Consider the following 119,069-nt stretch of genomic DNA (forward strand, 5'->3'; position numbering starts at 1 on the left):
TCAGCACTCTTTCTCTTTGCCACTTTCATTTCCTGAAGTTAGACTTGTATTTGTTTATACAATAATAACACAGTAACATGTCGTACTCACTTACTTGATTACATAACATAATATGGTATGTGGAAGTGAGACGTTACAACAGTTACAAGAAAACTCATAATGGCTGTTTCTACAAGGGTCTGCGGTTGGAAGATGGCTAGTGCCTGTTCTGATGGTAGAGTGGATGCAACAGCAGAAGATGCTGTCGGATTAAACAAGGGGCCTGTGGGGCATTGCTAGGATGGAGACCTCCTGATTTAGCAGAAATCTACAGACAAGTAAAAGACAGCAGCGGTGTCAGCAGCAAAAGTCCAGATGTGGGAAGAGTTTCAATAAGTTATGGAAAGAGACTTCCAGATGTTCTCACAAAGGTTCTGGAATACTATCTAGCAATAGAGGAAGATGGGGTGAGTCTTGTTGACTTCGACTTAAGAAATTGCTGGAAGGTGGAACACTGAGTAATTTCTGAAGCTAGTGAGCCTTCTTTGTAAGAGATGATATTTCAAATCTCTGAAGGATTAGGGTTCATCTCTCAGGAAGAGGGTAATGCAGTAGTGGGAGATCTCCACGGCAGCAAGGCGGCAGGGGATTCATGGCTAACACACTTCTTCAAATGTGAGCGAAAGGTTGAAACAGTACCTCTTTACCTGCAGACAGGGGCACAGGATCTCGTAGGACCAGATGATGTGTTCTAACCTTCAAGAAACCATGCTTCACAGCCTTCACAGGACAAGGTAGATCTGGATTTATGCAGAGGGCATCTGGAGGATTGGGTTATCACTGGAGCTATCACTTCAGTGTCAATGGCAGAAGCAGAGACTTGAGTTGATTGTTATTCACAGGATCCTTCCCAATAAAGCAGAAGAAATGTGCAATCCGACTTGATGGAGAGTTCCCAAAAATTGAATGGTCCTGCTGGGAGACAGAAGACCACAGTCACGGAAATGACAATTTCCATATGGTCTTCAGTCATCCAAGCAGAGATGTCTGAGAAAGATTAAGTGTAAGAGGATAGATCTATGGTAGCTGGCATAATGGAGCAAAAGAGCTGAGAGTCATCACCAGAGCAGTGATTTGAGAATCCATGAGTTGCAATGACAGAGCCAAGAGAAGTGGTATGGAGGTGGTGTAAGGGGCCCAGCCCCAAGCCCTGTGGATCACCAGTTGAGAGAGACTTAGGGCAAGACAGGATGCCTCACCAAAGGACCTGGTAAGACCTACCAGAGAGGTAAACCATTTCAGTGCAGATTCTTTGATTCCAAGCTGATCTAATGAGGCAAGTAGGATCTGGAGGCTGATGGTGTCGGTCAAAGAGTGCTCCAGGAGAATGAGGACAGAGGGATGGGGGCAGCTCTGGCTTTTGGCACAACAAAGAGGGCAGTCTTAGAGGAATAGCCCATCTTGAATTCAGACTGATATTCCTGAAGGAGATATTCATGGGCAAGGAATGCAGATAACAGGTTGTAAGCTGCATGTCAAGGGATTTTGAAAGAAAAAGAAGATACTGGCCTGTCATTTTGGACTGAGTTTAGGTCCAGAAAGGGTTTCTGTAGCAGCACTGAGATGTGGACAGTTCTAAAGACAGACAGAAAGTAACTGAAGGACAGTGGCAAGTTAAAATTGGAAGAAATAAAAGAAATTAGTTTTCAGTGCAATATTCCCATCCTTTCTCTTTTAGAGAGAATTCGCTTTCAAAAGAGAAAGGATGGGAATATTGCACTGAATACAAACAATAGATGTAAAAACATAGTTCTTGGCCCTGTGTACACTTCATGTCTCTGGTTAATTTCCATAATGTTAGCTATTTCATTTAACGTCAGTTACATCACAAAAGTTATGGATCCCAATGTAAAATTATAATAATAAATAACAAACATGAATTATAAGCTACAACAAATGTAATGTTGCTGGTTCAAGTAAGCTGCTTTGGGGGAAAAAAAGTGATTGAACAATCTGACTTAATTTTAATTCTGTCATACAGCCAACACACTGTCAAAAAGCACTTATTATGTCACGCATTTACACAGCGTCTTATTTTAGTGAAGTAGTTCAGTTAAATACAACTCATCATATTTTCTTCAGTTCTCTTCCAAAAAGGTTGTCTCCCTGCACTTAATCATATAATAGTGTAAAGAGTGTAAAGAATAGTACAGCGAGATATACAACGGATCACATGGCACATGGTTTTAAAATTGGAGGTAAAAAAAGGGAGGTAATGAAGAGACCTCCTTGGGACTAAGACCAGTCTCATGAGTACATCATCAGGGCTCATCTCGGAGTTTAAACTTACTACTACGCTGCCTGCTTCTAATTACATTCAAACGTTGCAATAGTTAGTACTGAGCACTTAGACTTGAAAAGATCTCAGTTTAGCTTAGTGATGATGTGTCCCTTTCTTCAGTACACTATGAATAAGATAAGTGACATATCTATGCTTATGGTAAGTGTTTCAAATGTATGTATTATGGTATAGTGCAGAAGTGCACACATTTACCGACACCTTCTGATCATCTTATCTTGAGAAATATTTTCCCAAATCATTATGGATATAACCCACATTACAGAATTTCTGAGAGATAGGGCATGGCTGGACCAGTTCTCATTTGTCTTTTCACAAAATGCATTAATCTTTCAGAAATGCACAGTAAAAAAAAAAAAAAAAAAAAAAAGAAAAAATTTAAAAAAAAAACCTTCAAAAGAGCTACTGTAGAAATATTCCCCGGTGTGTGGGATGTGACAGAAAACGTAGCGTTGCATGTCATTTCCTCCATCGTACCCAGTTTCTTTTAACTCTTTGTGTGCGAGAGAGAGCAGCACTTTATCGGAATCCCTGATACAAGCAGGACGCGGATTAATCAACAAAATGAACGCTGAACAAGAGAATTCCTCCGCCTGCTTCTTTCTCCTTGTGATGTTTCCTTGTGAAATTGTAAGTTGCTTTATTTACAATGTGGAAATGATAAAGCATATCTCTCCGCATCTGTGCTTGTGTGTGTGAGACTGCGTGTATTTTTGTTTGTACCAGTGTACACTGGTACAGGAGTTGCACCTTTATGCTTGTGCCTGAGGTGTGTGTGTGTGTGTGTGTGTGTGTGTGTGTGTGTGTGTGTCTGTCAGTGCACTTAGTTTACAGCAACCTGGACCTCCCCCAGCAAACTCCAATCTACATATGACGGAGGGGAATTTGCAGGCAGTGGAAAATACCAAGCGGGTAGTAGAGATTCGGAGACTCTAATCAGTTTTTCCTGAATATCTCCTGCTGACTTTATTCTCATTCAGTTGTGAATGCAAATGAGCTGTGTGACACTTGAGTTTCAGTCTACTTTCAGGTTGTTGGACTGTCTTTTGTCTTGACTGACTCTTTTTTTTTAATTTCTACATCCTTTTTGCCTTCATTTCTACAGCTCGAGTGCCCGAGGACCCAAACGTAACAGACCAACCAGTTCGTTCCTTAACGAGGACTTTTCACCACGTTTGCTGGATTGTCGCAGACGCCGTCGCAGCTGCGTATATCATCGTGTTATGAAGTAATCATTATACCTGCGTGTAGTCAGATCTGAAGTTTCATTCTTGGGCGAGAGCTTCTCGTACGTCTATATTTAACAGGGATTTCAGAGAAATAGTGTGGGCTGAGATCGACGTACAGTAAAGCACTGGGGGACGGGCACAGACGGAGAGGAGGGGGAGGGAGACGAGGGGTGGATTGAGAGCGCAAAAGACAACCGTTTCCTCTTGCAGCTATTTGGAACGGTGTTTCGTGCAGACAGATGTCTGACACAGATTGCGAGGAAACCGGTGTGGTCTTCAGCAGGGCGGGATCTTCGAGGGACGAGCGGGATTTCAGGAGGAGGCATCAAACCAACCTGTGCGGGATGAAAGTCACCAAAAGAATGTATCCGGCACTTTGTGACTTTATCACGTCCACCGTGCTGCTGTAGGGCGCAAAGTTAAGCTCTTTTTCGTACAAACGGTGGAAACGGTCATTGGCGCTCTAACTTAGCCCTGCTTTCACTCGTTTGTCCTGCCAATTTCCGAACGCAGCTGCGGTGGTAGCGGTTGCGGGAGCACATTTTCTCCTCCTGCCGTGTCTCATTTTCTCTTCATCCAACGTATCTCGCACCAGATAAGGCGCAAAGGGGGGATCGGCAACATGATCCATTCACGTTTTCGTAAATGTCAGCAGAACAAAGTCACCTGATTCTCATTTTTGTAAAAACGGTGGCTTGGCATTGATGATAATTACTAATGAAGTTACACTAAACTGAAAACTCTTTTCCCTTTGACTAGGCCACATTGACATTTGAGATCGGTGCAACGGTGGCCAACAGTTCACTGAATAATGCCGCAGAAAAATTCCCTAGTGTCATATCGAAGACAGGCAGATGGTTTAGAGCACCATCTGATGACGACACGCGCGCGCGCACGCACGCGCGCACGCACGCACGCACAGAGTCTGCACACGAGCGAGCCGTCAGAAACTGGCAAACTGTGGAGAGGAGGGGAGGATACAGTGAGGTTGCAGTGGTTACCAAGAGCAGCCAGAATGAATGAGGCCACAGAAAGGAAGCTGTCCAGCAGCATGTCCAGACCATTCCTCACATGGCACTTAGGCTACTGTTAAAGCTTTGGCTCGCATGACCGAAAATAATACGCCCTGCACACAGTTGTACCGTTAAGAAAGGTGTGACACAAGACGCCGGAGACCGCTGGTGCGTGCTCGTGTGTCCTTTATTTGCGCTCGACATAGACGGGGGGGTCGGGTCACGGGGAAGGGAGCGGAGGAGAGGGGAGAACCGGGAAGCGGTACAAGGAGAGAGGGGGTCTTGAGGTGCGGTCGGGGTTGGGCGAGGTCGTCTGCGTTTCGTGCTCCGAGTGCGTGCGACCGACTTCCGTTTCTCGCACCTTCTCCGCCTTTTTCCCCTCACTGTCGGGCACAGGGTTTGAAATAGCGTTTCTTATTAGCCCCAGGTGTGGCAAATCCTCCCCCCCTCTCCCCCATCGCCGGGGCGTGCCACAGAATTACAGTGCTGCTTCAAAGTATGTGAACCACTTGTGTGCCTTAGTTTTACCACAAAATCGTTATTTCATGAGGAGTAGTCTTCCTCATCTCGCACGGGTTTAGAGGAAATCGTGTGTGTAGTACAAACATGGAAGTGGCGAAGGTGGAAAAATAAGCGAACCCCTAGTCGCATTGGTTAAACAAAGTAGATAAGTAGAATCAGGTGTGTAGATCGGAATCATTTATTCATTTTATAATTTTATGTTAAGATTTAAGATGTAGGGGGGGTGCGGTGGTGCAGCGGGTTTGGCCTGTGCCTGCTCTCAGGTGGGTCCGGGGTTCGAGTCCTACTTGGGGTGCCTTGCGGCGGACTGCCGTTCCGTCCTGGGCATGCCCCCCCCCCCCCACCACGAGCCTTGCGCCTTGCGTTGTCAGGTTGGGCTCTGGCTCCTTGCAACCCCGCTTGGGACTAGCAGTTTTAGTCAGTGTGATTTAAGATGTAGCTTTTATAAGTTTGTTTTAGTATTTTATACAAGAATAATCACCATCCCTACAGGGTTCACATATTTTCAGCCAACGCTGTACATGTACCCCTTGCACCGAATGATGCCTTTTATGGGCATCAGTCTAGACTCAACATCAGTCATTCCAACAAAACTGCCTTGCTTGCAGTGTCAGAAGCTCTCCAGTCAGCTAGAACTAGCTGCCTCCTTACGTTTTGCAGGATTTGTCACTGTCAACCACAAATTCTATGTCCTAAACTGGTTTTGAATAGAAGGATCACCGCTGAAACTATGTTAAGCCTTACCTCTCAAGTAGATCTTTAAAGGTGGTTTGGCATGGCTCCCTGTCGTTCTCTTTCAGTCACTCTCAGCTGGTGTTCCACAGGGCTCAGTGCTGAGCCCCTTACTCTTCTCCATCTACACAATTTCCCTTACCTTTGTCATTGATCTCGCACAGGTTCCCTCATCACTGCTGTGCCAAAGATACACAGCTCTCGCTCTCTTTTTTCCCCAAATCAACACATTTAGCCTTTCCTCTCAACCATATCGGCATGAATGACTGACCACCAACGTCATTTCAAGATTGAGATGCTCCTTCTGGCAGGACCATCCATCTCTCTCAAACTCTTTGTCACTCTGTTAAACTTGCTCATCTCATCAGTTTTATCACTCAAGCGCTAGGAAGTAACAGTTAAATCAAGGCTGCTTCTGACAGCACACCGAAGCCTGTCACACGCATGCCATGTTTGGGGGGGTCATCAGTGATGAGGCAGTACAGAGTGGACTTATGGATTTTGCTAAAAATATGAAACAAATAGTAGATCTACAAGCTTAGACATGAAAAGGAGCTTATACCTGAAGCCCTGTCCACACTCAGTCCAGTCATAGTTCCACAACGCAATGACTTTTCCTCTGAATCCATTTAAATACCCCTCCTCTACTGCTGCAATGTAACATAAATGTTTATATATACAGTATATGGAGAAAAGCATCTGCTAAATGAATAAATGTAAAAGTAAATACAGTGGCCACACACAACCTTTGTCTCTTAACCAAGTGTGGTAGGACATGGCCAAGCTCCTGTGCGCCAGAGAGCCAGAACCTGACCCTGCAGATACCAGAAGAGAAATTGCACTTTTCATAGTATGAAACTGTACTTGATACTGTAGCTTTTGCTTTTACTGAAGAACATTTGTAAAGAAATAAAGGTATTTTATTCCACCCTATTCTAAACAGATTATTCTTGTCATTTGTGAATTTTTCTCATTTAATGTTTCACGTAGCTCTACTTAGAGTCCTTGAGGTCACTTTTACTGTAAATTCTTAGCCCCTCCTCACTATCAGCTGACATCTCTTGAGGATTTCAGTGACCATTGTCAGTTGTTAGTCACTTTTACTGTGAGCCCTGAGCAAGGGCACATCATTAGACATCAGATATCATTAAAAGGACATAATCTGAGGAGAAATCTATTCTTATTAAATACTTTTACAGTCACTTTTTTTATGTGAGTTGAATTTTATAAAAGTTAAGCAGCTCTTAGCTGTTTCCAAACTGACTTATTTGGTGAGTCATTCCACTTCTATCAAATTTTGGCATTTAGATCAATCCAGCATGTTTCTAACATGCTGATGGTAAGACAAAGGTTCGTAAAAATGTGAAAAAGAACTGCAAAATGTGTACATGTTTTAAAAAAAAAAAAAGTTGTTCATTTTATGTCAATAGTGAAAGTATTACTGGTCTGGGGTATTTTAGTTCAGATATTTATGGTAATTGATGTCAACACTGAGTATGTTGATAAATATGCTACATGAACCAGACTTGTTAACAAGACATTGAAAAATTAGTGAAGACAATAATGAAGATTGAACAATAGCTTCTGGAGGTTAATAGCATCGATGGAACAGCTCCCGGCTATCTACAAGACTTGATCATCCGCTACACCCCAGCCAGACTGTTACACTCTTCCACATCTGCCCACTTGGTGGTCCCACGCACGAAAGGTAAAACACTGAGGTTCTTGGTTCTGGGTCCGTTATGGTGGAACGACCTCCCCCTCTCACTCAGAACTGCCGACTCTCTGTCCTCATTTAAAAAGGGTCTTAAAACTCACCTCCTCCAGACTCACTTCACCCATGATCTAAGTGCGTGTAAGGTGTAAATGTTCCTGCACCTATAACTTTGAGATCATGCCTGTAAAACAATGGATAAACCTTCACGCAACTACTCCTATAATGTAACGTAAATGTGTATATATATATATATATATATATATATATATATATATATATATATTTTTAAAATTACTAGAAAGGTGAATAGGAATTGTCAATATTAGAATAAAGTTTTGTGCAGCTACTTGTGTGATGAACATTGGTCCATACAGTGGAAAGTAACTAACTGTACTTTAGAATCATGCATCTGTATTTAAATCTCTCTTTCTGCTAATGTGATGCACTCATTGTATTTTCCGAGATGTATGTCGCTTTGGAGAAAAGCGTCTGCTAAATGCATACATGTAAATGTAAATTTTCCAAATGATCTATTTCCATTTATTATAAAATGTTGCACTTAGGGCAGCGTTATGGCAAGTGTTCAACTATGACATTCTGTGGGTGTAGGTTTTTTGGAGTACTACACTCTCTCACACACACACACACACACACACACAGTCTGAAGCTACTTGTCCCAAGCAGGGGTTGTGGCGAACCGGAGCCTAACCCGGCAACACAGGGCGTAAGGCAGGAGGGGGAGGGGACACACCCAGGACAGGACGCCAGTCCGTCACAAGGCACCCCAAACAGGACTCGAACCCCAGGCCCACCAGAGAACAGGACTTGGTGAAACCTGCTGCGCTACCACACCCCCAAGTCTTATACCAATTCTCTGAATATATTTGCCATCTGCTGTACATTAACTTAGTGTTGTTTGTGACTTTGGAATACTATGAACACGCTTTTCCAAATTTCTAGTGCAGCTCACCAGATTCTCCCTCATTTGTCCTGTTTCTCCTTATGGCCCACAGCTACATCCCGTTAGAAACAGCAGTCTGGTAAAGTGTGGGTTATCCAGCCTAAGAGGGACATTTTCTACACATCCACCCTAACCCTAAATGATGTACTGGCTAACACATCCACCTACAGTTCACACATGCACTGTCATCTTTGTCTGCCTAATGATTTAAATCACAGCGTATGTGACTTTCACACCCAGCGTAAAAAACATCGTGCAGTAAGTTGTTCTTATGTTGCTAGTTTGCTCACTATTCACTAATAAACTAACATTCAGTGGACAGTTCACAGCGGAGTGGTTAGAGCTGCTACTTTCGGACCCAAAGTTCACAGGTTGGCATCTCGCCTATAGCTGTCGTACTCCAGAGCAAGGTATTTACCCTAAATTGCTCCAATAAAAATGACCCAGCTCTAGAAATGGGTAAATAATTGTAGGAAGCTTAACCTTGTAAGTCGCTTTGGAGAAAAGTGTCAGCTAAATGAATAAATGTAATAAGAACGACATTGTCAAACGTCACTTAAATTGGTAAACTAAAGATCATCTTGCTAGCAGCAATTAACTATATGCTTCTATTGTAAGGCGGTGCCCTAAACGAACGGCTGTCTAACTAGGTGAATACCAAATTAGGTAGACTCACCGAGAAAAGTAAGTTCACAGAATGTGACTAAACCTACAGGGTTTTACTTTTCTTTGGATTCGGATTATCTGAGCTCACTTTCGTTTCTCAGTCAGTCCCGGGGAGGGCAGAGTCGGCAGGAGGGCCTCGTCTCACAGGGAGGGCCTCACCTCCGCCTCGGGTGCATTACGGCATTGCGTAAAAACTAGCCTCCCATTCGTTTTGTACTTATTTCATTAGTCTAACTGACAACGTCTGATGTTACCGGCAAAGCAGACTTGCTGAGGAAAAACACGAGTTAACCTGTATATTGAAGCTGTTAACATTGCTGGCAAAACATTAAAAGGCAAACAAATTTTTGGATGAGTACTTGAGTATTTATTTTTGTAAGACTGCTTGTGTATGAATACTTGAGTGCTGATTTTTATTAGTCAACCCTTCTCTTGACCAGGACACTGTGATGTTTTATTAAAAGAGAAAAAGAATCGTGCAAGTGATGACAGACAAAACAGTTACATCAGTGTCTGAATCAGCAGCTTCGTCAAATACAGATATTAGTCCCGTAGTTAAAAATAAATGCTAATCCTCCAAAGAACTCATAAATACAAACACAACAGAGTCCTGAAGAATAAGTGCAGTGAACACTTAATGACTGCTATAAAGAGCAAGCAACGTGTTACCTCTTGTTTTAAAACCACTGGTATTCGCAGCTGACAGACGGTGCGCAAGTCACTCACTTACTATCAGTAAACACTTGTCAGGGTCGCAGTGGTCTGGAGCTTATCCCGGAGGACGGGGTGCAAGACTATTCAAGTGCACACCCTGGACAGGACACCGGTACAGCAGAGGGCTGCTTCTCATACACAGGCACACAAAGGAAATTTAGAGCCGCAAACTAACATATATTTGCATTGTGGGAGGAAACTGAAATGCCAAGAGAAAACCCACACAAGCGCAAAAACTCCAGACAGCCCGAGCTGGATTCAAACCTACGCCTAAACGGCCCGGACGCTGTGCGGCAGCAGCGCTACCCGCTGCACCACTGTGCCACCCACGCTTGCAAGGGAAGAAGCAATAGCTGTGGCTAGCGGTCTATAAAAGTGAAAAAGCGGCTTTGGCATATTAGATCATATTAGTCATTTGTAGCTTCCCAGTTTCTGGGAAATGATCGCTTACCACAGCTACATTTGCAAATTTGTGGCAACAGAAAGGAAAGAAAAGCAACAGGTTGCAGTTCTGTTTTTGTCCACAGGGAGGCAGTAGCAGCAGCTGCTGGTACCAGTCTTACGCTGCGCTTCCAGAAAGTGGCGGTGTTCCCTCACTGTCACAGGTGTTCATAATTCCAGATAACCCAACTGAAATACTGATTATTTTTTTATTGACATTATATATATTATTGACAGTGTATACAATTCAGGGTAAGAGTCGTGCTCAGGGGTACTACAGAAGGGGTGTGGATTTGAATCAGGGTCTCTTTGAGTTACTGAACCATCACACTCCCCAACGCCCCTGATGTGTAATACACCAACAGACCTGTAACCAATTTCGGAACAGCTGAATGATGTTGCCTGCAGCAGACAGGGAGGTAAGCAGATAAATAAAAAACATAGCAGGGAAATATATTTATACCCGTAGACATCCCTATGGACGGATGTTACCTGTATGACAGGAAGGTGTGTCCCCGTTGAAACAGGCTGCAGGGTCTACGCAGGGAAGTCTTTGTACAGAACCTGTAGTACGTTCAGTGACGTAAGCAGTCGGAGAAGGAAGTATATAAAAGTTTCTGAGGCTGTAGAGAAGGCATCTGTATGACTGTGGATCAGGAGAGGTGAGCCATGGGTTGAAGGCAGTGCTAGAGCATGAATGATGGGGATCTAGTTGGGCCATATGGACGAGGGTGTCTGATGTCGAAAGACCAAGTGACCCTTGGAAAGCAAATGACCCTATGTGATATCGCTGATGATGTGTCCAGGTGCATTGCAAGATATATGATATAAAAGATGGATGTTTTCACCTGGAGAGGGGTTCAGTGGTGCAGCGGGGTTTGGCCGCGTCCCACAATCTGGCAGGTCTGGGGTTCAAGTCCCGCTTGGGGTTCCTTGTGACAGACTGGTGTCCTGTCTGGGGTGTGTCCCCTCCCCCTCCAGCCTTGTGCCCTGTATTGCTGGGTTAGGCTCTGGTTTGCTGAGACAAGTGGTTCCAGCCAACGTGTGTGTGTCTTCTCCTGTGACAATATAATAATAGAAATATCAGGTCTGAAAAATGTTAGTAGAGTAAATTAAAATGACAACTAAATTAGCTGGAGGTCTAAATATGCAGTTCCACCCAAAGTATGGCATCAGGGGTTATGGTGCTCAATGACATATGCTGCTGCCTTAAGACTGCAGTGATTGTCCCTAACAGTTGTACCCATAACTTGAATTGCTCCAGGTAAAAAACTGAGCTAAATAAATTGTAAATTGCTTTGAACAGTAGATTAAGCAGAAAAGAAACAATGATGAATATAGTTTAATAATATTTTATAACAATGATTAATAATAATTTTACATATTTTCCCCACCGTCTGGGCAAGGGAAAGTAGGTCTTGCTATATATGAATATGTCAAAACACAGAGTATAAATACATTGACCAAAGTGTTAAAGGCTACACTTGAGCCAGGTGGGCCAGAGCCACAGTTGATATGGAGGTCAGGGAGGAGGTCAAGGACAATGAGTAGAATGTAGTCTCGTAATGTGAAAATTTTTTATTCTGATCTGGGGAGGAGCTCAGCTGCAGTAACAATTTAAATTCATTATCACCCCATTATCGTTAATCAGTTGTCTGTCAGGGTGGTGGTGGTTCGGATCTGAGACACACGGGGTGCAAGATTAATCATAGCACATCCTGAATGGGGTACCAGACGACTGCAGGGTACCCAAATACACATTCCGTCACACACTAAGGGAAGTTTAGTCACCAGTTCACTTGAAATTCAAGTCTTTGGTTTGTGGGAGGAAACCAGAGCACTCAGAGGAAACCCCCATGATTAGAAGATGCACATTTCACACAGACCAAGCCAGAACTAAATCTATACCAAAACAGCTGCGAGAATGTAGCGGTCCCCGTTGCACCACCATACCACCCCTAATCTAAATTGCTATAGTAAAACATCCAGTTGTCTAAATGGGTAGTTCTGTAAATGACAAAAAAGTCTTTGCTCAGCCACAAAATATTGAATATAACTATGTGCAACTTGGCATAAGTCTCCTCACTCATTGTTTATGCCACAGCTTGCCAGTATCAACCCACTTTTGTTACACAGCCTGGCTTGTCGAGTGAACCTGCCCTGTACTCCTGGACGTCTTCAGGATTTCTGCCGAGACAGCGGAGAAGATCAGCGGGTCACTCCGGAGCTGGTCCTCGCTTTCCTTCCGAAAGCCATAGCTAGTCGGACAAGCACGTTTCATACAAAAACGAACAGTCCGGTGGATTTTAAGCCCGTGCAATAAGAGGCCTGCAGCTGTGGCCAACAGTACGGTATAATCACATGTAGTCCCACTTGTTTGGTGTAAAAGGGACAGCGGAGGCCCCAGAGGTGTTGTCCCCCTTGGTGTTGTTATACTGGTGTAACCCATGGAATTGGGCTGGCACAATAATTGATAAAAATATACTATTTCAATAGAGCGGGGGTGTGGGGATGCAGCGGGTTTGGCCTGTGCCTGCTTTCTGGAGGGTCTGGGGTTCGAGTCCTGCTTGGGGTGCCTTGCAATGGACTGGCGTCCTGTCCTGGGTGTGCCCCCTCCAGCCCTGTGTTGCTGGGTTAGGCTCCGGCTTGCTGCGACCCCCCCCCCCCCTGCTCGGGACAAATGGCTTCTGACGATGTGTATGTATTTCAATAGATCTTGAAAAGAGTAACACAAAGTTAAGTCATTTGTTTTATTTTTGTTTGTTTTTTTTCTAAACCCTGTGACAGAATGAACTCCACAATAAAGTCTTCAATATTTTTCTTCAGGTTATGTCCGCTGACTCACCTCTGCCTCTTTGTGGGGGGAATGCTACAACGTCACAGTAAATAATATCATATTCACCTCCTTTGGTATTTATCAGCTTCAGCTGTGTTAAAGTGCACATTCGAATGTATTTAAAAATGTTTTTCCTTAGGGCCATAAGGCGCGTTACGTAAACGGCGTTTTTAAATGGCGTTGAGTCTTAACGCACGAACAGCAGGCACACATCGTTGCTCTCCTTCTGCACAACTTTCATACAAAACATTGTCTGTGGCCTTGCTTCCTCGCTTTCGTGATAAAAGAGGTTCCTCAAACTGAAGCAGCGTGCGCACAAATACATACGTGCAAGACGCAAATGCATAAAAGTGCACACACACACGTCTGTGATATATATGTATACAAAAAATGTGTTGTAGTGCTATGCTGACCTACAGAGCTTAGCTAAGAAGGCATTTGCTGTTATTTATTGTGCAAATATTCTATTACTATTTACACAAAAGGTGTTGTTTCTCTGAACTAAAGCGAAGGTGTGAATAACTTGGGTGACACAGAACGGGGATCGTTTTCTGTCCAAGACACCATATATGCGTATTGATATACAGTACATATAGCGATGGCATTTTAATTACATTTCATTTTAGATGACAAAAGTGATTGAAACTGAATAACTGAACTGACAGTGAGGCTGAGTCCACTTTTTCTGTGCACTGCACACAATTGCTAGTCATTGCATTTACTTTCGCTCATTTGGCAGACGCTTTTCTCCAAGGCAATACATTGCATGCATCGAATCTGCAGAAAGAGAGACTCAGATGCAGACGGGAGATTCTAAAGTAGAGTTAGTCTGTTACTTTCCACGATACGAACGTCGTCGTTGACATGAACATTGAGTTTCCTCTAAGAGTTTCTTACAAATACGTGCGCTATATTGCTTCGTCACCTTCCTATTACCGAGCTCGGTTGGTGGAGTAACTTACATGAACTGTAAATGTGTTTCCCAATCGCATCCAGATACTTTGGAAATTCTTTTGAAGTAATCCGAGACAACGCTGTCTCGCTGCCATTTCCGCAGACGTTATGTACTGGGTGTAGAAGGAGAGGCCTGATCACAGCAGTGTTCTGCTGCCGCTCAATTAGTTGCACTTCGTGATGCTGCTTCTGAGAGCAGCCCAACTCGCACAATTTCTCTGCAGTATTTGCCTTTCTATACCCTTAAGCTTGAGCTTTTTCCACTTTCTTGTCACTCTACATACAGTAGTTTATGGATCTGTTAAAGCACTGTGGCTGGACAAAGGTGGGGTCTTGTTTACACTTATTTATTTAGCAGATGCTTTTCTCCAAAGCGACTTCCAATAAACTCTGTGTAGTGTTATGAGCCCACACCCCTTATTCACCAAGGTGACTTACGCTGCTAGATACACTACTTACTCTGGGTCACTCATCCATACATCAGTGGAACACACTCTCTCTGTCAGTTACACACTATGGGTGAACCTCAACGGCATGTCTTTGGACTGTGGGAGGAAACCAGAGCACTCAGAGGAAACCCACACAGACAGAGGAAGAACACGCAAAACTCCACACAGACTGGGCAGGGATCGAACCCACGTTCTCTTACGCCACCCAGGCACTGTGAAACAGCAGCACTACTCGCTATGTCGCCGTGCCGCCCATTTATGCTAGAGATCTCCTCATTCTGAATGAACGTGGTTGTATAGGGCCTACGGTGTGCTGGGTGTCACAGGCAGTCAGAAGGGGAATGCAAACAGAGCTGTTCCTGAGGCTGGAGAGAGGATGTCTGAATCAGGAGAGGTGAGCCATGAGTTGAAGGCAGTGCTTCTGGAGGCAAAGTGAAGTCTGATCAAATCTACTTGGGTCACCTGGGTGAGGGTGTCGGATGCTGAAAGAGCAAAAACACTCAGGTTACATCACTAATGTTGTGTTCAGGTATATTATAACATGACTGATCTGAACAGTGGAAACTTAAGCGATACTTTCACTGGTTAAAGAAGCATCTAAATTATTAATCTGACAAGGAAAACAGTGTCGGTAATCATGACAGCAAATATTAAATAAGCGAAAACAGACAGAGTTAGTTGCAAAAAATAAAAAAGGAAAAATTAGCATGGTCGCCTCTGTGAGTCCGTCTCGAGAAAGCGTTATGCAATGTGTTCACAGACAAGCATTTTGGTTATACTTGCCATTGGGACATCATATGTACTCAAAGCAAATGTGTACAAATGCATAACCTTTAGCAATGAGCATAAAACCTGAACCGCTGAGCCAGTGAGAAACAAGAAATAAGGTTTTATGAGTTTGCCTTATTCGTTTAATCCATCGCCTGTTGCCAACAGTTCGACACGGTGCAGGATTTGTAAAGGTGTAACAAGTCGTCTGACTGGATCCATTGCATGGCCATAAACAGCCCAGGTCTATGATGCCAGTTGAGATGGGCAGCATGGTGGCACAGCAAGTAGTGCTACTGTTTCACAGCACCTAGGTGGTGCAAGGGAATGTGGGTTCTGTCTGTGTGGGTTTCCTCTGGGTGCTCTGGTTTCCTCCCACAGTCCAAAGACACGCTGTCCAGGTTCCCCATAGTGTGTGAGTGACAGAGAGAGTGTGTTCCACTGATGTACGGATGAGTGACTCAGTGTAAGTAGTGTATCTAGCAGTGTAAATTACCTTGGTGAATAAGGTCTGGGCTGATAAAACTACATAGAGTTCATTGGAAGCTGCTTTGGAGAAAAGCGTCTGCTAAATAAATGTAATGTAAATGTAGGGTGCATCCTATAGTGAAAACATTGTTTCTTCATGGTGTGTTCTCACATTCTAAGATGATACTGCCACTGTGGACAGTGAAATAGAGGTTCAAAAGCTATACATGAATGGTATAGTGCTATATGAGTAGATAAATACACCCAGAGCTAAGCCAACCCACCAACCACTTGTTCTGAGCAGGGTTGCAACACACCGGACCCCTTCCTGGAAACACAGGGTGCAAGGCCGAAGGTGGAGGGAAAACACCCTGAGCAGGATGTCAGTCCATCTCACTCGAACCCCAGACCCACCCCCACCATATACAGAGCTATATATGAATTGCGAGCTGAAGACATTTGTCTCGTACAGCCTCGCCAGCGACAAGACGTGAACATCACTGAGTTGCTGCAGAGTGTGGAACATCTCCGAAGATTTATTTACATTTATTCACTTAGCAGATGCTTTTCTCCAAAGCGATGTACATCCCGTAGAAGATACAATGTATACATCACATTAGCAGAAAGAGAGGCTTAGACGCAGATGCGTGATTCTTAAGTGCCATCACTTTGTTTCTTTCCACCCTACAACCAACGTTCGTCACACGAGTAGCTGCATAAAACTTCATCCGAACCAGAAAAACCAGAAGAAGCAGAAGTTCTTTTTCGCTTCTTTTTTTTTTTTTTTTAAGAATCAGAACTGAAGAACCAGACGCTTTTGTTCTTGGTTTAAAGTCCCATTACACTTGATTCGCATGGCAGAGCATTGCATGAAGGAAATAGCCGGGAAATCTGTATCTTTCATTTTACACATACAGTTCGTCCTCGGTTGTAACATTTCGCACAGAAAATGATCCGTTTGTCCCATTTCTGTCCTTCTGAGCGAAAACCTCAGTTAGAGCAGCTGCTTATTGGCCGTTTCCTCAGCGGAGGACGCAGGCTGGCAGGTGTGACTGAACCGTGGAGGTCCACGACAGAGCGGGCAGAATTAAGACTGGAGCCTGCAGGTCTGCGCACATCAGCTCGGCTATTTTACAGTCATCCTGCGGTCTTACCGGAGCGCCGTGCAGTTGGGGGGAGGGGGGGTATAATCTGAGCGCAAAACCTGCGTCACGGCCTCTCGGCACGAGGCGCCACGCGGAGACCCAGAATTTTCCCTCCGAGTAGCTGCGGGCCTTGCTTTCAGCGCGTAACGTTAGGCCGCAGGACGGGTTGCGCGACCAAAAAAATGATCGCCACTCCCCACTCGCAGCAGTCAGGGAGCGAGGAATGCGTTTTTGCAGAGTGGTGCAATCGTGCGGCGGAAATGCAAAGAGGAATGACGTGATGAGCTGTCCTCCCACTTCTCTTTTTTCAGGTGTATATCTGACCAAGCCATTGTCAGAACGCATTCCAAGAAAGCAGACTCACTCACTGCGAAACAAAACATGATGCCTCCCTTCTTCCTCGCACTCGGATTTTTTTCACTGCTGGGGTCAGACTAAAACGTTCTCTTCACTTAATCTCACTTTCTGGAATTAATCATGTGCGAACAGCGAAGCATCTCCTTTCGGTCCATTCAGCCAATTATTATCAGAAAGCATTTCCCGCCGATTCCTTCTAAAGTTGCTCGCGCTCGGCAGGAAGCTGTCCGGTTCCTTAACTACTACGTATAATAACGAAGACCGAGTTTGCATAATTGTTATGTTTTTCTAACGATAAGAGCAACGCCTTAAAGTGGCATAGCTGGTAATGTTCATCCCAACTGCCATCATAAGTATGAAAAAAAAAAATGGATAAAGAAAAGGAAAATATCTGAAGGAATCCTTTCGTCTCCGAATGTGTACCATGCACATTTGCAATCAAATAACACGCAGCAGTTTTTTTCTTTTTTTGCTCAGACACCCTTCATATCTCTCTCTCTCTCTCTCTCTCTCTCTCGCTCGCTGTGTGTCTCAGTTGTCAGATTCTGTCTTACCGCACGGCAGCCGAGCGCTTGCTCCGTTTGTGCAAGAGGAACGCGAATACGGACTATTTCTTCAGCAGGTAGGACCTTCCGTTCATCTTTCCTGTTTTTGAGACGTTTTGCTGCCGTGAGCTCTGGCGAAGGACTTCGCTTTCCCAGCCTGCTGCTGGTGCTCCTTAGCGGCTTAGGTGCGCTGCCCTTTTCCATTCCATTCACGGCACGGTTCTTGACTCAGGCAAGTCCAGCCTTGCGAGCAAGAAGAAGGGAATGCAAAGTTAACTTTTAAGCTGAATGACGACAAGGTGTCTGAATAGAGGCGCTTTTTTGTGAGACAAGTTCGCTCTCTTACTCGTTTTACGGTGCTAAAAGTATAATTTAAGTATTATAATTACAATTAGTCAGTGTCACCTCAACAGCCGGTGAAGTGCCCAGGATTGTCAGACAGGCCGAACAGTCAGTGTGTTGTAAAAAAAAAAAAAAAAAAAAAAAAAGATCTGTAGAAATTTAGGTTCTGTGAGATATAGATGAACAATAGGCCATTTTTGCATTGGAAGATTAAAAAAATTTTAGTTTTTCAGAGGAAAAAGCAGGTGTGGCTTTACAGGAGTGAGAACTTTGCAGAAAGAAATCTGCTTTTTATCTGCACCTTTAATTTCTTCTAGAAAGTGCCACTTAAGCTTTGAGACTGCTCTCGTGTGTAACCCCCCCCCTTACCTTAACTATGTTGCGTATCACATTGAAATTATCTCGAAATATCTTAGGGTATAAAACTGCTTAATATAAATGTAACGCTGAAAACTCCAGAGTACTGGAATGTATTATTTGACATGCCCAAATTTAAACCGTTTAATAGTTTTCAACTAAGTATCTCATTCCACAGTTATAGGTCTCTTCTTCGGTCATTTACATTCATTTACTTAGCAGACACTTTTCTCCGAAGCCACTTCCGATGAGCTCTATAGTTTTATCGGCCCACACACACATTACTCAGCAAGGTGACTTACACTGCTAGATACACTACTTACACTGGGTCACTCATCTGTACATCAGTGGGACACGCACACACTCTGTCACTCACACACCCGAGCAGCATGTCTTTGGACTGCAAGAGGAAACCAGAGCACCCAGAGGAAACCCACACAGACACAGGGAGAACATGCAAGCTCCACACAAACTGAGCAGGGATCGAACCCACATTCTCTCACACCACCCAGGCACTGTGAGACAGCAGTGCTGCTGGCTGTGCCACCCTGCCAATTTTCCCGTCTCCCCTGATTTAATCACTTTTAGTCTTGTTTTGCATCATCCGCAGTCCCTGTGCAGTTCAGGATCCTTTGCGCTGCTAAAGCAAATCGGGTGTTATCGTGAGCTCTCATTCTGAGGGTCATGGATTCATGCTGAGTGCCTGTGAAAGCCACAGTCATAGCATCTGATCACAAACCTCGTTGGCTCAAGCAATTTTCTCTCCTCAGTGTCTCTGTATGACCCTAGCGCCTACATGCCTACGTGGACGATTCCAGGAAGGACCCTTCTCAACACCTCTGAGGTTGTTGAGAATCCAGTAGCCAGGCCGGATGACGCAAGCCGCGTGCTCCAGATGGTGATCACGGCCATCATTTTCCTTGTCGGAATCCCGCTCAATGCCCTTGTTGTGTGGGTGCTGGGCCTGCGGAGGAGCCACTACAAGCGCAGCGTGGAAGGGCGTGGCGTGAGCAGCTTCCGGGTATACGTGGTAAACCTGGCACTGGCGGACCTGATGCTGCTGCTGCGGACGCCGTTGATGCTGGGCTACCTGGCACATCACAAAACGTGGCCATTCGGCCTGACAGTGTGCCGCCTCATTATGTTCCTGCGGGGACTGGGGCTTTATGCCAACGCCTTTCTTCTCTGTGCCATCTCCATGGAGCGCTGCCTGTGCCTGATGCGACCAGTGTGGTTCCGCATGCGCCGATCTTGGTGGACGGTCCCGCTCATATGTGCCATCCTCTGGCTCCTAGCTACGTCCCTCTCTGCCCCCTACATCTGGACAGCCTGCCTGATCAACGGCACCCAGTGCTGGGAAAGTACGGGTACAACGAGCCAGGGCCTCTTTATCACCGAGAGCATCCTGGGTTTCCTGCTGCCGCTCGTCATCTTCCTGTCTAGCAACCTGGCCGTGCTTTTTACCGCGCAGCAGGCAGGACAGGCCATGGCGTCTAGCTCATCCACCTCGCAGCGCTTCGTCAGGCTCTACCGTGTGCTCTTCTTCACCATGCTCTTCTTCCTCACCTGCTGGGTACCCTACTATACCTTCCGCTTCCTCATGAAACTGGCAGCAGAAAAGCCGGACTGGGAAGACCTGAAGAAGCACTTCGTTAACGGTACTTACATTTCACTGTTCCTGGTCTACATAAAGAGCGCATTGAACCCCCTGATCTACGTGTTTGCCACGCGTGGTCTCAGGCGCACCATCCAAGCCTCGCTCATCTCCACTGTGGATCGCATCTTCAATGACGACACCTCCGATTACACCCGTCGAAAGTCTCTGCGACGGCAAGATTCACAGTTTTAACGTCCTTCAGCCAGCTGGACTGGTCACACTTGCGCCAAAGTGGCATTACTCCTCAGTCATGGATTACGGGACTGACACAGTGAACAATCTGTGCGAGTGCTGTAACGAACCTGGATCCACACTACTGGGCCTCAGCCTTGGAAAGCCCATGGCATAGCCAAGCCTGTGAATTTAAGTGGACAGAAATATAAGGACTTGTCGAAATCATAGCACCTGTGACCAGAAGATTGCAGGTTTGAGTCTCTGGAGGGACAATGCTGGGGAACCTTTGAGAAAGACACCTCAGCTTTCAATCGCTGTAAATGGACAATATCTTAGTTGCTCTGCGTAAGGATGTCTTCTAATACATGGAAATACTTGCAAAGGTGCCCTAACCTCCTAAAGTTTCAAAAGCGTGCCTGTATGTCTTTTGAGACCTTGCTTATTCAATTTAGCAACAGCAATGTGCTTAGCCGTTTACTTCAGTTTGTGACTTTTGCTCTGTTTTTTTTTTTGTATGAAAAATTGTAACTTTTTTTAAAGATTTGCTTTTAGAAATCTATTGGAATTTAAGCATTTATTAGTTTTTTAAAAAAATCTTTATATGTTTAAATGCAAATAAAAATCTTCAGTTCTTCAGGTGGAATGTCTCGAGTGTAAAATTGTGAGCCAATATTTATAGCAGTTAAGAGTGCTGTGTCCTATAGGTCCATCACAGCCAATGCTGGGCTGACAGCAGGTTTGCCAACCATCGGTTCTCAAGCATCAAGTGGATACCGTAAAAGGACGGTAACAGTGAAAGAACTGTGCGTGTAATTGTAATCGTACTTATCCTGTCCTTCAAAGATCCATGAAGAATCACAGGTTATCTCATGTCTCATGATTTATCTACTACATCGTGTTTGCTCTACAACATCTACCAATGTGTAATGTAAATACCATTACATTGAAAGAACAATCACTGTGGGTCACTGCCCCACATGTACGCCCACACCGGTGGATCTGACTAACATCAACAATACAGATGTTAACGTTTGGCCACATGAAGCCAGATTTGCATCTTAAAGCTTGCCCTATGCCGTTAAACTTAAATCAAAAGCAGATTTTTATCTAAGTTTATCTAAGTCTTCTCAATTTCTAAGGACTCAAACTTCACATTTGCAGTTTCTGGAGAAGAAAAGTTGTTTTCAAAGATTACTTCAGATCTTGTGAGAGTAGATTTTTTTATCCAGATAAGCACCAAGAAAACTGATTTTTTTTTTCTCGAAATTAGAGCTCTTTTGAGCGAATGGGGAAATTGTCATGGGTAAGAAAGCAAACATCAGAAATGAGACTCTTAGTGATTTAAATGCAAAGTGCTGATTATTACTCCTGGTTTTCTATTATAAACAATCCTCGAATGGCACAGGACCTTCTGACAATGCACTGAAGCAATGAAAGGCATGTAAAGGTGGTCTGATGCAAAATCACTGATAAATTCTCATCAGTTCTAGTAACCTTTCCTATTCCATTACTGATATTGCTCTAGAAGAGTGGAAAAAATGTGATAAGTATCATTTTGAAATCTTCTCATGGTATCCTTGAAATGTTACAATGTGGAACATTTACATTTATGGTCTTCGCCGATTCCTTTCTCCAAAACTTTCAGTGATAAGCTACCTACAGTGATTTACCCATTTGTACAGGAGGATCATTTTTTGCTAGAGCAATCTGGGGTAAGTAGCTGCTTCAAGGGTACTTTACTGTTAAATAAGGTTCAAACCTACAAACCTTAGTCCAGCAGCAGCTCTACTTTCTACCCACAACCTGAACCTCAGTCAGAAGAATTTTTCCCCAGAAAAGAAACCTGGATCTTCAGCTGTGGAATAGCTTGAAACACAGTGCTGTCTAGGACTTAAAATATGTTTCATTTCCATGTTCATTTTCATTTTTTCAAAGTTACTCCTTGGCATGCTGAATAAGAGCGAAGGGAAACGGATGCTTGGCTCTTTCAGTTCCGAGCTCCTAGTGATGCTTTTTCATGCACCTGCACTCTCCTTGGGCAGCCAGTCAATTTTTTAGAATGTTCACGCAAGGTGCGTAACTTGTAAGAGAGCGTTCTGCACGTGAGTCGTAATTAAAAGCTGTTTTACTGTTCGAATATGCGCTACACCATCTGCCAAGAATGCTGTGATGCATTCTGAGCCCTTAGGGTACAAGAAGTATCAGCAGCACATCAGGGAGTGCAGTGGCTGATCGCAGCGCTACAAAGACCCCCATAATACTAGTTTCCTAAACTGCTGGCAAGAACTGCTATCTGCTGTGAACTTTCACTTCCTGCTTGCTCACGAGAGATTGCAATAAGATAATATGTCTCATTAACTACCACGTGTTGCGTTCCCCACAAGGGACAGATCGACAGCCCCAAGACTGGCATTTTTTAAACGTTAACAACGAACTCCACTCTGCGTCATGGAAGTGTTACTCATTCGAAATACGGTGAAATGTCCTTCTAAATGGGGGCATCTGCTTGCAAGAAGATGCAAAAATGAAAGGACGTTGAACATATCTACAGAGAATAGTATTGAAATTGTGGTGACCCAACTGAACCCAAATGACCATTTTAAGGATTAACGGAATTATAGTTATGGCATGCATACGGCACACAGATTACCCCACTACTGAGGTTTAACAAGGTTTTCTACCAGGGCTATGAGGCCTTTTGTAACCCACCAAAGCAGCGATTAATGTTGACATGATTTATTCGTTACTACAGCTATCAACTGCTGCACTGGACTGCTCTGGCACCTCATCCAGAGTGAACCCAGCCTCACTCCCTAGTCTGTTTCTTGGATGGACTCTAGACCACCGTTACCCTGCACTGGATAAGTGATTACTGACAATGTATTAATGCATAAGGGTTTCTTACTACATAAGGACAGGCAGTGATGTCAACACCCTGTTTTATTCCAGCAGTAGTATGTGTATGGTGCACATACCTGAACTCTTTCCCATAAGCTCTGCAGGCATTATACCTCTACTTAAGAATTGCTTTTTGGGAAAGAGTCACCTAGACCTAACTGTCAAAGCCAGTCTCTTTCCCAAACACAGTGCATGTGTATCTATTTTTTACGCATCACTGCAACGCTCAAGGTCACACAGCTCCTAGAAACTGAACACATCCAAAAGAAATATTGGACATCATTACCATCGCGCCATTCTAATCCACTTTTCATCTGTCAGTCATTTTGAGGCTCTAGATCAAATTTGCTAATATTCGCTAAAGTGAAACACACAGGATGTAAATGCTAGTTTGGGTTATAATGAAAAAGTTACTAATTTGCTGATAGTGAACACCAAAACACTGCTCACCTCATTGACATCCTGTTGAAGAGATTTTATCAATCTGCTCAATATGAAGTTGCTTCAACCTTGAGATTGTTATACTGAGCAGTGTGGGAATGTTTCATATAAGATGAAAAATTAATATAACAAAAGGTAATGAGAACAATAGGTGTCACATACACACAGACCACTCTCTTTCTCAGAAATGTTTAAGCAACCTTTCTGTTGGAATTGAGTATTTGACAAAAAAAAAAAAACAGAAATGTGTTTCAAATTTCAACGATGAACAACATGTCTGATGTGGCTTATTTGTTTTTTTAAAGGTTGCGACTATCTTAACTTTAGCTGCTAAAATTTTATAACAATTTCTCTGATCCAGTCCTCTAGCATAAGCCCATGATTATCAGTACTGACATCAGTGTACCACAAACATCCATTTACTGATCACAAAGGGAAGTTATTACGCAATGATTAATTCTTTAGGTCACAGTAACATTTGTTAAATAGTTTTGTTACAGAAAAAGACAACAGTAGTATCAGCACTATAGAAATAACCAGTTTGCTAGCACTTTCTGTATTCTTACTTTCACTCTCATACAAACACAGATCAAAGTCATTTAAAGACATCAGATCTTTTATTGACTTATACAAGAACCATAATATGTTGGCAGGAAACTGACTCCTGACACACAGGAGTTTATGAGATTAACTTCTTCTTGCCACTACGTTGCCGCCTCTGTAAGTACGGCTCACGTTAAAAGCTGATGTAGTAATGCTGTGGTCATGCTGCCAATGAGAGATGGTCCTGGACATGAAGATCTATATCAGCCATAGAAAGTCACGTGATTTGCAATTCCAAGCTTGAACACAGCTTGCATAACTGTTGCCATTGCAATCATCACATCTGCATGCAAAAGCTTGTTCTTTCTGCTGGTACCACAAAGCTGCTCCTGACTCCACACAGGAACAGTCACGCTCAAACCCGCCCTGGCACACGGAACTTGCCAGCAAAGCGGCCGTGGTGTCGCAGGTCCATTGGACTAAGCACTTTGCGAATACCCAGCATGTTGGACACAGCAATTTGTTCGAAGGTCCAGGGATTCTGGTTATTAAGCAGTTTCTCAGCCTCTTCCTGCTGCATAGCAGCCAGACTCTCCCTGCTTACCACCTATAACATCAGAAAGACGAAACAGAGCTCTCTTGAGTAATACACCCACAGAATTTGAAAACCCCGTGTATTACTTGAAAAATAAAAATTCAGGTTTCTGAAACATGTGTCGATAGAATGAGGAAAAGCAGAGGCTTTCCTCTTGACTTCATCCTGAATCACAGAAATGTATTGCAGCTGTTCAGGATCAGTACATCGTGACAGTAACAATGGCTGAGGAAAAGAAGACGGTAGGGACAAGAAACCACACACCTTGGCAGGAAAGGGAAGTTTCTTGGCTACCTCAGAGAGAACCCTCTCCACTTCACCAAGCTCGCAATGGCCACCAAGCTCCACCACAAGCCGCCCATAGCGGACAGGTGTCACATAGTGATCGATGGCCCCCTTGCCGCCTCCCATACGCTTACCAAGCCCCTTGCTTGTGATGGGCTTGTATGGGGCATCAATGCGCCAGACAGCAAACATGGTGCGAGAATCTATGCTTCGGTTGATTGTAAGTCTCATCATCTCCATGTGACCCCAGTGAAGGTAGCCTCCACCCAATGCCTGTGAAAATGCAAAAAAAAAATTAGCATCAGACAGAAAAGTACTAGCAAGGAAGACCATTTCATGTTCATTGACTGCTGAAGGGAAATATTGTTCTGCTTATGTTATGTGATTTGCAATGCAAATTTACACAAAGCAACGTGCATTCAACAATGGGCATTTATCAAAAGAATCTGAAACAACAAAAGACCACTGACACTGCTTCTTTTTTCAAGTAGAAGATACTCAAGTGTCAGTCCCTTACAGCAGGGACTAAGCATCCTGTTGACTGCAACTTGCAGCAGATATATAATCACACCGCTTCCTTCCACTCTTGAGTACTCACCACAATGCCATAATGCCCTGTTGTAAAGGTGTTGAGCTTTCTCTCTGGCCCAGAAATGTCTTTTAACCGCTTCATCTCCCTTCTGACTTTCTTTAAGGTAGGTACTTTATCCATAAACTTGAGCTTTGTACGCTCAGGCATCACCACACCTGAAAGGAAGCAAAGTTTTGAAAAGTAGTTGTTAATGCACCTTTATCCCCTGACAATACAACCACAGCCCATACAGCCTGTCATACAGTATTCCTCCAATCATTTTCAGAAACCAGATATCCAGTGAACGGTTGTTTCACTCAAACAGAACAGCCCATCAAATTATTAGAAATACAAATGGTAAATGTAAAAGCTATAAAAAAGCATTTATATATTTAGATAACATTTTCTCCAAAGCCACTTAATGAGTTAAGTGTTTTATAAATATTTACGCATTTACACAGCTGGACAATTTTTACAGCAGCAATTCAGGGTATCTCGCTCAAAACTGACTGCAAAATATGGGAGTCCAAAGGCAGTGGCTCTAACTACTACATAATCTGTTGCAACATTACCTGTCAGGACAGCAGGTGGCATAGTGGTTAGGGCTACTGCCTTTGGACCCAAAGGTCACAGGTTCAATTCCCACCTCCGGTTGTAGTACCCTTGAGCAAGGTACTTCCTAAATTGTTGCAGTGAAAAAAGAAATCACCCAGCTGTATAAAATAGGTAAATAATTGCAAGTTGCTTTGGAGAAAAGTGTCAGCTAAATGAATTAATGTAACTACAAGACTTGACATTACTGTAGTTTTAACTAGACAAAAAAGCTCAGTCCCCGGGCACAACACAACGCTGCTGAGAAGCACGAATCAATCACCCCAATGGGCCAATCAACCAGAAATTCCAGTTGAGCAGAAACCCGTTAAGTGGCCGTTTTACCGGAGTAGTCGGGAGGCTGTTGATAAGTCTTGAACCCAGACGACAACAACACGCGGCTGGCGCAGTTCTGAAGGAAATCGGCTGTACAAACACACAGAAGAGAAGGACACTAGTCTAGTCTACTAGTTTGTCTTGCAAAACGGCAGTAGGAATGTCTCATCATCTCAGCTACAGATTTCGCTCAACTTACCTCCACATGCCACACTCCGACAGCACAACGCCGCCGCCGGGCCACCACGGCACACGGACTTCAGCAAGAGATTCATGCTAGAGTCTAGACTCACTGACTAGTAGCTGCGCTTCGACAACACCACGCACGTTCACTTCAAGTTGAAGTTGAAAGAAAGATAAAGCGGCTCTATTTGGATTCCGCTAGTAAAACCTAACACACTCGAGCGACAATACAAGATGTGACCGGTAAACCTATGTCCATGTTTACATGCTTTTTAGCCAAGGTCGCGATACAACTTCAACAGTCTCGCTCAACTCAAGCACTTCCGGTAATGCAGTAAAATTGTCCCGGAGTACAAACCGAGTGTGAATGAAAGTTCCGCACCAACTATCCATTCTCCTGCTTTTAACAAGATAAAAGACACCATTTTACATTGTATTTGTATTAATCATTAACTTAATGGATCTGACAGATGCCTTTCTCCTGAAAGACTACAGCTCAGCATAAACAAGCATGTTTCCCAGCACACGAAGAGCTTTGGATACAAGTAGTACACGATTATCAAGCATTAAATTCTTCTTAAACATATGTCTAACGTTTCGAACATGAAACGTATATGAAATTCATATTATTTTAACCTTCCTTTCAGGAAATCTTCAAATCTTGACAGAGCTACGCTCAAATGTACACTTAAGGGGGATTAATGCACAATGTAACATGTTCTCGGCTCTGGAGTTCAGCAGTTGGTCAGCAGCGCTTGTAGACAAGGGGGAACTGCTTAGGCTAAGGGTGTCAAGTAGGACAAACTTCTATGCAGCTCAAAAACAGTCAGCCTGTTCCAGCCGTTGCCATGACTACCTACCTACCAATGTCAGTCGAAAATAATACATTTTCTCAGGAAATCACCAGTCTTTTAATCGGCAAAAAAAATATCACATGCGGTAAAGTTACAGCTCACCCACTCACTCCCATTAACCAATTGTCCAAGTCCGGGTCGCGGCGGTCCGGAGCCTATCCCGGAAGCAGAGGACAGTACACCGAGAACCGCATCATCGGTAAATACTAGTGCAGAACACTGTACTGTGTACGTTAAAATGACGTTGCGGAAAATTATGTAAAATCCTTGTATAACAGTTATGAGAACAAGGTTCTGTCGATCATAGAGGGATTTAAGACCTCTGTGCATCCCTTCAGAAACATTAAAGGCAGGCTCAAACCCCAGTGTGATAAGAAACCAGAGCCATCTCGTTCTGAACTTGCGTACTCTGTCATCCTTTGGATTCCTCCGTGGTGTAGCAACTTCCACTTTCCCACCATTATTTTTTAAATGTGTCACTACTTAATCTTACATAATCTTAGTCTTACTGTTTGCAAAACGTCTGCTATTATTAACTGCTGCAATATATTCGTGTACACAGAAAAGTAAATAAGCCAATGTATATTCCCTGTTATATTGGCGGTTTAGATTTTTTTATACTGTTAAAAAAATGTATACTTTTTATATTTAGCTGGTTACGCTCAGCCTGTGGCCTAAACTAAACTTAAGGACGCAGGTTTGATTCCCACCTGCAGCTGTACCCAACGTACTTACCCTAAATTGCTCCAGTTACACAGCTAAATAAATGAGTAAAAAATTGTAAGTCGCTTTGGAGAAAAGTGTCAGCGAGATGAATAAATGTAAATGTATACTTTAATCCTTCGTGAAGCCGTCGTAACTGCGCACCTTGATTGAGAACTACTGTAGCGGGGACGGACGGCCACCGCCATACTGATGTTCTCTTACAGTAGCACAATGAAACGTATGAAACCCTGTGTGCTCTCTCTAAACATTTACTGTTACTGCAATTGTGAGAAAACTAAGGGCCCCCTGTGAAACTGAATAAAAGTTGCGGATAAAGCTGGAAGCCGTGGCGTTCGCCGCCCGTCCCGCCAGCCGCTCACGTACGAATAAAATGGGCGCCGCGCTCAGCGGGACGGAGGTCAGTTCAGTTGTACCGACAAGGTTAAGTTACGCGACACCTAAAACTCCCCCTTCGAGTGAAAATAAATTGCAAGCAGCACTCCCAGTGTACGGAGACAGTGGGTCAACTGGGAATCGCGGTGAGACGAGGCTTTGCGTGCGGGAAAAGGTTTATAAAGTACTCGGCGGGGCCTGTAAGCGCTCCTGTGTGAGCCGCACGATCCCGCCATTACTTCGTGAAACGCCTCAGCGCCGGTCTTCACACGAAAGCTCGCCTACATTGAACGAAAGCGCGCTTTCTCGTATCCCTGCAGCACGTCATTTGCGAAGCAGTTTGTTAATCTTTTCCTCTGTGAAGTTTGAGCGGGTGCTTTCAAGTGCTAGTGTACAGAGTAAGAGCCCTAGTTTGCGGTGGGCGGGCAGCCAGCGCAGCGCAAACCACAGTAGCTACTAAGGTGTGCGGCCAAGGTTCAGGTTGCGACCACCACGCTCTTTTTCTTTACAGGATGGAGCGTACGGAGCCGCAGGGATCCGTCCCTTTGCTCCCCGACTTCCCGTATCGATTCGGTCGGGACGGTCGCCTGTGCCACGTGGACACGAGGGAGCCCTTTGTGTTCGGCTACAGGAGGGGAGATGCGTTGGGGACCCAGCAGCGGCACCGGGTCCTGGGGAGGTACATCACTCAGCACGTGTACGACGTCCTGCACGAGGAGTACGGCCTACGGCAGGTGTCTCTTCCCCCAGGCGGCTCAGACTTGCGGGGTCAGAACCTGCTCCTCGTGAGTCCAAAGGCACTGGAGAGCCAGGGAAACCTGATGGTTCTGATCCAAGACAGAGGGACAGTGCGCTGTGGCCAGTGGAGCTGGAAGGTGATTGCCAGAGAGGGTCTGGAGAGGGGCAGCCAGATCCCGTATGTGAGACGGGCGCTGGCGGAGGCCTGGGAGGTGCTGCTGATGAACCCCAACGCCGGCGGCTCTCCGGAGGACCACGTGAGCCTTGTCTGGAATCTCCTGCTCTCCAGGTGCGCCGCGAAGAACATCGCGGTCGTCGCGCACGGTTACGGGGGCGTTGCCTTCGTCGACTTGCTGTCGCGGCACCCGCAGGAGGTTCAGCGGCGGGTGTGCGCGGTTGCTTTTGTGGATTCGTGCCACAGCCCCTGGCACCAGCCCCTGGGCCAGGGAAGCCGAGACTGGTTAAAAGCCAACGCCAAGAAATGGGTCCTGAGCTGTAAGCCTCTGAACCGGCCCGTAGGCTCCCTGAAGGCCGATTGCCCCCAGCTGTCTGCCGGCACCCAGTGCCACGAGGCCGCGCCGGCCACCTGCATGGACCCTCTGTTCCGCTTCTTCGCCAAGGCGGTTAAAGCCAAGCCTGCGACCGTCCCCTTCGACATCATCACCAGGAGCAAGAGTCGGGGCCGGCTGAGCCAGGGGACCGCTGCCGCCGTGCCTGGAAAACCGTGACGATGTCCTCTGAGGCAGCCTGGGCTATTCGAGAGTGACCGCTATCTGCTTTATATGTGACATGTGCTGAGCTGGACGTCGTAGGATAAAATGGCCCCCAATACACACACTTTAGTAACAACATTAAAAGGGCCAGTTGCACCACAAAATTCTGTTGCTTGTCTCTTTATTCACATTCATGCCTTGGTTGGTTGCATGCATGATTTGGGTGTGTTTTACCTCTTTTGGGGATAACTACAAAAGAAGAATGAGTATGTAGCAGCCTCAATAATATGACTTGGTGAGTGGTATTGTCCTTCAATAAGAAGAGGTGTGTGTGTAGCACTTTGTGTGCTCTGTTTGCATAGCTGGGTAAAAAGTATATTTCTTAACTGTCATGAATATGTAAATGAGGGAACCAAAAAGTGGAGGTAGGGTTCTTCTAAGGGCGGTACTGGCTAGAGAGGGGTAGTATTTTCATGCAGTTTTACTGAAAACGGCCACACGTGCACTTGTGCGTGCGTGCGTGCGTGCGTGCGTGCGTGGTGGGGGTTGGGCTAAATATTCTTATACAGCACATCAACCACTCACCCAACTATTATTATTATTATGAGAATTACATTTCATTCACGAAAACTACATCACAACCTAAATACAATATATAGTATACTTTTAGAAACCAGTTATGTTTTTACTTAACTTTTAAAACACGAACGCTATGAGCCTAAATTTGTTACGTAACAACGGCCTTGGTAGGAAGGCAACTTCTCAATTGTAACAGAGAAGTGGACAGTTTACGAGAAGACATTAACATGGTTAATACATTCATATTTCTTCACTTAGCAGACGCTTTTCTCCAAAGTGACTTACAACGGATACTACGTCACTCCAGCTGCGACTTCTCGATCGTTACCGGTACTGGTGCTGCGCCGGACTGTGTTCCACTACGGTGGGAGAACATCGCTGCACACACATCCGGGTGACTTTCCGCGTCGGGTGCCCGCTCACGATGATGCTGCTGCATTAACCAGCTGAACTAGAAGACTTGTGGTTTAAGGTAGGTTTTTAATGTAAATAACAGAAAAGGAGGAATTAATGTAGATATCAACGCTGTGAAACTATTCCGAACGACGACGTCGTCTAGTACATGCGTTTCATAACTGTGTGGACACGACTACTCTGATAGCAGATCATCATGTGCAGGCGGCATAGATGAGGTTTGAAACTGAAGACATGAGGATGTATTATGTTTACGTCTAATTACAAAATGCGTTACCATATTTTCTTCCTGCAGCCCTTAAGAGAGCAGCTACACTACAGCAATGCGATTCTTTAAACCACAGTTCATGAATGTACTGCGGAGCCTCTGCTTCCCCCAGACAGCGGTACAAACAGGTAAACAGCCGACATGGCTCCAGTCGAACCTTTATCCCTGCCTGCCTTGCCACAAACAAATGTTCTGCACCACCTTGCAACTGAGAAAAGAGGCCACCCAGACCAGTGACCTGGCTTCCGAGAAGCTGGACCTGGACATATGGAAGTCTGTGATGAAGTCCCCGCAGCTGCAGGAGGAAGGAAAAGAGCAGGAGTTTGGTGATCCTGATGAAGAGATGGCAGAACCTACTCAGCTGGAGGCCATCCGAGACCTTGTGGAGATGTGGCGGCTGGCAGGGAAGCTGGTTCCGGAGCAGATGAGCGATGAGGAACTTGAAGCACTGGGGAAACTGGAGACTAAGTCCTCCAAGAAGAAGTACCTTAAATACCTGGCTCTCAAAGAACGCCACAAGAAAGCCGAAATGGAAAAGAAAGAAAGGAAGAGGAGCCAAAAGGCTGCAGAGGTGGACAAGAAACAAAATGCAGAGGTGGAAGATGAGGAAGATGACTGTAGTAACCGGTTTCAGAATAAGACTTTCCTGCTGAAATTCTGGACTCGCTCTATGGACACTGTTCACAACTGGAGGGCAGCACAGGCCATGTGCTTTGGCCAACCCCTTGTGTTTGACATGAGCTATGAGCAGATAATGTCACGGCAGGAGATGGGGAGTGCCATCTCTCAGTTACTGGAGAGTGAGGGTTGTAACCGCCGCTCCACTGACCCCTTCCACCTGCACTTCTGCAGTCTGCAACCTGAGGGAAGCTACCATCGAGAGCTGCGAAAACGTTATGGGCCCACCCAGTGGGACCGCCTCCTTGTCACGGCCACAAGCCAGCATTACATGGACCTGTTTCCACGTGATCAGCTTGTCTACCTGACGGCAGACTCCCGTAACGTGCTCAAAACGTTTGACCACAACAAAGTCTACATCGTGGGTTCCATAGTTGATAAATGTGTCCACACAGGCCTCTCTCTGGCCAGCGCTAAGCGCCTCCAGCTAGCCACAGCTCGCCTCCCCTTGGATAACTTCCTTCACTGGGATGTGGGCAGCAAAAACTTGACTCTGGACCAGATGATGCGTATTTTGCTCACGCTGAAAAACGGCGGCACATGGGAGGAGGCTCTAGAGTTTGTGCCCAAGCGGAAACATGAAGGACTCATCAAAATGCAGAGGTCAGGAAAACCAGCAGTGCCAGGTGTCAGTGACAGGCAAAGGACATTTGCCAGAAAAGAGAAAGCTCAGAATACCAGCGCTATGGGAGGCAAACATCCGGGTCAGCAGAAGGTAGTAACACTCCTGAACACAAGGAGAATTCAAGTAAATGATGTGAGACCGAGGAGGACTAAGAGCTGGTGGAAGGAAGAATAGCCTTTTTTCCCTAAGTTTTAACTTGGTACAAAGAGTTCCATAATGACTTTCGTAGACCCTGTACTGCTAATTGATGTGATGGTATTATGTACATTTGTCTATTACTTACATTGATTCATTAAATCAGTTGAAATAATTTTTGTGTTTGCTGTAGTGTTTTGGTTAACAGAAACTATTAAAGAGAATGTTGAATCAGTAACTTAGCCTAAACTAGTGTGAAGGCATCCTTTGGCTTTCTCCTAAAGTACTTAAAAACATATTGAAAAATAACAGGTGACTTATTGTACTATATTACCTCCCTTCCCTTGTTTAAGGTTTATGTGTTATGGTCATTATTCCAGATTATGTATCTTTGCTCTTTGGTCATGGACACAAGCTGTTTCTCAATGGTAACGTTTACATTTATTCATTTAACAGACCTAACCCAACCATAAATACTAGATTTTTGAAGCTTTCAGCTCACAGTTTTTTGAGACTGTCACAGAGAGGTTACTTCAGTTACACTGTAATATCTGAGGCATTTTCTTGCTTTCTAGTGTCTGTCATTCAGTTTTGAATTTTGAACCGTTTTCCACACACCTTCTTCAAACTCAGTTTCTTGTTGCTTTAGATAGTTGTTTAAAACTATGCAGCTTAAATTTTACATTTGCATTAATTCATTTAGCAGATGCTTTTCTCCAAAGCAATGTACATCTCAGAGGAAAATACAATGAGTGCTTTACATCAACAGAAGGAGAGATCTGGATGCAGACGTTGTTCTAGAGTACAGTCAGTTTGTCGCATTCCACCATATTAACCAGTATGTTTATGGTGTACTTACTAACTTAATATGACTCACCTCTGTAATTCCCATTGTATTTGTGGTTTAACTGCCTCAGAATTATAGTTATTTTTCTTGTGGTGTTTTCATTATGTTCTCCACCCTTTTATGTGGAAGGTTGCCAGAGAGTGACAGATTTATAACTGAATACTTTGTTCAGTGCAAGAATTTGTGTACATGCGTATGAATACAGTCCAGTAACACATTCAAAAACAGTTTTTCATTTTCAAGGAAAAAAGTATGAATTTGGAACATTCAAAAATAACTCCTGATACAGTATATCATGCTCAAAGATGTTAATTGTTAGTTGATTTTTGTGTGTTATAAAATATCACTTTACAATGGTAGAGAAGGGTCTTTCAGTACATGCCGAGTGTTTTTTTTCCACATTTTTGGACAGATGGATATTTGATTATTTCAACAATACTGGTAGAGAATGGTGGTCTAATTTAAAAAAACAATATCTAAAAGTAATATTTTGAACTCATTTGTATTATTTAAGTCAACAGAAATGCAATTTAGTTCACCCCTATCATTATCATGACATCAAATGTCTAAAATTAGAATCATGTGCACCAAAACAGGTGGAAATAATTAGAACATTAGAGAATAACTTGGAGGACATTGCCTTATATTAACATCAGAAAGGTGTGATCTGGTGTGGTCTTAGTTGAAATATGTGGTTACATCATGCCAAGGTCAAATGTACTTTCTGAGGCCCCTCAGAAGAGAGCTTGTTGACACTTATGTGTCCAATTCAGCCTGAGAACTGATGGAAAGGTGCTACAGGAAGTTCCTAAAAACTCCAGGATACCATCAAAGCATTTACAGGTAAGTGTTCCCTCAGTCAGTGTTAAAGTGCATGAGCCAACAATCTGAAAGACTGTGACTTTGCCCTACATTCAAGGTCTTGAAAATGAATATAGATGTATGACTGATTGCTAGAGAACACTTAAGTAAACATCAGAAGTTTTGGATCAGTGCTCTAGATAAATAAGAAGAACTAGAGGTGTTTGGCTACAATTCCAGACCTTGTGTTTAGCGTAAACCAAAAGCTGCCTTTGGCCAAAAGACCCTCAGATGGCCAGCTTGCCATCATAGTCAACCATGAATTCCACATTTCACTTTTGCCTAATAGATTAGAATGATGCTGTCTGAAAAAGCTGAGAAGGTACCATAAGCGGACCTTGCCACAAGACAATTACCCAAAACTACTCAATCAAATGCACAAAAGAATGGCTTGAAATGAAGGAATAGAGGGTAATACAGTGGCCAAGTCAAAGCCCAAGGAAGTCCTCAAAGATGGCAGTTGAAGATCCTCCATAAGGAGGAGCAGGCAAAAAGTTGTCCAAGTAGATAATGGGATAATAGGATGGACTATCACAAGAAATGCCTTAGTGATTCCCGCCAAAAGGGGCAACACCAGCTATTGAAGCTATGGGCCTTTATGGGGGAATTATTTCTTTCCCATACTGGATGACTGCTTCTGCGACTTTCTTATTGTTTTATAAATGATTGCAAAGCATAAATGTCATTCTAATTTGTTTACCTTTATCAGTAAAAGTTTGAGCAGGCAGGACCAGTTCAGGGTCTTCAGAAACTGTCCCTGGTCGCCCTTTTCAGTATGAACAAGGCTGGGGGAGTGTCTCCTACATCTCCTACATTCATCTGCTATTCTGGCACGACGAGCTGAACTGGAAGCGCACGTGAGACGCACTTCGAGGGATATAAACAGTCCTGCTCTCCTTTCAGTGTGCGGCGAAACTGAAGAAATGCCCCCAGTTCTAGGATGAGGATCAAGAGCATTTTGAAGTGAAGGATCAGAAGTGTCTGAGCCTCTTGCAGTTCCAACACCAGAAACGTGATGGCAATGTTGCTCTAACAGTTGTCATAGTCAATATTTGTACGTATTCAACACGGTATGTGATGATGAGTAAAAATCATTCCTATTCACTTAATTCCCATAGATGTTTCAAGGGAAATTAATGATTGAAGCCGCCTGAACATGGAAACCTCTTACTATCCATGGGCTTGTTAGTATAAAAAAATGATTGGTAGTGTAAAAGCTACACCTGCAATGCACTGGCATCCTGTCCTGGGTGTACCAGGGTGTACCAGGGTGTAGTCTGTCTCCAGTCTAAATGCTCTAACTGTAACCAGGCACTGAGATGTGTTTTCCAGCCCTTGAAGGTGAGCTCACACACCCTTGCTGTGCGACCTGGGATCTCCATGAAATATCAGTACTCTGATAATGCAGAGCCCCTGGACCATTGTGGTTCGTGACACATCTTAAAGCAAGAAGTTAGAGCAGCTGGACTGAGGTTCATGAAATGAGCTATGTTACAGTATTTGGATATTAAGGACCCCTAAAAAGAACAGTTTACTGTTCTTATTTATGCTGCTGTTGAATAAGGTGGAAAGCTAACAAAGCAGTTGACGTTTAACACTGGAAACGAAGAAAAAAAATTAACAGCTAAATGGATTTAAGCTTCTTAGGGTTTCTTAAAAGGGGGGTGTGGTGGCACAGTGGGTTGGACTGGGTCCTGCTCTCTGGTGGGTCTGGGGTTCGAGTCCCGCTTGGGGTGCCTTGTGATGGACTGGCGTCCCGTCCCGGGTGTGTCCCCCCTCCCCCTCCGGCCTTGCGCCCTGAGTTGCTGGGTTAGGCTCTGATTCCCCGCAACCCCATATGGGACAAGCGGTTCAGGAAGTGTGTGTTTGTGTGTGTTTCTCAATGCTGTAATTTACTGTGTGAATATGAAGGCAGATATATTTGTGTTATAACAGAAGTATGGTTTATGGTGATAATGTTTATTTTTAGAGGGCTTTTCTCACACAGAGAGACAGTGCAGAACAAGGGATCAGAAGCATAATGCAAATGAAAGGTGTGCTATACATTAAATTACTGCAATAACTTTGTAATTATTACAGCTGTAAGTGGGCCTATTGGGCACAGAGGAAAGGAACAAAAAAACTCCGATGGAAGCACATGATGGAATACAGTGCGATCTGTGGTGGGATTAATAGAGCCTCTTTTGAACAAACTTATGACTAATAAATTTTTTTTTTTTTACAACCTTTTGCTTCAATGTCAAACTAAACTTACTTGCTTTACTGTTATCTTTAATTTTGTATTCAAGAGAAAATTTGTGTAAATTAATGTTCTAACCACCGCTGATCCATGAAAACGTCTGCAAAGATTGACCTGGGCAAGGCAAGGCAAGGGGGTGGGGGGGATTTGGGGTCTGAGTGCCAGGGGTTGCCTACCTCTTCTGGGCATTCTAGAATTTAAAAAACAGCACTTAATTTAAAGCTATTTATAATGTTGTCACTAAGTGCTAATACACACACACACCTTCGGAACCGCTTGTCCCATACAGGGTCGCGGGGAACCGGAGCCTACCCGGTAACTTGATGTAAAAGCATTCATATGAATAAATATCTGTAGGTTTCTTACATGTGGTACAAAGACTAAATCCTTTTAAACTATGAAATGATACATTCAGTATTTTCATGTTATGCTTTTTTTTTCTTGTAATATGTCTGCAGCCATTGTTGTTCAGTGTGGGAAAGAAGTCAAACCTTCACACGGGGACTCTATAGTGACAGTATGGACGGCGCATGTGAGACAGCAGTGTCGTCTTAGTAGCACGTGAGACTACAGTGACGGGGCTGGATGGTACGTCATGCCATATGTTCTCACATCCAGCAACAATACCCTTTTGAAAAAGGCTGTCACTAAGGTCTTAGCTTGTTGCTCTGTGTGAACTGGGGATGAATATGCACGCATAATCCACACAATTATGGGGATTTTAAAAGCAAACTGTCTTTGTACGGTGAAAAGGGTTTATCTCACAAAGCCAAGAGATTAAGTGAACCCCAGATGCAAGCGCACGATGGAATGCGCTGCAATCTGCGGTGGGATTAATGGAGCCTTTTTTGAACAAACTTATGACTAATACTGTTTTTTTTTTTTTTTTTTTTTTTTTTTCCCCCCCCCGCAACCTTTTGTTCAGTGTCAAACTAAATGTACTTGTTTTACTGTTGATTTTTAATTTTGTATTTGAGAAAATTGTGTAAATTACACTTATTCATTTAGCAGATGCTTTTGTCCAAAGTGACGTACATCTCAGCAAAAGTACAATTTATGCATTACATTAAGAGAAAGAGACATAGCTGCAGACATGTGACTCAAGTAAACCTAGTTTGTTGCCAACCACTTGCTGCACTGAGGTTCATCGTTCAAGCAGGTGCATAAAACACAAGATAAACAAATCCTGATACCCTTCTACCATTTTTTTTTTTTTTTTAAATATTAAGATACACAAGCAATGTGTTCTAACCACTGGTGGTCCATGAAAAGGTCTGCAAAGATTTACCTTGGAATACATTAAAACTGTGTGATCATTGAAATTTAAACATTTTATTATTCAAAGATTAGAATTTTAAATTCAGCAGAATCTTGACTAAGACTGAATTACCATATAATGTAAATAAAGATCACAATGGAAGAGTTAACTAAACAAAATAGTCCAAGATGAAACATGCTGGATGAGGCATTTGGTAGTAGGGAGGTAAGTAAATTACATACGTAAACATCTGCAAATGTGCAACGGAAAAAATACTGTTGCACAGACATTTACACCTGATCAACACACGCTAACTTGATTTTTTTTGTAAGCACAATATTATTTTTACTTTGTCATCAGTAACAGGTTAGCAGATAGCCATCCACTTCCTTACTGGTTAGTTTCTGCAAGAAACCTCATATGGCTGTTATGCTCAAATTTTTCTTTAGAGTTTTCTAAAATGAACTTTAAACTATCATTCCTAAAAATAAGCTTCCACAAACTCTTATTTAATTGCAGTTGCTGGTTGATTCAACACAAACGTCCAATGTTTGTCAGCTTCTGACTGCTTTCAGCTTTACACATCACCCACAAGAGCACGATGATACAAAAGGCTCTTGATTTATTTTTGGGGTAGAGTCTGTAAAAATTTTACAACTATTTTTTGTCCATAATAGACTATTGCTAAGACTTAACATTTTCACTAGCTTTGACTTACATTAAAATGAAGAAGATGTGCACAAAATCCAACTTCAATGCTGACTACTGACCGATACATCCCATTAACATATGCAACATCAATCCTATTTAACCAAAACTCAGGAACATTGTTGAATCAAGGTAGGCCAAAGCTCCTAACTCTTGAGTTTTGCTACCATAAAAAAGAAAAAAAAATTAAATAAAGAATAAAATGTCTGAGAATTTGTAAATCAAATGTTTGTAACAAGGAGCTTTTATAGAAATAGTTATTAGTGCTAATAGCTATTTTGACAAACCATGAAAAATTTTAAATATAAATTAAACGAGTCAAACTCATAGTACTTAAAAAGCATGAAAATACAAACTGCATATTTTTCTTTTTATTTTGCATCAAACAAATGAACATTCTCTCTATATGGCAATGTAGAAAAAACAGGGCAAAGCACAAAGAGAAAAATGGTCTCAAAGTCATCATTATATTAATTTGACAAATATAATTTAAGTTGCACATTCTTTTTACGGATGGCTCGTAGTAATCAAGTGCTCCACATTAACCACACCGGCATGTGTCAGGTACACACCCCATAAAATACTGAAATAAATTTTAATTATTGCCCTATTTACATGTATTTACAGGGTAAAAGCAAAGAAAAGATGCTGTTTCTGCATACACCATGTACCCTTCCTGCAATGTCACATATATGGGCTACCAGTGGAAGTATCTAAAAACAACCTCCTGTGTGTCACTCCACTTCAGCAACATGGGCCACTTCTACCTCAACAGTCTGTATGACGTCAGGCGAATGCTCGTCCAGTTTGGGCCCGCCTGACATTCCAGCCCGCTGGGACAGAACATAGTTCACCACCTGCATGATGCTCTGGTCTGACAGAGTGGACATGGCCGACGCGCTGCAGTCCTCCACAGCACTGCTCACCGCCTGCACCGCCTCGACTGTCTCCTCCGTAATGAGTACGGTCTCGATCTCCTCGCCGGATGCCTGGGGGTGGGCCGGCTGGAGCTCCGGGGGCAGTTCAGGGGCCAGGATGCTGATGGCATGCTCCACCTGGGTGCCCTGGTTGTGGAACTGCAGCGTGTCTTTCTCCAGCATGATCTTCCCGGGCAGGTAGTCCCCGTGGTACTTGGTCATGTGCTTGCGAAGCGTGCGTGCGTCGATGTGAGCGTCCTGACACACTGGGCAAACATAAGGCCGCTCACCTGTGTGTGTGCGCACATGGCGCTTCAGGGAGCGGGCGTCTGCCCACGCTACCCCACATGTCAAACATTCAAATGGCTTCACTCCTGGGAGAGAAGAACAGGACTTGGATCTGAACAAAATCATGGTTAAGAACACCATTCTACACCGCACTAAGAGGTTGTGTGCGTTTGCGAGAACATGAGACAGACAGCACACTGACCTTGGTGGTTGTTCATGTGGCGCCGATACTCCCTCAGCTGTGTGAACTTTCTGCCGCAGTGCTCACACTCCCTCTCCAAGTTCTGCTTCACTCGCCCCTTTTTTCCATGCGTTGCCTTCTTCACGTGTCGCCGGAACAGGGCTTTCTCAAAGAACTCTTTCCCGCAGATGTTACACCTTTGGCACAGGCAGATGACACACCATGGGGTATAAACCAGTTATAGCAGAAGATGAGAAACTATTACGGCTTAGAGATGTGGCTGCACTCACTTGAAGGGCTCAGCAACGCTGTGAGACTTGACATGAGAGTACCAGTCCTTCTTCCAACTGTAGCACTTGCCACACACCTGGCACTGAAATGGCTTCAAGCCCAGGTGCTTGTTCATGTGCTGCTGCAGATCTTTGGCCTCGTAGAAGCTCTTATCACAGCTGACACAAAGTAATGGCAGAAGACAAGAGAAACACGGTATCAGAGGGTACCGTACAGCCAGGCAAAGTGCTGAGTGTGAACGTGTGGATCCGAGGAGGTACATACTGGGAGCACTGGAACCCACGGACCTCAGGCTTTGGCTGGTGTCTCTTCAAGTGCTTACTTAGCCCTGATGCTCTGTGGAAAGACTTTCCACACGTGGTACATAGGTACTTAGATTCACCTGTGGAGAAAACAAACGTACGATAAATACATCGCTAAGCCACAGTCAAGAACTACTAACTTGTGTTTTTATCTGTTGTCTGCACATAGCCCAAAAACAATCACACACATACAGGCACGCATCAGAAGGTTTGTTTCTCTGCTGTTTGTGTGACAAAAGACAAAAAGGAGAGTGCACACAGGGAATGGGCGACCTGGACAAAGGCACCGACCTGTGTGAACGCTCGTGTGCTCCTCCAGGCTCCGCTTACTGACGAAGGACTTGTCACACAGTGTGCACTGGAACTGCTTGAGCGCATCGTGCAGGGCTCTGTGCATCTTCAGGCTGTGTTTGTGGGCGAAGGTCTTGCCGCACACCTTGCAGGCGTGGGGGCGCACACCGGTGTGGTTCAGCATGTGGATGCGCAGGGAGTACAGCTTGGGCAGGGTCTTTCCGCAGATGTCGCACACAAACTCACGCTTAGTGCGGCCCCGCGTTCTGCCGTCGGCAGCCTCCTTCCCCTCCGCCAGGACTCGTGCCGCCACCGATGCTCGCTGGCTTTTCTGCCGCTTGTGTCGCGTGAGGTGGGCTCGCAGCGAGGCAGCATACTGAAATTCCTTACTGCACAGCTGCAGAGAGACCGCCGTGCATTACATATCACAGCATCACAAACATTACCGGAGGATAATGAACACAAACTCCCGCCAACATCAAAACTATGCTGTGGCATATCTTACATAAGAAAATAGACATTACACTAGCATTAAAGCAATTTTGGCTCCACATCTAAAAAACACATACCTACATATACTATTGTTACAATACAAAGTCATCTACCAGCAGATCCGTAAATACACTGGTCTCTTATGTTAACAACGGTCTAGTTACACATTTTCCAATTAGTTTTCATTGCAGTTTCTTCACGTATTGTATCTATTTTGTAGAAACTTTCTACGGTGTGCATTTACCCACCAAGCCAATACATGTTGGTATAACACACCCAAACACAATAGGAGCATGAGACCAATCAATGCACCTTGCTTCCACTGTCTTTACAGCTCCCACCTGGTGTTTGTTAGTACTGGTGATCAATAACAAGATGAGGAACTTTACACATTTACATTTATTCATTTAGCTGACACTTTTCTCCAAAGCAACTTATAATGTTAAGCTACTTACAGTTATTTACCTATGTATACAGCTGGGTAGGGTAAGTACCTTGCTCAAGGCCACTACAGCTGGAGGTGGGGATCAAAGCCATGACCTTTGAATTTAAAGGCGGCAGCTATAACCACTACGCTACCAGCTGTCCACATATTCATGAAATTAATCGGCAAACAACTGGCACTGGAGTTCAGCAGTAAAGAAAATTAATTTTTATTTTAAAGCATCTCAATTTCACAGACCCTAATCAGCAAATAAATCAAGGTATAGGTGTACTGCTCCCAATTGTGTTCATAAGTGTATAGAGAAAGAAACCCTTTCCACTGTATAACATTCAACAACCAAAAGCAGAGAATCAAATTCCATCTGGTGTTACTTACGCTGCACCTGTATCCACGTGTTTTCTCATGTTTCAGGGTGTGCATGATGAGGGCGTAACGGCGCTGGAAAACCTGCCCACAGTCAGAGCACTTGTACTCGCAGTCTGCCTTGCCTTCTGGCTCTGTTCCTGAAGCCTCTGCCTCAACCCCCGCGCCCTCTTCTGGCCCCGTACCAGCCTCAACGGACACCCCCTTTGCTTCCAGCTCCATCTTTGCTTCCATCCCTGCCCACACTGCTGTTCCCTCTCCGGAATCAGGAACAGCCTCAGGTTTTTCCTCCTCTCCTTGACTCTGCTTTGTTGAGGGGTGAATCATACGACCACGTCTCAGGAGCTTCTGGGCTACCTACAGACAGTCATTATTCCCAATGAATCCTGCACAATTTTCATATAACTATTGTACACTTTCACCAACTCCATAAAGCAAGCTGTATTAAGCAGATGCAATATCTACAGTAAGAAAGAAAGAAACTCAAAACTAAGCATACAGTTTAACTTGTGCGTAAGTGTGTTTTCCCTACCTTCTGGGTGTTGGACTCTTGATTCTGATCTTTCCTGCCCTGCAGCTGTCTCTCCAGGCCCATGTGCAGACGGACGTAACCTCCCTCCTCCAGCGAGCGTTGGCGCAGGCGCTTTCGGTAGGTACTGTCTGTTGGGCTCCCGTCTCCATCCTTTGCGGCCCCCGCTTCAGCTGTAGCACTACTTCCCGGAACCTCCACCACCACCTGCTGCTTAACCTTAGCGGGACGTCCACGTTTACGCTTGGGTGGCCCTGGGTCCGGCTCTGGTGCAGGAAGTGGTTCAGGGGCCACGGGCCCCTCCTGCTCTGGCACGGTGGGATGAGCCATAGCTGACAGGTGCATGACCTCCGTAGAGACAGCCTTCCCGGGATCCAGGCTAAGGACGAACGCTTCTTGGACCGGCTCCCCTTTCTCTGAACTTTCCATATTCACTTGAACATCCATCACTTGCGCCTGGGTCTCCACCGGCCAGCAGGCCGACATCACAGCCAGAGCCTCTTCTGCAGAGGCTTCTCCACCACGAGTGACCACTGCTAGGGTCTCACCAGCAGAGGTTTCCTCAGCGTGAGTGACGACTGCAAGGGTCTCACCAGGAGCCGTCTCTTCAGATTGAGTGACTACAGCCAGGGTCTCACCAGGAGCCGTTTCCTCAGATTGAGTGACTACAGCCAGGGTCTCACCTTCTGCAGTCTCTCCAACATGAGTAACCACAGCCAAAGCAGTACCCCCATCCTGAGAGAGCACAGTCATGGCTTCGACAGCTGCCATCTCCCCACCTTGGGCGACTACAGCCTCACCGCTGTCCTGCATAGTCACCATATATGTCGCCGCCTCTTCTTTCTGGAGTTGAGGCTCGCTGGACACTACGGTGTGGGTGTCTCCCCGCTGGTAAACCATGAGCTTCTGCTTCTCCACCTGCTTGTGTACAGACTCACACAGGTGCAGCACCTCAGTCATCAAGAGGTGGCGTGCCAGGGTGGCCACATCCGCCATTACGCAAAAGTTGAAAGTTAGGGTTGAGGTGTAGGCAAACTCCAGCAGTGGGAGGAAGCTGGCCTTACTGAAGCCTGATGGACAGAGGGAGACAGATGAACACCTTATCTTAATTCATCTTCTCAAAATGCCATGGGATTGTTATCAAGATTATATTCTTCCAGGACACAACAGCAGCTAAACTTTGGGTTCTCTTCCAGATTTAGTAAATTACTCTGGTTAAAGGATTAATACCACACAGCAGTTCCCCCTGGAACCACTCTGCTACCTGCTGCCTTATGTCATTATTTTTCATTCATATCTAATGAGCAATCTTTCATCTGAAATGTGAAAACTGAGTTTACACCAGTGTACCTAATAAAGACCTCAACTAGCTCCTCACCTTACAAACACAACTGGGGAAAATATTGGAATTAATCAAAATAAACAGTATTTTTATGTATCAGGGACAAAGCCAACATGTTCCGTAATATCTGACAAAATACTTTCTAGGTAGTTTTTGAATATTTGCATTCTTTTATTTAATTTTAATAACTGTTTGTTCGATGCAGGGATATAGATGTCCTAAGTCTATCCAGGAGGCATCTTGCATGGAACAGAGTACTAACCGGCCACAGACATTTTAAAGCACAAACGTGTTTGACAAAAAAAAAAAAAAAAAAATTTACAGGATCACTGTTTATACACTATACCATCAGAGGTGCTTTGTAGCATCACCTACAGATGCTCACTTCTAGCTCCCACTGTAATGCCTTTTATCAAAACACCTACTTAGCGTTTATACGGTAAAACTTAGCCTGCAGTGTAAATGGGTAAATAACATTAAGTCACTTTAAAGAAAAACATCTTCTAAATGAAATTACTACTGAGATACCTATGAGTTGTCATACTAGACTTATCACAACTTATAATGGTGACTGGTTGAGAATGTGATCGCAAATAAAGGGTATATACAGTAGCTGATTTTTGTTATGGAAGAAATGTAGAATCTGTTCTGGTCGTAATAATTAAAACTAAAAAATAAATAAAAATATTTTCTTTCCACAAAGCCGTACTGAATGCCAACTTTCGACTTATTAACCCCACAAACATTCGTCAGATTGTTAGCAATCGCCAACACTGCAGAACACCAGACATGGGTTGTAAACACAGTACAAAATAAGAGTCACAAATCTGCAGCTATGTCTCTTTCTCCTAAGGTAATGCACAAATTGTATTTTCTATGAGATGTACATCACTTCGGAGAAAAGCTTCTGCTAAATGAATAAATGTAAATGTATGGAATGAAGGTGGCCCCGCGCTCCTGTTTTTTGTATCGTTTGAGTGCATTTTACTGCCATCTACCGGTTGCATGGGGAAAAGCATGTCAATTTTGCACTGCAACAGATAAATTTTACATTTACTCATTTAGCTGATGCTTTTCTCCAAAGTGACCCACAATGTTAAGGTTACAATTATTACAGTTACAAGCTTATGATTATTTACCCATTTATACAGCTGGGTAATTTTACTGGAGCAATTTAGGGTAAGTATCTGCTCAATGGTACAACAGTCGGAAGTGGGGATGAAACCTGCAACCTCCAGATCCCAACGCAGTCACGCTAACTACTATGCTACCAGCTGTCTGCTAACATTGTCCCCCTAAATTTTAAAGCAGAATGTCCAAGAAAATGCCATTACAATAAACAAACGGGGAAAAAAGTGCGTACCTTTGAAAATGCTTGTAAAATGAGGAACCAGTGTGTCTACCCTGAAAATTTACTGCTCTGCCAGCTCAAAAAGGCGTTCGACAGTATCCATCGAGACTCGTTGTGGGAGATCCTCTGGGTCAATGGTGTCCCGGAAGCCTTTGTCACAGTCTTTAAGAATCTGGATCTTAACTCCTCATGCTGCGTAAGGACCGACGCAGGGCATGCAGCTTTTTTCGAGATCGCTACCAGCGTCCGCCAGGGCTGCATCCTTTCACCAATCCTCTTTCTCGTCGCCCTCGACTTCGTCATGAAGAAGGCAACTGCGTACATTGAAGCAGGCATCCCCTGGACGGGTCAAGATCGCTCGACAGACATAGATTTTGCCGACGACGTGGCCCTGCTCGCCGAGGACGAAACCCAGCTCCAAAACACAACTCAGCCACAAAGCCAGTAAGATTGGCTTGCGTATCAGCTCAGAAAAAATCGAAGATCATGAAGACTGGACCCATAGGTGCGCCAGCCAACATCACCGCTGACGCCACACGACTGGAGACAGTGGAGAAATTTACATACTTGGGGAGCATCGTTTATCACGATGGTGACGCCAAAACCTGATGTCCGGTACCGGATTGGGAAAGCTTCGGCTGTGTTCCGTCGCCTCCAGAACATCTGGACGTCAGCTTCAATCTCCCTCAAGATTAAGTTACAACTATACGTCTCCATCGTTGTCCCGACCGCAATCTACGCATGCGAAACGTGGAAGCTAACGGCGAACACTGTTCGCAGGACAAACGCATTCCCACCAACGATGTCTCCGGCGGATTCTCAAGATCCAGTACATCGACCGCATCACCAACGAAGAAGTTTTGCGCCGGGGAAACTCCAGCAGCCTTCAAGTTACAATCACGCAACGACAACTCAGGCTAGCCGGCATATTCTACGAATGCAACGACATCACATTCCCTGGGTGGCAATGCACCGGTGCCCCCCGGGGCCGTCCCCGTACCGCCTGGAGCCGAACCTTCATCAACGATCTTAAGTTCGCTGGCGTGTCCTGGGACGAAGCTGAAGCGCTGGCAGAGGACCGGAAGCGGCGGAGAGACTTCGTCGTCCGATGTGCCCAGCAGCATGGGAGGATCTAAGACTAAATAGAGGCCGGCTCAAAACCCTGACTCACCTGAAAGGTCGACCACTGCCTCGTGGCTGGAGATGGCTCCCTTCTCGATGAAGAGCTCACTGAAGTAGTCGCTGCAGGCGGCCAGCACAGCTTTGTGCGCACGGTACTCCTCCCCCTCGATGAGCAGCGTGATGTCGCAGAACTGACCGCTGAGACGCTGCTGGTTGAGTTTCTCCAGCATGGTTTGCCCGTGTTTGGGCAGGAACTGCTTCACCACGCCTTTACTGTCCACCTAACGGTCAACAATGAAACCAAGAGTGGAAAAACTACAACATCCACAACTGTGGCAGTTTTCATAACTGTGACGCAGCATTCATACAAAAGTAGCTGCAGGCATGACCCAGAAAAAGAGACCGCAAAAGAGAGGAGCGGTTACTCACGAAGACGAGCTCATGCTTGGCAACAGACTGAGCTGCTCTGGCAGACCTTTGCTTCAATGTGTCAAAGGACTGCGACTGCAGGGTCTCGGGATCATCTTCCTCATCATCCTCCTCGTTCTCCGTATTGGGACTAGCAGCTCCCCTGCGCCTCCCGCGTCTTCCTCCAAGGACCTGCCCCGCGGCTTCCTCCGGCCAACCGCGTCCTCGCTCCTGCTTCTCCCGGCACTGGCTGCATTCTCGGATGTAGTCCTTCACCTGCTTCAGGATCCCTGAGAACAGCGGAGCCTCAGTGGAGCAGCGCGACGGGCCGCGTGCGTTCACAATAGCAATTACAACACCGAGAGCGGGGCAGCAAAAAAAAAAAAAGAGGAGGGTTTCACAGACACAAGCTCACCATCACTCTAGTAGTTGTTTTTAACCACTTGTCAGAGGTCTTGATGACCACTGCAGGCTGCGACACTATGTATCCCTTCAAACACATGGATGCACCGTACTCATCTTTTGGTGATGATGACCGTGATCGCACCCGAGAAGATGACTGTAGTTGCAATGACAGTCAAGATGATGTGAGGTCACTGTAGCGATGACTGCAGTGGGGGGACTATGGGGGACGGGCGGCACAGCAGGTAGCGCTGGTGCCTCCGAGGCGCCTGCTCTTTTTTTTGCGCGTCAGCGAACGTGGGCTCGATCCCGACTCCGTGCGCCGGATGTTCCTGGATTGCCAATCGCCCTAGTGTCTGGTCTGGATGGATGCACGTTTAAATTCCAGAGACTGGGGAAATGTTGTAATGATCCCCCCCCGTGTGTTGTTTGTTACGTTGCTCTGCGCTGCACACATGCGACATGGCTGAATGGCTGTGTTAGTGAGTGAGTGCATCTGGCACCAACAACATCACCCAGGATAATTCTACCTAAATAAATACCGGCTGTCCGCCACTAAGACGCACTCCATTCCGTTCCGTTCCGTTCTATTTACCTCTCCACCAGTACTTCTGAGAGATGCTGTCCCAGGTCTGCTGCTGGGTCTGGTGCTCCCCTCCGGGCGCGACGTGCGCCTCGTCGATCAGTTCCCTCCGCCGGGCGGCCTGCAGCACCACCTCCAGCTCCGTGAACTCGTCCAGGCCTTTCTGCCGGCGCTGGTAGTACAGCGTCCCGTCCCGGACCACATAGCACGCGGCCGCCTTGCGGATCTTCCGCTTCGCGTTGCCCTGCGTGCCCGGCGCGTACGGCTCGCGCTCGTCGCTCAGGTAGCGCTGGATGGCCAGGTAGCTCTCCTCGCTCGACATGCCCGCTCACCTCGCCGGCGCCTCTAAACACCGCTCCGGCGCTCCGTCAGGCGCACAACTTGCTTCTTATATTAAATATGTTGCTGCGATTTTTTTTCTCAACCGTTTTCAATTTCCATTAAAATATATAATGCGGTAAAACGTAGTGCACGGTGTTTAATTCCAAAGGGGAACTGCTGTTTCTGACCGTCGGGGACTGACTTGCACGAACAGACAAAATGGCTGCTGCACAACCGGATTTTGCGTATGTCGGAAGCGGAAGGTCTGACTGACCGCCGCCATGTTGCCTGTATTAAATTGCCTTGGCAGCCTTGGCGTTGTCCCTCTCTTGCTACTTGCGGTTCAGAAAGCCATAGCAGGAGAACGGTTTTGCGGTTCCTGATGCATTGGGTGCCTAGAGAGGAAGAAACATGGGCAATTCCAGTGAAACGTTTACAATATAAAGTTATTGTACGCATGACTCCGCCACAAGAGGGCGCAGGATTGTGACTACAAAAGGTTTTTTTTTTTTTTTTTTTTTTTTTTGAACGCCATCATGGCCTAGTATTTTTTTACACTACTAGTACGTACAGTACTTATACAAAAACGAACAAATCGTATTTCCATCATAAGTAAATCTACTGATTAACACCCTTTGAATTTAAACATTTCAAAATTTTCACTCACCCTCTATTGTTGACATTTCAAAATATGTTGTTACTTTTTTGCCTGTCAGGTATGTGTCAAGTTATTATTCTTTATTTAGCTGATACCTTTGTCCAAGGCAAAATATTACGCATCTGTTCATTCTTTTAAGTCTTCCTTGATTTCTTTGTGTATTAAAATGACAGCTAGCCCATTCCAGTCATTTGCACAAAGGTCCTTCTAGCAAACCCCCCCCCCCCCACCCCGACACACACACACACACACACACACACACACACACACACACACACACACACACACACACACACACACACACACACACAGACAGAGTTGCAGGGAGCAAGATCCTAACCCAGCAACACAGGGCAGAAGGCTGGAGGGGGAGGGGACACACCCAGGACAGGACCCCAGGACAGGACCCCAGTCCGTCGCAAGACACCCCAAGCAAGACTCAAACCCCAGACCCACCAGAGAGCAGGACCCAGTCAAACCCACTGTGTCACCACACCCTCTCCTCTGTTGGTGGTTTACATGAATTCCTCATGTTGACATGGCTTTTGTGCCACAGTCCAAAGGCATGTGAACAGGGTAAATCTAATTTGTCCTTATTGCTTGTACAGTCTGTGTGAACGATGACTGTGAATGCCCAGTGATGGATTGACATCCCATCCAGGACGAGCCCCACTTTGTGCTGCTCTGCATTTCCCTCGGATTGACTCTGGACTCTTGCTAAAAATGCATAGGATAAGCGATTACCAAAAATCGATGGACAATATTAACATTATTGTTTTAAACAAATAAATTCCTGCTTCCTGGAAAAATGTTGCCATGAGTTAGTTTATTCTGGATAATGCAAATGTACATACTGTACCTATAAGGAGTATTCACCCCCTTGGTCTTTTTCATATTTTTTTTTTAACATTGAATTGCATGGATTAAGTTTTTAGCTTTTAGATGTTGATCAACAGAGAAATACTCTTTAATATCAAAGTGAAAACATATTTCTACTTTATGGTGACTCCCTAAATAAGTTGTGCTCTAAGTAATTGTTTTTAGAAAAAAATTAATTAAACATTATTAATCCTTTGAGGAAATTCACTTTGGTTACAGCAGCATACATGCAAACATACTCACATACATATCCGTGTAAAGTACACACATGCACTGGCTGAAACCGCTTGTCCCAAGCAGGGTCGTGGTGAACCGGAGCATAACCCGGCAACACAGGGCACAAGGCTGAGGGGGGAGGGGTCACACACCGGATGGGACGCCAGTCCGCCGCAAAGCACCCCAAGCGGGACTCAAACCTCAGACCCGCCAGAGAGTGGGACCTGACCAAACCCACTGCGCCACTGCACCCCCTCCATGTAAAGCAACAAAACATAAATAAGTAGAAAAATAAATAAGTGAATGAATAGGCAAACATATTGAAATACAAGAGAGTGGGAAGTGGACTGAAATGAGATGGTGAGTGAAGTTGAGACGGTGCTGGCGGGATACAGAGGAAGCGCATTTCTACTCAGTCACCCTGTGGTCAGTGTGAGGACTCATTGTAGGGCCCAGTGGCTGCTGTATGAAGTGGCCTCTGGTAGCTCCTTGGAGTACTGCCACTGGACCAGCCTGTTGCTGAAAGTGTTCCTTTGTTTAACTATGGTGACGTGCGTAGGGTGCGAGTCATTGTCCATGATGGAGAGTCCCTCTCCGTGTGACCTCCACAAGGGAGTCAAGTTTCATTCCCAGGATAGAGCCAGTTTTCCTCGTTAACTTGCTGAGTCTATTGGCACTGCGGTAAAGTTACTGCTGTGGCATTCCATTATATTCAATTATACCTGCAACAACTGACTAGATAAACATCAGCAACTGCAGGTACACCTACAGAATCCGTCCTTACCTCACAACACAATTTGCCAAACTACTAGTCCAGGCCATGGTGACATCCCGTCTGGACTACGGCAACTCTATCTTGTGTGGCCTTCTTGCTATTGACATCAAACCTCTACGGCTGATACAGAATGCTGCTGTCTGAGTTGTGCTTGACTTCCCGAAACATTCCCATGTATCTCTTCCTCTACTCGTTTCTCTGCACTGGCTTCCTATAGCTGCCCGGATCAAATTTAAGACCCTGGTTATGGCCTACAAATGCATCGATGGAACAGCTCCCAGCTATCTACAGGACTTGATCATTCGCTACATGCCAGCCAGCCAGCCTGCTACGTTCTTCCATATCTGCCCGCTTGGGGGTCCCACGCACGAAAGGTAAAGCATGGAGGTTCTCGGTTCTGGGTCCGTTGTGGTGGAACGACCTCCCCCTCTCACTCAGAACAGCTGAAACTCTGTCCATATTTAAAAAGGGTCTGAAAACTCACCTCTTCCAGACTCACTTTGCCCATGATCTAAGTTCGTGTAAGGTGTAAATGTTCATGCACCATAACTTTATGATCGTGCCTGGATAAGCATTTACGCAGCTACTCCTGTAATGTACATAAATGTTTGTATCTCAAAAAAAAAAAATTAGTAGGAAGGTGATCAGGAATTGTCAGCATTCTGAGTTTTATGCAGCTACTCGTGTGATGAACATTGGTGCATATGGTGGAAAGGAACTAACTGTACTTAAGAATCACGTCTGCAGCTATGTCTCTCCTGTATTATCTGCGAGATGTACTTTGCTTTGGGGAAAAGCATCTGCTAAATGAATAAATGTATTTTGTTGCGAGAACTATGTTGTACATGATTTTTATAAGCTTCCTTCCTTTTTCTTTTGGCAAGACTGTCAGTACCGTATTTTCAAATACTGTTTGTTAGTGTATACTAAAACAGTTTGATTTTGTATACCACTCTGAGTTTCAGTGGACTAATACTACTTGTTTTGCACAAGAAAAGACAAACCAGGGCTGACAGTGGACTCAGGTGCAAAGTTTAATGAAACAACACTATACTAAGTTATTGTCAAAGCTAGGCAACACCAGAACAAGGCACTGAAATTAAATTGGATCAAAAAATATCTTGAAAGAAGAGTTAAAATTATACAAAATAGGTGTGTGTAGGTGTTAGAGCTGCTGCCTTGCAGTCAGAGGACACACGGGTTTGAATCCCACTGTGCCTCGCACTGTAGTACCCTTGAGCAAGGTACTTAACGATGAATTAGTACAGTAAAAACTACCTGGCCTGTCGCATAAACAGGTAAATAATTGCAAGTGACATCACAGCCGGCAAATAAACAAGCGTAAATGTATTTGTGTACAGTCAAGGTTTAATACTATTGCATAAAATAAATGATGTTCAATGGATTGTTTCACGAGATAGATAGATAGCATGAAACGTAGCAGGACGCTGCCCGACCCTGCCATAGTGCGTTCAGCAGTGACACTGCAGAACGTAAACGCACGCGCTGGTGTGCCGCGCGCTGCGCTTCCTTTGGCGCCAGCCCATGTTGCTATAGGCGGCGCTGACGTCATAAGGGGCGTGGCCAGCACGCTAGTATGGTCGCGCAGCCGTGGAGAAAAACGGTGCACAAGGAAGGAGAGCAGCGGCTCGTGTGTTTGACACGAAGCATCCGGCTTTCCCCCTTTCTAGACAGGGGTAAGCGAGGACCTCGTGTATGTATTTGCGGCGCTTTGCTTTTACAGAGAATGCCTCAATTAATATTATAAGTGCACAGGGATCGACCGCCATGACTTTTTTTGTTCATGTGCAGGACGAGTCTGATTTTACCATCGTGTGCGATTGTATGGCAAAAATGCAAATGCAAATCATGCGCTGCGAGTGAAAATGCGCAGACTTAGTTCGTAAATTTAGTAAATGTGTGTGTGTCAGTATTTTTTGCGAAGGAAGAGGCTTCATCTCCACGAGAGACACTGCGCGGTGGCCGAACCTAGTATACTAACTAGTAGTAACAACAACACTGCTGTGTGTGTGTACAGTACAGTGTTAGTGTAGTACAGTACAGTACAGTGCAGTAGTAATTCAAATGAATGTAATGGCGCTACACACAACTATTGCATTCAGCACGAATAATCGTGACCTCATTATTTAAAGTGTCTTGTTGCACCTGAAACCATGGGACTGAAGGATTCTTAGCTGCACTATCATATGTTATTTAACGACATGTATGTAATAATAAGTAAAATAGCAAATGCAATGCGATTGATTTTTTTTTCCATGGGTCAAAATCAGCACTACAGGTCAAAGTAGCGTCTTGACAGAGTAGAAAAGATTGAGGGAAGTACGGCGACAGGCAGAGGAAGTGGCAGTCGAAAGCAAGGGCGGGGAGGTCCTGTTTTCTGTCGGATGGCTGGTTTCTTCAGCCGCGCGTTTAAAGCCTGAAGATGAACGCTGAATCGTTACGCACGTCGCCTGTGGATACAGGCAGGCAGGAAGGGAGGAGATACTTTTTTCTGTGCAGCCTTCAGGTTATCTCATTTCCATCCCTTTTAGGCGGTTGCCATCGACAATGGCATCGTCCGGATACCATGGCGACAGCCGGCTCTGATGCCGGGGTGGGAGATGGCAGATGGAGATTATGGCCGTTCAGGGCACGTGCAGAAACCTGTGCAAGTTTGCACCCATCTTCCTTCTCTTAGTCCTGTCAGGACTCCTTTTTCTGCTCCGCAACATGCAGAGCCTGGAGGTAAGTGAGTCGGTGGCTGCGCCGAGCAGCGCTCGGGCTGGGGCTGCCGCATTCGGCGGACGACGGTTGTCCTCCGTGCTTCTCGACATCCTTACTTTTTGCCTGACTGTTGCCAGCCTTTTTGGCGGTTTTTGTTGAGGTCTCAGTATCCATGCTTATGCATCTAAATGTATTTTGAGAAAGGAGTCAGTGAAATACAGTGATTTCCTGGTTACGACCAGGTACGAAACAAAAGCGCTGCCAGTAACCGTGTTAAATGCCGCCTCCTCTGAGATCCTGTCACCGGCACCTTTTCAGTTTAACAGTTGGAAACGGCCTTACATCCACCTCTCACATAATGCCATCCCATATAATGCAAAGTTGCTACAACAGCTTGATAATATTTTCTTTTTTTTTTTTTTTTTTACAGTGGGCTTTAACTCAGTACAATTACGTTTGAACATCATGCAGTCATTTTACTTCCCTGCGCAATACTTAAAAACTCGAAACGGGGGGCTCAGCTACAGTAAATGTATGCAGGAATCTTCGCACTGGTGTTTCCTCACAATGCAGCTCTCATCCCTGGTTATCGGTTCAGAGCAGTCAGCCACATCAACAGCAGCCAAGTAAACATGGATTGAACACTAATGGAACTCTTAAGAAAATTACAGAACACAAACTTAATTACAGAAACTTTATGCTTAGGGAAAACGGAGAGCAATACCATCACATCACACTGATGCCTCAACAAATCACAACCATCAACTGTTAGTCTAATATTATAACTGCAGTATCATTACTGATATTATTATTATTATTATTATTAGCATGGGGCTGCAGTGGCGCAGCAGGCTTGGCCAGGTCCTGCTCTCTGGTGGGTCTGCACTTCAGGTCCTGTTTGGGGTGCCTTACGGCAGACTCTCATCCTGTCCTGGGTGCGTCCCCTCCCCTTCCAGCCTTGCGCCCTGTGTTTCCGGGTTAGGCTCCGGTTCGTCGCGACCTCACTCGGGACGAGCCGTTTCATACAGTGTCTGTGTGTATGTGTTATTAGGATTTAACTGATGCTTGTCTCTACAGCAGCTTACACCCTCAAGTTCCTTGCATTGATTTACCCATGTGAGGGATAACAGTGAGCGAATAGTGATTTTAACACAGGGAATGGCTGGAGTCTCTCACAGGGTTGTGTGCCCTTTTGCCTCCTGGGAAGGATTGAATAAAGTGTGATAGAGACATTCTTCATCTCCCCCCACTCTTTGTTTTGCAGTCCAAATGTGGCTATTTACATAAGCCACAGTCACATAAACAGCTGTAATCACATGACTACCCATAACTAGACACACATGTGGTGTCATATTTGTTAATAATGCTACACAGCACTTCTTATTGATCTGGTGCCAGGACAACAACCTGTCTTTCAATGTCAGTAAAACTAAGGAGCTGGTGATTGACTTCAGGAAACAGGATACGGTTCAGGCACCCATCTACATAGGAGGGGACATTGTAGAGAGGGTCAACAGCTTCAAAGTCCTCGGGGTCACCCTCACTGCCAAACTCACATGGACTGAGCACACAGCATCAACCATCAAAAAGGCCCATCAACGTCTCCACTTTCTACAGGTGTGCCGTGGAGTCCGTCCTCACAGGGTGTATTACATCCTGGCGTAGCAGCTGCTCCATACAGGACAAGAAATCCCTACAGAGGGTGGTCAAAACGGCTCAGGAAATCATCGGCACACAGCTACCAGCACTCGAGGACACCTACAGCACACGCTGCCTCAGAAAGACAATGCGCATCATGAAAGAGCATAGTCACCCCACACGAGCACTCTTCTCTTCTCTGCCATCTGAAAAGCGGCTCAGGTCTATTCGAACTCGCACAGCTAGGTACAGGAACAGCTTTTACCCCACTGCTGTAAGAGTATACAACAATCACCAATGTGCCACCTTTACTAACTAGAGTTGGACTGCTCCTTCCAAGCACATCGGTAAATTACACTGTCACTTTAAGCATTTGCATTCTCACTCTCATGTTCTAAGTTCTCCGGCTGTCTGCTGGTATTATTGTTACTACTGTTACCGTTATTGATTGTCATTGCTATTAGCATTACTCACTGTCATTGTCATTGTTTTGTTTGTGCGGTGTTTCTATTGTCTTCGTCCATAGTCTGTGGAGAAGCATTCAGGAAGATTTTCATGATGCATGTACATGGTACTTGTATCTATGGCAATAAACTTGAAACTTATTGCATAGCGTCCATGTGCTTTGCAGAATAACCTATGCAGGGATCTTGGGGCATATCCTGGATAATTCTTAATATCGTAAACATCTGTGAGATAAGTTATGAAATGTTCCCATCCTATGTGCCATGCGTTGCGTCTCACACCCTATACTTGCGAGGTAGACTCCGCACCACTTCGACTTTGCGTTGGACAAGCAAGTGAATGAAAATATTACATTGCAAAACACAATAGAAATAATATTTTTCTTACAAATATTATATAATATGCTGGTGTTATTGTCATGTGTAAAGTACCCTTTGTTTTGGTTTTTTGAATTAACTTTAGTTGATACAGTTCTTTGGGAGCAAATGATATTTTTCCCCACACAAAATAATGGTAATTCAGTCACCTCAGGATGTGAGTTCCTTAAATTAATCCTGTCGCACAAGGAATGAGTGTATATACAGCAGTTATGTGAGCATATGTTTAAATAACTTAAACATTAAAAGTAATGTCCCCTGGGTTATGGGATACGGGTGCGACATAGTATTCAATGAGCTGATGGAGGACAGGAGTCATCACACTAGGAGCTCAGACTGGCATGGGTCCAGTTGCTGCTTAAAAGCTTCAGTTTTGCAGGCTACTTTTCTTTCTTATTTCTAATACCTGTGTAACTGTCACGTCAGGCCGAGAGAACCGGGATGGAAAGACCCAAATGCGGAGTCGTTCGTCTGGAGTCAGAGGATCAGGCAAGTTCTCAGTATCGGGGACAGGCGGAAGGTCAGTCGATCGGCAGTCGGGGTCAGAGCAGGAATCCATGGGCGAGGTCAGGAGACGAAGCGAAGAGTCGGTTGAATGGCGATCAGAGTTAAAACGAAGATCCATGGACGTGGTTGAGAAACAAAGCTAGGGGTCAAAACTGGAGAACGTGAACTGAGAAATGGAGATGCGCATGAGCAAGGAGTCACAAGGAAGGGCCGTTGTCCCTGACGAGATTCCCCAAAGGTATGAGAGCTGAGGAGGGTCTTTTAAAGGGTGAGCGGTTAATCAGGTTCTGGAGCAGAGTCAGGTGTTGTCAGTTGAGTTGTGGGCGTGACAGTAACCTGCACCACCTGCACAGAGGCAGATATTATTTGTACATCATGTAGGTTCAGTGAAAGACATGAGTCTTAATGAAAACACACTTGTGAGCACCAGTGGTCCCCAAAGTGAATGTTAGTAAACATGGCCCAAAAATGGCATAGTTGTAAAAGTGTGTTATTCTTCACCATGAAAGGTATTAACCAGCAGTGATGCAGTGATGAATAATCACTGTAAGTTGCTTTGAAGAAAACCATGTGCAGAATGAATAAACGTAAATATAAGAATAAAGAAATTCAGCACTTACGTAAACTAATTCAAACCCCTATGAAGTGTCTCCCGCTGCACAGAGAAGTAATCTTTTCCTTTTTCCGGCAGAAATTAAACGGCAAGACAGTGTTGGCACTCTACAATGTTCCGAACATCATTGAGGCCACCTTCAGGCCTCTTGCCTCGGCACGGTTGGACTGGAACCAGAGCCACTGTAGATCACTGGGCCTGGCGCCATCTCCAGAAGAAGCTACTGAGGAGCACCACTTGTTGGAGTCCATTGCCTGGCCAGAATCCCCAGGCCCACTGCTTCCACTACAGAAGAGCAGTGACCCTGCCCACAGCTTCTTCACCATTTGGCCAGCAGACAGGGAGTGGCACGTGGGCGATCAGCTACAGGTGCTGGTTCATATGCGAGACTTCCAAGGCCATCCTAAACACCATGGCGGTGATTTCTTGCTGGCCCGGCTATACTCACCTAAGCTGGGCGCAGGTGTAGCTGGACATGTGGTAGATCACCAGAATGGGTTGTACTCAGTGCTGTTCTGGCTGCCATGGGAGGGCCAAGCGTACATGAAGGTGACAATGGTGCACTCCAGCGAGGCGGTACGAGTGCTGAAGCGTCTACGTGAGGAGCGCCCTGACCGCGTGTACTTCAAAAGCCTCTTTCGCTCTGGTCCCTTCTCAGAGACCACCGTCTGCAATCTGTGCCTTCCATCCCACCAGCCACTCTGCAACTATACGAACAGTCGCACAGGAGAACCCTGGTTCTGCTACAAGCCAAAGCTGCTGAGCTGTGACGTGCGTGTCAGCCATGCCAAGGGTGGGTACCAGAAGAACCTGCTCACCAGGAAAGAGGAGCTTCTCTTCCAGAGGTGAGGGAGTGAGCCATGAGAGATCAGTAATCAATACTGAGTATCAGTACTGTGTGGATAAGGGCTCAGGGAGTTAGGGTTTGGTAACCATTGTTTGAATCTGACCCAGCTTGCAAATGGACAGCCTTTCTCCACAAACGGAAGAGCAGGAGTTGCCACACGTTCTGTCAGCTGTTAGCTCATGTTCATTTCTTCACGCCGTGATCTGGATGATGACTGTAAATGTAAGGTATGGTGAGGGGGTTTGGGAAGGAAGCTGCCTGCTGTCTTTGGTCAGTTGGCAGCGATGGCTTTGTTTCGCCCCCTCCCCACCCCCAGCTTGAGAAATATTCGATTCTTTCTGGTCCTTATTGAATCAATGGAAAAAATTTGTATTTGTCACGATGTTCCCCCCGGCGCGGTTGTGTCGGACCCAAGTGCGGAGCACAGGAAGCTTGGTCCTGGGGCGGTTCGGTAGACATTGTCAAAAAAACAGGCAAAGGGTAACTGATGTGCAAACAGAATCCAAAGGGGCAAATCCAAGAACCGTAATCCAGGAAACAGGCGAGTGATCAGGCAAACCAGTGAGTCAGAGACGAGGATCGAGGAGCAGGGTGAGGCTCAAGGAGCGAGGATCGAGGATCACGAGTGATCAATAAGGCTGAACAAGGTTCTGCACCGTGCTGTGTTTCACATTCCCTTCTTATACCTGCGTTTAATGAGCCGTGGCAGGTGTTCCCTGTTGCGCCGCCGTGGGGGGCGTGACAGTATTATTTGAAAACAGAAGTTCAGCAGTATAGTTTCGGTAAAGTTTCCATTTTCCTGATTCCTACTGGATGAGTTGACCTACCTAATTGCTGCTGGCAGGGTGTGGGTAAAATTTGGCTCTTGGTTATGAAAACCCTAAGGATGCGTATATTAACTGCATATTTGTGTTGCATTTAATGTTGGTGCCACATGCTGTTTAAGTGAACACAGGGAGGACAGAATGCCCTCAGAAGAACTTTGGATGACGGTGAACCTAATGATACATTTAGAACCACTCCTGTCTGTTCAACTTCCCCACAGTGCGGAAAGAGACAGGAAGTGAAGTTGGTCACTGGATGAGGGTCACTGTGATTTTTTTGGTGTTTCATTTCTTTACATGCCTTTTCATACTTCATTTTTCAGAGGTGATCCAGATTTTTTGAGTGGCCATATCTCCCTAACAATAAAATCACAGCTACGTTGTCTTCATAAATATGTCCAGTTTCCACCCCACAGTTCACTCACCAACGTAAGGCATATTATAATCCATCCATCCAATTTCCATAACCGTTTGTCCTGAGCAGGGTCACTGTTGCTTCTTTCACAACGTTATTGGCATTGAGAGTAAAGTTGCCTCTGTCTTCTCTTCCAGCAATGTTAACATCAAGGTTTCCATTCCTGCATTGGGGCCAGACCATATAACTGTGCTGCCCGAGAGCAAAGGTCAGAGAATAAACTTTCTCCGCACTTCTTCCCCAGGGACACTGATTATATTAGGGGCGTTCATAATCACAGCATTTCCAGCACTATTTGATGAGTGAGAACTTCCTCTTGGTGTGGTAACGAAATAGAGAGGAAAGTAGAATCTGGTGGTTGACGATGTAACGCTCTCAACAGAACTCAACAACGGTAGCTGAGGGAGGCAAGCACACAGATTTCAAGTTTAAATGTGTCCCTATGTAGGTCTGGTCATACATCTGCAAAAAAAAGTCTTAAAAGTTTCTTAGAACAAGACATGGGCACAAATATGTAGCTACGTGTTTTCTGCAGAATAATATGTCGTAGGGTGGAGTGTAGCATTGACCCTCTGTATGTGTTTTTTTCATTACTTGTATTTTTAAAGATTATATGTTTATTTCTTATGTTTTTGTCAGCTTTACAGTTGATGAGAAATGAGCACGTGAGGAATTGTTACACAAAAACAGTTGTTATTAACTGTTCCCTGCAGAAACGAAATAAAAAGAAGATACACAAGGAGGCAGTGGATGATTTTTTTGCATTATCCGTACTGTTAAACATTTACTTTGGTAGTGAAATGAGACTGTAGAACCGGTTTGTGTTTACTCACGTATGTTTCTGGTGTTATTCTAAATTAACTTGTTGAATTACAAGACACTTTTCGCAGGACACGATAGTTACGTTCTGGTTCTCCACACATCTGTCATTTTTCTTCTCTGAAGCCTCTTTTATTTTCTATATTAGTGTCTTTTTGAAGCCCCTTTACATTCAGAGTTTATTGTTGACGTTTCAGAAGTATATTGCAATAATACAGTATATCTGTATAATTTCAAGTGTGGTTTGTTTGGTGTAAGAAGTGGTTTTAGATAAAGTGCAGACTACGAAATCAGATTTACCCCCGGAGACCACAAGACTGAGGCCTCTGTGAGCTTTGTCTGAGGTTCTCAGTTAGTTTGTGACTCTGTTTGTTCGCAGCAAAGCCGGAGAAGGAGAAGAGCGGGGTTGTGAAGTTTCTTCCCTCTGGGTTCTACTATAACCACGTGTGGCAGACCACCAGCAGGGCCCCCCTGCGCCAGTTCCTCGACACATCTGCCATCACGCAGTGTCTGCAAGGGAAAGCGGTGCTCATTTTTGGAGACTCCACTGCGCGTCAGTGGTATGAATACCTTAACGCCGCAGTCCCAGGTGAGCCCTACGCCACAGCGTAGACTTCCCAGTTATGGAGATGTTATAAACTACTTTATGTGGCGGGAGGTCTTTGCCGTTGCTTTTCAAGTTCCAAGTACAGCGAAATGCACAAAACTTAGACGGGATCTGTTTTTTACTCATGGTCTGGTGTCTTCACACTTGATTCCTTTCTATAAGTTCTCTATTTTTCCTGGAGCAATTTAGATTTGAAGGGGGCGCAGCGGGTTCGGCCAGGTCCTGCTCTCTGGTGGGTCTGGGGTTCGAGTCCTGCTTGGGGTGCCTTGCAATGGACTGTCGTCCCATCCTGGGTGTGTCCCCTCCCCCTCCAGCCTTGTGCCCTGTCTTGCCGGGTTAGGCTCCGGTCCGCTGCGACCCCCCGCTTGGGATGAGCAGCATCAGACAATGTGCGTCCGTGTGCGTGAATTTAGATTTGGAGCATTGCTCAAAGATACAAAAATAACTCAGCATTACGCTGAGCTCCTTTTAAAAGGTCACGCTGCCACACATCACAGATTCATCTCACTATGCACATTTACTAATAATGATGGCTAGTAACTCCTGTGTTTCCCAAAGCACTTGAAACTGTCTCATATCCTTTGTTTTAGACTTGAAAGAGGTTAACCTGAACAGTCCAAAGAACGTGGGCCCCTTCATGTCAGTGGACATCGTGCACAACATCCTGTTGAAGTACCGCTGCCATGGTCCGCCTATTCGGTTCTCCACTGTGGCCGCCAGCCAGCTGCACTACATAGCCGACGAACTAGAGGATGTGGCGGGCGGCCGTGACACAGTCGTCATGGTGAGCGTGTGGTCGCACTTCAGCACCTTCCCGGTGGAAGTGTACATCCGGCGTTTGCGTGCCATCCGCAGAGCGATCCTGCATCTGCTGCAGCGCGCCCCGGACACGCTGGTCATAGTGCGCACAGGCAACCCGCAGGCCCTCAACCAGGAGGTCAGCCTGTACAACAGTGACTGGTTTTCCCTGCAGTTTTATGTTGTGCTGCGCAGCATGTTCCAGGGACTCAATGTGGTCCTGGTGGACGCGTGGGAGATGGTCGTGGCCCACCACCTCCCGCACGATCTGCACCCGCCGCTGGCCATCATTAAGAACATGATTAATGTCATTCTTTCGCATGTGTGCCCTGACAAGAGCTGAAAGTCCAACCACTTTTCTGCTGCCCTCAGAACTTTGCATTTTTACTGTGCATTTCCACTGTCCCAGAGAAATTAAATGACAATTTATGGGAAAAAATGAAAGTAGATTGTTTTCAATTGGACTCAGTCCCCTAGTAAATTAATTATCTTGAATGAATAAATACGAAGTACGACAAATGGTTTCTGTTACAGTTTAACTTCATGAAATTAAAGTATTACTCAGCAAGGTCTGGATACTGTAAGTACCGAAGTGGCGTTGTCCCTATAAATTGGCACACATTCCACAGGTAACCTCTTTAAGGAACCCCGGTTGTTTCATGCTATCTAAAGTGTACGTGTTTACCTCTAGGCATTGTAAGCACGGTTTTTAGTTTGTTCAGTTGATTTGTTGTATTACAGTGTTGAATTCTAGTATTGCTCTTTGAAGTGGCGATCGTGGCAATCACGTTTTGCTGGTTTTCATGTTGGGCGAAAGTTGTTGCTGTGTGAGGAGTGAGAGGCACATTTACATTTACATTTATTCATTTAGCCGACGCTTTTCTCCAAAGCGACGTACATCTCAGCAAAAATACAATTTGTGCGTTACATTATATACAGTATTATACAGGCATACAGCATTGTGCCATTTTGAGTAGGTGAGCTGTTTCATTTGTATTAAATTGTCTGTTTTATTTGCTACCATAATAAACTCTTAATGTTGTTGTTTTAAGAGATCAGATGAGTGATGTTCTAATGGTCAAATTGTAGATATTTGTTTGGCTTGAGCTGAGGACTTGTTCTCTATTTTATGTTCAAATAGAACCTTGTCACATTTTTTTACTCAGTTTTACGTTGCTTATATTTCGTTTAGTGCTTTATTTATTAATTCACAAGGTTTTGTTTTTTTGAGAACAGTGGTTGAATCAAGCAGTACTGCCAATTGAGGCTCGACTTACCTGCTCACTTGGTCTGTAAATAAACTTTTTTATATTTTTGATAAATTGAACGCTGACGTTTTTATTTAATGCAAAATTAGAGGTGAACCCGGATACATGTATGTCCCATGAAAATATTGCATGGAGATGGTTTGTTACACTTGTGTGATAACATGGATTTAATTGTCCACTCTGTCACTCTTGTTATATAAGAAGACAGCTGTTTTGTATGATGACAGGTGTGATTTCTGCTAAATTCTTTTATGCAAGTTGTTTTCTGAGTAAATCATGTCTTTGACATCACTTGGAATTATTTTTACTTTCATATTGTAAACGACTACTGTAGTAAATTAATGGAACCTTTCACATCACCCTCAGCAATCTCCATTATTGATGAAAAACCAGAGAAAAAAAAATATATTTACATATTTAAAAATGTGGTAAAAACATTTCAGCGAAGAAGCTGGAAAATAAATTCACTGTTGTAGATCCTTGATTTTAGATCACGGGTGGCTGATTCAGCGCATGCGTACTGGACAGCTACTAGCGTAGTGGTTAGAGTTTAGGTGCTTAGGTAAAATTACCCAGCTGTATAAATGGCTAAATAACTGTAACCTCAACACTATAAGTCGCTTTGGAGAAAAGCGTTAGCTAAATGAATAAATGTAATATAAATGAGCGCTCGCACTCAGCGTCCTGCAGATCAACTCCTGCTGTTGCACCTGTTCGCCACCTGGTGGCGCCTCTTCTCCGTTCCTATGGCACGTTAAGTTAAGGCAGCACTTTTCTGACGGGGTTCTGCGAGTGATAACAGTGAAGTGTAGGGGAGGAAGGGTAGGGTTTGGGGCTTTCCCCCTGTGCACAAGCAAGATTAATTTTCGGTTTATACTGTTCGAAAGCAGGGCCTCTGCCTCTCTTCTGTTATTCTGAGAAAAGCAGTTGAGCCTACCTGTTTGAATCCTACCTATCTGGCAGATCTAACAGGTAGTTTGGCATGGCTCTATCTTTGACCCTGAACCTCTCTCAACAGGTGTTCCACAGTACTTGGCAATTTTTCTCTTCTCTATCTGAACCACTTCCCTTGGCTTGGTAATAACGCCCCACTACTTCTCTAACCACTGCTATGTCCTCAAAACACAGCTCTTCCAAACCCTTCCCCTAATTGACACAACATTGCAGCATGTCTACCTGAATGACTGATCATCACCTGCGACTGAACTTCTCCAAGACTGAAATCTTCTACCCCCTCCTGATCCTTGGCCCAGTCTAGGACTCTCTGTCTCGACTTACTGAGCTCATCCTCGGTCAGAAACCCGGAGTAACACCTGCCATTCGCTGAACTTCGTTCTCTGAACACAACAGAGCCATAACCGGCTGTGCTGCTCACACTTCACCGTACCACACTCCACCCTGCTCCTGCTCCAGCTATGCTGAGATCTCTCAGTTCAACCAGTTCATTTAAAGTCACTTATTCTCTGATTATCTGGGGAAATATTACGATCAATTATATACATTGTGAATGGTTGTTACAACCCATATACCAAGTAACTTTCATTTAATAAAAACCGTCAAAAACTTGATATGTAAACATTATATTCGAGGATCTTGATATATAGATTTTTATTTGGTAATAAAAAGACTGAAAAAAAACAGGTTAATTGAATTTAGACTAATCAACTTCCCACCCATCATCTGAAACTGCTTGTCCCATACAGGGTCGCGGAGAGCCGGAGCCTAACCCGGCAACACAGGGCGAAAGGGGACACACCCAGGACGGGACGCCAGTCCGTCGCAAAGCGCCCCAAGCGGGACTCGAACCCTAGACCCACGGGAGAGCAGGACCCCGTCCAATCCACTGCGCCACCCTCACTAATCAACTTTTTATTTTCTTATTGGATTTGATTATTTGAACTGATTTTAGATTGAATTACTTTAAGTTTGAATTAAACTACTTCCGATTAACTGAACTCCGAATTCCGGCCATGATACGACGCCGGTGTTAAAGGCGTTCGCGCAAAATGTTGCTACATATAAATTCTTAATTCTCTAGCGGTGTTTGTTTGTTTGTTTATAAATCCAGCAAATCCGACTTGTTAGGATCGCGACGATCGAGCTGTCGGGCATCAGGAGAGGAGTGAAGTTACCATGAACACGTCGCCCCAGCTTATACACCAACGCTCCTATAAATATATTGTGCAGATTAGCACTTAATTAATTGTACTTCATATTAATGCATCGCTGATGTTTTCCTGTCAGAGCAAACTTGGCAGATTACTCTTTCGAAAAACCCATGATTCAGCGTTTTCCCGCTTTCCCTGTTATCTGTGTGTGTATTTTTGACTTGTTCAATCATCGTTCCCTCTTTCATTTCATTCTATGTGCTGCTCTTTTATTTTCGAAAGCGAAGTGCGGTCACACCAGCTCTTAAGATCTAAACCAATGAGGTACGAACCGGCGTTATTGAGGTTGTTTAAACATAAAAAAAAAAGTATTCACCATCCAAAAATATGCATCATAAAAGAAACCGTGACCTCAACCGAAAAGACGGGAAAGTTTTGGAAAAATCAAAGAGCAGAGTCTACATTCCATGCTCGTAAAAAGCATAATATATAGCCAAGGTAGCCTACTATCTGATAAAATATTAACACCAACAATTTCCATTTACTGGAAGGAAAGACAAGGAAGATAAGAAGTAATTATTAATCGATTATTCGGGCAAGGTGCAATTAGTGTTGGAACTTCCTACAGTCGCAATGAACTTTAGACTCAGACTGTAATTTTGTTTTCAGTTTTTTTTTAATAGTACAAAATCATTCGGACGTAAAGAAGATGATGTGTAATTAGTAATTGTGTGTGTTTTTTTTTGTGTGCGTGCGCGCCCGCGTACTACATGACGCGTTTTGTAGCGACGTGTCGTGTTATGTTTGTTAAAAAACTGCTCAAATGTCGTTTAGCATCAAAAATTCACTTCAACGCGTGACAGAACAAGTTTTGTAAGACACACCAATGCGGTGGATCTGCCGCTCCTCCTCTCTGTACTGGTGTGTGTGGGTGTGTGCGTGTCGCGTATATAGGGGTGTGCTACATAAATGCAGTGTCACGCCGGCACTTTTCTCAGAAAGCATTACACACTGTAATCTCGCCTCACGAGCCGCGCTGCGCACCCCCTCCCCCCGGCCAGGTCTCCTGTGACGAGTCGCTTTCGGTCACGCGGGAAACTCCGGTCCCGGTTTACTGGACCTTGAGACGAGAGACGGAAACAAGCGAAGCGATCATCTTCTAATCTCGGGCAACATGATCATCGAGAGGGGATCCGAGGACTTCGGAGCGGGGCTGGTGGATCAGGACTGGAGCATGATGAGCAGCCCCTGCGATCTGTGGTCCTTCTACGGCAATTCGGCGTCATCTTCGTCACCCCCAGAGCACGAGGGCTCCACGGGGTCCCCGTCCCCGAGGTCGCCGAGCTGCGGCTCCGAGTCCGGGAAGAAGGGCCATCATCAGGGTAAACTAAGGGAGCGCAGGGCGCCGGAAAATGTTCACAGGCGCACTCACCTCACTCGCTGACTGTTCTAGAACTTAAACTCGGTTGGTGTTCCGCTCGAGCTGAGGGAGAGAGCGCCCAGAAACCGTTTAATTTCAGTGCTTTTTTCGTTTAAAAAAGACGGCGAAAGTAAAAACCGCCGCGCCACACGTACTAGGAATAGAAATATGACACATTTCTGCTCAAAAAAGTAGTAGTAGCAAACTGGAATTTACACATTGAAAGGCTCCTAAGTGACACAGCTCTACTACTGTATAATTCGAGTAGAACGTTTGTGACGTGTCGTGATGATGGGGATAAAATGACAACTATGTTCACGAGTGAATGGTGTCGTTACTAAAGAAAAAGTCTGCTTTGTACACACTATGTGTTTCCTGTTCCACTTTTCCTCACGGCCTTACTTGTGGCGGCTTTTTGGCCTTTTCTGTTCAGCAGTTTGTTGGCAAAGTTTGAGTAGGACTGTATTCAAGACAAGCCGAAATAATATTGTTTTCATTTTTAATGGTGAAAAAATTCAATTCCCCATATATTATATTGTTATATTATACATATATACACGTGTATGTGTGTGTGAGAGAAGCTAATTTGTGCCCTGCGTGGTTCACCGGTTGCAATTTCGCTCTATTAGTTAGCGGTCAGAAGGTCCGTCGGGAAACAGCTGGTTTCCAGTGCGGATTTTTGCTGAAGTGACACACACACACAGGTGTGTTTGTGTTTGTTGCTTAGTGCGTGTATGCGTACAGTGTGTGACCGTGCGTGACTGTGTGTGACTTTGCAGGCGGTTCCTGTACCGGGAGCCCGACGCCTCGCGGCACGTATCAGGGCGTGCGCGTGAAGAACCCCGTGAAGGAGCTGATCATGCAAAAGCGCGTGAGGCAAGTTCCCCCGGTGCCGAGCCCCGAGAATGAGCAGGTAATAATAATAATAATAATAATAATAATAATATTAATAATAATAATAGGGGGTGCGGTGGCGCAGTGGGTTGGACCGCAGTCCTACTCTCCGGTGGGTCTGGGGTTCGAGTCCCGCTTGGGGTGCCTTGTGACGGACTGGCGTCCCGTCCTGGGTGCGTCCCCTTCCCCCTCCGGCCTTACGCCCTGTGTTGCCGGGTAGGCTCCGGTTCCCCGTGACCCCGTAAGGGACAAGCGGTTCTGAAAATGTGTGTGTGTGTGTGTGTGTGTAATAATAATGAGATGATATATAGTAATTACTACTTAATTTTTTTTCAGGTTGAAAAGTTTCCGAAAAGCCACGATCACTGTCCAGGTACATTGATGTTGCAGTCTGTACATGTGCACAAATTAAACAATAAAGCAAATAATGATTACGGTAATTATATTTTCATACATCGGCAAACGTGAAACTGAACAAGATGTTACTAAATAAAAAGCGTGTTGTTCTAATGCTAATTGTTTGTATTACTGAAGTCATTTCTTGTGGGTTGGTAATAAAGGTTCAGGGCACTGGTAACATTATGAGTATTCAGTTGAGCAATCATCATAAATAAACACCTCTCCACATGTTGTTTTGTAGCATTGATCACCATGCTTCAAGGGACAAAGAGGCCTGCTGCCAGTTCTCCTTCAGGCATGTCCAGCCCTAAGAGATGTGCCACGTACCAGAATTCTGCAGTGACAACCCCCAGTGTCATGCTCAGCAATGTCCAGGTAAATTACTTCTGTTATTTTCCTTAATGTCCACTCCCGATTTGGTAGTTTCACATCAGTTTGTTAACTGTGCATCATTGTTTCTTCTGTGCGTCTTTGTTCCTCCCCGTTCCAGGTGAATTTTTCCAACAGTGATGTAGACAGTTCCATGAAGGAAGGTACCCTCAGCTCTGGGCATCTTCTGGACATCACATCCATACTGCAGCAGTCCAGCGAGTGCTCCCCAGTTTCCATGGCAACCCTGCAGGTGCAAGAGAGCCCCTGTCATCCACAGCTGATCCCAGCATCCAGTCTCCCCCACATCAGTTCACCGCTGCTGAGCCATGAGCCATCACTCTACGTCTCCACTGACCCTCTGACACACTACTCTCCATCAGAAAACTTGGCTTCTTGTCTCCACACAGGCAGCCCAAACCCTAGCTACTATCCCCAGACTACAGGCAATTCCTGCCTTGCCCCTGAGTTCTTCCCTCCGCAGCTGGACTTTTCAGACCCGTCCATGTCACTCCTCTCACCAGTCACGCAGGCCACTGGGAGCATGTCCTTCTTCCAGTGGCAGATCCAGCAAGAGGAGAAGAAGCTGCAAGGACTGAGCCCCGAACAGCTCATGATTCGGGATGGAGACGGGGACACGTGAGTTTTGTGTGTGCCTGTTTCCTTTTCTCGCAGTGGCCAGAAAACTCCCCCACTGAGTCAAGGTTCGGGGGGTGTTGGAGCATGCTCTCCTGACTAGTAGCTGCACATGAATGACTCAGACCCTGTCATCATGAATACTCGGAAACTCAGAAAGATTCAACTGACAAACAACCTTAAATTTAAAAAGCAGATACGCTATAAGAGTTAGAATGACCCTATACAACCCTAAGCTTTATTTTTACTCCACATGATATTCAAAGAAGGCTCTGGTTCACCACGACTCCGCTCAGGACAAAGCGGTTATTGAAATTGGATGGATGGACAAATGTTATTCAAAGGCAGACATTCAAACATTTATTCAGATGTTAATTTACATAAATAATATGACAAGAATAATAAATGTAGATGATAATAGATGGTAAATTCTGCCAACACAGCCCTTGTTGTTCTGTTGCGAAATTTAAAAACATTAAGACGGCCTCCTTATGAGACGACCTTTAATTTAAATTCTGCGGCACAGACTTGATTTTACTTTTTTTTTTTTTTTTTTACTCGATTTTAGGTTTAAGAAAGTCAGCTTTAACACATGTTGTTGCCTAATAATAATGTCCTAACTTTAATTTTAACAAAAAAAACTGCAGCCTCCCTGTGAGTCCCGCAGTCACACACCAAACTGTGCGAAAAGTGTGCCGAGACATCAGCTGATCTGTGCTCTGTAGGTTCCTGCACATTGCCGTGGCCCAGGGCCGGAGAGCTCTGGCCTATGTGCTGGCCAGGAAGATGGCGGATATCAACGTGCTGGACCTGAAAGAGCACAACAGCCAGGTGAGAGCTCTGACCTGACAGACCCCAGAGTGTAGTACATTACTCACACTGCAGCCGAAATTCATGCAAATGAGTTTCGTATTAAAACTGAGCTCTGGAGAAAATAGATACGGACATTTTTACGTGGTCTACGGTGGATTTTTTTGTTTTCAGAATTATGGTTAGTGTTGTGTTTGATGGTGTTGATTAACACTTTGGGAATTTTTGTGGTGCAACTTATAGAAAAGCTGTAGACCAGGGGTATCCAATCTTTTCTGGCTCAGGGCCGCACGATCATTATTGTGAACTATTTTGAACGCGACACAAGGAAATATCATAGTAAGTCACATTCAGACTCTTAAATGTTTAAATAGAAAAATTAATTATTGTGTTTTATTTTGGTGTGTGTTCAAGTATGTGTATCTAGCTCTATTATCACACGATAACACAAAGAATTTTTAGTATTTATTCTAAATATCGTATAAGTTAATAGTTTTACAAATATTTTTGCTGACTACATTACATGACGTGTTGGGCTGCATACACTGGGACACCCTTGTTGTAGACCATCTTCCCTTGCTACAGTTGTTCTGAGGTCAATGAAATGAGTGACTGTAGTAAATACACTATTGTCTACCCTTGCTTACGTATTTACTGAAAATAATGCATTGCGAAAGTAATGAATAGCGAAAAGGAACTGAATCGCTGATTCAAGATGAATGCTTTTTGTGAAATTGCTACATTGCTTGAATAAATGCGGTAAATATACAGTATGTGTTGGTATAATGTATGTTGCTTTATACGCAGAGTGCCCTGCAGGTGGGCGTTGCAGCCAACCAGCACCTGATTGTGCAAGACCTTCTGACCCTAGGGGCCCAGGTGAACACGGCTGACTGCTGGGGCCGTACCCCCCTTCACGTGTGTGCAGAGAAGGGTCATGCGCTAATGCTGCAGGTAGGCCTCATCACTCAGGAATCGATGTTTGTGTGGTGTGTTTTTCTGTCTCTGAGGAGTTTGTATCGCTCTGGCGGTGTTACGTAAAAATTATGTTACTTATTACTTCAGTTTAAAAAAATCATCATGTATTACATGGGTAAACATTAACTGTAATGTTATTCAGTATGGTAAAGTCAGGCAACATAGTAATTTGCACTTTGCCTTGCACCCAAAGGTTCAGGGTTCAAAATCCACTCAGCTCTGCAGATAACACTGAGCAATGTGTTTAAACTGAATTGTTCCAGTAAAAATTACCCAGCTGTGTAAATATTAAAATAATGTAAAGTACCTTTGTATACAAATCTGACACTGTAGGTGTGCTTGGAGAAAGATGTCAGATGACTGAATAAATATTGTTCTATTGTTTTGGTGCTGTTAAAGTGTTTTACACACAATACCACATACAGAATCTTACCAGTCTCATACCAGTGTATGTGTTGCACTTCATTGACTGACCTTCATGGCTCACTTGGCCACAGTTAACAACATTTTTTACCAGAAATTTGCAGTCAACAGAATCAATAGACATTATGTCAAGTGACAGAGGGCTGACGTTTTAAAACATGAGTATATTTATTTCTTTGTCGTGTTAATTTGCTCATTGATATCTGGTTTACCTGGTAAAAAAAATTATGTACGATCATATGGAGATTATCCCTTCTCAGATTTCCATTAGAACTGTGTGAAGGTGCATACACGCAGCATGGAAATAAAATGGCCTTCTCAGCTTTTAGAGGGCTGGAATTTTTCAGTCTTTGCAGACTTGACAGCCTTAAAGTATGACTGCGTTACACTTATTGCTGTAGTAGGTGGAGGACCAGCTGTGGTTGATCAAACCTTTTCCAGAAAATTTGACTTCCTTGTCAGATGTGATTAGTGCCCCTCCCACTTTTAAAACAACCAGATGCACTGATGAAATTCCACATAAATCTCCCACTCTACTTGCTGTTATTGTCTTTTATCCTGTCAGCCACATACTCTGCCTTACTTCACCGTTTCTCACATGGTCCTCTTCTCTTCGTCTTATCACTTTATCCACGTCTGTCTTAATTAATCTGTAATCTAAACATATTTTTGTTTCACTGCTTTGTCGCATGGTCTGTTAATGTTCAACAGTATACGTGCCGTCTCGGGTGGTTTGTGTCTTCATGCTTGCCTGTAACTTCCTCATTGCTGGCATGATGGCAACATACTGTAAGTTCATTTCCTCATACGCTAGAGAACAAGAGTGGAGAAAAATCCCCCTTCTCCGAGGGGTGGGGAAGATCCTGCAGGACTGGTTCAGGACTGGCTCAACAACTCGTCTTTTATGAGCTGCTTTCATGAGAACGTGGGATACGCCACACTTACTGCTCAGTGATTAACTGAAATACACTGGAAAAACCTTTCAGGCATTGCCTCGGGAAAGTAGCTGTACTCTTGCTGCCTTCAGTTACTGCTATCTCATTGCCCCTCTATGTCCGTAGGCCATTCACAGAACCCTGCAGAACATGCAGCAGCAGCTGAACATAGAGGCAGTCAACTATGATGGTAGGCTTCATCTCTTGTTATCCATTCTCTTCATTGCTTCTGCAAACACAAACACACACACACTGTTTGAACCCGCTTGTCCCAAATGGGGTCGCGGCGAACCGGAGCCAAATCCGGCAACACAGGGCACAGGGCAGAGGAGGGAGGGGACACACCCAGGGCGGGATGCCAGTCCGTCACAAGGCACCCCAAGCAGGGCTCGAATCCCAGACCCACCAGAGAGTAGGCACAATCCAAACCCGCCGCACCACTGCACCCCCCTTCCTGCAAGCTTTCATATCTATTTTCCCTAAAAATGTCAAATCCCTTCTTGTAACGTACTATAAACTCAAACACATTACTTCAGAATGCCAATTTAGTCATATTCTGGAACCCTGATTCATCCTCCTCCTCCTCCTCTGTTGGCCTTGCTAGGTCTGACAGCATTACACACTGCAGTGCTGGCCCACAATGCCGTGCTGCAAGAGCTGGGCCAGGCGAGGCTGCCCAACTGCCCTCAGACTGAGGCACTGCTGCGCAGACGAAAACTCCTGGGTGAATGCATCAGCACCCTGCTCTCCATGGGGGCTTCCTATAAAACCAAGGTAAGAGTGAACAATGTGCAAAAAATAAGGGCCTAGCCTGCTTTGTCATGGTCGTCATTCCGGAATTATTCTAAGATTGTTCTTCTTTTTTTTTGTTCTGCTTCTCAGGATCTTAAAAGTGGCCGTACAGCACTACACATTGCTGCAGAGGAAGCCAATGTGGAGCTCCTGCGTCTTTTTCTGGACCAACCTGATTCTTTGCATATCATCAATGAAAAGGTAAACAGCACAGTCCTCTGAGATTGACACTTCTTCCTTTGGTCTGTCCACTGCATATGGCACTATGGATGTAGTTTAGGCAATAGGAAATTAGGCTATAGACTTAGTTTAGGCAAGTTTGTGTGCATTTATGACTCAGATCTTCTAACATGTACAAAAATACAGTGTAAGTGAACAGAGTAAGTCATGATATGCTGGTGAGCGTAGCCATTCGAGCTTTTTTGTCCCTTACAGGCGTACAATGGGAACACAGTGCTGCACGTGGCCAGTTCCCTGCAGGGAAGGGTCGCTCAGGTGGATACAGTGAAACTGCTCATGCGAAGAGGTGCTGACCCCAGTAGCAAGAACCTGGAGAACGAAAATCCCGCTCATTTAGTGCCAGAGGGACCCTTGGGGGATCAGGTGGGTTACGGAGAGTTGTAAACCTTCTACACGCCACTTTACATTTTCCGATCTGTACTGTACATTCTCCATACCCTAATGGACCAGCTTATGCTCACCACACCCCAGTCTGAATTCTTCTTCAGATTTTTTTCCACATTCTTCATTCTACATTTTTGACATTCTAGTTCACCACCTCTACCATATTTTTCATACTGAATTTTTAACATTACTCCAGTGACTACCTGACAAACCTACATACCTTACTGAGTCGTCTCAACTAGGGGTGGGCGGATCGATCCTAATATCGATAGTATCGATACCAATGTTGGTATTGGTATTGGATCAATACTAGCCTGATGAGTTTAATTTAAGTTTCTCTCCTCTACGCTCAGTACATTGCTCCTGTTTCATCAAAGAGTAGACATATCTGTGTGTGCATACGCCGCTCCTCCTCCCCTGCTCCGCTGTGTTTTGTTGTCTTGCCATCACGTGACTCAGCGGCGCCAAGTGCAAGCAGACAGTTTTGGCTGCAGTGAGAGAGAGATGGCATGGCAGAAAGAAAGAGGAGCGTCGTGTGGAGTTATTTTACAGCTGTAAATGAAAACATTGCAAACTGCGATGTGCGTAGGAAGGCTATTCACTACTGTGGCAACACCACCAATTTATACAAACACATTAAAAAACACAAAAAAGAGAACTTCGAGCTGCAAAAGAAGCGAAAAGAGGAGGAGGGAAATCCTTCAGACAGACCTCCAGCAGTGCCGCCACTGAGACAGAAGTCACTGGCAGAGTCCTTTCAGAGAGGCAGAGAATATCCAGGTAGCTATAGTGGTGAAAGTAATATTTTAGTCATAGATCTTCGGCATGGTTAATGCTAATTTTCAAAGTGTAATTGGTCATCATAGTTGTTATTTTAGCAGACTGAATAAATATATACTATATTCAGACATTAAAATAATAATCAGCACACTGAAACGTGTTATCTAAATAAATTATTTTATTGGAATTGAAAAATATAACCTCAAACCTGAAATATGAAAATGGCTGAGTATCTCTTTTGTGTTAACTGTGAAAGGGACACTATAGGATTCCTATATTTAGGCTACATGTAGATAGGCTATAGGCTATTTTAAAATGAAGAAGTATTGGTATCAATATCGGCGATACTGGCCCTGTATTTACTTGGTATCGGATCGATACCAAATTTTGCAGTATCTCCCATCCCTAGTCTCAACAGTTGACTGGACAGCTTTTACAATACATACCTCACTCAGCCAAATCTACAGAGCCGCTTCCTTGCATGTCTTTTGTTGCATTCTTAAGTTTTAATCCACAAACTTTATACACTTTATTCAGCATTCTGGTTACGTTCTTCTAGTTTACCCACGGCCAATAACAGCCTCCCCGAATTAACCTAAAATCTGGAAATACTGGCGGAACTCCCAAAAGCAGACTGTTTCAAATCCAGAATGAAAAGTTTTGGTAGAAATATTTATTGTGTTCCGTTGTCTTCTGTGTTGTGTGAACCAGCTCTTTGTGTGTGCAGGTTTACAAAATGTCTTTCTTTGTGACTGTTTGTAGGTGCGGAGAATCCTGAAGGGCAAAGGAGCACGTGTCTGATCCAGCCCACTCCGACCACTTGGTCCCATCTGTTGAGAAACACTGTCAGTCAGGCAGTCTGGATTTTTTGTAAATAATCATTTGTCAGTATGAGACAAATGTTAGTTGTTTCTATGAAACAAGAAAAATATAGTTGGCTACTAAGTAGTACAGTATAACAAAAATACAGATGATAACACCAAATTGACATCAGTGACATAGAAAAGGCAATGTGTGACAATTGTCCTTTTATGAATGAGATATTAGAATTAACCTGCCAGGAAACTCAAGTAACATGACCTGAGCAGTCAGTCAACTAGTCCCTCACTAGTTGGGATTATGTTGTTAAGCAGAGGTTGGGGTCATTGATTGCAAAACAGCACTGCAGCCCTGATGAAGGTTAATCATTTCATAACTACAATTAACATTTAGTGCAAAAAATAATTTCTGGAAAAGCCTGGAGTGGGTCTGGTGTGAATCTAGTGATCCAGTTTTCTTTCATCTCATAATCACACCATTTATCACTTTTAGTGAACAACCTTGGTTGGTGGTAAGGTAATGACATCTAAGCAGGTAAGCAGGTCACAAAGTAAACAGAGGGGTACTAATCAGTTAAATGTAAAGAAAGTTATGAAAAGGCTGTTTAATCACGAATTGCTTGACCATTTTGAAGGATTTGCAAACAATATATATACCTTTTGTGTATGTTTTTACTTTTCATTATAGAGTAGCAAGGTTTGCAGTGGCAAAATGTATGATTGATAAATAAAACTCTGAATATTTACCTCTGAATATCATTTTATATGAAAAAGTTGAACACTTGTAATTAGTTTAGTGTAAACTCCAGCTTTAAGAGGTCAACCTGAACAGAGCTTAAAAGCACATGTTGTAACAGTACAATGTAATGGATAATTTGGTGGTGGGAATTTGTGCTTTGGCTCCCATATTGTGTAAATGAGTAATTATCCTTACAGAGTGCATATACTGCAGGTAGTGAAACATATAAGCTTCCAGTGGGGATGACACTACCTCTGGTTCCTGAGGACACAGGGCCAAACTGTGTAAAATGTATGTCTTGTAGACAACTTTATTCTTTATTGTTTTCTGCATGGTGTGACATTGTAGATTTTTTGATGATTAAATAGCAGATAAATCTCAGTAAAAAACTTGTATGATGAATATTGGTTCATATGGTGGAAAGAAACAAACTGCACTTAAAAATCGCGCATCTACATCCATGTCTCTCTTTCTAATAAAGTAACGTACACATTGTTTTTTCTATGAGATGTGCGTCGCTTTGGAGAAAAGTGTCTGCTAAATGAATGAATGTAAATGTAAATGTAAAATAAACCATTCATGAGTAAATGTCTTGGTGGTTTGTTGAGGCTATCCATATTTTTTATTTCCTCCGTGCTGTTACAATCTGTCTAGATATGATTTATATTTTCACCTTTATAAATGTTTCATAGGTTTCACATAGAGTAACCAGGGACCAAATTAGTAGTAGCATCTTTATTTTTTATTAGAAAGAGTATTAACCAAGATGTTTCTTTGAACAGAACAAATGGGTGTCTGCCTTAAAAGAATGTCAACCCTGGCATAATCATTCTAATATAATTCTTTAATGATTAACCTTTATCTCATACCACAGCTTTAATACTTCGGTTTGGCAAGACGTGCATTTGCAGTTTAACAATGGCAACATTAATTTTGTTTAAAATTCCAGATTTCCTTCTTTGGAAACTTATTTTTGTCCTGTATAGCTCAGTAAAGAAAATTTGATGGACTTTTATAAGCATTCCAATGTTCATATTTTCCCTTTTCTTTCTGGTCTTACACTAGCATGAAACTAAATTTGAGATGGAGAGGAAATCGTCAAATTTGGAGTAGAGAAATTTTCTTTCCTCAGTTATGTTGAGCAAATACGGGATTTTGACAGCCCTTGATCCTTCAGCAAGTTTCATATTATGTGTTCATGTTCAATACAGATGCAGAAGAGTGTTTCCTCACCGAATTTTCCAGGGACATTTTGAGTGAGTCATTAAAATACTGAAAGTCCTGCAAATGTAGGACTTCTGCTTTATTTTTCTTAACGTAAGCTTTAACTATGAGGCAAACTTTTGATATGATTCCGTACTTTTTAAAATTAAACTGACAATCTTTCTACGAAAAAACAAAACTAACTGGCAGGAAACATGAGGGCAGACCCAGGAGAAAGACTCGCATTTCAGATCGCTACTAGTTTCGCCGGCTGTTCCTCCTCTCTGCTCTTGTGGTGTGTGACACCATTACGGCTTTTATGTGAGGAAACAAAAAGGAGAACAAGTGAAAATCTGAAGTCGCTGCATGGTTCCTCATTTGTCCTAACCCAATGAGAAACACAATTCTTCTCATCTCATTTTATACCCCTTAATCACTATAACAAAGACTCATTATGAGAAGATACGAATGTCTAGCGTCCCTTTTACTGATGCCTCTCTGCAGGTATCTATTAGGTATCTAGAATCCCGGTGGCACAGTGAGTAGCACTGCTGTCTCACTATGCCCGGGTGGTGCGAGAGGATGTGGGTTCGATTGCCCGCTCAACGTGTGTGGAGTTTACATGTTTGTCCCATGTCTGTGTGGGTTTCTTCTGAGTGCTCTGGTTTCTTCCCACAGTCCAAAGACATGCTGTTTAGGTTCCCCCATAGTGTGTGTGTGAGTGACAGAGAGAGTGTGTTCCACTGATGCATGGATGAGTGGCCCGTTGTAAGCAGTGTAAGTCACCGCGGTGAATAAGGCATGTGGGCTGATAACACTACATAGAGTTCATTGGAAGCCGCTTTGGAGAAAAGCATCTGCTAAATGAGTACATGTATTACACACATAAAGGAAACATTTGAACGTGGTCATGCCTTGGAACACAACACAACCTCTGTGTACTCGGTGGTACGTTAATGCTCGTTCTCTGCTCTTAACATCTAGCACCACTCACGCGCGCGGACAGCCGATCACTTCGGCAGGCCCCCCTCGCGCCCTTGTTGCGTGCTAGGATCAGAGTCTGAGGGAAAGCATCATTTGGATAGGTATGTAAATAAGATTGCGATCATGTCTGAGAGGCTTTGTGTCTCCTCTCTAAACTCCGAACATCTACTACATCATTTGTTTAGCGAGAGATCCGGAATTTTTTTCCAGTAAAAAATGTGTCTGCAAGAGGCGGTGTCCACGCTGCACGGCCCCCGTGTTTAGAGGATTTGCTCTCCATAAGTATTAGTCAGGATCGTAACTATACTGAGTTTTATACATTTCAAGTTCATTTTAAACTCTTGTTTTTACTCCTGCTTCTCAGTGACTGGGCCTGTGTGATGATTCAAGGGCTTTAAAAAAGAAATGAAACATGTAGCAGACGTTACAGTGACACCTGAAGTCCTGTTAAATTCCCTGTTTTCAAAAGAATCAGCAAGAGTGGTCTGATGTGTAATCAACAAATTTGAAAATTATTGATTAGATTGTATTGATTATTGATCATATATTGATTAGATTATATTGATTACATTAATCACTCCATAATGTTTTTCACCCCTAGCCTTTCTAGATTTTTCATGCCAGTTTTCAGTGCCATTTGTTATTTGACTTTTAATAATAGCATTCATGTTCTTTATGTGTCCTGACCTGCTCTCATGAATCAATCAAACATTTTAGTTTGATAACCATCGTCGGGATCCGAGCTGCTGCTTCTCACCCCCCAAACTTCCGAATGCGTTTTGTGCCTTTGGCCTGTACGTGTGGAAAGTGCGCGAACATTGTGTATCATTGTGTATAATAAGGAGTGTTCCCGGATCTCTGTCTACAAGGACACCATGGAAAGGGTGGTTCCCAACAACGCTGAACTTCAGGGATGTTGGAGAAGGATGGTTGTGTTTGGCATTCCTCCTTGTGTGTGTAAAAAAGTAGAGGAAAATGACACGTTATCATTGCTGCCGTAGTGCCGCTGGGGAAGATCGGGGTCGGACACGCACAAGACACGAGCCGTGTGGAGGTGTAACGCCCTGGGATGTGACTGTACCATTTCTCTGCGGGAAACATTACAGGGAGCGTTAGAGGTGGCTCAGGGTGCGATGAACTCCGATCACCTTCACAAAGCCACCCGCAGAAACACAGATTAGCCCGAAAAAAAATGCAAATATCCACCCACGATTCACTTCCAGCGACAGTTCAACACCACCTGCGGGAGATAGAAGATGCTGATGCGAGGCGTGCCGGACAAAACGCAGTAACCGTTCAAACGTGGATCTCGACAAACATTAACCACACTCGCACACGTGCAAAAGGGACTTGTTTGCGTTCGCAGTGCTGCCGCTTGCGTGACAACTCGTCGTGTAACGCGAGAGCGCTGACACTATGTATGTGACGGAAAAAATGACACCGACAGAGTTGGCAAGGGTTGCCGACAGGAAATTTGCGTTATTAATGCGGAGCGCGTTAAGTTAAAGTTCGCTGTTGCTCAGCGGAAAATGATGGCAAAATGTGAAAGAAGAACAGCGGCAGGACATTGGACCGTCGGTTCAGTCAGCGGTTTATTGTCTGCTCCTCCTCGTTCGGCTGTGCAACGTCAAGGGCTCTTATACGAGGAGAAAACTTGTACAACTTTTCTGACCAATTTCAGCAGCGAGCACACAGCGGAGTCGTTCGCTGGGTGAACATTTTAAGAATCGCACACATTGACCGAAACCGCTCGTCCCAAGTGGGGTCGAGGCGAACCGGAGCCTAACCCGGCAACACAGGGCGAAAGGCCGGAGCGGGAGGGGACGCGACCCCGGACGGGACGCCAGTCCATCGCAAGGCACACCAAGCGGGACTCGAACCCCAGACCCACAGGAGAGCAGGACCCGGTCCAACCCCCTGCGCCACTGCATCCCCCTCTATTTTAAGAATCCTGAAGCTGAAAAAGGAGAGCATGGTATCCCTGGCAATCGCATGCCTTGCACACACACACGCACACACACGCACGCACACGCATGCACACTTTCAGAATCACTTGTCCCATACAGGGTCATGGGGAACCGGAGCCAACCCGGTAACACAGGGCATAAGGCCGGAGGGGGAGGGGACACACCCAGGATGGGACGCCAGTCCATCGCAAGGCACACCAAGCAGGACTCAAACCCCAGACCCACAGGAGAGCAGGACCCGGTCCAACCCCCTGCGCCACTGCATCCCCCTCTAATTAAGAATCCTGAAGCTGAAAAGGAGAGCACGGTATCCCCGGCAATCGCGTGCCTTGCACACACGCACGCACACTTCACTTGGTATTAAAATGCACCAGGAAACACACGTCAATCTGTGCACACATACAATGAGGAAAAAAACTTCAACGAAGTCAGAATGCTGAAAATCAGCACTCGGTCGGTGAGAAAACCTGTATGTTCTGAAATGAAATGCTACAGCTGTTGTAAAAAAGAGGATCAATTGCTTTGAAGTGTTTCCAGTATGAGGCATGACTTAAAATGAAGCATTGCTCCTCAGTGGAAAACAATACCGCCAGAAATGGAGTATGAACAAATATGAACAGCTCTGCAGAGATGATTTGGTGTTAAAGAGAACAGTGCTCCAGCGGCGGGGATAAGATGTTTCATAAGTTGCAGATTCAGATTGCAGGCCTCACGCCCGGGACAGACTGGTTGGACTTCCTGGTGTGCTACAAAAGTCAAAGCTGTCCCCTCCATTCTCAGCGTCATTCCATTGTGCCGCACGTCCCGAGTAAAAGAAAGATCTAGAAATACGAAGCTGGGAAGGAAATCTAAACTTCACAAATTTCGTCTCAGAATAACCCACTTCATGTTTAACAATAAAATGCACTTTGAATCACTTGTATTTTTGCTATATTGTACACATTTGGACTATGATATGCATATACTGTATGTCCTCATGATTTTGAAGAATCAGAATTTTCTAGAGCAGAGGTCCTTATTCTTCTATAGCCAACAGATCCCTATAAAGACTCTGACGAAAGCTAAAGGCCCCTCCTAAATAATGTCCGTAACTAAATTCAGAGAAAATATTGCGCTCAACAGATACATTGTGAAAACAATTTCAAAAGCATGTGAAAGCACACACTCGTACGCGTCTACAACCGCTTGTCCCAAATGGGCTCACAGCGAGCCGGAGCCTAAAACAGCAACACGGGGCACAAGGCTGTAGGGGACGCACCCAGGACGGGACGCCAGTCCATCGCAAGGCACACCAAGCGGGACTCGAACCCCAGACTCATCAGAGAGCAGGCGCAGACCAAACCTGCCACACCACCACGCTCCCCTCTTGCCGTGACTCCCGACTGCCTATTTAAAGCCTCTTCGCTCAGCGAGAAGGCCGACTGACTGGCAGAGAAAGAGAGACAGAGCAAGTAACCAGTGACCACAGTCCTCACTCTGTGTGTGTGTGTGTGTGTGTGTGTGTGTGGACCATGTTTTAGTGCCCTGCACACACAGATAAACGTAGTAACTGTGCTTAACCAACATCAGTCCAGGTGTTGTCTTGGGTGAAGAACCAGCAGATTCCCATAAATGTGTATTTAAGTGTGCAAACAAACAAAGGAGCAGAAATACCTGTGCTGGGCTGAGTCCTGGCCCCACCCCCTCCTTGACCCCAACTGACAGGACACCTGGAATAGGATCTTTAACAAGGAAGAAGCCTGTAAAAAAAGTTTTCTTTGTCGCCATCTATTTTCTTGTTAAACCACAGCACGAATCCTTTCTTTACAGAAGGCGTGGAATGCAGGCGGATTCGTCTTACATGTCGGGAAATGTGTTTCGACGCTCCGGTCTGCAGCTGAGGTTCTGTCTGTAAATATGCAGATGAGCAAAATGTTTGACTTCCTTCCGCTTGAGAAATTAACACCGGACCTGCAGAACAATCCAAAGGAATTCTGCGATGTCTCGACACTGTAGATAGTGCTGTGCCATCATACCCGTGAAACGTTACAGGCTTTCGAAACTCAGCCCCGGATCTTTGCGCGAGGGCATATCTGGAATATCTGCGATTTCTCAGCGTGCTGTTTTTGCATCTATGTTACTGTGACACAGGGCTGTTCATAAAAGTAAAAAAGCAAGGAACGATGCTTGCAATGCCTGCTTTGATAGCTGCTGAAGGAGGAGCGCTTCTTATGATGGAGCCATGCGGAGCTTTAGAAAGATGGTGCCAAAGGGGCGTCTGGCTTTCGCTGGACAGTGTCAGCGGTGTCGGCAGGTGCCAGTGTGCTTGTTGCAGTGTGTTTTGTTCTCTTCCTGCCTTTTATTCCAGCGATGTGCAAATGTGACGATGTGAGGAAACCAGGCAAGACGGATGATGACTTTGGCCGGATCAAGTGCCCCGGTTACTCATCTTACGCAGGTTCGAGTTGCGAATTTTTGAAGGTGCGTTTTCAGGTTGTCTTTAATTGCGTTTCCTTTGTCTATTTCCAAAAACGTCTCTTTGTAGAATATGAACGAATATGACCCGTGTTTTCCCGTCCGGCCATTGTGAGTGAAACGCGACCGTACGGAATATGACACTGCATCCAGTCAGTTATCTTTCGCAGTGTTTACGGCTCATGTCTGGTGTTCCGGAGTTCTGGTGATCAGTGATGTGATGAAAGGTGTCGCACATGAGTATGGGATAAATCAGTCACCGACTGGCAGATGAGTTGGCAAAGACCTTTTTTTTTTTTTTTTTAATTTATTTTCAGTCATTTTAGTTTCAATTGTAATGTACACACACACACACACACACTGGTCCAAGTCTCGGGTATTGTTAAATTAAAAAAATTGTTATAGTATATGTTATATTTTATATACCTGAAACATTTTTATTTACTTTGGGATACATTACATCTGGTGTGGGGTGTGGTGGCACAGTGGGTTGGACCAGGTCCTGCTCTCTGGTGGGTCTGGGGTCCGTATGGGACAAGCGGTTCAGAAAATGTGTGTGTGTGTGTGTGTGTGTGTGTGTATACCCAAGACTTTTTACGGAACCTACCTAGTGAATACACTGAGATACCTCTATATTATTAAGATTTTATTGATAAGATAGTATTGACAATAAAGGTGAAAGTGACCAGGCGGTGCAGCGGGTGTGGCCGGGTTCTGCTTTGTGGTGGGTCTGGGGTTCGAGTCCCGCTTGGGGTGCCTTGTGATGGACTGGCGTCCCTCCCTGGGTGTGTCCCCTCCGCCTCCAGCCTTACACCCTGCGTTGCCGGGTTAGGCTCCGGTTCGCCGCAACCCCACTTGGGATGAGTGGCTTAAGCCAGCGTGTGTGTGTGTGTACTCGCATTGAGTAATTCATAGTGTTGTTTAGTTCCTTTTTTCGTGGAGGGTTCCTGAAACAGGTCATCCAGGGGACTGCGTAAGGCTTCACTGAGCCTTACGTGTGTTTGTGTCTCCCAGCGGCCCCCATCAACAACAAAGTTTCAGGTTCGCCCTGCGACAGGCTGCACCTTTACTACGGTGAGTCACGTTTCCGTTCGAGCCGCGGAAGCAGCATCATCCTTTTCGCCGTGTGTGACAGCGCCTCCCTCTGCTGCTGCGACCAACTGCCACGATCTATGTTTTACCGGAGAGTCGGAAGAAAATGTCACCTTTGCTACATTCATCGCGGGCTGCAGTTTTACTTTCTGAACGAACCTGTTTGTTCACCTGGTTTCCAGCAAAGGTAAAATGGGAGTAAATAGTTGTAGAATCACTGTCAGAGGGAATACAGATCTGGTAAACGCGCTTTAAAATGTATTTGTTTTAAATGAACAAGAATCCATAACGCTAGCGGAAGAGTCGCGAGCTGGAGGACTGAAGAGTCTCCATAATTTGAATACCGTTTGTTGAAATGCGGGTAATGCTGACCAAATAAAAGATGAAACCTTAAAACGTCATTTTCGCCACAGCTGAACACTCCGCAGCGTTTCCAACGCCGACAACTAGTTGTATTCCGGGTTTTCTTCCAAGGAAACTATTTACCAAACAATTGATCTGAAAAGTCTTCAAAATGACAAATATGTTACTGGCTACAGGTCTTAGTAAAATATGAAAAATGCATATATTTAAGGGGCTCCTTTAAAGAAAAATAATTAAATTCACAATATTTTACTATGATCACTAAATCGTCATCAGCATGTTAGATGCTACATCTTAGTTTCATTTGAGGGGCAAGACAAAAATTCCAAATGAACAGAAAAAAAAATTCCTTACTAGCAGAAATAATCTCAAGAATTTAAAAAATGCAGTAAATTTTTTTTTTATGGCACAATTCAGGTCATATAACATGTACCTATATAAAGGCGCACATGAGCAAAAGTGATTGAAGGTCTAAGGATCATAATGTGGTCATTTTCCAAATTATATCTCCTTCAAAAAATATGAAATTGCAAATAGCTTCCCTCAGCAAGCAACTATATTAGTCAAATTAGGTCTAATTAGGAACTGGAATAAACTGGTATTGATTATTACATTTTCTTACATTTCATATATTTACATTTATTCAACAGAGGCTTTTCTCCAAAGTGATGTCCAATAAACACTATGTGGTGATATCAGCCCACATCTTTCTACACATGGTGACCTGCAATGTTAGGTATACAGTGCTGTAAAATCTAAGTCTAAAACTTAATGTTAATAGTATATACAAGAATAATCACCATCCTCACAGAGTTCACATACTTTCAAGCAGCACTGTATTAGAGTACATGACTTACAGTGAGTCACCAACAAAACATAATTGTACATTCCAATCCCAAAACACAGGCTCAGGCAAACTGTTATATGTACCCTTATATGTGAAAACATTTCTGTTGAGCACTGCCATACTATAAGGAATAATTCATACAAGTGGTCTCAAATTTGTGTACAGGCAAGTATTTTCTCAAGCCAGTTTCAAGGTATATAAATCTCAGCATTTTGAATTGTATGTAAGATGAAAGCTGTAAAATTCTAATTTGTATATGAGATGAATGCCTTAAGGGGGGCACGGTGGCGCAGCGGCCTTGGCTGGCTCCTGTTGTCTGGGGTTCGAGTCCCGCTTTGGGTGCCCTGCGATGGACTGGCATCCCGTCCAGGGTGTGTCCCCTCCCCCTTTAGTCTTATGCCCTGTGTTGCTGGGTTAGGCTCCAGTTTGCCGCAACATCAGTTTAAAAATAAGACATTAAACAAACAGCAAGACATAGTTAAGGGGAGATGAGGACATTTGTTGCTCTCCAGTGGGTCTGGGGTTCGAGTCCTCGCTTGGGGTGCCTTGCGACGGACTGGCATCCCGTCCTGGGTGTGTCCCCTCCCCCTCCAGCCTTACGCCGTGTGTTACCGGGTAGGCTCCGGTTCCCCGTGACCCCGTATGGGACGAGCGGTTCCGAAAATGTGTGTGAGGACATTTGTTAAACCCCCACTTACTTACACACAGACACACACACAGACACACACAATCTGAACTGCTTGTCCCATACAGGGTCGCGGGGAACCAGAGCCTATCCCGGCAACTCAGGGCGCAAGGCTGGAGGGATAGGGGACACACCCAGGACAAGACACCAGTCTGTCGCAAGGCATCCCAAGTGAGATTTGAACCCAAGACCCAGCGGAAAGCAGGACCCGGTCCAATCCACCGTGCCCCCCTCCAACTTATACAAACATTCTCAGTAGAACTGCAGCTCTACCTAAAGCATAAAACTCCTCAGTAAATGGTTTCAGCCTGTGTGTGTGGGTGTGAGATGAATGCCCTAGACTTTGTGGTAAAATCCATTTATACAGATATTTTAGAAATGAAGCCCCAAGACTGAAATTCTGTTTTAAAGCACAAGCAAAGTAACAAGCCCCCCCATGTCTAAAAATAGCTTTAAAAAAAAAAAAAAAAAAGACTCAAAATTACTTCCACAATTTATTAAACTTTTCCTCTTCGCAGTATTTCATTTCCATGGTCAGAAAAATACAGCCCCTTCATGGTTGTATATCATTCAGCGACACCGCACTCTTATATAGCAAAGCAAAGTCCATTCTTAAGCAGATATGCAAGTGAAATTCTCCAACACTTTCAGATCTGGAAAGTAAAAAAAAAAAAAAAAAAAACTGTCTCCCTTTTTCCTGACATCTGAATAAGAGCCTGTTTCCAGCCCAGTCACTGCTAAGAGATTTTAAACTTGCAGATAGGATATGTCCCTGAGAAAGGGCGTCAAGAGTGAAAGCTCCGCTTAAACTTAGAAGCACGTGCGTTCTCAAAAAAAAAAAAAAAATCCAAATTTTGTGCGTAAAGCTCTTTTCACTTAGCATGGAAAACTGTAAATCTGCGGCCTAGCTTATGAAGAATGCAGGAATACAAAATACGCTTAGGATTATTGAACACCATCATTACACGTTTGGCTGCCATTTAGTCTTTGGTGCACCATGTGTGGATTTAAAATCACATTGACAGTTTTGTTGCATGACCCTGCTCTATACATGTTACTGAAATCAGTTTAGTCAGTTATTTGTAACGACTCTGCCCCATCAACATTTCAATTTTCTTAGCAAAATAAAACAGGAAAAAAAAAACAGTTTAAGAAGAATAAGACAAACAAACAGCAAGACACAGTTAAGGGGAGATGAAGGCATTTGTTAAACCCCAACTTATATGAACAAACGTTCTCAATAGAACTGTAGCTCCACCTAAAGCATAAAACATTCCTCAGTGAAATGGACATGTAAGGGTATTCAATGCTTTACATTAGTTAACTTGGAGTGTCCTTCAATTATAATAACTTATGATTTACAGTTCAGAAACATTAAAATATAGTTATGTCAAACTTCAGATAAAAACATACAACAGGCAACGTAAAACAAACAGGAAGGGTAGTGCTTTTTTTCTAAATGATCATTTACACATATTTGAAAGAACAAATTGGGAGTGTGACGACTGGACAATATAGCTTTGTATCAAATAGAGGTCTCTCTAAAAGGACTAAAAATAAAATAAAAACAAAACAAAATTGTGGGCTTTTGCCAACCAGACCTTCGCCTGGACACCAAATCAACTCAGTGCCGTTCCTTCTCATTTTAAAATGTGAAGAAAAATCAAATGTGTATTTGTAAACTGCAGCATAAAAACAATCAAATGAACCTACTTGGCAAAAAGTTACATGAGCAAAAAAGAGAATGATCACAGCTGATATGCAAATCCCTCACAACAGAAACAGATCGAGGAGATGACAGTCGCAGTACACAATGCCAGTTTACACGTCCTGGACTACCATTGCTTCCTGGGGCCAGCTGTATGTGTCCAGGGTGAAGGAGTCGTAGTCAGGACTGTAGACGTGAGACAGGACAAAGGCCTCTTTGTCTTTTGGTTCAGGATACCAGGAGGCAATGTCTTTCTTGTAGGCATAGTCTACAATCTGAAGGGAAGAGACAAAAGAACAAGGTGGTCAAGGTGTTGTATATTTTACAGTACCTGCATGGAGGAAGCTGTCAGTTCAGGTAAACACTGTACTGACCTTGACAGCAATCTTGAAGGATACCTCCCTGATGGTACTGAGAGGGGGATAAAGTCTCCCTTCTGCCAAATTTTCCTCTGTGACCATTCCAGCTAAAGCCTTTCGAAGAAGAAACAGAATATTTGTTGTACAATGACACTGAACATATGGTCTCCATTTGGGCTATAAAATAGTGATACAGGGCAGTACCTCAGCCGTGGTGAGGAAAATGTCATCTGAGATGTGGCGCACACCACATGCGATCACACCCAACGCCACGCCTGGGAACACGTAGGCATTGTTGCCCTGGCCAGGGTAGAAGGTGCGCCCATCCGGCAGGGCTACCTTCTTGAAAGGGCTTCCGCTTGCAAAGATCCCTCTACCCTAAACCCCAGAGAAAAATGCTTACACACACATCTGCAAAAACAAAGATTGATCTGTTGTACACATCTGAGAGAAGGTGGCGAGAAAAGGTGCTGCCTTGCCTTAACGGGCTGTGTGTGAAGGTTAAAGGCGAGCGTTACCTCAGTCAGTCTGTAGCACTGCTCTGCAGTACATTCAGCTTTGCTGGTGGGATTGCTGAGGGCGAAGATTATGGGCTTTTCATTGAAGGAAGCCATGTCTTTTATGATTTTCTCTGTAAAAGCTCCACTGATGGCAGCCACACCTGTACACAAGTGGTTCGAGAAGAAATATTAATGCAGACGTGACCCTGTGGACTTCACAGATCTGTACCGATTACAGGTTCTGTGCTTTTTCCCCCTTTTCCTCTCAAAATCCATGACACTGCTACATATGAACTGGGCCATTTGCTCACTGTAACAAGGAGCTCCTAGAATGCAAGCACAAAACTGGCAGTACCCTGCTATGGAGGATGGGACTAATTTGACAAAACCGCTTTGGCTCCCAACAGTCATGAAATCCCATTAATATATCAGACACTCAAGAGTTGTACTTTATCAGAGGTTGTTAGACATTGCAATGACCCTTCAATCATTACATATTGTTCCAATATCCACCGCATCAGACTTATCTTCTGATACTGTGGTCCTCACCTATGATGGCTGTAGGCTTGATATTCTCCACCACCTCCTCCAGCGTCTTCAGGTGTGGGTGATCGTGAGCAAACGCCTCTTTCTCATGGTTCAGATTACCTCTTCCCTGTGGGTCATGACATTACAATCTTAACCTGAACCATCAATTCAAGTTGCACACCTCATGCATCTGAACCTAGTTTAACCAGTCACACATTGCTTCCTTCAGATAAGTAGAGCTGGTATAGTCTCTAGTCAATACCTTGACGATGAGGCCTTTGGAGTCCACCATCCATATCTTCTTGATGGCCTCATTATATGAAACACCCTCTTTTGCCAATGCCATGATGAGCAGATGAGCGATTCCCATAGCAGCCTGAAAGAAAGAAAAAAAAAGTTGCACAAGACCCCACTAGTCTTACAACCACAATGGGACCACATGGCTACGTTTCACACGATTAAAAGGGAAAATGGCAAAATATAACCAAGCTTCGCACCTCTCCTGCCCCCTGAAATACAAACTTATGGTCTGAGAGCTTGTTTTTTGTGATCCTGAGGGCTGCAAGGATCCCAGCTACTGCCACTGAGGCTGTACCTGAAAGAATGGAACACAAACCTGTTTCAGGTATTTCCTTTACATTTTTGTTATTAATCCACGTTTTAATGATCACGTCTCATTGCTTGTTAAACTTCCATCAGCAACTCCCTGACAGCAGAAGTGAGTGCAGCTCAAGTATTTCTGCCATGTGCACTAAATCATTACCAGCACCTGGAGGCGCTAGAGAGCTTCAGCTTCCAACCAAGACTCAGTAGATTCCTACTGAAGAAATAAATCTCTCAGATCTACAAAAGTACGGTAATTGTTTCTATCTGGAGAATACGTGGGGCACACATCTCTGTGCATCAGGTCAACCACAGCTGGGGACTGCTGCTAATGGAAGCTCCAGGAAAAGAGTCATGAGGGTTTGTTTTGGAGGGGGGTTATATCTTGTGGGGAGACCTGACGGGGATAAGCACGGTGTATGTTTACACAAAACTTTCCTTACATCGGCTTCACTTCACAACAACTGGAATGGGCCCATGATGATTTAGCATAATGTTTACAATATTTACATTCATCTGATGCTTTTCTCCAAAGCAACTTACAAATGTTAACCTACTAAATTAAATACCCATTAATAAATACCAGTTTATATAGCTGGGTAATTTTTACTGGAGCAATTTAGGCCAAGTACCTTGCTCCAGAAAACTACAGGAGGATGTGAGATTCAAACTTAAGGCCTTTGGATGCAAAGGCAGTGACTCCAACCCCTACGCTACCAGCTGCCTGTCCCGTCTTGGGCCCCTGCTGCGTACGAGAGAGGTCCCCCATGTTTAATATTTTCACCATGAAAAACAGGGAACAGATGGCTACACGCCTGTGCTCCTTGGTCAAGGCATTTTAGTAGAGAAAAATGGAAAGTTTTATGTGGTCAGAATAGAGTTCACAGGGCACTGTCAAGTGGTGTTGAGTAACTGCAGATAAGAGCCACAGCTAAAACATTAAACACAGTGCTGACTACAGTAAATTATATTGTTCATACCACACATATACGCACGCACAGACTCCCACACGCATGCCAAGGCAGGCAGGCTGATCATTAGAAATTAGAGATAAAGAGAGTGAAGCAGCACACCGGCTCCAGTCGATGGAGTTCAGACCGACGCCGGAGAGATACCTTGGATGTCATCATTAAACGTGCAGTATCGGTTGCGGTATTTGTTCAGGATGCGGAAAGCGTTGTTGTTGGCAAAGTCCTCGAACTGAATCAAGCAGTTCATCCCGTATCTGCGAGGCGGGAACAGGACCGGTGAGACAGAGTTAGCATAGTTAGCTGCACAAAGACAGAATGGATGTCAAAGTTTAAACATAGCAAACTGTGAAAAGATGAGATACATTTGTATATATGCAGAGTCAGCAGCAGCAGCGTTAGTTCTATAACCAAGACTTCACCGTCAAATCAAACGTGTTTCTTGTACATTTCTCAGGCTGGAAAATTATTAGAATACATTTAAAAATCGGTTACGTTATCTTGTCACACACGTTACCATACATGGCAACACCAGCACATTCACTTTTAAAAATAACACCAGACATTCCAGTTAGAACACTATTTATTGTAATTCCACTGAATTTCTTCTGTTATACATACGCACTAGAAGCCATGAGTGAAACAAGTTTCCCACCACAACAAAGTGAAGGTTTCCTAACAAATATGGCACCAAGGCCTTCATGATACACTATTACTCTTTAAATTTTAGCCTTCCATTGCAATTTTTTCTAAACCATAAGATTAATTTTAATAAAACATAGCTTATTCAAAGAAAAAAAAAAAAAAAAAAAGATGGATCTCCTTCACTCCGTCAGAGCATCACAACCACACAAGAACAGTAGGAAACATTTCCATGATGCCTGGCCGTGGGTTGTTATATTGTTATAATCCATCTATAAATAAGCGCACCGAATAGACAGCGCCCTCGTTCTCGCACCGCATTCTCTCTAGAAGACTTCATTCATCGCTTTGTAATACCAAAATCTGGAATTCTCCCTGCTTTCACCACGCCTTTAAAAGTCCACATTACATCCTGTCTTCTCTTTGTTCATATTTCTTTTTCCTACCACCATACATATTTGCCTTCCCTAATTAAATTTGCACACTGACATACGCTCTCTTTCCAGTGTAACTAAACCCCTAATAAAATTTTTGGCAAAATCTTCCTGTAACGATTCAAGGATGGACTTTAACAATTGAGAAAGAGAACCAAGCCTAAAACTTTCAGCAAAATAATGGAACAAAATGCATGTGTGAGATCTGAAAGGAGAAAAGAGGGTGTGGGGCCCACAAACTACCAGCACAGCAGATCAGAATGACATGTTGGCTTAAGGCGATTCCATTAATAATTCTCAGAAGTCTCATCAACAATGAGAGCTTGTAGACAGAGCCCAAAAGGAATCAGGAAATTCTACCTGTCCAAAGCAGACCCGCATTAAAGACAATCATTCATTTACGTTTGAGTCCTCAAAACCAAATCTTCAGTCTTCAAGAATTTCTCTTCTATTTGACTCTCATGGTTTATGCATCTGTGTGAATTTGCGTGTTTACAAACCTCCGTCTCCTCATCCCACTTAGAGAAAGATCCAGGAAAGAGGGGTCATGATCTCAGTTCCAAATCCTCCAGAGGAAAAAAAATTTCGTAATCCTCAACTGAGAGTTCACGTCAGCTATCAGATTCCTCAATCTGTTATGCGTTTTCAGATGAGTGAGTGAGAATCATAAGCCACTTAAGGTTTTGACACAACCTACAAAATCCATGTATGTTCTAGAGGGTGTTGCTGGTAAAACTTATTTCCGTCCTATTCAAAAAAAAAAAAGTTATACAAGTTTATTTGTCTATCATCAATCAGAGGGTGAAGCAGCTGAAGGTGGAAATGTTTTTAAATCCCGTCTCCAGCAGAGAGAGCGGAAGACAGAACGGTAAACGCTGCGCATCCTGAAACATTCACGAAGCCAGAGTGTGCTTATTGCAGCACAAACAAGAGCACTGGATGATTTACTGCCCTGAGTGCACACGGAGAGCAGGGACAGAAAGTCAGAACACAGCACACAGAAAAAATAAATCACTCGTTTACTCACTTGTCCGTCACGGCCTGCATGAACTCATCGATGAGTTCGTCATACTCTTTCCCTCGCACACGCTTGTGTTTCAGTCCAATGTATAGGGGATCATTCAGGAGTGTCTGTCCAAAGACACAACCGCATAATGAAAACCAACATGAGCCCTGACATCACCTCAGGCACTCAAACATTCCCATGATATCATCCCAGGACAACACACTTGTTCATGACAGGACATCCTGATATGTAGTTTGACAGTAATAGGACTGCAGTAATAACTTCCTTATTATTTCATGGGATAACTAAGAAAGCGAAATATGAGTATAAGCAGTCTTTAACCCCAGTCCCATCTCTGTGTATATGAGGGCATTGGACTCAGAAAGTCTCCTGCCTTCTCTCAAACTCACTTCAGTAACATCCTACCCACAATCCTCCACAGACTTCGGTCACATTAGGACCATCCTCTCCGAGACCAGGAGATTAATGATAGTGTAATACAGTACAGAGGGGTCAAAGAGCAACCATTCTTTCCGAGACGACACATCAGATAGAGTTTCTTGAACAGCTTTGACACTGCTGGCTATACATCTCTCCCATGCTAGGCATGAATGGGTTGTTTTATGAAAAACCCCCTCACACTGTTTCTGTTTCCTGCTTGCTCTGTAAAAGTGTGAATCACTAATTCACTCACATTTAATTTATACTGGCATACGGAAACAGATGCTACACGTCATCATGAAATCTGGCCATTCTTTTCTCAATGCTCTCAAGTTAACATTGGCAGAATTAATTCAATGTCAACAGCTAAGCAGCTGCAGATGTACAATGAAATGCTTAACTACAGCCTCACTAAACGAAGTAGAAAGCACAAAAGGGGCTTTAACCTCTTTATACTCCCTATACAGTGGTGGCATCATAATGTAAAATGCTTGAAGGAAAAAGGCAAAAGGCCTGTAATGACATATATGATCGCAGGTTCTCCAGGTTTCGTAGCAGGCGGTAGTACCTGATTGTCAGTGCCCACATCCAGAAGCACTGGAAGGCACTGCTGTGGGGGTACTCCACCACAGGCTGTGTAGAGGGCCAACTTGCCCACAGGGATGCCCATGCCGTAGCTGCCCAGGTCACCCAGCCCAAGGATCCGTTCCCCGTCAGTTACAACAATGGCCTATACGTGGATAAGCACACAAATGCAAACACACATCTGTTACTGGACCAGGAAATGGGAGAGGGGACAACTGCTGCTTTCACATACAAGGTTGAATACAAATTGCAAGTTGGACATAAATGGAGATTAGCACCGCATGTGTTTACTGCGATGAAAACTTGCCAGGTATGAACTCAGAGCTCGAGCCCTTTTTCTTTCAGCCTCATCAACAAGTTGAGTGCCTTCCCCTCCATTAGTGCTGCAGCCCCAAATACCCGAAGCAGAAAGCTCCCAACACGTACCCTGATGTCCTCCTCGGGCCAGGAATTGAGCATGGTGGCAACGTGGCCCTTGTCATGGATGGTGATGAACAGCCCTCTGTCAAAGATGGACCATCATCATTACCACCATCACAAGAGATACCAATCATCTTAAATTTACTCCTACTTATGAACTTGACAGAATCTCACCATAAAGCTCTGAAAGAGACAAGATCCTAGAGTCTATGGTCTCATAACTGTCCACTACAAAGTAGCTTTGCTTTTGTATTTCTGAACCTTTGCAGGGAACGTATGGCCTGAAGTGCACAAACAGCCATATCTAGATAGTGGCTGTGGAAAATTTAGTAACACACACACACTTGGACATGTACAAACAAACCTGTGCACTGGGTAACAAATGTATACACAGGCACACAGCCCTCTAGCCTGGGAGTGTCTCGTCTGTGTCCAGTTAGAGAGGGTGTTCCCCGTAGCAGCAGCAAAGCACAACACAACAGAGTGACTCATGGCCTCTCTGAGACTGTGCCATTTCCACTTAGAAGATCACTCCTCTGCCTCTGACTAAGCTCTGCGGCTCGTGGATTTCGAGATGGAAAAGGATGCACTGGGACTTTCCATGTGCAAGTTCTCAAGGTACGTTTTTAAACCCCCGTCAAACCCCGGTCCCCCAGCTGGACAAACACTGCCGAGTCCAGTTGAATAAGTCACGTGGGCCACGATGAACAAGGAATTTCCTCGTACAGATGCTCAACTCACAAGAGACCCATATACAAAGAATCTACACAGGATTCCCAGGATATCAAATTAGGATATAATGACTTGACTCATGTTAAAGGAATCTGGTGGTCCACAGGGCACCTGTAATGAGTGCTGCTCTTCAAGAACATGTGCGTCTCAGTCTCACCGTGGCCTCCTGAAGGCCAGGCCATACTGCTGGCAAGCGAGTCCCACGGTGGGTGTGTAAACTATGGGCATGAACTCCTCGATATCTGAGGTGAGAACGCGATAGAACAACTTCTCGTTCCTGTCCTGGAGGGTCATCAGAAGAATATACCTGTGGAGACCGCACAGAAAACTCACGAGTCACACACACAAACATAGACATACATGGATCTACTGATAAACACACCAGTACAGCGTAAAACAACTGGATTGCGGGCATGTGGATCATATTTAACAACTTTGGAGCATGATATGACCTGAAAAAGTCCCCGTCCAATGAAAATTGATTCAAAATTGCCAACATCATAACTAAGAGCAGACAGCAATTTATCTGAATCAGACGAATGTTCCCTGTGCTCTTAACTTTGAATTAGTTCTGTATTCTCTGGTTCTTTAAAAAGATGTAAAACCAACTTTTTTTTTTTTTTTTTAAAATGTGGTTATTATTTTGCGGAGGTGGAGATTCACTGAAACCAGGTGTAATCACAGCTATGTGGACTTGAGAGCTTCTCTGACATGCACGGCAGTAATATAATTTATCTTCCAAGACAGTGTCTTTTTAAGCACACGTGAAGTAACTGAAACTTCAAACAAGTGCAATATATAACAGAGCTTATCCTCAATGTCTGTTGTACATTCTCCATATCTCCAGTACACAAGGCTGGAGGACTCGGTCTCTTCCACAAATTTTTATATTAGATATGCAGATATGAATGGGAGCGTGTGACATTTATATACCATAACGAATTCATATGCAGCAATATTCTGCGATCAAGCAGAGTTGTGCTCCAGGCGAACACTTATCAGTTAGGGTGATGGTAGGCGTGTCGCAGAGGACTCACTTATCGAGGGGGTTGCCGCGGGTCTCGTAGCTCTTCATAACACGCAGAACCTGGACATCCTGCGTGAGGAAGCATGGGGGAAGAAGACCATGGATGCCTAGTTGCAGTCTCTCCTCCAGGGTGAAGGCCATGCCCTGCAATGGAAGACAGCGGTCAGATGGGTGTTGTATCACTCCTCCAGATCATTGTCCTGAACCTCTTGAGACAGAATTAGCAACTCCTGTCTTGAAGGTTATCTGTTTGAGATCCAGTTGAAGCCTGTCCCTGGAACCCTTGAAAAAGATCCTTTGTAGTATGAGCAAAAAATTGCTGTATAAAAACTTTGTTGCTTTCGCTAAAAATGTTTCAATTAACAGCAGAAACAAACAATAGTGACAGTATTCATTCCTCCCACAAGCAGCCTGCAGGCATGAAGACAGATCTCAAACCAGGCCCGTTTTTTGAGCATCACCCCCTCCCCGGCTTGGAAGTTATGCAAGCAAATTCATATGTAGTAAGAGAAAATGTTTTTATCTTTTTGCGCCTTTACAGCAGAAATGGGATCCATGTTTTCGGCGGTCAGTCGTCCCACAGCTGTTTTTCCGCTTTGCTTTTCCTGTCAAGTGGGACACCTGCCAAACGTTCCGTGCGACGGTGGGCTAGTCACGCTATGTGGGGTGGGGGGGGGGGAAGACACGCTGGCACGTGACTGAAACTGATGGGTCAGTGACCACTCCATTGATCTGAGAGCCACACTGGGAAGGCGTTTGAAACTGGTAAACCAGGACTCCACCACACATCTATTATATTAACAAGCGGTATTTGTGTTGCAAAGTTCTGCCAATAACCCCTCCCCTCAGAACTCTCTTCTTGGTAGTTGGTGGTTTTGTCACAAAACGCTGTGTTCAGTAACACAGAAAGGGCCAGAAAGTAGTGGGTTTTTAATCATGACGAAAACTAAATGACTGGCAACACCAATGAACACAAATGAGCACAGCGGTGAGGATGGTCCTGCTAGAGGCCACTCTGCATCTCATCTGTGTTTTGTTTCAGTAATGAACACTGAAATAAGGACTATCGCAGCTAGTACTGCACAAAGGTGTGGACTTGTTTGCATTTGATCATGTCTATAGTCTAGCGTCCAGTGTTTATCCTTAACCCTTGGATTATGGCCAAATAAATGCTGTACTTGCCTAGTGAGGAATTAATGGCTAGTGGTTAGAGTGACTGCCTTTGAACCCAAAGGCTGCGGGTTCAAGCCCTACCTCTAGCTGTAGTACCCTTCGGCAAGGTACTTACCCTAAATTGCACCAGTGAAATTATCCAGCTGTATAAATGGGTAAATAATTGTAACCTTAACATTGTAAGTCACTTTAGAGAAAAGCGTCAGCTAAATAAATGCAATACACATATAGACCACCATACTACAGGGACTAGAACTACATCATGCACACAAATGATGCTCTGCTACCAGCAGCTGGAAACAACACTACAGAATACCAGCCACGTCAATTTATTACCGTAGGCTTGTACAGCTCTTGTAGCTGAGGCATACCTATGATCCTGGAGTTATACAACACTGAAAATTAAGAAAAACCACATATGATGTTCTGAGAACAATACTGAAAAAAGCCAACATTTTCTGGAGTTTAAAAAAAAAAAAAAAAAAAAAAAAAAAAAAAAAAAAAAAAAAAAAAAAAAAAGGGGGGTCTATGGTAGAAGCGCGGGGGCACGGTGGCACAGGGGGTTTGACTGGGTCCTGCTCTCCGGTGGGTCTGGGGTTTGAGTCCCGCTTGGGGTTCCTTGTGATGGACCAGCATCCCCTCCTGGGTGTGTCCCCTCCCGCTCCAGCCTTGCGCCCCGTGTTGCCCGGTTTGGCTCCGGCTCACAGTGACCCCGCTTGGGACAAGCGGTTTCAGACAATGTGTGGTGTGTATGGTAGAAGTTATAGTAAGAATTTGTAACTGGCCTTTGAATTTGTCCCCACAAAACAGGCACTTGGGGCTCTTCCTTTTATCTTGCAAGAACCCATGGAACTCTTGCCAAAACTAAGAGGCAAGTTGTACATACTCAGACTGCTAGTTTATTTTACATAGCTTAAGAGCTACTGCACTGTCCCATGGGTGCACAGAGACAGTATATATATATATATACACAAAAGTCTCATAGAATGCTGCTTGGATGTCTCCAGACTGAATAAGAAGCTGCTTTCTTAAAAGAAAGAAAGAAAAAAAAAAAAAAAAGAAAAACTTTAGCCTCCAAGGCTCCATATCTGGAAATGGGAAGCAGCACTGCCCATCCTGCATTCCCTGTAGCCCGAGGGGTTTCGCTCCATCTCATGCTTTGTTTTTTTTTTTTGTTTTTTTTGTTAAACATAAAGTGAGAGCCATCCCGCTCAGTTCTCAGGAACAAGAACAACAGTATCTAAAACATTAAAGTCAAAGTAAAACAAGAGAAATGCATCACACAGGGGAGGTGTTAAACACGTGCATACTGTTGCCTTTCCAACAACTCAGTGGAAGACAAGTCAACGTTCCCAGCGCAGCTCCTCCGCCCTGTCAACTCCTCTCGCTGCCAGCATGCTGTTGCTGAGAGAAACTGCTGAGAGCGCAATCTCTCTGTACGGCCTCCTTCCTCAAAGTCCTGCTGCCACTCCAGCTTCCAGGACTTCCTGCTCATGCCTTCTATGGGAGCTGTAGACCTGGAGAGCATCATTCTTTCATCAGCGGGAGAAAGCAAACACCCCAGGAACTGCAAGGACGTTGCAGGGATTACACCGCAGAGACAGAGGTTGCGTTTGAACCTGAAGAAACGGTACACGGACAAGGGCCTTCGATTCACGGCTCCTGACACACGCCCGTTTAAAAACGCACGCAAACTCTCTGGAGCTTGCCAAAAATTCTGCTATGTACACACAAACATTTCTGCAGAAAGGCTGAAACTGTCAAACTGACCAAATCAGAAGTATTTCTGCCCACAGGATGTGAGGAAGAGGAAGGGAAAACATTGCACAAGGCTGTGCCTCAGCACAAAACGTGACCTTCGACAATCCTCTGGGTGACTGATATTTCCCAGTGTCATTTAATAAGTATTGTTTCTGGTTTCATTTTTTATTACCTACAAGCACTTGTCATGTTCAGCAGCCTTGACTATAATACTGAGAAAAACTCAGTAATGAACTACCAAAAACACTTATAGCAGTGTAGGCAATCCAATAGTGAGCCTTTTCTTACTTCACCCACTCCATTCCTCTTGGCCGACCCCGAGTCCTGACTTGTCTAGGCAGAGGAATGAGAGGCCCACACACTAACGCAAAACACAGTGGTCAACTACTCTCTCAGCACCATGATTCCAGCACGTCCACAGGCTCGACGCACCACATTGTCCTATACCACCGTATGTCCCTCGGCCTTTTGCCACCGGGCTTGTCCAGGCTCAACGGCCTCTTCCACTTTCTTTCTCACTTCAATCCAATCCACAGAGTCCTCTATCTTTTGCCAGATACCAAAATTTTCTTAGCTCATACTTGGAAACTTGGGAATGTGAAAATTAGGTCCCAATCAAAGAGTTTACTCACTTGCACCATCACTTTTTTCATTCACTACTTCCCCTTGTTCTTCCACTCTTATTACATTGCAGATCTGCAGCACCCCAAGGGCTTCAAAGGAGTGTCACATTCATAGTATGCCCTCCTTTGACACCATTGCCAACAATCTGATTTTTCCAGCAGTGAAACACACCCCCCACAGGTGTCAGAGAGGTCTTTTACCCTGGCTTACTCAAACTTTTTCTACCGTGTCAGCAGTGCCAAAAGCAGAAATGTCAGGGTCCTGTTGAATTCCCACTTGAAATCACTAGAAGAAATATGTCAGTGTGAAAACTCAACTTCTGCAGCTATGCCACAATGGAGTTTTTTTTTTTTTTTTTATCATCTTGATTATATTCCTTTTATATGCTTTATCAAACAGCTATTGTTAAGAGTATGGCCATGACCCTTTGGGCACATTTCCACATTGCTTTTCATCTTTAGCACTGCAGTTGCACGCTACTCTGATATGCTAAAGATTTATGTGTTATGATTAATTTGTTTAGAATGAAATACACAATTTTAAGAAAGATACAGGTCACCTTCTTTGCCACAGGTGTACATCCCCAGGCTGACAACTTGGTTACAAGATTAGCCATAGGACAACTAATCCTGCTCCTTATTCCAACAGTCTAATTCTTGGCAATACCAATCATTCTAAAAGTAAAAGTCCATGTTTGAAGTCCACCTTCCTCAGTACCTCATAATATAATATTCACCGACGATGCCACTGGACACCTGTGGTTGTGTTCACCTGGTTAACTAGGTGAGCAGGTGCAGTTATCGCTCTAGCTCGCAAAGCTACGGAAGGCAGGGGGGCAGCCAACCACGTTCGACCCCACCGCAGACAGCCAGTAACCACCTAGAATTCTCAGACAAATCGGCCTTCCCATCAACAGGAATTATAGCAAATATATTACAAAAGCAGAACGACTTATTTACTGCTTAAAGGCGTACATAGATATGGACGTCTGTGAAAGCACTTAAGATAGCTGATATTTCTATGAAATGACAGTTTATATCATGACCATCTTCCTATATATATATCCTATGAATATAAATATATAGCTATATTATATATACACACACACACACACACACACACACACACACACACACACCAAAAATGTTTTATGTAATCATTTAATTGCAAGTAGCCAAACAGACTGGCATCTATAAACAGAACAGAACAGAACAATTATACTTCCAACACTGGGTGGTAAATTGAATACTGTGTACTATTTCTGGACAGTAATCCTACTTGTGTGGTGCGTTAGGGCCGGGTGGATAACTTCTCTAACCCTGTCCAATTCGCCTTTCTGCTGGCTATAGAAAGCAAAAGGTTGTTAAAGAAACTCTGTTCCCGCTCTTCATCGCACACCAGGTTTAAGAAATATATTAATGCACAGGGTGCCTTACTGTGGCTCATCTACGCTTCCACTAGATCACCGATTACCAACTAATGACAAATTAGTGAAGCACAGCTACTGTGAAGTCCTTTAAATACAAACAGTTCCTGTTAATGTGTAATGATAATCATGTGGGTGGACATTTATTTAGCACAGTCCAAGCTGGCAATGACATACATACAGCCAGTGTACTGTAGCCATTTCAATTTATATTACACAATGAACAGAGCTAAGCAACACAGACTAAGTATGCCCAGGACAAAGGCATCAGCTAAATATAACAATAATCGTTTCATCCATTTGATTGTAAAAAAAACAGCACTACTTGTCTGATAACAAAATGCAGACTTCATGGAATAGATGCAGACGGACGACAGGGTTCGAGTGCGCAATCACCAGCAGTTGTAACCCTGGCCCCTGGCTCGACCCCAGGTTCTGGCCCCAGGCAGGAATGCAGAGTAGGACAGGAAAGTGCAGCAGCCTATTTATGCTGCCCAATGAAATGCCAGGCTGTCTGTCCTCCCCTGCATGTTGAGCCACCCCCTTCCATGTCTCCTTTACTGTACCCCACATCTTGTCTTGCCTCTCTTACTTTACTTTTTAAAGGGTCCCTTTTCCTTAAGGAGTCATCTGCTTAAAAGGGTTTGAGTCCATTTCCTAATATATTTTGTATACATCTCCACCCAACCCAGCAGTAAATTAAACAGGTGTTATGGTTTAGTTTCTCTTTTGTGCATCCCTAACTAAGTAGGTATGTACTTTCTGCAGTTACGTTAAACACCAAGGCAACCCCCTTGGGAGGGATCCTATACAAATCAAAGCAAGCACGTAATGTAAATGCCCCCCCCCATTTTGGAGAAGATATAAAGAATTTGTTCAGTAATTAAATACTGAGTCAGTGAATTACAACTGTGCTCATTTACAAAGACACGATTGTGTGCATTTCGTGTATGACAAATTGTAAATCAATTCAGCTCATTCTCTTAAGCATAACACGTACCCAGACATTTCTCGAACACTTTGAAAATTATTTTTCTTCAATGGAAAGACACAAATCTCACCAAACTGCTGCAAAACAAAAATAAATACATAAACTATGTAGAGAAAGAGGTGCCTGTACTGTCTAGACACAGTATTCAGGGGTACCAGTCAGTTTTACAGTATAAAAGAACACGAAGAGAGCTTACTTCCCTTAGTACAAAAAAAATAAGTACAGGGGAACTGGGCAAAAACCCCTAGAATAAAGACAGATGTTGCTCTCTGGCACAAGACACGGTAACCTCAACTTCACAGCGGTGCCACAACCTGTTGTGTTCGGTGTTGCTTCCATAACAGCTAGCGAAGGGGACTGCAAGGTCACATGACCCTTATATGCTGCTCTGGCACTCAGTCAACAAAAACTGTAGCAGCCTGAGGTTCCTAGGTCAGAAGTGTTCTACTGTCCAAGTTTAAGAGGAACAGGCCTCCAAAAGTAACACTATCCAGTGCTAAGCAGGGGAATGTACAATTTATTTAGCATCTGTTTACTTAACATCCATCTGGTTCACATGCTGGACAACCAACCCCATCGCAAAACATCCTTCAAATCAAGCAACTGCCGATGAAATCCACACTTAACATTACAGTACCAATTCCATATAGACCTATAATTATGGAATTTCAGAACTTGTATGATGAGGTATTGTCTGTCTAAAAAACTTCCACCCACAGCCGATGCTTCCCCAACTTTTTTTTTTTTTTTTTTTTTTGGTCGGGGGAGAAAAATCAATGGGCCCCAGTTACATGTGAGCACATCTCGTGTACGTCTCCCTGTTCTGAAGTGTCTCGGACAGACACGAAGAATCGTTACCTTGGAGAAGAAAAATCTAGCAACTTTAACAGGAAAAGCAAACGTGTTACTTTTAATGAGATGCATTCAGCCGTTTCCTGAGGCCCAATGACGAGTCAAAACAAGCTGCTGCCTTCTGAAAAGTGAAGTAAGATTGGTGTGCATCAGTGTGTAGGCAGTCAGAAGCAACTTTAAATAACCGCTGAGCTGTATATAAATTTATCTATACTCTGGGCACAGTCTACAAAAATAAAATTCCTCAGTTATGCTAAGTTTGAGCTCCATCTAAAAGAAAGAAATGCCACACACACACACACACACACACACACACACACACACACACACACACACACACACACACACACACACACACAGAAACCGCTTGGGCCAAAGGCTGGAGGGGGAAGGGACACACCCAGGATGGGACGCCAGTCCATCGCAAGGCACCCCAAGCAGGACTCGAACCTCAGACCCACCGGAGAGCAGGACCCGGCCAAACGCCACCGCACCCCCCACATGACAAATATACCAACAAGAATTAATGACAATTAAGGATAACCCCATTCTTTGTTGCCATTATACTGCCAAATATTTATAACAAAAATCAAATGTTCTCTAAAGTTCCAAATAGTCAGTTTTTTGGGTCATGGGGTGGGGAGTATTTGACCTCTGGAAATTTCGTTCTCTTCTATATATGGGAAGAATAATATGAAATGGAGGGGCACACTAAGAAATGTTTACCGTGGGTGCTGAGACTAATTTTGATTTCCACACCTTCATGTAAGTCACAGTATTCAATCATGCACTGGGTACAAAGGATTATTGCTGAAGAATTCTTCATTTTTTAAGATGATCCTGGGTCTCCTACAGTCTAATTCTAAATTCATCTTGTGCCACAGGCACAAAAGAGGACTCCACGACATGCCTTCCAGGGAACCAAGCTGATGTGGAAATTCTGGACAAACAAGACTGAACTGGAAAAAACATTTCACTAGGTTGGTGGGGGAGAAATCTTAATTTCTTTTAAGGCAACAATAGAATTATTGAAAATGCATTAAAACAGTCAGATATACAGACATGCTACTCCTTTTAGTTCCAAGCAACCTTTGTGGATCCCACTGGGTTATCACATTGAGCAACTTGTGGTTACGTGGTGAAAAATGGTATGTTCAAACTGGGAGACCATCTCATCTTAAATGAAATTAAATTGGCACTTGATACTCATTCTGCAGCCAAGAGTCTGAAGCCCTGAAATACAGCATTGGGCCTCAGTTTATAAGTCCTATTGGAACTGTAAGGAAACTTGAACATAAGCAAGTACAATGATTTCCAACACTGAAGGATACTCCTAAACAAGAACAAAAACATGACTTGCATGCACAGAGATGAAGAAAGTCAGCTCCAAAAAACCTGCAAAGGTAAGAACAAGCTAAGGAGTCACTATCTCTTGTTACTATAACTCAAACTTGTGCTGTGCAGTCATCCCAGAATGTGCTTCTGAATGTTGGCAAATTTTTGGATTTTTTTCACAATGCTACGTTTGCTTTATTACTACTGCTACATCTAAAGATCATTTAAGATACACATCCACGGCAACATCTATGCATGTATTTGTTCATTCATTCATCATCAGTAACTGTATATCCAGAGCCAGCTCATGGTGCACTGGAGCCTATCCTGGAAGCAAGGTGCAATTTAGGGTACACCTCAGTTGGAATGTCAGTCCATCATGAAGCAACCACACACACACACACACACACACACACACACACACACACACACACCAAGGCCCATTTAAAGTAACCAGTTCACCTAAAATATCTTAGGATCACAGGAGGGAACTGGAACACCTGGAAGAAACCCAAAGTAATCACACACAGACAGATCCAGGAGCTGTGAAGTAAGCACTGCACCACAATGTCACCTGTGCAAGAAAATAAAATGTAAAATTGAGGGGGGGAAGGAGAGAAGGGGGGGGGGGGAGGCACACTTACATATGCAATCAAGTAAAAGAAAAAAAAAAATTTTATCCCACCCCCTCCTTAGAATACAATACAAATTAAATTAGTGCCATAATAACAACATGTTGCCTAAACAGTTGAGTGATTCTTGGGTCATACAGTAGGGCCTTATTGAGACCAGCAGTAGAAACAAACTGTCTTCAACCTCTATACTATACCTGCTCCTTTTATTTACATAAAGGATTATAGATCGCTGCTGTTCTAACAGTAGTTTCCTCTTTTAAGCACATCATGTGGGAGACATTAGCATTTAACTTAAAAATTCTAAACTTAAAGTGGTTTTACATGCCACTTCTGATTAGCAGCCATTTTCCTCCTGAGGCAGTACAGAGCAGCACGTGGTGAAGCTTTCAACGTTGAATTGCGTTAAAAACAAATACTGAGTGTGTGGTTTAGTCATTACAAAAAGTAAATTGTCAATTTCTGAAAATGTGTTGCTGAAGAGGGGGTGTGGTGGTGCAGTGGGTTGGATCGGGTCCTGCTCTCCGGTGGGTCTGGGGTTCGAGTCCTGCTTGGGGTGCCTTGCGACAGACTGGTTTCCCGTCCTGGGTGTGTCCCCTCCCCCTCTAGCCTTACGCCCTGTGTTGCCAGGTTCGGCTCTGGCTCTCCACGACCCTGAATGGGAGAAGCGGTTCAGATAGTGTGTGTGTGTTGCTGAAAGTTATTTAAGCTCTTTAGTGATGAATTTTCCCTTCTTCATCTCAGTATCAAATTTAAGCTCATCATTAGTTGGACAAAATGCACTGGTCCACATGTTTGAACATTCAAGTTAGAATTCTCCTAAGATAAACATAAATGGAAAATGTAATTGCATTTTCTTGAATCCATTTGCTAAAATTTCTCTCGAAGAGCAAAAGCAACACATTTTCCCGAATCCAGTCATTTGCTGGCAGTTAAATAAAAAAAAAAAAAAAAAAAAAAAAAAAAACTAAAGCACACTGCTTTTCAGCGTTAACTCAGTTCTACGGTATTTACAGCTTGCGTTTGGTGTCAGTGTCCATAATCAGTAACAATGCAGAGTACAGTTGTGCACAAGATAAACTGTTCATGAGTCAGCACTGAACAGGAGTTTGTGGAAACCAGGCATTTTTATTTTGTCATTTATAAATGAGTTTTAATTAAGCTTAAAAAAAAAAAAAAAAAAAAAAAAAAAACGTTTTTTTTATATATAAAAAAAAAAAATTTACATGTATCCGAAATTGAAGAACTACAAACCTTTGCTTTTACTTGATGCGTTTCAGAGGGGCTTAACCTGAAACAGCCAACCAATTTATCATGGTGAACCAAGCAGTGTTTTCAGTTTCTCTGCACTTCATTCCCTACCATGATGCCCGTGCAATATGCGTAGACCCCTATGCACCAGCTAAATGAACATCAGTATGTACCTAGACAGCCTCCGTGGCATCTACAAAAACTCTGACGCCATGGCCTAATAAAAGCATAAATGGAGGTGCTCTTTATTGCTTGTACTTCAGCAACAGATCAAAAATTCTCTTCCTCTGTCTTTTTGCTACAGGTCTGTATGTTGCATCTTGGGGGAGGTAAAACAATAACCGATCATCATCGTTTCGCTCCGCTTCACAAGCTCACCTCAGCTAGGCGTGCGGCCTGCACCTCACTGCTCATCTCAGGGTTCCTACTTCAGATGTCCTTTGTGAAAAGGACACTATGTTCTACAGGACACCTCTCACCCTCAAGCAGACACTGAGATCATACATCTGCAATATGGAATTTGCAGAAACAAAGCGAAATGCTTGTTCAGGAATAATGAAGATCAAGGGTAGTAAAGGTCATTAGCTTGGGCGGCCTCTGAACGAACACACAAATACCACGCTACCGCTGTTGGGGAACCATTCTCACACAGCACACCTTTGGCTTACAGGTAGAGCTGGGTAAACAGGAGAGGTACGTTCATTACCGCATATTACCCAACCACTTTTAAGTTATGGACCCATATTTACATGGGCTCTCCATGTTGTACTAATAAGACTTTTGGCCTCCTTATCAACAGATCAATCTGTAGTACAGAAAGTCACATTTTCTCAACTTCGAATTTCACACCTCTGGACGATGAGAGAGTCAGTGCAGTAAAGTCTGTTTTCATAGCAACAGCTGACACAAACACTGCAGTTAAGTACTTTTAACAGTACCTTGTTGAGATGCGGGTTCCTGGTGACGTCATAGCCGCGCTTTTTGACGTTGATCGCACGCTGCTGTCCCGCGCCGGAGTGGCAGAGGGAGGCGGGCGCGAGGCCGGTCGCGCGCACCGCCCGCTGTCCCTGGTTCATAAGGGTCTTCACGGCGGGGCCGCCAGCGGCCTGCCTGCACAGCGACAGCACGCTCCTGCCCGCCAGGGAATTCATGTCTTCTGCTAGGAGAGGAAAAAAAGGAGCATAATGATTATTTATCAGTTCTACTCATGATACTGGTCATCATGTTCAGTCGCTGCGAAAACTCAAGAGTTGCGTCTCCAAAACCACCATCGTCGCCAACAACAAGAACGGTTAGGCCTAGCCACCATAGCCATGGCATCGGCGTCAAATACACCGCATATCTATTCAGACAGACCGCGCGCTACTGGCATTGAACTCTCCCATAACGAGCTAACCAGTCACAACGCAACGCTCATTCTATCATCAGATTCATACGAGGAGTTTCTAGCGCCGGCAGCATTTCAATTAGCTGTAGCCAAACACACACACATGTCTGACATGATTTTTTCCTTGTACAAACGACGGCGACCACCTGAACACGACACGCAGCCCTTTGTTCACCGTCCCGCGCCAGGTGTGCGCAGCAGCGATCCGTTGCCCGGTCCCTGGGGGTTTATCAGTGGATGTTGCCGTAATCTGCTCAAACAGCTGACTTGTGTTTTTTTTTTTTTTTCTCTGTTTGACATTCACACTTTCACTTCCCATTGGCTGTTCTTGAAGACCCGCCCTTCGCTTCCGAATCCACCAATCGCGTAGACGGGAGAGGATGCGCGGCGACCGATCAGACGTCTCGAGACGGCGCCAAACGAAGGAAGATGTCCGACTGCCCGCACCGACGCGACACCCACCCTCTGTTATTTTCAGGCTGTACCGGAAGAGGAAGAGGAAGAGAAAGAGGGATTCTGCTCTGGTTCCTGCTGCGTGTTCATATTATGAACTTTGGATGATGATTTTGATTGCACGTTTCATGTAGCTGCAGGGCTGATGACGCTATAATCACATATGATATTATTTAACTATTTGAAACATTTTCCATACATTTTCCAACTATAAAAATGAATGAAACCTTTACAGTTACTCTGCATAAAAACACATAATTCCCACACATACACATAATTTGCGTAGGAACCCAGTGAGCAAAGTAAATTAGTGTAGTACATACTCTGCAATATCCATGCAGTTTTGACTTCACCTATGGTATTTTCAGTCATGCAACATTCTGCAAATAATCACTGCAGCATGTAGAATTAAATAAACACACACACACGTTTTCTGAACCGCTTGCCCCATACAGGGTAGCAGGGAGCTGGAGCCTACCCGGCAACACAGGGCATAGGGCTGGAGGGGAGGGGACACACCCAGGACGGGACGCCAGTCCGTCGCAAGGCACCCCAAGTGGGACTCGAACCCCAGACCCACTGGAGAGCAGGACCCGGTCCAACCCACTGCGCCACCGCACCCCCCGCAATTAAATAAACGATGTAAAAAAAACGAAATAAACCAATACTCTGCCTTAGTCTGTTTGACAGTCTGGAGTGCCAGTGTCTGATTCAAATGTTGTGCTCTGTAGTCCCACTCTAAGCTATTATAGAACTCTTTAATTCCACAAATTGCTAAAATTAATTTCAAATTTAATCCACCCATCTAATTTCAGTAACCACTTGTCCTGAGCAGAGTCGCAGTGAACCGGAGCCTATCCCAGAATCTTTAGGCGCGAGGCTGAGAGGGGGTACACCTAGTCCATGACGATGAATGGAAAATGGGAATGGAGGAATGTTTACCTGTCGAGTTGGACAGCGTGTAGAACCAGACACCCTTCATGGGCTGGTGATCCATCCTGATCCATAGAAAAAAAAACACCTAGTCCATGGCAGGGTAGCCACCCACCCATTCACACAGGTCAAGGGCAATTTACTGTAAAGGCCCTAGTTTACCTGAACTGTGGGACGAAACCCACACAGACACAGGGAGGACATGCAAACTGCTCGCAGACTGAGCGGGGATCAAACCCCCATCCTCTCACACCTCCCAGGTGCTGTGAGGCACCACTGTGCTGCCCTCTGAATTTACCAAATATAAATAAATATTAAATAAACAAAATGTATTTAGAAATGAAAATGTCTATTTATTTAACTTCTAATGATAGATAAAACTATTTAAAAATGGTTTTCCATGTTGGATGTATGAATAAGAAAAACAAAAACATAAGTAATGGATTGTAGTCGCTATGATATGTTTTTATTTTTTAGAAGCCAGAGCAGTTATAACGTAATTTAATGTTAAAAACGTAAACCCTCTTAAGATTTTGTGGCATTATACACTAATATGTATCTGACTTTCATTTACCTTTATATTAATTTGTTTAGCAGAGGGATTTCTACAAAGTTACATGGTCCTTAGTGAAAACAAAAGTTGATTTCACTAACAGATGGAGACATAGATGCAGACACGAGATTCTCAAAGTTCAGTCAGTTTGTCTGATGTCACTGTTTAAACATCCATATATTACATGGGTGGCTCTATAACAAATTGGAAAAGACTAAAACATTTAAAAGAGGTGACATTAACAATAGCATTACATGAATTGCAACATATAGAACTGATTGGAAATACAAAGAAATTTGTGACATGCAAGTGATATAATAATGATATACAGTACTGTGCAAAAGTTTTAGGCACTTGGGGAAAAAGGCTATAAAGTGAGAATGCTTCCAAAAGTAATGCTCCTAATTAATAAACTTCCTACAAAGCTTAGTAACCATACATCGTCAACAACCGCCTATTCCAAGCAGGGTCGAGGAGGGCTTGGCTGGGTCCTGCTCGGGGTGCCTTACGATGGACTGGCGTCCCGTCCTGGGTGTGTCCCCTTCCCTCCAGCCTTGCACCCTCTGTTGTTGGGTTAAGCTCCGGTTCGCTGCGACCCCACTCAGGACAAAAGGTCTCAGACTGTATGTGTGTGTGTGTGTGTGTGTGTGTATACTTTCTTTCTTTAATGACACACAAAACCCTTACTGTAATACTGTAACTTTTTGCAAAAGGAATGCTTGGATATCTGAAATATGGTCTTTCCCATTGACACTAATTCAGAAGACATTAAATAACCGTCTAAAACAAAAATTTTTTGTGAAATATCTGAGTGCTTAAGACTTTTACACAGTACTGTAAATTTATGGAGCAGACAGGAGGTCTGGAGAGAAGTGATTGTGAATGAGATATCCACATACTTTGAGACCCTTCTTGAACACGACGAATGATTCAGCAGTTCTGAGTGAGATCATTCCAGCACACTAGAGCCAGAACTGAGAACCTATGGGCTTTTGATTTTGGACCTCTTGTTCATGGACCTAAACAAGGGACTAGAGGTGAAAAAGCCAAGCAGTCTGTTGTAACAAGTGATCAGGTTCTTAGGGTATCGCAGCAAATATGTCAATGGGCTTGCAGGCCTTAACCAGAATCTTGAACTTGATAAGGGCAGCTACAGGAAGTCAATGGAGAGAGATGAGGAGGGAAGACACATAGGAATGCTTTGTCAGGTCAAATATGAATTGTGTGGCATCATTCTGGATCAGCTGAAGAGGCTTGATGGAGGAAGCCAGGAGGCCAGACAGGAGAGAGTTGCAGTAGTCCAGGTGGGATATCACCACGGCCTGGCCCAGAAGCTGTGTAGTTTGTTGTAAGATAAGGGCACATCCTGAGGGTTCTTATATTGTTGAACCAGGCAATGGCATCGCTGTGTTGAGAGAAACAGAGACACAAATTAATCATTCCCAGGTTCTTAACTAATGAAGCAGATGAATTGGGCAAATTTTGCAGAGTTCTCGCCAGGTGAATGGACCATCTAAAGGGTGAAAAATGTCAGTTTTGCAGAGGTTGAGCTGTAGATGGTGATCAGCCATCCAAGCACCTTCATCTAATGCTTACCAACTGAAGCACGACAATTTGACACTGTCTTTATTGAAGAAATTGTCAACATTCAAAAGTTTGAGTGAAAAAAAAATGTACGTATACCATTACTGCTTCTACAACAGTTAAAATAGTAATTCAAATCAGTTTATGATACTACATTTTATTTTCCCCGAAGAAAAACAAAAACATAAGGCAATAAATTTGTGCCTTTTCACATAACCCTTCTATTTTTAGAATCAACCATAATTTAACCTTGCTTGTGACAATTAGTCAGTAGGCGTACGGAACTGCATATATTGCTGGACATCATCTGTGTGGTTAAAATGCAATTTTCAGGGAGGCAGTGAAAATGTTGAGAGCTTAGGTCTCGACCTGGCAAAGTTCAGGGAGTTCAAGTCTGGGAGTGCCACTGCCTGAAGGAGACAGAAGGACAAAGTACAATTATGCATTTTTAGCACACACAAGTGACTATAAGAGAGCAGGACAAAGAGGTAGGCCAGAAGCTGGAAAAACAGCAACATCAGAATCAGAATGTGCCTCCAGCTGCTTCTTTAGAGTATACTGTAAAAAAAAAGTGGAGGCACTTTTAGGCAGATCTGAATCCACTGATATTTATTACACTGGGTTGGTTGGTTGGTTGGTTGGTTGGTTGATTGGGCTAGGTCCTGCTCTCTGGCAGGTCTGGGGTTCAAGTCCCACTAGGGGTGCCTTGTGAGGGACTGGCATCCTGTCCTGGGTGCGTCCCCTCTCCTTCCGGCCCTATGCCCTGCATTGCCGGGTTAGGCTCCAACTCCCCATGACCCCACTCGGGACAAGTGGCTTCAACCAATGTGCGTGTGGTTAGACCATTCCAGAGTTTACTAGCAACTAATAATGTCCACTAACTACTTGTCATGTTAAGGTCAAAATGACTTAGAGTCTATCCCAGAAACACCGAGAACAAGGTAGAGTACCCCTTTAATGGGATGTCAGTGTAGCAGGACATCTACATAACTGCAGACTTTTTTGAGCCCCCAGCTCACCTGAGGAAGATGTACATAGGAGGAAACCCAAACAAATGTGGGAGAACACTGACATTCCACACAAAGTAAGTTGGACTGGACCCATGTCCAGATGTGCAGCCCAGGCTCTTTGAGGCACCATTGCTATCAGTTGTGCAGCCCTGATTTATGAAAGAAATCCAGGAACTGCAATAAACTTTGTGTCTGGTAACTGAAGAGCTTATTCTAACATATACAGTACATATGAATAAGTCCTTATAAAAAAGTAGGGGCTAAAGCCCTCAGAGCCTTGAATATAAGCATTGATATTATAAAGTCTGTCCTGCATTTTCCTGGGAGGCAGAGCAGGGAATTGAGAACTACAATGACACGGTTACGCTTTCTTCAAATAGTTGTAATCACTGCTGCAGTTTTATACATTTGCTTTAACGCGGTAAGATGTATTTGGACTCACCGAGAGCAATGAATTGCTGTATTCTAGTTAACTGTAAGCAAATCACCGGAAGTAAGGGATGCCGTCAAGCTGAAGAAGGAGTTCTATCGGGCCTGGCTGGCTCATGGGACTCCTGAAGCAGCTGACAGGTACCGACGGGCCAAACGGAGCGCGGCTCTGGCAGTCGCCGCGGCAAAAACTCGGGCTTGGGAGGAGTTCGGTGAGGCCATGGAGGAAGACTTTCGGTCGGCCTCAAAGAGATTCTGGCAAACCGTCCGGCGACTCAGAGGGGGGAAGCGGTGTTCCACGAACACTGTTTACAGTGGAAGTGGTGCGCTGCTGACCTCAGCTGAGGATGTTCTCGGGCGGTGGAAGGAGTACTTTGAGGATCTCCTCAATCCCTCCGACACGCCTTCCGTAGAGGAAGCTGAGGCTGGGGACTCGGAGGGGGACTCGTCCATTACCCTGGCTGAAGTTGCTGAGGTAGTCAAAAAACTCCTCGGTGGCAAGGCTCCGGGGGTGGATGAAATCCGCCCCGAGTTTCTCAAGTCTCTGGATGTTGTGGGGCTGTCTTGGCTGACACGCCTCTGCAGCATCGCGTGGAGTTCGGGAACGGTGCCTCTGGACTGGCAGACCGGGGTGGTGGTCCCTCTTTTTAAGAAGGGGGACCGGAGATTGTGTTCCAACTACAGGGGGATCACACTCCTTAGCCTCCCTGGGAAAGTCTATGCCAGGGTACTGGAAAGGAGAATCCGACCGATAGTCGAACCTCGGATTCAGGAGGAGCAATGCGGTTTTCGCCCTGGCCGTGGAACACTGGACCAGCTCTATACCCTCACTAGGGTGTTGGAGGGTTCGTGGGAGTTTGCCCAACCAGTCCATATGTGTTTTGTGGACCTGGAGAAGGCATTCGACCGTGTCCCTCGTGGCATCCTGTGGGGGGTGCTTCGGGATTATGGGGTTCGGGGCTCGTTGCTACAGGCTGTTCGTTCCCTGTATGACCGGAGCAGGAGCTTGGTTCGCATTGCCGGCAGTAAGTCAGACCTGTTCCCGGTGCATGTTGGACTCCGCCAGGGCTGCCCTTTGTCACCGATTCTGTTCATTATTTTTATGGACAGAATTTCTAGGCGCAGTCAGAGAACGGAGGGTGTCTGTTTTGGTGGCCGCGAGATCTCGTCTCTGCTTTTTGCGGACGATGTGGTCCTGTTGGCTTCATCAAGTCAAGACTTGCAGCGTGCACTGGGGAGGTTTGCAGCCGAGTGCGAAGCGGCGGGGATGAGAATCAGCACCTCCAAATCCGAGGCCATGGTTCTCAGTCGGAAAAAGGTGGATTGCTCCCTCCGGGTTAGGGGGGAGTTGCTCCCTCAAGTGGAGGAGTTTAAGTATCTTGGGGTCTTGTTCACGAGTGAGGGAAAAATGGAGCGGCAGGTCGACAGACGGATCGGTGCGGCGTCTGCAGTAATGCGGTCATTGTACCGGTCTGTTGTGGTGAAGAGGGAGCTGAGTCGTAAGGCGAAGCTCTCAATTTACCGGTCGATCTACGTTCCTACCCTCACCTATGGTCATGAACTCTGGATCATGACCGAAAGAATGAGATCGCAGATACAAGCGGCAGAAATGAGTTTCCTCCGCAGAGTGGCTGGGCGCACCCTTAGGGATAGGGTGAGGAGCGCAGTCACCCGGGAGGAGCTCGGAGTAGAGCCGCTGCTCCTCCGCATCGAGAGGAGCCAGTTGAGGTGGCTCGGGCATCTGTTCCGGATGCCTCCTGGACGCCTCCCTGGGGAGGTGCTCCGGGCTTGTCCCACTGGGAGGAGGCCTCGGGGCAGACCCAGGACACGTTGGAGAGACTATGTCTCCCGGCTGGCCTGGGAACGCCTTGGGGTTCCCCCAGAGGAACTGGAGGAGGTGTGCGGGGAGAGGGAGGTCTGGAGTACTCTGCTCGGACTGCTGCCCCCGCGACCCGGCCCCGGATAAAAGCGGAGGAAGATGGATGGATGGATGGATGTAAGCAAATGGAGAAACTTAAATAGCTTTAATTTTGCGATGTTGCCCTGCTGCTGGAGAATTCTCAGAGAAAGAGAATTTCTGAGAATTCATATGAAGTAAAAAACAGATCCTTCTCAAAACCGGCACATACATTTTGAGCCGATCCTGGAAAAGTAAACTTTAAAACTTCTGACTTAATAGCCAATGAACGGTGTTTTAATAGTTTTCGTTTATCTAGTTACTCTCACTCGCCATGGATAATCGCTCATCTGAAGGAACTGCTGTAGTGGTCCTGAAACCATCGGACACTGGTACAGCCCACACAAGACACCATTCCATCGGCAAGACAGTCACACACATTCACACACACGTTCACACACCTACAAGCAGATTAGATTTAGATTAAAGTTTGCCATTTCAACTGAAGGTACAGTCAGCCTTTCAGTGAGATTAGTAGATTTTTGTGTCATTAGCACAGGAGCGAAAATTAATTTTATATCTCTTCATGAGACTCTGAAATGGTTGCTTATACAGATCAGTATTGGTCTCGACACCAGACCCTGACAAACCCGATACTGAACTTTACGACATGGACTACGGGACAGTTATCAAAGGTGTGCAGATAATGAGAAGAACTGTATAGATATGAAGCACATCAGTTAAACATAGTTATAGACATTTCAGTGTGGCACCCCAAGACAGAAAAAATGAAATAAGTCTTTACTTACGAATCTCGGCAATTGTCTGATATGAGCGAATAAATGTCGTTGTAAGGTGCAGACAGTTTGAAATTTTTTTCCTACTTGGCCTGTTCATGAGTAGAAGTTTCATCATCCATTACCAAATGATTTCTGTAGGCTACAGTGAAGCAAACCAAGGCATAAAGGATTCCTTTGTCTCTCACAATCACTTCTTAGGGTTGAAATTGATTCTAGAATCTCTAATTCACCTCTAATGGTATGGTTAATTCTAGTGCTGTGTCATAAGAGTTCCTGGACTGGGTGAGCATTATGGCTAAAGCACACTATGAATTTACTCCATCAAACATGACAAGAATCTTTAAACTCGATTGTTTCTCAATATGTGCATAAATGTAAAGATCTAGGTGCGTGCACCCTGTGCATCTTCTCACCTCAACGGTCTGCATTGACAATAAGTACTACAGAGCAACAGACAAAACAAAAAAGTTTTTACCAAAAACCAAAACTCTCCCCTGCATCTCTCAGTGACCAGTTTAGAACGTAATATCAGAGATTTACTAGGTTCCTGGAGGAAGTTTTCGGTGTTGAATACCTCTGCAGTTGTTTTGAATATTTTCAGTTTAGTTTTCATTCCCCTTAATTTCACATTAAATTGTGATTCACACTTGCTGTCCTTGAGATTGCACGATATTGTACTCTGATGTCATTTCTTTTCAGAAAGCAGTCAACGCAGATGTGTTCTGACACATGCAACTGATAATGATCCGCTGTTTGGCAGTGCTTTCCAGAGAGAAAGCATTGCACGGCTTTGGGAGGATCTGGGTTCATATTCGTGTGTGTGCTGGGGCTACATTAAGTGATGCATTCAGAATGAGAGCCCTCAAAGCCATAACATGCCCACATGTGGCAAATGGGGGTGTGTGCCTGGCACTGTCACATACCCTTGGCCAAGCTACATGACTCACGGCAGAAGAATCCATGCATCACATCACGTGCCTTGGCATTGCTTGCGTCTCCACGACAACGCCAACAGTAGATCTCTCACAGGGGTGTTCACCGGCATCGGATCTGCAGGCCTTCAGCCTCTCATTTGCTCTGGAAGTAAAAACAAAGGACCACCACATGTTGTGTTTTGCTGACTAGGAGCAGAACATGGTAGAGAAGCTGAAGGATACAAGCTGAAAGAATTCTTAGGAACTGCAAAATGCTTTCCTGGAAATGTGCTCCAGGGACTTAGTGAACTCCTAGTCATGAGTGTCCCCACCGTGTCGCCTCTTTCCCTTAACGTTCTCAGCGGGAGATGAATGCGGGTCTGCATAAACTGTTTGTAATGTTAAAAAGAAAGCAATATAATTCAGGTAAAAAAAAAACAACTGTGTGAAAGGCTTCTTGATTTAATTTGCCTACGGTACAGTATCATGACAAAAACAGGCACCACCCAATTCTGCACAACAAACAGTAGCTTTCATAATACAGCACATGTGACTAGCTCAGGGATAAGACTGTGTAAACAAGTAAACAAATACTCTCTGCACACAACTCTGTAAGTTAGTGGTGGACAATCTTCACACTATGAAATGAAATGAAATATTTGCTATAGATTACACAGTATATAAGTCACGGTGTTTGGCTCACTTGTTGGCCTTTTTAAGCGCAAACACTGCACATCGGGGGGCATGGTGGCGCAGCGGGCTCGGCTGTGTCCCACTGTCTGGTGGGTCTGGGGTTCGAGTCCTGCTTGGGGTGCCTTGTGGAGGACTGGTGTCCTGTCCTGGGTGGGTCCCCTCCCCCTCCAGCCTTGCCCCCTGTGTGGCTGGGTTACGCCCCTGTTTGCTGAGGCCCCGCTTGGGACCGGCGGTTTCGGACATTGTGCGCGCGCGTGTGCATCATCAGTACATCATACCGGTAAAACAGTGATCAGTGTGTTATCCAGGAAAATATGTATTTCAACCATCTAAACTATCTCTTTAAGGGGCACTAATCAACTTGTAAGTGTAAAAAAGTTGCTTGCAAATGGTGTTCTGGTTGCAGCAGACCGTAGCCCGTCTCAGAATCACTGGGCGCAAGGCTGGGAGGTATAGCCCGGGTGGGACACTAATCCATTAGCTATTGCTGTCTTCCATAAAAAAACTCAGTGGGACTATATTAAATATTAATATGTCTCACAAAATGTGTGTGCAATTGCCTTGCAATTTCCTTGCAATTTACAAGCATCCCAGCCAGAGTGTACCTTAAATCACATCCTGTACCTCTGGGATTGGCTCTGGACCATCACAGCCCTGCATTGGACAAGCGGTTATTGATAATGTGGGAATGGAAGTCTTGCGATCATAACAAAACAGTCTTTCTGCTAAATTTAATGTGCATACCCTCCTGTCTGTAGTTAAATTAAACATGAAATCAGCTGACTTTTATTTAGTTTCTTATGAAACATAACATTGGCAGGATGAGGTCAGATGTTGGTTCAGCAGTTCATCATTTAGCTTTGACAGGACTACATTATTAAAGTCAGTGAATGGAGGAGTTGGTGCTGAAATGTGGAAGAGGCGGGCTGCTGCCTAGTTCAATTCCAACTGTAAAAGGGGGGATTGATGTTGCGATACTTTGTTGTTAGGATGCCTTTCCCTGGAGTCAGCTGTTCACAGGCAGCGGGACAGTTCAAATGGGGGTGTAGGGAGTGGGGGCGTACTTGGGAACACTAAGTCTCTGTGGAGCAAATTAATTGAATGTGCAGGAGCTCTTGGCTGGCAGAGTCATTCTTTCCCACACTCCTGGGCTCTATCAGAGAGCACTAGGCAGCTTGGAGCTCCGACCCTGTCTGTCCTGCCGTCGTATTTGAAGATTTGCCTGTGGATGCCCCGCAGCTGTCTGCGCACATTAGTGCGCTCATCTCTGCGCACTCAGTGTTGCTCAACACTTCATCAGCCCTCTCCTCACATCCTCACCAGTAGCTGTGCAATTGCCAAAGGTCATGGGTACAAGAAGACAGCACTTGCGGAACCCCTAACTCCAGGACTATGGGTCTGAGTCTACCAACGCTCTCATGTTCATGCAGGTTTTCTCTGGGTTTCCCAACATTGAGCAGATGTCCTAATGCATTTATAGGTGCTCCGTGTTGGACAATCAAGCTATTCAGAGTGTGTCCTACCTCATGCCTTATCCTTCTGAACATATGACACAGGGATCTTGAGTGTATAATTGGTTACTGATAATGAACAGAAGGAAATCTGGTCCCCAGGCCTACTAAATAAGTATGTTTTTGGATTCCTCTTGACAATATGCCAAGTTGTTGCAGTTGGATTTATAAATCAGTGATGAATCATAAGTGGTAACACTCAATGCTGACTCTTTCCTTTGGAATGTTGTAATCTTGCCAGCTCAGTCTGTATCCTATTGCAAAGCTCAGGGGTTACCATCAAGAGCTGAATTCAGTGGGTTTAAATATGTGTGTTCATATATGAAGAAATCAGTTGCACGGCAGAATTAAATGAGTTCTGGCAGCTCCTATTTTTAAATACTTGAATTGCTCTGAAACGAATACCCTCCTGTTGCAGCACTAGAGGGCATACTGAATGTACAAAAAACTTGTCAAGGTGAAATGCGTATTATGCTTTGGTTAGACCCATGATGCCTTTGCTCTCAGGACTGTTCACTGTATGACTGTGTTTGAGGCATTCAATATTAGTGACCCATTGGGTTAGCTCTGTGAACCAGTCTTTAAAGACATGCTTTCATGATCCATCCATCCATCCATCCATCCATCCATCCATCCATCCATCCAGTTTTAATAACTGCTTGTCCTGAGCAGGGTCAAGGTGAACCAGAGCCTATCCTGGAAGCATTGGGCACAAGGCTGAGGGGATTATACCCTGGACGAGAGGCCAATCCATCGCAGGGTAGCCACATACACTCACAGTCACTCACCATTCACACGCTATGGGCATTTTAGAGTCACCAATCCACCCAAACTGAATGTCTTTAGGCTGTGGGGGAAAACCGGAGCACCTGGAGGAAATCCACACAGACACGGGGAGAACATGCAAACTACACACAGTAGGGACAGCTGGTAGTGTAGTGGTTACAGCTGCTGCCTTCGAATCCAAAGGACATGCATTTGATCCCCACCTCCGGCTGTAGTACCCCTAAGCGAGGTACTTACCTTAAATTGCTCCAGTAAAATTACCCAGCTGTATAAACGGGAAAACAATTGTAAGTAGCTTAACATTGTAAGTCGCTTTGGAGAAAAGTTTCAGCTAAATGAATAAATGTAAATGTAGACACAGACGGAGCAGAGATTCAACCCACGTTCTCTTGCACCACCATGCAAATTCCACAAATCCATCTCTTAAACAAACTGCAGCTTTAAAAACAATCATTATGAGACATAAAACAGCTGTGATGCACAAACATGACTTTATTCCACTTCTCTTCCCTCAGATTACGAATCGATATAAGATGAGGACTCTGCACTTCGTTACCTTTCAAAAGTGTTTTGCTTTTCAACTCAGTAATTATTCTAGCGACCCCAGCGTCTTCAGCCAGTGTATATGTGTGTGTGTGTGTGATTTTTCTCGCAATCTGTTATTTAAAACTTAAAATATATCGGGCAATCTGAGAACTACAAAAAGAAAAGAAAAATAAACTTCACAATGCATCTTTCTCTTTTTCCTCTGAAATGTTGTTGATGTTTGAGGATGGGGTTTTCCTAAGGCCAGCCAATACACCAGCATGCTTTATGGTAATATGTGATCATATTTCTCATCAGCTTGTGAGGTGGTGCATTACAGTCAAGATTTCAAATATTCTTCGGAGGTCAGTTTTC

The 119,069-nt window shown here is 44.4% G+C and overlaps 8 protein-coding genes across 15 annotated transcripts; 5 read left to right on the forward strand and 3 right to left on the reverse strand.

The window, feature by feature from the left end:
• The first annotated feature begins 16,697 nt into the window (after nucleotides 1-16,697).
• LOC108937576 (C3a anaphylatoxin chemotactic receptor) lies at nucleotides 16,698-20,852 on the forward strand. Of its 3 annotated transcripts, none has more exons than XM_018757595.1 (3): nucleotides 16,698-17,264; nucleotides 17,846-17,932; nucleotides 19,325-20,852. In XM_018757595.1, the coding sequence occupies exons 1-3, from the start codon at nucleotides 17,177-17,179 to the stop codon at nucleotides 20,401-20,403; spliced, it is 1,254 nt and encodes a 417-aa protein (XP_018613111.1). In that variant the 5' UTR covers nucleotides 16,698-17,176; the 3' UTR covers nucleotides 20,404-20,852. The 3 variants fall into 3 exon arrangements, with proteins under 3 accessions (XP_018613111.1, XP_018613126.1, XP_018613118.1); XM_018757610.1 differs by lacking the exon at nucleotides 16,698-17,264 and adding an exon at nucleotides 17,292-17,381; XM_018757602.1 differs by lacking the exon at nucleotides 16,698-17,264 and having other exon boundaries at nucleotides 17,292-17,932.
• A 3,500-nt stretch (nucleotides 20,853-24,352) lies between these two features.
• Nucleotides 24,353-27,173, reverse strand: mrpl16 (mitochondrial ribosomal protein L16). Its single transcript, XM_018757621.1, has 5 exons — nucleotides 26,845-27,173; nucleotides 26,655-26,735; nucleotides 25,746-25,894; nucleotides 25,127-25,420; nucleotides 24,353-24,874 (listed from the first exon to the last, which is right to left on the reverse strand). The coding sequence occupies exons 1-5, from the start codon at nucleotides 26,918-26,920 to the stop codon at nucleotides 24,683-24,685; spliced, it is 792 nt and encodes a 263-aa protein (XP_018613137.1). The 5' UTR covers nucleotides 26,921-27,173; the 3' UTR covers nucleotides 24,353-24,682.
• Nucleotides 27,174-27,612: 439 nt separating this feature from the next.
• On the forward strand, nucleotides 27,613-30,385 carry LOC108937934 (cotranscriptional regulator FAM172A homolog). 3 transcript variants are annotated; one of them, XM_018758171.2, is made up of 3 exons: nucleotides 28,540-28,926; nucleotides 29,292-29,459; nucleotides 29,531-30,385. In XM_018758171.2, the coding sequence occupies exons 1-3, from the start codon at nucleotides 28,779-28,781 to the stop codon at nucleotides 30,244-30,246; spliced, it is 1,032 nt and encodes a 343-aa protein (XP_018613687.1). In that variant the 5' UTR covers nucleotides 28,540-28,778; the 3' UTR covers nucleotides 30,247-30,385. The 3 variants fall into 3 exon arrangements, with proteins under 3 accessions (XP_018613704.1, XP_018613687.1, XP_018613695.1); XM_018758188.2 differs by lacking the exon at nucleotides 28,540-28,926 and adding an exon at nucleotides 27,613-27,881 and having other exon boundaries at nucleotides 29,292-30,385; XM_018758179.2 differs by having other exon boundaries at nucleotides 28,821-28,926; nucleotides 29,292-30,385.
• An 801-nt stretch (nucleotides 30,386-31,186) lies between these two features.
• On the forward strand, nucleotides 31,187-33,024 carry trmt10c (tRNA methyltransferase 10C, mitochondrial RNase P subunit). Its single transcript, XM_018758112.2, has 2 exons — nucleotides 31,187-31,282; nucleotides 31,520-33,024. Exon 2 carries the CDS (start codon nucleotides 31,548-31,550, stop codon nucleotides 32,967-32,969), a length of 1,422 nt encoding a protein of 473 aa, XP_018613628.2. The 5' UTR covers nucleotides 31,187-31,282; nucleotides 31,520-31,547; the 3' UTR covers nucleotides 32,970-33,024.
• A 6,193-nt stretch (nucleotides 33,025-39,217) lies between these two features.
• On the reverse strand, nucleotides 39,218-48,677 carry zbtb11 (zinc finger and BTB domain containing 11). 2 transcript variants are annotated; one of them, XM_029256578.1, is made up of 10 exons: nucleotides 48,163-48,677; nucleotides 47,187-47,455; nucleotides 46,807-47,038; nucleotides 42,946-44,012; nucleotides 42,426-42,719; nucleotides 41,114-41,510; nucleotides 40,785-40,902; nucleotides 40,520-40,678; nucleotides 40,251-40,426; nucleotides 39,218-40,134 (listed from the first exon to the last, which is right to left on the reverse strand). In XM_029256578.1, exons 1-10 carry the CDS (start codon nucleotides 48,470-48,472, stop codon nucleotides 39,578-39,580), a joined length of 3,579 nt encoding a protein of 1,192 aa, XP_029112411.1. In that variant the 5' UTR covers nucleotides 48,473-48,677; the 3' UTR covers nucleotides 39,218-39,577. The 2 variants fall into 2 exon arrangements, with proteins under 2 accessions (XP_029112411.1, XP_018613040.2); XM_018757524.2 differs by having other exon boundaries at nucleotides 42,426-42,770.
• A 3,915-nt stretch (nucleotides 48,678-52,592) lies between these two features.
• nxpe3 (neurexophilin and PC-esterase domain family, member 3) lies at nucleotides 52,593-62,532 on the forward strand. Of its 2 annotated transcripts, XM_018757842.2 has the most exons (6): nucleotides 52,593-52,696; nucleotides 53,552-53,744; nucleotides 57,402-58,168; nucleotides 59,547-59,617; nucleotides 60,608-60,817; nucleotides 61,426-62,532. In XM_018757842.2, the coding sequence occupies exons 2-6, from the start codon at nucleotides 53,628-53,630 to the stop codon at nucleotides 61,974-61,976; spliced, it is 1,716 nt and encodes a 571-aa protein (XP_018613358.1). In that variant the 5' UTR covers nucleotides 52,593-52,696; nucleotides 53,552-53,627; the 3' UTR covers nucleotides 61,977-62,532. The 2 variants fall into 2 exon arrangements, with proteins under 2 accessions (XP_018613358.1, XP_018613349.2); XM_018757833.2 differs by lacking the exons at nucleotides 52,593-52,696; nucleotides 53,552-53,744 and having other exon boundaries at nucleotides 57,008-58,168.
• A 3,469-nt stretch (nucleotides 62,533-66,001) lies between these two features.
• Nucleotides 66,002-76,071, forward strand: nfkbiz (nuclear factor of kappa light polypeptide gene enhancer in B-cells inhibitor, zeta). The gene is made up of 12 exons (XM_029257125.1): nucleotides 66,002-66,391; nucleotides 67,209-67,342; nucleotides 67,660-67,696; nucleotides 67,964-68,097; nucleotides 68,213-68,730; nucleotides 69,453-69,558; nucleotides 70,345-70,491; nucleotides 72,000-72,063; nucleotides 72,478-72,647; nucleotides 72,756-72,866; nucleotides 73,101-73,268; nucleotides 74,832-76,071. The coding sequence occupies exons 1-12, from the start codon at nucleotides 66,184-66,186 to the stop codon at nucleotides 74,868-74,870; spliced, it is 1,836 nt and encodes a 611-aa protein (XP_029112958.1). The 5' UTR covers nucleotides 66,002-66,183; the 3' UTR covers nucleotides 74,871-76,071.
• Nucleotides 76,072-85,884: 9,813 nt separating this feature from the next.
• On the reverse strand, nucleotides 85,885-106,944 carry LOC108938610 (NADP-dependent malic enzyme, mitochondrial-like). Of its 2 annotated transcripts, none has more exons than XM_018759346.2 (15): nucleotides 106,753-106,944; nucleotides 106,158-106,375; nucleotides 95,185-95,318; nucleotides 94,305-94,454; nucleotides 93,422-93,497; nucleotides 92,979-93,140; nucleotides 91,991-92,094; nucleotides 90,035-90,144; nucleotides 88,814-88,911; nucleotides 88,579-88,692; nucleotides 88,338-88,443; nucleotides 87,807-87,949; nucleotides 87,493-87,666; nucleotides 87,304-87,402; nucleotides 85,885-87,204 (listed from the first exon to the last, which is right to left on the reverse strand). In XM_018759346.2, exons 2-15 carry the CDS (start codon nucleotides 106,368-106,370, stop codon nucleotides 87,043-87,045), a joined length of 1,845 nt encoding a protein of 614 aa, XP_018614862.2. In that variant the 5' UTR covers nucleotides 106,371-106,375; nucleotides 106,753-106,944; the 3' UTR covers nucleotides 85,885-87,042. The 2 variants fall into 2 exon arrangements, with proteins under 2 accessions (XP_018614862.2, XP_029112726.1); XM_029256893.1 differs by having other exon boundaries at nucleotides 106,158-106,378.
• Nucleotides 106,945-119,069: the final 12,125 nt, after the last annotated feature.

The sequence above is a fragment of the Scleropages formosus genome, chromosome 12 (assembly GCF_900964775.1).
Source record: "Scleropages formosus chromosome 12, fSclFor1.1, whole genome shotgun sequence".
In the NCBI taxonomy this organism is placed as follows: domain Eukaryota; kingdom Metazoa; phylum Chordata; class Actinopteri; order Osteoglossiformes; family Osteoglossidae; genus Scleropages; species Scleropages formosus.

Excerpts from the sequence above, each read along its gene's own strand:
- LOC108937576 (XM_018757595.1), top strand. The coding sequence starts at position 17,177 with ATGCGTTTTTGCAGAGTGGTGCAATCGTGCGGCGGAAATGCAAAGAGG. Across the intron at positions 17,265-17,845 it reads TCCCACTTCTCTTTTTTCAG|TTGTCAGATTCTGTCTTACC; the intron begins GTGTATATCTGA and ends TGTGTGTCTCAG. Across the intron at positions 17,933-19,324 it reads ACGGACTATTTCTTCAGCAG|TGTCTCTGTATGACCCTAGC; the intron begins GTAGGACCTTCC and ends TTCTCTCCTCAG.
- mrpl16 (XM_018757621.1), bottom strand. The coding sequence starts at position 26,920 with ATGAATCTCTTGCTGAAGTCCGTGTGCCGTGGTGGCCCGGCGGCGGCG. Across the intron at positions 25,895-26,654 it reads ACAGCCTCCCGACTACTCCG|GTGTGGTGATGCCTGAGCGT; the intron begins GTAAAACGGCCA and ends GCTTCCTTTCAG. Across the intron at positions 24,875-25,126 it reads AACTTCCCTTTCCTGCCAAG|GTGGTAAGCAGGGAGAGTCT; the intron begins GTGTGTGGTTTC and ends CTGATGTTATAG.
- LOC108937934 (XM_018758171.2), top strand. The coding sequence starts at position 28,779 with ATGGGCGCCGCGCTCAGCGGGACGGAGGTCAGTTCAGTTGTACCGACA. Across the intron at positions 28,927-29,291 it reads TGGGTCAACTGGGAATCGCG|GATGGAGCGTACGGAGCCGC; the intron begins GTGAGACGAGGC and ends TTTTCTTTACAG. Across the intron at positions 29,460-29,530 it reads CGGCACCGGGTCCTGGGGAG|GCGGCTCAGACTTGCGGGGT; the intron begins GTACATCACTCA and ends CTCTTCCCCCAG.
- trmt10c (XM_018758112.2), top strand. The coding sequence starts at position 31,548 with ATGCGATTCTTTAAACCACAGTTCATGAATGTACTGCGGAGCCTCTGC.
- zbtb11 (XM_018757524.2), bottom strand. The coding sequence starts at position 48,472 with ATGTCGAGCGAGGAGAGCTACCTGGCCATCCAGCGCTACCTGAGCGAC. Across the intron at positions 47,039-47,186 it reads CCAAGCATGAGCTCGTCTTC|GTGGACAGTAAAGGCGTGGT; the intron begins GTGAGTAACCGC and ends GTTGACCGTTAG. Across the intron at positions 44,013-46,806 it reads GGCAGTGGTCGACCTTTCAG|GCTTCAGTAAGGCCAGCTTC; the intron begins GTGAGTCAGGGT and ends TCTGTCCATCAG.
- nxpe3 (XM_018757833.2), top strand. The coding sequence starts at position 57,279 with ATGTGCAGAATGAATAAACGTAAATATAAGAATAAAGAAATTCAGCAC. Across the intron at positions 58,169-59,546 it reads GAGGAGCTTCTCTTCCAGAG|CAATGTTAACATCAAGGTTT; the intron begins GTGAGGGAGTGA and ends CTTCTCTTCCAG. Across the intron at positions 60,818-61,425 it reads CCTTAACGCCGCAGTCCCAG|ACTTGAAAGAGGTTAACCTG; the intron begins GTGAGCCCTACG and ends CCTTTGTTTTAG.
- nfkbiz (XM_029257125.1), top strand. The coding sequence starts at position 66,184 with ATGATCATCGAGAGGGGATCCGAGGACTTCGGAGCGGGGCTGGTGGAT. Across the intron at positions 72,064-72,477 it reads AGAGGCAGTCAACTATGATG|GTCTGACAGCATTACACACT; the intron begins GTAGGCTTCATC and ends TGGCCTTGCTAG. Across the intron at positions 73,269-74,831 it reads AGGGACCCTTGGGGGATCAG|GTGCGGAGAATCCTGAAGGG; the intron begins GTGGGTTACGGA and ends GACTGTTTGTAG.
- LOC108938610 (XM_018759346.2), bottom strand. The coding sequence starts at position 106,370 with ATGAATTCCCTGGCGGGCAGGAGCGTGCTGTCGCTGTGCAGGCAGGCC. Across the intron at positions 88,444-88,578 it reads CCAAAGGCCTCATCGTCAAG|GGAAGAGGTAATCTGAACCA; the intron begins GTATTGACTAGA and ends CATGACCCACAG. Across the intron at positions 87,205-87,303 it reads CCTTCAAGATTGCTGTCAAG|ATTGTAGACTATGCCTACAA; the intron begins GTCAGTACAGTG and ends TCTTCCCTTCAG.